Consider the following 144,179-nt stretch of genomic DNA (forward strand, 5'->3'; position numbering starts at 1 on the left):
GCAAAAAATTAGTAGTGTGGTAGTAAGCTGTTCTGAACATAGTCTCTGTGTGCGTCCATCTTCATGTGTGTGTCACTACACTTTCATAAACACACACACTGAGCAATACATTTGGTTGAGTGCTCCAAAAATACATTTCAGAAACCCAATAATGTCTATAGCTATCAAAGGATTGATGTTAATATGAGAGTTATTGTTAATATGTACAATATAGCATTATGTTAAATTAATCTATATACTGTATGTTTGTTTAAGGGAGCTTTTTCTATAAGCTAACAGCCATTTGAATTGTTTTGTTAGGATTTTTTTGGTATGTGTTTTATTTTGGTAAATTATTATTACTGTATTGCAACTTTGACTAAAAAAATAAAATTGTATTGTTACATTATGTAGCAAAGAAACAAACAAAACTATACACGTAAATAATTTTGAATATGTGACAGAAGTCTTCCCTTTTTATGAAAAAATAGTATGCTAATATCTGATTGAAACCCATTTTTATCACTCAGATTACTACAAACATTGAACGAGATAACTTGAGAGATCTTTTCTCCATTAGATTGTCAACGGCAGCTTATAAAATCATTGCTGTTATTTTCACAACGTGCAAACAAAAATAAAGTATTTCATTGTGATATTTTTATTTTTTTACATAATCTGTGCTTATTCTGTACAGACCAAATCTCAGTCAAATGTGTCTTTGATCACCAGCTAAACACCCTTTTGACAATAAGATCAATTACTGATCTTGTGAGTGAGTTCATGAACTTCTAAGGATAGTCATTTACTAACATTGTGGGAAGTTTACATTTATAAGTGTCAAGCTTGAAGTCTGCATGGATAAAAGAAGATTTGGGGAGTAACTGATTACTTGTAATGGTGTTAGGTAATCAGGATACAACAATAAATTACTGTAATCCATTACAGTTACATATAAACTCATTGTAATCAGATTACAGTTACATCTTAAAAAATGTGGGATTACTGTCAGGATTACAAGTTTTAATTTCTGACCAAAAAAAATAGTGAATTTTCTTGACATAAAGTGATACAAGCTGTGTCTCGCTTCGGAGGTCGCATTTGTCGGCCGCATATGCCATCGAGGCTGTCTCGTTTCAGAAAAGCGATTTAGTTTAAGACATAATTCAGTGCATCTGTTCTGATTATATTTGCTTTATGAGAAATTTTCTTTTTCTGTAGCAGAAACAGAACTCACCTGATTTCTTTAAAAATACTGAGTTGTTGGGGGCCTGGGTAGCTCAGTGGTAAAGACGCTGGCTACCACCCCTGGAGTTCGCTAGTTCGAGTCCCAGGGCGTGCTGAGTGACCCCAGCCAGGTCTCCTAAGCAACCAAATTGGCCCGGTTGCTAGGGAGGGTAGAGTCACATGGGGTAACCTCCTCATGATCGCTATAATGTGATGAGTTGGGAGTGGATGCCACAGTGGATGGCGTGAAGCCTCCACACACGCTAAGTCTCCGTGGCAACACGTGATAAGATGCACAGGTTGACGATCTCAGATGCGGAGGCAACTGGGATTCGTCCTCCGCCACCCGGACTGAGGGAGTCACTACGTGACCACAAGGACTTGAAAGCACATTGGGAATTAGCCATTCCAAATTGGGAGAAAAAGGGGAAAAATCCCAAAAACAAAAAAAATTTCTGTTTTCTTGGTAGGGTGCAGTGTACATGTTTCTTTTCCTTATATATAATAACAGCTACAACACTACTCATAATATTACTCAAATATGTTCTGTTTGCATTCAAGGCATAATTTAAAGATTTAGAGATCATATAGGTTTTATCTTGACTTTATTTACATATGTGCCCTTGTGGTAATCCAAAAGTAATGAAAAGTAATCTGATTACATTACTTTCACATTGCTGTGATTGGATTACTTTACTGATTGCATTTACTGTTAAGTAATCAGTAATCTGTAACAGATTGCATTAAAAAAATAACCCTCCCAACCCTGAATAAGCTACAGTAATCTTTCAACAAATATTGATTGTATCTCACGAAAACCTGTCAAGAACATGTCCATGTCATATTTCACTCCAAAATAAACAATTACACAAAAAATATTTTGCGTACACACAAAAAAAAGCATATATATATATATATATATATATATATATATATATATATATATATATATTCATGAGAATGACAAATGTCTTTGTGAGATTTACCCATTTGTAATTATTAATGTTTTTTTTTAATTATTTTATTTTCTCCCCAATTTGTAATGCCCAATTCCCAATGCGCTTGTAAGTCCTCGTGGTGGCGTAGTGACTCGCCTCAATCCGGGTGGAGGAGGACGAATCTCAGTTGCCTCCACGTCTGAGACCGTCAATCCGCGCATCTTATCACGTGGCTTGTTGAGCGTGTTACCGCGGAGACATAGCACGTGTGGAGGCTCACGCTATTCTCCGCGGCATCCACGCACAACTCACCACGTGCCCCACCGAGAGCGAGAACCACATTATAACGACCACGAGGAGGTTACCCCATGTGACTCTACCCTCCCTAGCAACCGGGCCAATTTGGTTGCTTAGCAGACCTGGCTGGAGTCACTCTTTAGGCTGTCTCAATTGCTTCTGTCTCTTTATGTAATCTCAGACTGACTCAATGTTCAGTGGGGGGCCTTGTGGGGCCCATGACATCTGTTGCAGGGCTCCCTGTTCTTCTATTCTAATCTATTCTTTTTGTAAAAAATAAAATGTTTGGGAGGCTAACATTTATATTTCCTATTGACACACTAAAGCTGAAGATATAAATAACCATCTTAAGACAAATGCTTTTGTGAAACATATTATGTGCCTAAGACTTGTGTATATATATATATATATATATATTACACATTCAATAGTGGTTGTTTTTGCAGGTCATTTTTTTAATTGTATTTTTAGATTAATATATTATGTTTGATTATTTATTGATATTCATAGCTGTTGTATAATATTAAACAGCAAAGACATTTCAGTCACACACATTTTTGTTTTCATACAAGTCTTCACAAGTGAGCATGTGACTGACACGCGCACTCTGAAACACTTCCGTGTGAGCTTTCGTCTCTTCCTGTGTGTAAGTTCAGTTCTCCGTGAGGCCGCTGCTGTTGTCGTTAACTGGAATCAACATGTTATTAATCAGTAACCGGGTTAAATTTTGTTCGCTGGCGTTCACCGCAGCGCGCATGTACGCCAACGGAGCTCAAGCCAACAACAACCCGGTGGTGTTCTTCGACATCGCGGCGGATAACGAGCCGCTCGGTAGAGTCACCTTCGAGGTGCGTGTGAGCGTCATAACAAACCCTACTATGCCGAAGGCTCGGCTCCTGAATATTAATGACGTTCGCCAAATAGGTTTATCTGATTGGCTGACGTACAGACGTTAGTTAACTAGGCGCTAGACAGCTGGCGAATCAACGAATCCTACTGGGGATAATGAATATTAATTAGTTATATACTAATTAATATTCATTAACTCTACCTTTTCCGTAGTAGTAAACTCATGACCTGTAAATAATGATTATACCTGTTTGAATGAGCCCAACATAGTTAAATTCATAAGGAGTTTCTGAAACATTTTAAACAATGTTAAAAAAATTTGATAAATGATTTAAAATTTAATTCACGTTCGAATTAAATTATTTTAATGTTGAAATACCTGTGGTTTGTTTAATGTGTATTTATTTGCATTGTAATTTTAAATAAATAATTTTCATGAGTTTATCACCTTCATTCTCTTCCTGAACTTCAGCTGAATGCAGATGTTGTGCCAAAAACAGCAGGTAAGTGCACTTGAGGACAGTACACACCCGTAAGTTCTGTCATACAGGTGTAATATTTGATCTTTGTTTTTCTGTAGAGAATTTCAGAGCGCTTTGCACAGGTGAACATGGATTTGGATACAAAGGCTCCATCTTCCACAGAGTGATTCCACAGTTCATGTGTCAGGTAACACCATATGATCATTTCTGTATGAAGAACATGATGAAACTTGCATTTGTAATCTTTATAATGATGCTGAGAGTATAGCAGTTATGGGTTTGGCAGTGGATTAAAGTTCTCTCTGCAGAATTACACAGGTGTTGATCAGATAATGTGAATGACTAATGGAAAGTAATTTTTAACAACAGTAAATTCTAATATAATTGTCATGCATGCCATTTTATGAGCTCATATTAATTGAGAGATTACATGGAATATTTGTACTTTATTGGAATATACAGTTTATGTAGGGCCTGCCTATATGCCTATAAATATTTTAATTATGTTTCATACTTATGCCATATTGCAATTTTTATGCAAGTGCACACAAATGTGACATTTTTATGAGTGACAGCCATTTATAATTTAGATGTATGTATTTTACATGCATTCTCTTTCTGTATGGGATGCAAAAATCACATGTGAAATTAATCAGATGGGGGGGGTTGGTAATCACCCTACAGATGTACTGATGAACTGAGTTATTAAAAGCATTATTGCTGTGTAGGGAGGAGATTTTACAAACCACAATGGAACTGGAGGAAAATCCGTCTATGGACCGAGATTTCCTGATGAGAACTTTAGACTGAAACACACAGGACCTGGTAAAGCACACCTGTTCACTAATGTGTGTTTGCTTTGGCTCAATGGATGCTGTCGAGTTAATTTCTTTAGTCTGTGAAGATTTTCATTCATCCTTGTCATGGTGAATGTGAGTTCATTTGTTCATGAGTTCTCTGTACAAAGTTCATTCAGGTTCTCTGTAGGAACTTAGAACCACCACTAGATGGCGCTATAACAACTGTTAAAAATGAGAGTCTGGCAATGGGGTTTAATTTTATGGAAGCCCTGAACCGCAAGATGAAAAACAAAAACATTTCTCATGTGTTGCTTCTTGAGAAGAAAATTCCAGAAAAAAAAAAAACATTGTGAAAAAAAAAAAAAATTTCAGGGAAAAAAAAAAAAACATTCAGAGGGAAACATAATATAAATTTCAATAAAAAAAAAAAGCATTTTTTTTTCAGAGAAATTTTTTTTTTCAGAGAAATTTTTTTCTCACGTGTTGCCTCTTGAGGAGAAAAAAACAGTTCAGAGGGGGAAAAAATAAAACAAGAAAAATCAGAATAATTTTTCAGATAATAATACAAATTTAAAAGAAAAAAATGTATATATTTTTTTTCTTTTGCAGAGAAAAATTATAAAAATGTAAAAGAAAAATAAAATAAAAAATATTTTACATTTTTATTATTTTTCTCTGCAAAAAAAAAAAAATATATACATTTTTTTCTTTTAAATTTGTATTATTATCTGAAAAATTATTCTGATTTTTCTTGTTTTATTTCTTGTGTTGCCTCTTTTACAGCGAAAAATTTAAAGAAAATAAAAAATCTGATTTTTTTTTTTCCCAGATAATTTTTTTTTTTTGTAGGACATAGGAAGGCACTGAGACACCTAAAAAAAATTTGCCTAATTAAATAGTTTTTCATATTGCGGTTCAGGGCTCCCGTATAATTTCGACAGAGAAACAAGAGTAGATTGTCATCATTAAAACTTTATCTTCAGCCTCTAGAAATGTACAGTAAAAATTCAAAGTACATTTTGGAAAACAAAAAAGGTTACATGGCTTTTTATACCCTATTTGCATAGTAACAAAGGTGGTCAATCTGCCTAGTGTCAGCGTGAAAATATACCGATCGCCTCGTTGATGGATAGCGCACATTTTCCTTTTCGATTATTTTATTATTATTTTTTACTGTCAATCTTCTGTACAGTAGATTTTCATTTTTGTATATAACTTATTTGTTTGATGGACAGCTGACTGTACATTTCCCCGCTGTGGCTGTTGACCCAAACAGCATAAAATATGAGTCATTCTGAATATTTTTGTTTGTGTTTATTTGAAGGTATTCTGTCTATGGCTAACGCTGGACCCAACACAAATGGATCCCAGTTCTTCATATGCACGGCTAAAACAGAGTGGTACGTAAACACGCTCTTTTGTTTTGTGTGCATTTGAGAGATGTTGAGATTAAAAGAATCTGATATTGACAGTTTGTGTTGTTGTTTTTCAGGTTGGATGGACGGCACGTGGTGTTCGGCAGCGTTAAAGGAGGGATGGATGTGGTGAAGAAGGTTGAAGCTTTGGGTTCTAGATCTGGTAGAACTGCAAAGAGAATCAGCATCACAGACTGCGGAGAACTCAAGTAGAGAGTTGAGAGAACAAGTCGAGTCAATTCATACGCTGAAGCTGTTTGTTTCTACTGTTCTGCTGAAGATTTACAGACTTCTGAGTGTTCGAAAGGGCAAAAAGCTCCATAATGTGAAATTTACACACTTTTGGGTTAAAAGGGAAAGTTCACACAAAAATGAAAAGAATTTACTCACCCTCATGTCGTTCCAAACCCGTATGCTGTTATTGTTTCCAACGATTCCAAGTATTCTGAAGCCATGCGATAGCTTTATTTCAGAAATACGCTTTTGTGTTGCATGGAAAAATAACAAAGGTTTGCAACGATGTTAGGGTGAGTAAATAATGACTGACTTCTCATTTTTGAATGAACTATTCCTGGAAATAAGATCCACTGTGAACAAGTTATATGAAAATGTCATTCTCAGGCAATAATTTGTGTGTTCGGAGTTAAATCGCGTTTACTCTGGACTGAGAACTTGACGACCCCTCTGTCATTCTCATTCATTATATTATGAGTTCTGATGAGCAGAGAGGTTCCGTATTCATCACACGAGTTTAAAGTATTAAAACCAAGAGCAATAAGTGATGCTGTCTTAATAGTTTATTTTATTTACAATCTTATCGGCTCGGAGCAGAGCATGCAACGCACATGTTTCTGTTTCACAGGTATTATATTCAGGGGTGAAAATCTGATATCAACTTTGGAAGGGACAATAACATGACATTTTCTCAAGAGCAATTCCTGAGGGGGACACCACAAATAGTGCTGTAACACATAGCCTATGTTGTAATATGTTCAATGTATATTGAGGAACCATAATTACTACTACTGGATAATTGATAGGTAGTTAACTGAAGGGTTGTCCCAACTTACTACTACTAATAATAGTGTGTTCCTTATCAGTCCAGTATGTATGCAGATATTTGTATTTACAACCAGCAATACCAAGAAAGGCCAGTAGGTGGGAATGGTACTGTACACTGTGTATGGGTGCAGTTTTCAACACAATATGAGCATGGTGCAATCTCATCCAAAATAATCTCCTTTGAGAACCATCACAAAGTTGGTCTCAGTATTGAACAGACCTTTTTATTTAACTTTTTCTGATACAGTTAAATATGTGCCACTGGCCTGAGTCTACTACAATTGCTATACAAGAACAAAAAGCTCAAAATTAGTACAGTTCTAAATAAATAACCCAAATAAATCAACCAAAATATCCTTCAAAAATACTTAATGTTCAGTCAGTGTCTCAACTCTTCAAACAACAGCTATAGACGAATATGTCACACAAAGTATGCAATTTTAAACAAAATAACATAAAATAAATAATTAGTAACTTTACTGACATGTACTAAAAACTGAAAACTACTAAACAAAAGAACAAATATCACACTGTACACCAGGGGTTCTCAAACAGGGATCCGTGGACCCCTAGGGGTCCCTGGTGTAATTGCAAGGGGTCTGTGAAATAAAAAAAAGTGTAATGAGTGTATTCAGTATCACAAAGTTTCCAGTGACTTTACATATAATATAGAGGGACCCCTCAAAACCTTGCCTGCCTTGCCTCAAAATATGCAGGGGTTCCAGTACCCAAAAAAGATTGAGAACTACTATACACACTACTGAACTAATGAACAAAAGAACCGAACATATGTTTGCAGGTTTCAATGGATCCACCAAATTGCTGGCAGATATTTTCCCTCTTGAGACTGTCCAGCCTGTATTTACAACTGCGCCATTCAGTCTCACTTGGCCCATGCCAGCCCATAGCCAAGTCTTCAACCTGCAGAGTGTACTGAAAGTCCTCTCATCCTCACATGAAGACGCTGACACCACAAACAAAATTCTGATCAGCACCGTAACTTGGTCAAACAACCCCTGCACCACAACTGGAAGCCTCCTGAGGACCTCTGCTACCTCTCTACTGCTGCTACAGGGGTATTTTGAGTGGTGGTGGCGTAGTGGACTAAAGCACTGAACTGGTAAGCAGAAGGTTGTTGGTTCAATCCCCACAGCCACCACCATTGTGTCATTGAGCAAGGCATTTAACTCCAGGTTGCTCCAGGGGGATTGTCCCTGTAATAAGGGCACTGTAAGTGGCTTTGGATAAAAGCATCTGCCAAATGCATAAATGAAAATGTATTTGTTGCAAAAGAGGCAACCGCACTGAAAGAGAATCTATATTCAACTCAGGGTACTGATCTAGAGACTCATCCAACTACCCCATGAGAAGCGCTCTTTCCAACTTTTGCAGGACGTCCTGGTCAAAACGGTCACCAAACTGAACCTCCACACCATCCAGCACTTTAAAAAATTCTTCCCTATAGTAATCCACTGCTTTGCCAGCAAATCGTCTTGAGTGTGTCTCAATGGAGTCAATCAGTGTTGTTGCTTTCTCTTACAGTACAAGGTAGCTTTCGTCATTTCTCTTACCCCTAAGAGATGACCGCACACACTCGACTGCAGCCTGCATACCAGAGACAGTCTGAGTTTTCTTCTGCAGTGAAATGTTTAGGCATTCAAGCTCTCCAAGAACAGCAGAGGCAAGTGTGAGGCCCAACAAAGTCTTGCCTTTGCTGAAGTGCTCAAATAAGCCACTGGCAGTTGAAGCTGTCTTGGATGCAGTTTTTGCCATCTCCCCTTGGCTGCTTAGTACCCGCTCATACTGCCCTAGCACAGCTCTAATAGTAGTATTCCGCACAGTCCACCTTGTTGGACATAGGGGTTTCAGGTTGGTCAGATGTGTATCTTCAGACGAGGCAATTGATTCAAACATGCTTTTAAACTTTCCTGACTGGCCATAGAGGACACCTCACTGATGGACCCAAGAAAGGGAATCCTGGATCAGTGGGGAGGCTGAGCAGCCAGCCTGTGTAATCAGATTCACACAGTGTGCTCCACAATGCACATAGAGGGCTAATGGCTGCTGCCTCCTCACAATTGCCTGTGCACCTGTGTATTTTCTTGCCATGTTTGAGGCACCATTGTAACTCTGCCACGTAAGCCAGACATGGGCAAATTGAGCCTCAACAACACATCAGTTGCCACTTTCGCAATGCCCTCGCCTGTTGTCTCTGACACCATGTGTAGCCCAATAAACTCCTTGTGAGGGACAAGGTCATGGTCAACATAACGCAGGCAGACACTCTCCTGTTCAGCACCAGAGACATCTTGAGTACCATCAACAATTATTGAAAATTGTACAATCGGAAGAGACCTAATCTCAGCTGCAATGCCTCGAATGACTGTATTGGCAACGGTGCTCAGAATTTCATTCTGTGCTTTGGGGCCTGTGTACATTGTGGTAAGCTCTGTTAACCACTTCAGTAAAATGCGATCATCCTCTTCTGCCCTAAGTTTAAAAAAGCTGGTATAAATTCCCACTGTCATCCGTGTGGCCTCCAAAGTCTTGTCCCTGTTTTGCCGCACCAAACTAACAATTTTCATCAAGCAATGCCTTGCGTCCTCCTGCTGTTTACCCCACACGCTGGATAACTGGGCACTGATTGGATTTAGCTGGTGTGCTGTTTCAGTTACAAAGCAGCGGTGGGTTTGGCAGTTTTGATATGCTGTGAATTTTACTATGGCTTTTTTCCAGTTCCTAAATCCTGCACTAATGAAGGCAGCATCTGCTCTTTGGCCAAAAAATGGCTGGCTTGAAAACCCTTGGCTACAGTGACAACACAACACTCCTTTTATTGATGGATTATAATGTAGCCAGGGGAAATGGTGAAACCATTTCTCTTGAAACGTCAACACTCTATTGGCAAGAGTTTGTGGTTCTATAAATTGTGGGTGTGGCTGATATGGTTTTGTGCCATCGCTGAGGTAAATGGACAGTGCTGTGCCACTGTCCCCTATACTGGTGCTGCTGGCAACAAGGTTGAAACCTGGTCCTGCCATGGCTGTGACACTGTCATCTGAAGTCTCTCTCCTTGGCTCTTTCCCTTTCACCACCCTCACTGACTCACAGTCTGTCTCCTAGAATTGAAATGAGGTGTTTGCCTTACTCCTAACTACCGATACCCAAAACTACACTATTAATCACAACAGCAATACCATTGCCTTAAACAAATTTTGGTTCAGTCACCAGTTTAAGTTGAGAGTGGGGGTATCCATGGCATTGACCAATTATTTCCCTATTTTACAAGTCTTAAAAAGAGAGAACCTTTCATAATGTTGCCAAACAAAGACTCAACAAACTTACCTGAGACTCCCTGTCTCTGCCAGACAGCTGCCTATCTGTCCCCAGCTCTGCTGTCTGTGTGCCATCTGTTGCCTGCTTTGCCTAATGACATCATTATGAAACATTTCCATTAGCATTTCACTTCTTTCAACTAGTCTTTGAGATATTAGGCAACTAGGGTTCTTACACTGCATTTTGGTGTACTGAAAAATGCTCTGATGTCTGTCTTTTTTCTGCCATTTTTCTAGCTGACTGGCTGGCTATACACTCACTCACACACACGCACACACACACATACAGTGTGCAGGTTCTTTACAGTAGGAGATGGGCTTCTATCATCTATTATCTTCTATCATTCTATAATGGGCTTCGATCTACCAGGTAGCTAGCTAATCAGCTAGCAAATGTGAAACGGATTGCAGTGGCAAGGGTTGACAGCTGTGTGAGTTCACCATTTACACAACGTAAGCTGCAACCTTTTGTAATTTTAATATAGTTTATGTTTTCGTTTTATATTGGTTTGGCTTCCCACAAAAAAAAAAAAAAAAAATATTGCTAGGGAACGCAAAACTTATTGTGAGTGAACAAACTATTGTTTGGGAATGCAAAATGTATTGCGAAGGAATGCATTGTTTACTGAACAAAATGTTGTGGGGGAATGCAAAACTTATTGGGAGGGAATGCAAAGCTGTTGTGAGGGAACACAAAATATTGTGAGGGAACACAAAACGTATTGTGAGGGAACAAATTATAATTTGGGAACGCAAATATTTTTGCGAGGGAACAAAACATTTTGTGAGGGAACAAAATATCGTGAGGAACACAAAACTTATTTTGAGGGAACAAAATATTGTGAGGAACAAAACTTATTGTGAGGGAACAAAATATTGTGAGCAAATGCAAAACTTATTGCGAGGGAACACAAAACATTTTGTGAGGGAACAAAATATCGTGAGGAACACAAAACTTATTGCGAGGGAACAAAATATTGTGAGCAAATGCAAAACTTATTGTGAGGGAACAATCTATTGTTTGGGAATGCAAAACGTATTGCGAAAGAATGCATTGTTTACTGAACAAAATATTGTGAGGGAACACAAAAAGTATTGCGAGGGAACAGAACTTATTGTGAGGGAACAAAATATTGTGAGGAACACAAACCTTATTGCGAGGGAACAAAATATTGTGAGGAAATGCAAAACTTATTGTGAGGGAACAAAATATTGTGAGGAACACAAAACTAATTGTGAGGGAACAAAATATTGTGAGGAACACAAAACTTATTGTGAGGGAACAAAATATTGAGAGGAAATGCAAAACTTTTTGCGAGGGAATGCAAAACATATTGCAAGGGAACAAATATTGTGAGGAACACAAAACTTATTGTGAGGGAACAAAATATTGTGAAGGAATGCAAAACTTATTGCGAGGGAACAAAATATAGTGAGGAACACAAAACGTATTGTGAGGGAACAAAATATTGTGAAGGAATGCAAAACTTATTGTGAGAGAACGCAAAACTTATTGTGAGGGATCAAAATATTGTGAGGGAACATAAAACTTATTGCAGGGGAACACAAAACTTATTGCGTGGGAATGCAAAACTTATTGTGAGGGAACAAAATATTGTGGGGTAACATAAAACTTATTGCGAGGGAACGCAAAACTTATTGTGAGGGATCAAAATATTGTGAGGGAACGCAAAACTTATTGTGAGGGAACAAAATATTATGGGGGAACGCAAAACTTATTGCGTGGGAACACAAAACTTATTGCAGGGGAACACAAAACTTATTGTGAGGGAACGCAAAACTTATTGCGTGGGAACACAAAACTTATTGCGTGGGAACGCAAAACTTATTGTGAGGGAACAAAATATTGTGGGGGAACATAAAACTTATTGCAGGGGAGCACAAAACTTATTGCGTGGGAATGCAAAACTTATTGTGAGGGAACAAAATATTGTGGGGGAACATAAAACTTATTGCAGGGGAACACAAAACTTATTGCGTGGGAATGCAAAACTTATTGTGAGGGAACAAAATATTGTGGGGGAACGCAAAACTTATTGCGTGGGAACACAAAACTTATTGTGAGGGAACAAAATATTGTGGGGGAACATAAAACTTATTGCGTGGGAATGCAAAACTTATTGTGAGGGAACAAAATATTGTGAGGAACACAAAACTTATTGTGAGAAAATGTATATGCCAGGGAAATGCTTTTTTTTTTTTTTTTAAAAGAACACAAACTATTGTGAAGTAACACGAAACTTACTGTGAGAGAACGCGAAACAATTTCAGAAATACTCTCCCTGCTCCGTAATTTGTCCACACTGAATGCAAAACCATTGTGACATATCACTATCATAGCCAATCAGAGGATACCTGATGTTTAATATAGTTATGTTTGGACCAGTGATCAATGAATGTGAGATATCACAGTGGGTGGGACAGCCCAGCTTTGGTTTAAAGGACTGATTTCTTTGGAAGTTTTATAATCTGATCCAAACACAACCATTAAATACTCCAAACTGAGTATTCAAAATTCCGCCACATCTGCAGTCTGTCTGTAGCACTCGTATGCGTTTAATCTCTTTACCGTAGTGATTAGGACTGTTAGTGATGATCAGTCCAGTCTGCATTTGGCACAGCATCACAAGATGCTCTGAACATCTTTCTGAGATCAAGGATTTGAGCCCAAGTGTTGTCCAAACCTCTTTAAGACTGATTGACCCCCTCAGTGGTGAATAAGACCCCAAAGCAGATCCAGACCTGTGAGGGGGCAATCTGCTATTATTTTTGGCTTCGCTCTATGTGTGTATGTTTACTCTAAAGAAATTAAGAACTATAATTTCTGACTACATTTTTAAATAGTATAAAGGCAGATTGTTTTATCTAGACTTCTTTAAAGTGTTAAATGTGACATGTTTGATTTGTTTGGAAGTCAGCCGAGCTCAAGCATTTTTGAATGATAATGCAACTCAATTACATCAAAGCCGCTGGTTCGTTTGAAAACTCAGTTTTCAGTTTCTCAACGTCCTCATGTCCAAAGGATGTGGTAATGCAAAGCGTTTTCAAAACGCTGCATCTTCTGTGGAGGAAAACGCCTTTCTATTGTGGATGAGAGATGTAGAAGTTGCAAACTCAAATGTGTTTTTGAACAAAACTGGATTAGGATGTGACCTAAGGAGAATTGTATTCTAGCCTCAGAACATTTTAAGAATATCAAAACAAGGCAGTGTTGCAAACACTAATCATTTTCTCTGGCTAAATTACTTTGAGAAACTCTGAAACTCCTCAAATCGACCGCCTTCACACTCCTCGGTTCCACAGCGTTGGTGAGGATTGGGCTTCGCTGGTTCTTGCTCATCTGGAAGCCATCAGAATGAACAATAGTGAGCAGCACGGCTCTCGTGAGAGTCCGTGGACAACATGTGCTCAATTGTTCCTCTTAACAGACCCAAATCTCTTTCTTCTCTTTTGCTGGTTTTGGCAGCCATGCGGCTCGACACAGAATCACAGCCGGTAAAAACAGAGAGATCACCACAGAGCGCAGTTACAACCAACCCATTAAACTACGACTTCATGCACGCTATTAATGTTTTAAACGAGTAGAAGCAATCTGTCATCACATTTTCATTAACATTATCTTCAACTGCGAGGGGAAGTGCTAATGTCTAATGTCAGAAGTTAAAATTATGGGAGTAGAAGTAAACTTATTGCGAGGGAACGCAACATTTATTGTGAGGGAACAAAAATGCTGCGAGGGAACGCAAAACTTATTGTGAGAGAACAAAATATTGTGAGGGAACGCAAACGTATTGCAAGGGAACACAAACTATTGTGAGGGAATAAAAAACATTGCGTGGGAGCACAAAATACTGTGAGGGAACGCAAACTATTGTGAGGGAACACAAAATACTGCAAGGGAACACAAAATGTATTGTGAGGGAACGAAAAACATATTGCGAGGGAACACAAAATATTGCGAGGGAACACAAAACTTACTGTGAGGGAATGCAATGCTGTTACGAGAGAACAGAAAATATTCAGATGGAACGCAAAACTTATTGCGAGGGTACGCAAAATGTATTGTGAGGGAACAAAAAACGTATTATGAGGGAACACAAAATACTGCAAGGGAAAGCAAACTTATTGTGAGGGAATACAAACTACTGCGAGGAAACGCAAAATTATTGCAAGGAAACAAAACTTATTGTGAGGGAATGCAAAACGTATTTTGAGGGAACAAAATACTATGAAAGAACAACACTTATTGCGAGGGAACGCAAAATGTTTTGAGGGAACAAAACATTGTGAGGGAACGCAAAACTTATTGTGAAGGAACAAAATACTGCGAAGGAACAACACTTATTGTGAGGGAACAAAACGTATTGTGAGGGAACGCAAAACTTATTTTGAAGGAACAAAATACTGCGAAGGAACAACACTTATTGTGAGGGAACAAAACGTATTGTGAGGGAACGCAAAACTTATTGTGAAGGAACAAAATACTGCGAAGGAACAACACTTATTGCGAGGGAACACAAAATGTTGCGAGGGAACACAAAACTTATTGTGAGGGAACAAAATACTGCAAAGGAACAACACTTATTGTGAGGGAACAAAACGTATTGTGAGGGAACGCAAAACTTATTTTGAAGGAACAAAATACTGCGAAGGAACAACACTTATTGCGAGGGAACAAAACGTATTGTGAGGGAATGCAAAGCTGTTGGTAGGGAACACAAAATATTGCGATGGAACGCAAAACTTATTGCGAGGGAACGCAAACTATTGTGAGGAAATGCACATTTTATTGCGAGAGATCATCACAGAGCGCAGCTACAACTGACCCATTAAACTACGCCATTATATACGCTATTAATGCAATAAAGTTTTAAATGAGCAGAAGTGATCTGTTGTTGCATTTTCATTATCAAAAGCTATAACTGCGAGGGGAAGTGCTAATGTCTAATGTCAGAAGTTAAAATTATGGGAGTAGAAGTAATCACAAATGTTCGTAAACTCTAATGGTGATGTCAGTGAGTTAGTGGTGTTTGCTGAGGCAAACAACAGTTTTATTATTGCTCATACTTAGGGCTAGGAATTTGAACAAACTCCTAACCACCAACACTGAAGTCAATATGTAATCAAAATTACATTTAAATGCACGTTGCTAGTTTTGTTTTGTTTGTTCCAAATAAAAAAACAACTTGTCTGCCTCTGAAACGACTTGCCTTTTCGGCTGACGTCATCAAGCCCTCTTTTTTCAAACACGTCGTATAGAGAAACTTATTGCGAGAGATCACCACAGAGCGCAGCTACAACTGACCCATTAACCTATGATAGGAGAGCCCAAGAGAGAGACGGGAGAGAGAGAGAGGAAAAAAGAAAATAAAAAAACTCCGGTTCCCAACCACGCCGCCATTTGGTCCTCAGCCAGCTGTGCACTGATCCTCCATGACGCCGAGTGATGGCAGCGGGCTCCTCTGCCTCCTGGCAAACCGCTCCAGTACCACCGGCTCGTGTATCCTCAGACAGACAGACAGATAGATAGATAGATAGATGGATAGATAGATAGAAAAAGACTGATGATGACAGATAGACAGATAGATAGATAGATAGATAGAAAAGAAAGACATGATGACAGACAGATAGATAGATAGATGATGGATAGATAGATAGATAGATAGAAAAGAAAGACATGATGACAGACAGACAGATAGATAGAAAAGACACAGACAGACAGATAGATAGAAACTAAAGACTAATGATGACAGACAGACAGATAGATAGATAGATAGATATATAGAAAAGAAAGACATGATGACAGACAGATAGATATAGATAGAAAAGAAAGACATGATGACAGACAGATAGATAGATAGATAGATAGAAAATAAAGACTGATGATGACAGACAGACAGACAGATAGATAGATAGAAAAGAAAGACATGATGACAGACAGACAGATAGATAGAAAAGAAAGACATGATGATAGATAGATAGATAGATAGATAGATAGATAGATAGATAGATAGAAAATAAAGACTGATGATGACAGACAGACAGATAGATAGATAGATAGATAGATAGATAGATAGATAGAAAATAAAGACTGATAATGACAGAGAGACAGATAGATAGATAGATAGATAGATAGATAGATAGAAAATAAAGACTGATAATGACAGAGAGACAGATAGATAGATAGATAGATAGATAGATAGAAAATAAAGACTGATAATGACAGAGAGACAGATAGATAGATAGATAGATAGATAGATAGATAGATAGATAGATAGAAAATAAAGACTGATGATGACAGAGAGACAGACAGATAGATAGATAGATAGATAGATAGATAGATAGATAGATAGATAGATAGAAAAGAAAGACATGATGACAGACAGACAAACAGAAGATAGATAGATAGATAGATAGATAGGTAGATAGATAGATAGATAGAAAAGACAGACAGACAGATAGATAGAAAATAAAGACTGATGATGACAGACAGACAGACAGACAGACAGATAGATAGATAGATAGATAGATAGATAGATAGATAGATAGATAGATAGAAAATAAAGACTGATGATGACAGACAGACAGACAGACAGATAGATAGATAGATAGATAGATAGATAGATAGATAGATAGAAGACAGACAGACAGATAGATAGATAGAAAAGACAGACAGACAGATAGATAGATAGATAGATAGATAGATAGACAGATAGAAAATAAAGACTGATGATGACAGAGAGACAGATAGATAGATAGATAGATAGATAGATAGAAAATAAAGACTGATGATGACAGACAGACAGACAGATAGATAGACAGACAAATAGATAGATAGATAGATAGAAATGACAGACAGACAGACAGATAGATAGATAGATAGATAGATAGATAGAAAATAAAGACTGATGATGACAGACAGTCAGACAGACAGACAGATAGACAGATAGATAGAAAATAAAGACTGATGATGACAGACAGACAGATAGATAGATAGATAGATAGATAGATAGATAGATAGATAGATAGATAGAAAAGAAAGACATGATGACAGACAGACAGATAGACAGATAGAAAAGACAGACAGACAGATAGATAGATAGATAGAAAATAAAGACTGATGATAGATAGATAGATAGATAGATAGATAGATAGATAGATAGATAGATAGAAAATAAAGACTGATGATGACAGACAGACAGACAGATAGATAGACAGACAAATAGATAGATAGATAGAAATGACAGACAGACAGACAGATAGATAGATAGATAGATAGATAGATAGATAGATAGATAGATAGATAGATAGATAGAAAATAAAGACTGATGATGACAGACAGTCAGACAGACAGACAGATAGACAGATAGATAGAAAATAAAGACTGATGATGACAGACAGACAGATAGATAGATAGATAGATAGATAGATAGATAGATAGATAGATAGATAGATAGAAAAGAAAGACATGATGACAGACAGACAGATAGACAGATAGAAAAGACAGACAGACAGATAGATAGATAGATAGATAGATAGAAAATAAAGACTGATGATAGATAGATAGATAGATAGATAGATAGATAGATAGATAGATAGATAGATAGAAAATAAAGACTGATGATGATAGATAGACAGATAGAAAAGACAGACAGACAGATAGATAGATAGATAGATAGATAGATAGATAGATAGATAGAAATTAAGGACTGATGATGATAGATAGATAGAAAATAAAGACTGATGATGATAGATAGACAGATAGAAAAGACAGACAGACAGACAGACAGACAGACAGATAGATAGATAGATAGATAGATAGATAGAAAATAAAGACTGATGATGACAGACAGACAGACAGACAGACAGATAGATAGATAGATAGATAGATAGATAGATAGATAGATAGATAGATAGATAGATAGAAAATAAAGACTGATGATGACAGACAGATAGATAGACAGACAAATAGATAGATAGATAGATAGATAGATAGAAATGACAGACAGACAGACAGATAGATAGATAGATAGATAGATAGATGATAGATAGATAGATAGATAGATAGATAGATAGATAGATAGATAGATAGATAGAAAAGAAAGACATGATGACAGACAGACAGACAGTCAGATAGATAGATAGATAGATAGATAGATAGATAGATAGATAGATAGATAGATAGAAAAGAAAGACATGATGACAGACAGACAGATAGACAGATAGAAAAGACAGACAGACAGATAGATAGATAGATAGATAGACAGATAGAAAATAAAGACTGATGATGACAGAGAGACAGATAGATAGATAGATAGATAGATAGATAGATAGATAGATAGAAAATAAAGACTGATGATGACAGACAGACAGATAGATAGATAGATAGATAGATAGATAGATAGATAGATAGAAATGACAGACAGACAGACAGATAGATAGATAGATAGATAGATAGATAGATGATAGATAGATAGATAGATAGATAGATAGAAAAGAAAGACATGATGACAGACAGACAGACAGTCAGATAGATAGATAGATAGATAGATAGATAGATAGATAGATAGATAGATAGATAGATAGAAAAGAAAGACATGATGACAGACAGACAGATAGACAGATAGAAAAGACAGACAGACAGATAGATAGATAGATAGCTAGATAGATAGATAGAAAATAAAGACTGATGATGATAGATAGATAGATAGATAGATAGATAGATAGATAGATAGATAGATAGATAGATAGATAGATAGATAGAAAATAAAGACTGATGATGATAGATAGACAGATAGAAAAGACAGACAGACAGATAGATAGATAGATAGAAAATAAGGACTGATGATGATAGATAGATAGATAGATAGATAGATAGATAGATAGATAGATAGATAGAAAATAAAGACTGATGATGATAGATAGACAGATAGAAAAGACAGACAGACAGACAGACAGACAGACAGATAGATAGATAGATAGATAGATAGATAGATAGATAGATAGATAGATAGAAAATAAAGACTGATGATGACAGATAGATAGATAGATAGATAGATAGATGTGTATGACTGATGGTGTATGTGACATCATCATCACCTCTCTCTCCTGTGTTCATGAATGAAGCTGATGATGATGTTGTTGATGTGGAGATGTGAGTCCAGCTCCTCTGATGCAGGTTTGCTGTTGTAGTTCACATCAGATGGTTTAAACGCATCAGAAGCATTAGTCTGAGAGTCTTGCAGGGAAAGATAAACCAGGTTTAAAGGTTGCGTGGGCTAATAAACCGAACGTCTTCATCTTTGTTTATCATTTCTAAACATGTTTATTTGAAGGGGAGGGTCATTGTGATTATTTATTATATCTCTGAGCCAATATGAGGCAGCCATGAAAGAGAGAGAAAGGAAGATAAGTGTACTGTCGTTTTTATGCAAATCATTCATTTGTTTATCATTTGGGACATCAGCCATGTTCACAACCTTTCAAACTCAACTTAAGGCCAATAAATATACTTTGAATTCAAGATAAGCATTTTATAAGCTTTATTGTTACATTTGATGCAAATTTACTACACAAAACTGTTACTGCACTCTTTGAAACACTAATAAAATGTTATAAAATGCTTCCAAAAATATTCATTACTTAAACAACAATGGATATTTCCAGATGTCTGGCACCATTACAAAAATATAACATGGTCCCAGATAGCACACGTACATCTCCAAGAAGTCTGTTATAGACCGTTTCATCTGGAAAGCATCTTTTTCTAATTAACATCTGCTTAACATCTTAAAAAGATCAGATTCACAAACAGTCTTAATCAAAAGTGTCTCAAAGACATCTGCTGAATGTCTGATTGACATCCGAGAGGAAACATCTTATAGAAGAATTGCTGATGATGAGCAAAAATATGTCTTCCAGATGTAAATGCACATCAAATTAACATCTGGGTGATGTAGCCAGTGTTGGGTGTAATGCATTACTACATTTACATTTATGCATTTGGCAGACACTTTTATCCAAAGTGACTTACAGTGCACTTATTACAGGGACAATCCCCCTGGAGCAACCTGGAGTTAAGTGCCCTGCTCGAGGACACAATGGTGGTGGCTGTGGGGATTGAACCAACAACCTTCTGTTTACCAGTTCAGTGCTTTAGTCCACTATGCCACCACCACTCCCATTAAATTACTAAACTTTGGCTTCAACTCAAAGGTATAACTTTAATAAACAAACTCAAAGGGGCTTTTCAGCATAACACTCTTTAGCTTAACTCAGCACAGTCTCTTTTAGACGGGTAGCTCTCTCTCTCTCGTCTCTGGCGTGGTCTCTATTTATCGATCTCCCCAGTGCTTACTGCAATTAGAAATAGGTGTTAGACATTATAGTGCACCCTTACCGCTTTCTCTTTCTCCGGACGAATGCTCGACAAAACCCCCCCCCAAAGAACCAGCTTAAAAGAGCGATTCATTCGTGAATCAGGCATCGCTAGTTCTGATTCTAAACAGCAAACAACATTTTCGCTCTGGTCGGTAAACGGTAATTTCCCACGTCATACAAGGATTTACCAGTAAATGCACAGAATAAATTTACTAAGGCCTCGTGTCCCAGTCTAGCGACACTCCTGCATTCAGTCATTTCTTCCATGATAGACTGATTCATGCTTTTATTCGACTCACTAATTAATACCCCAACTAATGCTAAAGGTACATCCCAAACCACACACTTCTGAACTTCAAACGAGTACCTGGATGATGCACTTCTTCAAATGTCAAAACGGAGTGTGGAATGTTGTACTCCTCATGCACTCAGTGCTCGCGGCTTGCCGTATGTAGCGGAGGGGGTGGAGTTACCTGGCTGTGATGCTGGTCTGTCAAAACAATTGTAAATAATGCAAAATGTGGCTACTAGGGAAACTTCATTAAAGAGCGCACCCTATAAATTTAAGTTGAACATTTTACCATCATGCCATGCTGTGTGAAAATGTACATTGTTTGAGATACAAGTGTTGAATTGAGGTTGACTAATGTACTAAAGCTAGCAGCAACTCGTTGCATGTGTTTAAAGCATCACTTCTGTAAGTGTCTACACCTAAAAGGCTCTGTGAGAACCAACGTCATAGAACTCTCTCACAAAAGCTGAAATCTACACCTGAATATCACCACAATGTGTTAAATTGCAAATCACCTTGCTGCCCTCCCCTTCTCTCTCCCCCTTCTCCCCTTCAACAGCTCAGGACCAATACAAAGACACAAGATTTATAGTAAAAATACAACAAATACCATGAAAACAAAGAATGCAACCTTATGTGTTTGACATCATTTAAGAGGTCTCTGTGCAACTGGTATAGTGGTCTCTTTCCCATGTCGATAAAACTAATGGTAACAAAGTTATAAGGTCTTTGCCAAATACTGCATAATTCTGGAGGTGTCTCCCCCTCCTTGACCTACAGTTGAAATGATCTCCTGTATGTTAACAAGGTTAAACCCCAGGAAGTCAAGAACCCATTCACCCCCAAATTCTCATTGTTCAAAGGATAATACCATTTGGTACACAATGTTTATTCTTTCTAGATATTTAAGGAAAGTTGGCAGGAAGCTCGGGGAATCTGTAAGCAGATCTCCCATGCTGTACCGCTGCATGTAGTTTTGTCAGGTATGTTTCTTTTATTTTTAGTAATGCTTGTTTATTCTGATCATGTGAAATTGGCTTTGATTTGAATTTCTGCAACAATGTTTTATATCCTACATGACAAATAAATTGTTATTATTTGATTTATTCTGAATTCCTCCGAAATCATTACTGGAGCTTTAATATTGGAGGAAGCCATTTAAAGACTCTCAGTTTGAATTTAAACCACTCAGGACAACCAGGTAGGACAACCACCAAGGATAATTTTTTTCCATAGACTAATTGATTTTCATTGATAATTTACAACCATTTAAAGACAGACATACCATGAGCTCCGAGGTTGTTAAACGATGGTATACGCTTTCGTTGAATCCATCAGTCTGCATTATTTCAACTTCATTGTTTAAAAATCGTCTTTGTTAGTGGAATTCTTGGTAAACAACTACATTACCCATGGTGCAGCAGAGAAAGCTTCACCAATCAGAGAACAGCGGCCAACATAATTCGCTAAACAGCCCAGGAAAGTTGGTCTCCCTTCACACTTAAACTGATATATTTGTACATAGTAAAATATTTTGCAATTAATGTAAAATGTGTTGTTTTTTCATTAGATGACATCATTCGCAGTGCTTCATAGGATTCGGTGCACGGTGTTGGACCTTTTCACCTCATAGTTGGTTAGTTTGGTTCATGGCATACAACTCTATGCAAAGCTTATGCAAAAACATGAATGGGAACAATACTTCCAGAACCCAGATTGCTGAAAAAGTGGGTAGGCACTGTTGCGCACAATAGCATAGGCTACTACAATATTACTCTTCTCTGTAGTATGGGAGTATGCTCTTACTTTAGCATAGGCAGAGATTATTTAGCAGAGACTGACCACTTCTGTTAAAATGAATGGGAGAAATTGGAACGCCCAACCAAGCAGGGGCGGTGGCTTTTTGCACAGGGGGGGCTGGGCGTGATCAGTCTGGGGTGGCAACGAAACTCCTTCTGACCTTGTTGCTTGGGGGTTCTGGGGGGGGGGGGGCAATGGGGGAACCGCCCCTGCAACCAAGGAGCTTGCACCCAGCAGTCAACAGATGTAGAAAGGAAGTCCCGCCTTACATGTAAAACAGTCAATCACATTTTAGATGCACCCGGTGTCTCTATCAGCTCCCTAGCTCCAGTAGCAGTGGCGGTTCTAACTTGTATGGCGCCCTGGGCAAAACCCGCTACAACACGCCCCCAAAGTTGTTGACGATGGGGGGTGGGTGGGAGATTGTATAAAAGCTGTTGACCGGGGCTGGGTGGGTGTATGGTGCCTTGGGCGAAACCCACGTCAATAAGCCCCCAAAGTTCAAAGTTGTTGACTGGGGGAAGGGGGGGGATGTGTGGGTGCCTCGTGCCGCCCCACCACAAGATGCCGCCCAAGGCAACTGCACATGTCGCCCATGCCTAAATCCGCTACTGATCAGTGCATCGTGAACACGAATTCGGGCAATGGTAAGGGTGCTGATCCACTGAGCATTGGGACACTTATGACTCAATCACCTGCGACATGTTAGCGAGCTTGCGCATTCAAGTGCAGCTGTTATTAATTTGCACCATTGCTGTATAAATGACTCTATGGTTCATTTTCGTTGAAGATATTCAAAAGTACAGTGTTATTATAACAGATAATTGGAATAAAGAAATACAAATATATAGGACTGTATTTTAAACCTTCTTTTAACAACTCAAATATTTAAAAGATTGTTTCACTTTCATGGTAATTACGAATGAAAGACATTACAAACAACATCTCTTTTAAAGAGAAAATAAGTCTTGGACTTCATAGTTTTACACTTGTGCTCATCATCTAACGACTTGAGAGACTTCAGAAGACATGGCGACATTTCTGGTAAGTGAACATAGTAAGCAACGATGCTCCCTTGTTTTTACGGTGCACCATGGGATTTTTTAGGAAGCAGATATTTCAGTGCACTGGAACGATTTTGCGATTGCGACAGCCCTAAAAATGTCCAACTCGCTCAGTGGCGGACTCAGGCTGTCTGTGGGGCAGGGGCGAAAAAAATAAAAAGGGCACCAGCTGCATAGGGTAGGGCACCAGCGTGCAGAAATTCATGATGCATTTATGGAGAAACAGTTCCAAACCCTGGTTAAGATTAAAACTGTATTATGTGACTCAGATTTTAAGTATAACTACTACACCTTAGCTATACAAGCCAGGAAAATTGCGTTTTATTTGAGTAAAATAAGGTAAAGAAGCACAATGTCTGAAACCGGTTTTGTCAGATTTTACTGCTGATTTAAAATATTATCTTTGATCGTAATTTTGACCAACCGTTTGTGAGATTTTGGTATTCCTCCATTCAAGTAGATAGGAGCTGCACTGTCATGACTGGAAACACACCGACAGTGGACTGACTTGCTAGAGAGACTTTGGTATGGGATGTGAGGATGAGGAAGGACTTGGGGTATGGAGTTATATATGTGCCACAATTCTGCATGCGCAAAATAATATTTTGAGTGCGCAAAAATGTTCTGCGCGTGCAAGATGAAATTTTGAGCGCACAGAAAGTTATTTTGCATGTGCAAGATGATATTTTTGATTGCAAAAAAAAAAAAAATTCTGCACGCACAAGATTATATTTTGAGCGCACAAAACATTTTCTGCACGTGAAAGATGATATTTTGATTGCAAAAAAATTTTCTGCACACACAAGATGATATTTTGAGCGCACAAAAAGTTCTTTTGCACGCGTTTGAATTCAGTTTTGTAAAGCAGTGTATCTTCTTGCAAAGATAAATTCATTTTGAGCAAACAAAAATCAATTTTGCACATGACTAAAGTTTATTTGAATGTGAATTTTCTCGGAATTCTTACATTTTGCTTTCTCCTGCTGCCCAAAATACCTTTTTGCCTACTCAAAATATAATTTTGTGCACGCAGAATTGTGGCACAAATATAACTCCATTTTCGGGGCGGATCACACCCAGTCTTTGAATACTTTCCTCATTTATTCTGTCCACAGACACAGCTAGTACTCACATCAAAGAAACATTCCAGTAAGTGTCATTTACAATCTTCATTTTGCGCGCTATGCAACAATTTAACAGTGATTCGCCACGTACTTTACTGAGAATATTTAATCTTGGGCTAAATGTAATAGAATATAATCATTATGCGTTTGACTGGGTGCAATATGTCTTTTGATGGGTTTTTGAGGATCTGAATTGTTTTAAGGATGTTTGTTTTCTGGGCGTTTGTTTGAGTGTGTGCTGTGATGGGTCAAAACAGTGTCCAAACTAATACTATAGTATGTAGTAAACGATTATGGGACTTTATGGTTGTTTTAGACCTGAGATCTGTAAGAGGATGGTTGTTCTTCCTTTAATTAACAAAAAGAGATTTCGCATCATTGTAAAGCAGCAGGCGTCTGTATGCTGCAGTTCAGTGCTTCACTGTGGTTTGCATTTGACTAGCAGCACAAAGACCAAAACATACCTGATAAACCATCAAACAACCAGTGAAAAGTTTGGACACACTGGACTGAATGTATGTTTCTCATGATTTTAAAAACTTTTTGATTCAAAGGCTTATGCATTAGTTTATTAGGTAAATATTGTGCCTAATAGAGTTGCGCGGTTTACCGGTATTAACGAAGTACCGCGATACGGTACGATATCCTGTTGCTAATTTCGGTACCATATTACAGTATGCTGTCATTAGCTCTTTTCAAATGGAAATTGAAGACATAAAAATATAACTACTGTTAAATAATAATAATATTCAATAAGTAGCAATAATCCTCATAATAACAATTATGTAGTACTGTGAAGCGCTGTTGTGCAGCATTTTATTTTACCAAAAATAAAATTGCAATTTATTTTTTGTTAAAAATAATTAATGATGTTTTTATTTGATTAAAACTGTATGTATCAATTTGATTAAACACCATTAACATGGAATCCAGAAAAATGTAAACGGAAAACGCGCAATTTGAATCTGTACGACTTTATGCAGTTCTTTTAATCAAGTCATTTTCTGTGTAATTTCATAAAAAATCTGAGGGTTTTTATTTGTTGATTAGAGTATCGATTTAGTATCAATACCGAGGTACCAGGACTGGTATCGTACCAAAGCCAAAATTTTGCTATCAGAGCAACCGTAGTGCCTAATGTGTAAGTTATTTACGTAACTAACATTTTTATTAAAATTTGGGGATGTTTTGGGGTGGGTAGGGTACATGGGAATTTTTGGTCATTTTTTGGTCTTTGGGTTATTGATAAATAAGGTTTTCTGAGGTGATGATAAATTAAAAATCTTTTAAAAATCTAGTTTAAAACATGTGTCAAGTTCATAGAAATTGATTTTTTGCATCCATGTTGGTCATTTTTAGAAAACATTTTTAGCATTTTCTTCGAAAAATTGGATTTTAATTATTTAAAAAATTTCATGTGGTGTAACCATCAAGTAAAAAGTATTAAAATAATTTTATTGCATCTTGAATACATGACATAATCAATTATTCATCAATCCTTAATAATTCATTCATAGCTGTCAGCTGGAGCTCTTTCAAGGAAACACCCTGGCGTAACATCTTTAATGCGGTTATATTTAATGCATTATAGCTTTATTAAATTTCAAATAATACGGAAGCAGATCATGTAAATAACTACAAACTCCGAAATTGGCATTTCTCTGGCGGTCAGCACCTCTTCTGTGAGTTGTGTGAATGTCCCGATCTAAGGGGGAGAGATTGAAACTGCACCGTTTATATCACGGGACGCTCATCCCTCGAGCGCACACGCTTAATGCAGCTAGATTGTAACGTGATGACTCGCGACTTATTGAATCATAATATATGTCACTGTGCATTTCTTATCGTGAAGAAAATTGACAATACGCAGCTTTATTAATAAGATATTTTGAGAGTTAAAGATGGATTGAAGTGAACAGAAAGGTGAGAGAGGGTAGTCTTCACCCCATTATACACGGCAACAAAATAAGTTTTTGATTTGTTTTTGTTTTGGCTTGTTTTCCAATATACATATATAAAACTACTTTAAATCAACGTACATTTACTTGAGCAGCTATACTGCAGAAGAAACAATTATTATCTGAGAATGTTGAATATAATATTAAAAATGTAAATATTTTAAAATATCAAAAAATCCTTTTAAAAAAGATGCATTCACCTGAGAAACAGCATATAAGATATTTAGACTTGCTTTAAGAGAATAAATCTTGAATATAAGTACATTTGTCTTTACTGCACTGGCAGAAGTATAAACAAGTGAAAAATACACTTATATACAAAATACACTTATATTTAAGATACATTCTCTTAAAGCAAGTCTAAATATCTTATATGTTGCTTCTCAAGTAAATGTATCTTGTTTTTAAGATTTTAAGACAAGAAAACTTGATAACAATAGGACTTTTTGCAGTGAATTTTTTACTGAATTAAACTTAGGGGCCGTTTACACGACAACGTTTTCAACTAAAAACGGAAAACTTTTTATGCATTTTGGCTGTTCGTTTACATGACAACGGTGTTTTGGGGCCTGAAAACGCAAACTTTTGAAAACGATGACGTCATGCGCATGCGTATTACGTGTTATATAATAATTAATTATAATTTTCTTTATTTATCACACATTATACATTTGCACATATACAGTGAAATTCTTTTTTTCACATATCCCAGCTAGGCTGGGGTCAGAGTGCAGGGTCAGCCATGATACAGCGCCCCTGGAGCAGATAGGGTCAAGGGCCTTGCTCAAGGGCCCAACAGTGGCATCTTGGCGGTGCTGGGGCTTGAACCCCTGACCTTCTGATCAGTAACCCAGAGCCTTAACTGCTGAGCTACCACTGCCCCTTAAAGAATGATGGGTTGATAGGCATCAATTTGAGATGTATAATTATCAATATGAATACTGGTGTCTGTGCAAATATCAATAATCAATAATTTATTCATTTGGAGTGTGAACATTGAACAGTAGGCAGAACCTGCAATTTGAAAATCTTGAAATTAATGTATGGATTCAGATGGGAAAAATGTACACTATATTGCCAAAAGTATTCGCTCACCCATCCAAATAATTGAATTCAGGTGTTCCAATCACTTCCATGGCCACAGGTGTATAAAATGAAGCACCTAGGCATGCAGACTGCTTCTACAAACATTTGTGAAAGAATGGGCCGCTCTCAGGAGCTCAGTGAATTCCAGCGTGGTACTGTGATAGGATGCCACCTGTGCAACAAGTCCGGTCGTGTAATTTCCTCACTACTAAATATTCCACAGTCAAATGTCAGTGGTATTATAACAAAGTGGAAGCGATTGGGAATGACAGCAACTCAGCCACGAAGTGGTAGACCACGTAAAATGACAGAGCGGGGTCAGCGGATGCTGAGGCGCATAGTGCGCAGAGGTCGCCAACTTTCTGCAGAGTCAATCGCTACAGACCTCCAAAGTTCATGTGGCCTTCAGATTAGCTCAAGAACAGTGCGTAGAGAGCTTCATGGAATGGGTTTCCATGGCCGAGCAGCTGCATCCAAGCCATACATCACCAAGTGCAATGCAAAGCGTCAGATGCAGTGGTGTAAAGCACGCCACCACTGGACTCTAGAGCAGTGGAGACGCGTTCTCTGGAGTGACGAATCACGCTTCTCCATCTGGCATTCTGATGGATGAGTCTGGGTTTGGCGGTTGCCAGGAGAACGGTACTTGTCTGACTGCATTGTGCCAACTGTGAAGTTTGGTGGAGGGGGGATTATGGTGTGGGGTTGTTTTTCAGGAGCTGGGCTTGGCTCCTTAGTTCCAGTGAAAGGAACTCTGAATGCTTCAGCATACCAAGAGATTTTGGACAATTTCATGCTCCCAACTTTGTGGGAACAGTTTGGGTATGGCCCCTTCCTGTTCCAACATGACTGCACACCAGTGCACAAAGCAAGGTCCATAAAGACATGGATGAGTGAGTTTGGTGTGGAAGAACTTGACTGGCCTGCACAGAGTCCTGACCTCAACTCGATAGAGCACCTTTGGGATGAATTAGAGCGAAGACTGCGAGCCAGGCCTTCTCGTCCAACATCAGTGTCTGACCTCACAAATGCGCTTCTGGAAGAATGGTCAAAAATTCCCATAAACACACTCCTAAACCTTGTGGAAAGCCTTCCCAGAAGAGTTGAAGCTGTTATAGCTGCAAAGGGTGGGCCGACATCATATTAAACCCTATGGATTAAGAATGGGATGTCACTTAAGTTCATATGCGTCTAAAGGCAGATGAGTGAATACTTTTGGCAATATAGTGTATTTGTATTTTAAATGTTATTTATTTATTTACTTAATTTTATTTGATGTACCTTTACCCTGCAGTTCATTCACCCAGCGCTTATGTATATAGCCTATAGACAAAGATGTGATGCCATGTTTAGTTTTCAATGATATGCTTAGAATATGAAAACATGAGGCAGTGAAAATGCATGTTAGATCCAGTGTACACAAGACCTCTCTCTCTGTCAGAAGATATCCATATATCAGAGTTCCGTCTGATATCCAAAACCAGTCAACATCAATAGGTTATGTTAACTTACTCTCCTACCAGCCCAAGAGTCAGCAGGGGAAATACAGAAGAAGGCAGGAGACGAAGTGGTGGTAAAAATGAGTTTATTGCATAATCTTGAGAGTTCAGTCTATAGGCAAGTGCACGAGTACTTCAAAACAATGTGCGAGACATTCAGAAGTACAATGGCGGACTACAGGACTGTGTTTGTGCTGCTCAAGATTTTGAGTTTATTGACGCTTCTCCAGCAAAGTAACTGTAGTAATAAGGCAACCTCATCGTCCGTCCAGACAAAATTGCTCGATGCTTTATCCATCTTCATTGTTTGTATTCACCGCTCTGTGGAAGAATGCTTATGTGCGCAGGCGCGTAGTGTTTCTTTACAAAGTGACATCGCCAACTACTGGCCTGGCATGCATAATACAGCGTTTTTAGTCGTTTTCGCGGATCCGTGTGAACGGGGATCGTTTTGACAACGTTGTCGTCTGTACGCGAAACTTTTCAAAAACGCAAAGGAAAAACGTTTCCGTTTTTAGTACATTGTTGTCGTGTAAACGTACTCTTAATAAAAAGTATTTTTTCCCTTTAATTCAGTGAATGTCATTTAGAGGTATTTTTAAAAGATGATTTTGTCCTCTTTATTGTTAGTAAGCACATTTAATACAACCTTTTATGTCAGGGCACAAGCTGAATAATCAGTTAAGAGCTATCAATTAATTGTTGCAATAATCGCCGAATAATCGTTAGATTAATCGATTATCAAAATAATCGTGAGTTGCAGCCCTTGTGCAGTTTGTTTTATTGTCGCTCTGTGGTGCTATCAAAACATTGCTCTTTGTTTGAATATCCTGACCAGCCTGATAAAGCAACATTGACTCAACCAATGGACTTACTGTGTGTGGGACCAATAGCAGACGGAGAGAGTGATTGGGGAAACCTGCTCGAAGATAGTGACTATTTTTGCAGTTTCATTGAGTGACACTAGGTGGCGCTGAAATTACATACTTTACCTTTTTAAGATATTGTATTTGACATATATTGAGAAACTTGTTTTCCAAGATTTTATGGTAAATTGGTAAGGGAAAGTGCATATGGTCAGCTTTTTTAATTACTGTAAATTTCGTTCAGTAAGTTTTTGTCACCTTTAGTTTGTTAAAATGTGTTTAATACATTTTCAGTGTAGTCTCTCAATTAATATGAGGTCCTAAAACTGGCATGCAAAATGGAATTACATTTTAAGGGCATTTCTTTAACTACTGTACATGTATGAAGGCATAGTTTTTTTCTTTTTACCATATTGTATATAGTGATATGTCTATGGTCATTTTGTAATATATATTTTAACTGTATGTTAAACATTTAGGGCTTTTTTGTTATTTTCAGTAGCATCTTCTTTACACAAAAGCATCCAGCTTAAAGTCAAAACATTGAATAACATATATGCATTTGGCAGATGCTTTTATCCAAAGCTACTTACAGTGCATTCAAAGTATACGTTAAACATTTTAACAATTACTGCAATTCATCATGTTTTTGAATGTGCTTGTTACTTTAAAATGACCTGAATTTAATTGAATGCTGTTAAATATTCCTATCCGGCCAGGTGTCAAGATGAGTTACCCAGGATACCCCCCTGCAGGTGGAAGCTACCCGCCCGGATCAGAACCATATCAGCAAGCGCCCGGGGGTACATGCCCGCCCCAGCCAGGTGCCTATCCGCCCCAGGGAGGGTATTATCCACCTCAACCAGGGGCGTATCCCCCCGGAGCAGGTTACCCACCCCAGGCGGGGGGATATCCTCCTCAGGCTGGTGGTTACACGGCTGCCCCCGGAGGAGGGTTCCCACCGCAGGCAGGGGGTTACCCTGCCACCCAGCCCGGAGGGTACCCGACCATGCCTGCTGCTGGTGAGCGCTTTTTGTTGCTATAAGAAATAAGAAAGAACAGCCTGTGTTTATTATGTTTTGACTCTTACTTTGTCGTTTGTGGTGTTTTTTTTTTGTTTTTGTCTGCATTTTCACAGTTTAAGCAGCACTAAGTTATTATATGTTTTATAACAGGTGGGTGGGACACCCAGCCTGGCTTTGGAGCTGTAAGCATCCTTTTATTTCTACCTCTGTTACTGTGATATCAATACACACTGCAATTTATTTTTAAATGCATAGACATTTTAAGTTAAATGTAAGGCCCTCTGTGGTGTGTGTGTGTGTGTAGTCTGGAGGTGGGATGCCTCAGGGGTACCCTGGAGGTCCGGCCCCGGGACAACAGCCCATGCCAGCATACCCAGGTGCTCCGGCTCCAAACCCATCAATGCCCGGGTACGGAGGGTGTGTGCCAGCTGGACCAACACCACCTAATGTTCCTGCAGTCAATGTGAGCGATTGGCAACTTCATGAGTCGTTATAAGCTTTTGCTTCATTCGCTTTAGATTCACAGTGCACATCAAATGGTTCCCATGGTCATTTTTTTTTTTTTTAGGCCTGGAGAAGTCATAGAAAGTACTACAAATTTAAAAAAAGAATGTGAATATGCATATATGTACGTGACTATTGTGCTTTCTTGTATTATCAGAATAAGAATGAGCTTTATTGCCAAGTATGCTTACACATACAAGAAATCTGTCTTGGTGACAGAAACTTCCAGTGTACAAACAATACAAAAACAGCAACAAGACTTTTAAAAAATAATTAAAATTGAATACAAAATAGATAAATATTGAAAAGAAAAAAGTATATATAGAATATACAATAGACAATATTATATATATATATATATATATATATATATATATCTACACATATATACACACACACACACACACACACATACGTAATGCAAATCTAAATACAAATCGGTTATGTACAGTGCAAGGGAATGTAATGTCAGAAGAGGTAGGATGTGTTGGATAACATAGAGACTAAACTGTGTATTGCACATAGTTATTGCTCAATGGGGCAATTTAACTGTTCATGAGATGGATAGCCTGAGGGGAAAAAACTGTTCCTGTGCCTGACGGTTCTGGTGCTCAGAGCTCTGAAGGGTCGGCCAGAAGGCAACAGTTCAAAAAGGTAATGGGCAGGGTGAGTGGGGTCCAGAGTGATTTTTCCAGCCTTTTTCCTCACTCTGGAAATGTATCGTTTTTGAAGGGGGGACAGGGGGCAACCAATAATCCTCTCCGCTGTCCGAACTGTCCTTTGTAGTCTTCTGATGTCTGATTTCTTAGCTGATTCAGCTCAGGGTTGTTTTGACTGCACCAGACAGCCAGCTGTTTAACCTCCCTTCTGTATGCAGACTCATCGTCATCTCGGATGAGGCCGATGACAGTGGTGTCTTCTGCAAACTTCAGGAGCTTGACAGAGGGGTCCTTGGCAATGCAGTCATTGGTGTAGAGGGAGAAGAGTAGTGGGGAGAGCACACATCCCTGGGGGGCACCAGTGCTGATTGTACAGGTGCTAGAAGTGAGTTTCCCCAGTCTCACTAACTACTGCCTGTCTGTCAGAAAGCTGGTAATCCACTGACAGATAGACAAGGGAACAGAGAGTTGGTGTAATTTATTCTGGAGTATAGCTGGGATGATGGTGTTGAAAGCCGAATTGAAGTCCACAAAAAGGATCCTTGCATATGTCCCTGGTCTGTCCAGATGTTGCAGGATATGATGCAATCCCATGTTGACTGCATCATCCACAGACCTGTTTGCTCGATAAGCAAATTGAAGGGGATCTAAAAAGGGTCCAGTGATGTTCTTCAGGTGGGCCAACACCAGTCTCTCAAATGATTTCATGACCACAGACATCAGGGCAACAGGTCTGTAGTCATTAAATCCTGTGAGTTTTGCTTTCATTGGGACGGGGATGATGGTGGAGCGTTTGAAGTAGCATGGGACTTCACACTGCTCCAGTGATCTGTTGAAGATTTGTGTGAAGATGGGGGCCAGCTGGTTAGCACAGGATCTAAGACACATGGGTAAAATGCCATCTGGGCCCTGTGCTTTCCTTGTCTTTTGTTTCTGAAAGATGCAGCTCACATCATCTTCACAGATCGTAAGTTCAGGTTGAGTAGCAGGAGGGGGGTTGCAGGAGGTGTTGGTGTTTGTGTCAAGTGAAGGTCAGAGTGGGTGTGGGGTGTGAGATTGGGCCTTTCAGATCTACAGTAGAACACATTCAGGTCATCAGCCAGTTGTTGGTCCACCACAGGTTATGTATTCTTATATTTGTGCATATAAATTAAATGATTAAATAGAATTTTCCTTGTGTTCATTTAGTGCAAACAGTGTTGAAAATGTGCCTTGATTATTTTTAATTCATACTGTATATTACTTCATACACTAAGCATTTTTAGTCCATTTGGCTACAATGGATGTTATGTGTCAATGATGGTTCCTGACCCTCTTAAGCCATTTCATTGCAAAAACGTAAATATCAAGATGTATTGAATAATGTCAGAATATATATGTGTATATACAGTATACTGTATATACGATTAATATGTATATATATATATATATTTGTCAATATATTTTAATAATTTTTTTGGGGACACATGACAACAAAATGTCTGTCCACATGTTGTTACACCACCTGACTTTGATTTGGTGGACAAAAGTTTTTCAAATATAATTAATATTTTAGGGGGCCTGAGTAGCTCAGCGAGTATTGACGCTAGCTACCACCCCTGGAGTCGCTAGTTCGAATCCAGGGCGTGCTGAGTGACTCCAGCCAGGCTTCCTAAGCAACCAAATTGGACCGGTTGCTGGGGAGGGTAGAGTCACATGGGGTAACTTCCTTGTGGTCGCTATAATGTGGTTCGTTCTCGGTGGGGCGCGTGGTGAGTTGAGTGTGGTTGCCGCGGTGGGTGGGGTGAAGCCTCCACACGCGCTATGTCTCTGTGGCAACGTGCTCAACAAGCCACGTGATAAGATGTGCGGGTTGACGGTCTCAGACGCGGAGGCAAGTGGGATTCGTCCTCCGCCACCCAGACTGAGGCGAGTCACTACGCCACCACGAGGACTTAAAAGTGCATTGGGAATTGGGCATTCCAAATTGGGGAAAAAAGGAATATATATGTGTATATATGTGTATATTAGCTATATTGCTTATCTCTACTATCAATAGCGCATTTAGGAAATGCAGTGTCTTCTCTCATTACAGTTAAAGTTTTTCCCAAAAAAATGGCTTGAATTATTTTCAAGTGTTTCCTTTAACCGTAGTGTTTCTGTTTAGAAGGGTTATCGTGGTTCCCTTAAGGACTTTCCTGGTGCGGATCCACTCAGAGATGTTGAAGTCTTGAGGAAATCCATGAAGGGCTTTGGTGAGAAGAAATTATTTATTTGGATTCATTTGTACCACCAACTTCTTTGCCTTGGGTTGTATTTTGCCACATGTTATAAAGCTGGTTTCAGGGTTTGGAGACCTGATACTTGCTCTGTTTACTCGCAGGAACTGACGAAAACACCATTATTGAGCTTCTCGGCAGTCGCACTAACAAGCAGCGTGTGCCGATGGTCGCGGCATACAAAACCACATATGGCAAAGTGAGCATATGATGACAGGGCATACTTTTACATATTTGCTCATGTAAAAGAACTGTGATTATGGTTTATTTTCATTTTTAAATGGTATTTTGCAGGATCTGATTAATGATCTGAAGTCAGAGCTGACCGGGAACTTTGAAAGTTTGGTTCTGGCCATGATGGAGAGTCCTGCACGGTTTGATGCCTCTGAACTGAAGCAGGCCATATCAGTGAGCTTTCCTTTAACACTCGTTCACCATTGATTTTCAGGAAAATCCACTTCCCGTCAAATTTAGATCAGTAACTCGAACTCTGGGTCAGTTTGCTGCTTATTTGCCCACTTGGCAAAATGTTAACTTTGTCTGAAAACTAATGTACAATCTGAGTGAATATGAGAACACAAAATAGCAAATGATGTTTTCAAACATGTAATCAGAAATTCATTGTTATTGTTTATGCTCTCAGGGTGCAGGAACAGACGAGGCCTGTCTCATAGAGATTCTGTCGTCTCGTAATAATGCTGAAATTCAGGAGATCAATAAAGTGTATAAGGCAGGTGAGTAGTCTGCAGACTGTCTCGAGGTAGTAGGGGTGTTTGACAGACTCATACAGATCACTGTGTGTTGTTTAGAGTACAAGAAATCTCTCGAGGACTCCATCAGCAGTGACACATCTGGACATTTCCGTCGTCTGCTCATCTCCCTGTCTCAGGTAGTGTCTGTCGGTTTCTTATTGTCTCTTTTATAGCAGCAATGATAGCGGCATATGTTTTCATGTAAATGGCCTGTTATATATGTTAATCTTACTCAAGTTGGACATTGTTGAGGATCACTGTTTTGGCTCTTTTTAATTATTATTTAGTAAAAATAAGAGGAAACATTTATTTTGAAACTGGAAAAATTATGGAAGCCTGTTTTCGCCACATTAAAAAAAAGTGCTTTGGTTAGCCATAATTAAGAGATACTAAGTCATACAGTATTTATGAGATTAAAAAGTCATAATTATTAGATTCACAGTCATATTTTTGAGTTTAACCCTTGTGCGTCAATAAAAAAAATGTTACTCAGAGGTCCTTAGAGGACAAAAATATCTGCATCAAAAAACTGCCATAATAATATTATATATTAATATTATTTTACACTTAATTAGTTAATTTTTTTTAACCAACATCAGTCCTGATCATAGCTACCAAATATTCATTCATTTTCAGGATTTTAACCCTTTAAATGCCAGTTTGTTTACATAATGCCACTGTTGTTTTTTTACACACACACACACACATTTCTCAATACACACAAACAAAACACGCTCTGACATCCATACCAACACACACACACAATTTTAGCTGCATCATTTATTCAGTTGGCCTGCAGTGCTCTATAATACAGCAAACAGAGAATAGGGGAAAAGCTTGTATTTGCTCCATAGGCTAAACATGAGAAAAATGGCGCCATCTGGTGGAAAATATTAAAATTTTAAATGTTTCAGCCAGTGCTCTGGAATGAAAGCATAATATCATAGAATTCATGATTTTATCCTTTAATGGCACTGGGATCAAATATTGCAGTTTTAATGGGTTTCAATGGGGACATTTTTGTCCTGAAGGTCCTGAGTGTAACTATTTTGTGTACACAGTGTATTATAGGAACTGAGGTTGAAATATCAAAATTCCCCCCAAAATACACATTGGCAAAATGTATGCCTTTGGCATTAACAGCCAAAATGATCGAAAAAACTAAAATGAAAAAGACAAAGATGTCCCGAAGGTCGCACAAGGGTTAAAAAGTAATAATCATGAGAGTGTCAAAATTATGAGATAGTAATTCATAATTAAAAGTAGGGCTGGATATTGATACAGATTTCCTGATTCGATTCCGATTCACAAGCTTTCGATTCAATATCGATTCATATGGGTTTATTTCAGTTATAATGTCCCTTTTGCTTACATATAAAATAAATTATCTCCCAGCTAATGCTGTTAATTGTACAGGGGACCTTTTAACTAGGTTCATTCGGAAAATATAAATCTTACTAATTTTATTACTTTTTCATCATTTTGGTCACATTTTGGCTTTTTACAAATGAACAAATGTATTCAATTAATAAGATATTGTATTTCATATATTATTTTTGTTACATATTTATTGTTAAATTGCATAATTTGTATTTACATTGATTTGTTGAACACGTGCTAAAACCGCTACTGTCTCTTTAATAAAAAAATGGCGCCTTTAAATGAGCGCATGTTAACGAGAGAGGACTCGAATGGCATTACGTCATCTGTGCGATGCATGATTACAATTAAATGTTTTTTTGTAGTTGTTTTTGATCAACAACTGACTGTAAAGAACAGAAAGGGAATTAAAAGAGACTGTATTCAATGACAAATGGGTTTCGTGGATCTCGTCTTGGACACACATTACACGGAACAACTTTTACTCTCAACACGCTGCTGAACACTTCACCACCAAACTACACAATTACTGGAGAGCGAAATCTAAACATTTACACATATGATTTCCTCTCATTGTAGTGGAGGGTTGCGCACTGAGTGAAAGATCGATCTCGGAATTTAAGAATCGATATAGAGATCGTTCAAATGAAGATCGCGATTAATCAGAAAAACTATATTTTTACCCACCCCTAATTATTAGATAAGTCATAATTATTAAAACGTCAAAATTATGAGATAGTAAATCATAATTATGAAATAAAAAGTCATAATTTTGAGAGTCATAATATTGAGATAAAATCATAATTATAAGATAAAAAGTCATAATTATTAGATAAATGTCATAATTATTAAAACATGTCAAAATTATTAGTAAATCATAATTATGATATAAAATGTCAAATTATGAGATAAAGTCATCATTATGAAAAATGTCAGAATGATCATAACTGTCTCATAAATTGACTTTTATGTCATAATTATAACTTTGAAAAATGACTTTTTGTTTCGTAATTATGACTTAATATCTCATTACTATGACCTGTCATGAATATGACTTTGAATCAAATAATTAAGATGACTTTTTATCTCATTAAGACTTTTAGTCTAATAATAATGACTTACCAAAGCAATATAATGTTTTTTATGTGGCAGAAATCGACTTCCATAGTGAAAAGAGGCCGTGACAAATGCGACTGTAGGTAAAGCAATGTTGAATTCTTGTGAATACAGATGTAATTTATCATTTACTGCAGATTAGACCAAAATAAACCTTATCCCTTTGAAACAGGAAGTTGATTTAGGAAGTCTGTTTTTGCCTATATTATATCATATAGTTTTCATTCTTTGTTTTCAGGGTAATCGAGATGAGCGAGAGACTGTGGATATTTCTCTGGCCAAACAAGACGCCCAGGTTGGGAAAAAAACGTAATATTCACTTGAAGCTGATGTGTGTAATTTGTTCATTGTGAAGGTGCATATACATGAAAGAGAAACGTGTGCTATTTTCACTGTTGTAGAAACTGTACGCTGCAGGAGAGAATAAAGTTGGCACGGACGAGTCCCAGTTTAATGCTGTTCTGTGCGCTCGCAGTAAACCTCATCTCAGACAAGGTAAAAACCACCACGGTTAAAACACAAAGGAACTGCTATTACTTCCTGAATGATGGCCGAGCACAATGCATTTAATGACAAGTATCTAGAAAAACAATCATTTTAGTTGCCTAGTTATTTGAAACATCCCCTTCAGATGCTGACATTAGCTATAGATTATGTTCTCTGGATTAGTTGCTCATCATTAGACCAGAACAAGGTGACAATATTTTCAAAACATGATTTCATTTGATATTAGGACATAGTTTCCATCAGGTTAACTGATCATTTGCAGCATAGAACTTTGACTTATTTGACTGTCTACTGCTCTAAATGTGTCCATTCTAAATCAGTTCACAAGCTGATACATTATTGCACATTGCAAGAAACTCTTGGTTTGTTTTTTTTAGTCTTCCATGAGTACCAGCAGATGTGTGGCCGGGAAATTGAGAAGAGCATCTGTAGAGAGATGTCTGGAGACGTGGAGTCTGGCATGGTGGCAGTGGGTGGGTACTCTACTCTGATTGGTCCTGAGAAAAAACTTCAGCCTTATAGCTGATCTAGATGAAGCATGCAGGTGGAAGGAATAGCCAATCACAGCACTGCAACTGAAATGGAGTGACACATGAAAATAGGACCAAATGAGAAATCACCAGTGGTGTAGTCGGGGCCATACGCCGGATGCTTACTTTTTTCCCAGGGCTGTTTGCTTATAACGACTTCTAAGGATCAATATTTGCGTATACCCTCGGTATACCCACTTGTTTTGCTGCTTCAAAAGTCCATAATCTACTGTTGTTAGTTTCCTTTTAACTGCATCACATGCTGTTTTGTGAAACTGGAGATTCTTTATTGTAACTGGTGCATTATCACTTGAATTCTGCCATTCCCCACCCCTGACAACTGTTGTCACGTCCTTCATCGACTGAGGGAATTTATGACAGTGAGTGGAGAGAGAGTGAGTCACCCTCACGCTGAAACAGTATCAAATAAAATTAACTAACAAAATACGCGGGGGCTTGGGTAGCTCAGCGAGTTTTGACACTGACTATCACGCCTGGAGTCACGAGTTTGAATCCAGGGTGTCCTGAGTGAATCCAGCCAGGTCTCCTAAGCAACCAAATTGGCCCGGTTGCTAGGGAGGGTAGAGTCACATGGGGTAACCTCCTTGTGGTCGCGATTAGTGGTTCTCGCTCTCAATGGGGCGCGTGGTGAGTTGTGCGTGGATGCTGTGGAGAATAGCATGAGCCTCCACACGCGCTACATCTCCATGGTAACGCGCTCAACAAGCCACGTGATAGGATGCACGGATTGACGGTCTCTGTCCCGTATTTTGCGTCACGCACCCAAACTTCTGGTAATGAGTTGTGGGAGATATCGGCTGTTGCTTTACACGGACGGCAAAATCATTTAGCATTCGAGTGCATGTTAATTGTTCCCCACCATTGGGATTTTAAAACACTAGTAAACGCACCTATTCATGACACGTCATTGCATTTAATTGCATATGTCAGAGCTCGTTCTGGGAGAGAGAGAGAGAGAGAGAGAGAGAGAGAGGTAAGAAAAACTGCATAACTGCATTAATGAAAAATAAAAGTACAGTAGTACAGGTGTAGTTAAAACACTTAATGTGATTTTCTCACATTTCCCTTATGATAAACACTATTTACTGCCAAAACATTGACACTAATCCAAGGAGAAATACACATTTTCATGTTAAGCCTTTTCTCTCCCTTGCTCTCTTCTTCCGGGTCGTTATATTAAAGCGTTTTTCATTTTAAGTTTAGTAGGGCACGCAAATTGGCCCAGTTGCTAGGGAGGGTAGAGTCACATGGGGTAACCTCCTCGTGGTCGTGATTAGTGGTTCTCGCTCTCAATGGGGCCTGTGGTGAGATGTGCGTGGATCGTGGAGAGTAGCATGAGCCTCCACATGCTGTGAGTCTCCACGGTGTCATGAACAACGAGTCGCATGATAAGATGAGGCAACTGAGACTTGTCCTCCGCCACCCGGATTGAGGTGAGTAACCGCGCCACCACAAGGACCTACTAAGTAGTGGGAATTGGGCTTTCCAAATTAGGAGAAAAGGGGATTAAAAAATAAATAAATACAGTATGTATGTTAACAGAAATAAAATCATAAATAGTAGTTTCCTAGATGTCAATCACAGACCATGTAGTGGCTAATTTATCCATTGAATGTCCACCCTCATGCTGCCCATTTAACTGGATGGACATTTTTTTAATAATTTAGCTTGACCAGTATGACCAATACAATCTTTAATATGTAATGATGAAACACGAAGAAACTTGTAAAAGTACGTTTTAGTTTTCAAAAGTTTCAAAGCCGGAATGTCACCGAATTGGGACTGGGCAATAGTAAACCACTTTTTTTGGTAGGACTACACCACTGGAAATCACGGCATGTTGAGTGAGTCAGTTGTTTTGAATAAGATGCAGATTGGAGGCCTAAACGTTTTGCATATGCAAATATACTGTAACTTAGACACACAGCAAATCTCAGCAGCCTTTTCATTAAAGCCACACTCAGTTGTAGATGATTCTGCTTTAGTATATTGTTGATACGCTTTTTTAAAAGGACTTTTTAAAGTCTCTTAAAGAAATGTTCCGGGTTCAATACAAGTTAAGCTCAAATGACAGCAATTGTGGCTATTTACAACATGTTTAAGGTGACTCATTCAATCAGAAGTGGATGTTTAGAGTAATGTTTGGAGTAATTTCTGTAATGTAATGTGTAGGTTATGAAGTTTAGAAGAATCATGTTTACAGTTTCAGCACTGTGCTGATATTTCACATGTGCTGTTTTTCAGTGAAGTGTATCAAAAACACTCCTGCCTACTTTGCCGAACGGCTTCACAAGGCCATGCAGGTAAAGCATATGATGTTATATACTGCTTGTTTAAAGGGATAGTTCACCCAAAAATCGTTTAATCACCCTCATGTTGTATCAATCCCGTATGACTTTCTTCGGGGAACACTAAAGGAGATGCTAGGCAGAATAATGTTTGGGTGAATTTTTAATTTATAATGCTTGTTTGGTGTTATTTAGCAGGATGTTTGCTGGTCATTAAGGAGTGTTTTATGAATGTTTTGATGTTTTCAGGGTGCAGGCACTAAAGACCGGACTCTCATCCGCATCATGGTGTCTCGTTCTGAGGTGGACATGCTGGATATTAGACAGGAATATTTACAGCAGTACGGAAAATCTCTGTACACCCACATCTCTGTAAGCCACACACACACACACACACACACACACAGATAAAACATATTGCCTAATTCTTCAATTTATAAGATGTACACCTACAACACACACAATTTCCTAAGAAATGTGACCATGTATAAGAGTTTAGAGTAGGAGTGTCAAACTTATTTTAGATTGTGGGCCAGATTGCATTAAATGTAATATTATGCGGACTGATATTTTTATTTGTAAAATCTTGGTGTACTCATGCAGCGAGTATCCACAATACATGCTAACAAGTCCAGAATCGACTTTATACTGCTCTAATAACTAGAGGTAGAATGAAATATCGGTTTTACAGATTAATCGGTGCCGATAGTAGCTTTTTGGAACTATCGGTTATCTGCAAAAATCTATGCCGATATTTGCCAATAGTTTTAATCTAGTGAATGGAGGCTTTAAAAAAAACTTAATTTGGTAAATCCTTAAATATAGAGGAATGTAACAGAGCCAAGTCTCCGTCATTTCAAAATAAGTACGTGTATTTCGGGCTTATTCATAGTTAAAAGTCCTGCGTTATGCACCAAATCTTCATTTTGTTCTGGTTATTATTGGGATTTTGGATGCACAATAAACGGCTGGGATTTAAAATATATAAAAATGATTTGATTAATATATATATATATATATATATATATATATACTGTATATTAGTGTAGATGAGTCCACCTGTGGCAAATTCAACTAATTGGACATGATTTGGAAAGGCACACACCTGTCCATATAAGGTCTCACAGCTGAAAATGCATATCAGAGCAAAAACCAAGCCATGAGGTCAAAGGAACTGCCTGCAGAGCTCAGAGACAGGATTATGTTGAGGCACAGATCTGAACATTTCAGTTGCATTGAAGGTTCCCAAGAGCACAGTGGCCTCCATAATTCTTAAACGGAAGAAGTTTGGAACAACCAGGACTCTTCCTAGAGCTGGCTGCCCGGCCAAACTGAGCAATCGGGGGAGAAGGGCCATGGTAAGAGAGGTGACCAAGAACCCGATGGTCACTCTGGTTGAGCTCCAGAGATCATGTGTGGAGATGGGAGAAACTTGCAGAAGGACAACCATCAGTGCAACACTCCACCGATCTGGAATTATGGCAGAGTGGCCAGATGGAAACCCCTCCTCAGTGCAAGACACAAAAGCATCTAAAGGACTCTCAAGATTCTCTGGTCTGATGAAACGAAGATCGAACTGTTTGCCCTCAATTCCAAGTGTCGTGTCTGGAGGAAACCAGGCACCCTCATCACCTGTGCAACACCATCCCAACGGTGAAGCATGGTGGTGGTAGCATCATGCTGTGGGGTGTTTTTCAGCGGCAGGGACTGGGGGACTGGTCAGGGTTGAAGGAAAGCTGAACGCAGCAAAATACAGAGATATCCTAAAGGTAAACCTGGTCCAGAGCATGTGACGCAAAATGGTGCATATTATCACGTGGCTTGTTGAGCGTGTTGCCACGGAGACATAGCGCGTGTGGAGGCTTCACGCCACCCACCGTGGCATCCACGCACAACTCACCACGCACCCCACCGAGAACGAACCACATTGTTATTACGTTGCTTAGGAGACCTGGCTGGAGTCACTCAGCACGCCCTGGGATAAATAAATAATTTAAAGAATTTTAGCATAAGGCTGCAACATAACAAAATCTGACAAAAAATTAAGGGGTCTATAAATATATATATATACAATTAATTTATAAAAATGCATTATTAAAAAATGTAAGTGTGTGGAAATGACTAATTTCATTTACCAGAGGCCTGTGTGTGTTTGCAGGGTGACACATCTGGTGATTATAAGAAGCTACTCCTGAAGTTGTGCGGTGGAAGTGACTGAAGAAACAGGAAGTTGGATGTGTAACCATGACGATCGAAAATGTGGCGTCGTCATATAAATCTCGCACATACAGTACTGTGCAAATGTTTTAAGCACTTAAGTTGTTTCACAAAAACATTTGTCTTAAGATGGTTATTTATATCTTCAGCTTTAGTGTGTCAATAGGAAATATAAATGTTAGACTCCCAAACATTCCTTTTGCAAATAGAAAAGATTAGAAAAGAAGAACAGGGAGCCCTGCAACAGATGTCATGGCCCCCACAAAGCCCCCCACTGAACATCGAGTCAGTGTGAGATTACATAAAGAGACAGAAGCAATTGAGACAGTCTAAATAGATAGAAGAACTGTGGTGAATTCTCCAAGAAGCTTGAAACATCCTATCTGCCAACAACCAAGAAAAACACCTGTGTCCAGGTGTATCTAGGAGAATTGGGGCTGTTTTAAAGGCAAAGGTGGTCACACTGAGTACTGATTTAGCTTTTTTATGTTTACTGGACTTTGTATGACGTTAATTGATAAATGGAAACTATTTATGACATTATTTATGAAGACATCCTCACTATGCAACATTTTTCACAAGTGCCTAAAACTTTTGTACAGTACTGTTTATCAATAGTCAAATAATCTCACTGTAGTGTCATCTTAACTAATTGTACTCTCAAATTATCATTTCATTTGTGCCTTAGTGACTTTGATTATTTTGTTGTTAATTTGGTGTTTAATCAGACTATGCATGATGTCTAGATAATATATATTTTATACCAGTTTTTGCATAAATATAAATGCACATTTTCTTAATTAGCTGATGCCAAATATGTGATCAGAACTATGTTGAAGTTGAATAATAATCTCTCAACCAAAAATACAATCCGTTCTCCATTTTAACATAATCATCCAAATTCTTAATGCCCTAAAGTGCTGAAATGAATGCCATAATATATGCCATAGTTTTTATAGTGAGCTTTATGATCTCTATGTATGAAGAGTTTCGTAAAGAAAACTTAATTATATCAAGGTTTCATTAGGTGGAATCAACCCGAAAACATCGTCATATTTCACCCCAAAATCAAACGCAAAAAAAATAACAAATTAAATAAATGGAGCTTATTTTAGGACCATTAAGACTTTGTTTCATTGTAGCATTAAGTTTGAAATTTTTCCTCCCAAAATTCTCATTACTGCAATACCGTCCGCTCGTTCGACTTTTCAATGTTTCATATTTCATTCTATTTACTGTAACACTGTAAAACACAGTACTACAATCAATCAGCAAATGCTACAATGATGTATAAAAATGTTACAATTTTGGTCATATTTTTTTTCACAGTACCGTAATGAGAATGAGATCCTTTCAGGAAAATATTTTAATATTTATAATATATAGTCACAATGCCAAAAGTCTTAATGGTCCTATAATAGGCCTTATTTTCTTTATGCTACATTTCTTATTTTTCTTATTTTTGATTTTGTGGTGAAATATGACTCACTTTGTTAAGTGTCATGCATGACTAGTGTAAATGTTTATTATTGTGCCAGTAGAGGGCTGCTAAGCAGAAGTTTGAGAGAATATTCTAACCTTTATGTCTTGTGCTGTATATTAACTGTGTAGACTAATCTTTATCATGGATTTACTGACCTGTGGTTGCCAATGTGTTCATGGAATCAACTAATGTCTGTTACTTAACACACACATGTGAGGATGTTATTGTTGTGCCTGTTAAATCCGCATCTGGAAATAAACACTTCATGAATTATTCGCATTGAGGTCTCGGTCTCTTTCCATTGCTAAACTTACTTTACTTCACTAACTACTTGGGCTGGGTAAAATATACAGTATACAGTGGTGTGAAAAAGTGTTTGCCCCCTTCCTGATTTCTTATTTTTTGCATGTTTGTCACACTTAAATGTTTCAGATCATCAAACAAGTTTAAATATTAGTCAAAGATAACACAAGTAAACACAAAATGCAGTTTTTAAATGAAGGTTGTTATTATTAAGGGAAAACAAAATCCAAACCTACATGGCCCTGTGTGAAAAAGTGTTTGCCCCACCTGTTAAAACATAACTTAACTGTGGTTTTTCACACCTGAGTTCAATTTCTCTAGCCACACCCAGGCCTGATTACTGCCACACCTGTTCTCAATCAAGAAATCACTTAAATAGGACCTGCCTGACAAAGTGAAGTAGACCAAAAGATCTTCAAAAGCTAGACATCATGCCGAGATCCAAAGAAATTCAGGAACAAATGAGAAAGAAAGTAATTGAGATCTATCAGTCTGGAAAAGGTTATAAAGCCATTTCTAAAGCTTTGGGACTCCAGAGAACCACAGTGAGAGCCATTATCCACAAATGGCGAAAACATGGAACAGTGGTGAACCTTCCCAGGAGTGGCCGGCCGACCAAAATTACCCCAAGAGTGCAGCGACGACTCATCCAAGAGGTCACAAAAGACCCCACAACAACATCCAAAGAACTGCAGGCCTCACTTGCCTCAGTTAAGGTCAGTGTTCATGACTCCACCATAAGAAAGAGACTGGGCAAAAATGGCCTGCATGGCAGAGTTCCAAGACGAAAACCACTGTTGAGCAAAAAGAACATTAAGGCTTGTCTCATTTTTGCCAGAAAACATCTTGATGATCCCCAAGACTTTCGGGAAAATACTCTGTGGACTGACGAGACAAAAGTTGAACTTTTTGGAAGGTGTGTGTCCCATTACATCTGGCGTAAAAGTAACACCGCATTTCAGCAAAAGAACATCATACCAACAGTAAAATATGGTGGTGGTAGTGTGATGGTCTGGGGCTGTTTTGCTGCTTCAGGTCCTGGAAGACTTGCTGTGATTAAATGGAACCATGAATTCTGCTGTCTACCAAAATATCCTGAAGGAGAATGTCCGGCCATCTGTTCGTGACCTCAAGCTGAAGCGAACTTGGGTTCTGCAGCAGGACATTGATCCAAAACACACCAGCAAGTCCAGCTCTGAATGGCTGAAGAAAAACAAAATGAAGACTTTGGAGTGGCCTAGTCAAAGTCCTGACCTGAATCCTATTGAGATGCTGTGGCATGACCTTAAAGGCAGTTCATGCTCGAAAACCCTCCAATGTGGCTGAATTACAACAATTCTGCAAAGATGAGTGGGCCAAAATTCCTCCACAGCGCTGTAAAAGACTCATTGCAAGTTATCGCAAACGCTTGATTGCAGTTGTTGCTGTTAAGGGTGGCCCAACCAGTTATTAGGTTTAGGGGGCAATCACTTTTTCACACCACTGTATGTGTGTGTGTATAGAGAGAGAGAAATGGTATGTCTGTACAATATATCATTAATATTAATCAAACAACGATAACAAGAAAACCACTCACTGCTCAAAGCTGGAGAACTGTACCAGCCAAGTAGTTTTCATATTACATTTTATTACCTTTTGCAAATTCTGCATGTTTACTTGAAAAGATAGCCTAGAGCTAAAAATTTTAAGCACTGTTTTCTTAACTTGCATCTTTGTTCTAGTGTTGCTCTAGTTCTGTTGTGGTAGTGAAACTGTTATTAGGAATCGACAAATTGCTTTCAAATGCAAGCAAAATGGACATTATAACTGATAGACCTAAATTAATCAGAATTTAATTGAAGCTAACTGGGAAATCTGTATCGATACCTAGCACTACTAACTACTGTAGTTATTATAAGTGAGTAACTAAACCTACACTGTAAAAAAAAAATGCCATTTTATCCAGTTTATGGGGGGTTTGAGTCACAGAAACTACTGAATGTGAATTACTTTGCATCTACATAACATGTTAGACGAGCAGTATTCCCCCAGATGTCGTCCCAACTAGCCTAACAGAGTTGTCTGAATGAACAATGTCATATTGAACAATGTTGCTGAATTGTGAGTTCCCAGCAGGCATTGCAACATGAACAAATTGTGCAGAACAAATTAGGGTTATAGGCTACTTTTTGCTGTTAGTTGACTTTATTTTTGCTGTTTTTGTTACCACTGTTAGTCAGTTGTTGTGTGGTGAAGTTTGGAGCTCATCTGGGGTTTGTTGATTGTCACTGTTGTTGAGGTTTGTGTGTTACAGTGACATGCATAAGTTTGGGCACCCCAAGAGATTTGAGCTCTCAGATAACTTTTACCAAGGTCTCAGACCTTAATTAGCTTGTTAGGGCTATGGCTTGTTCACAGTTATCGTTTGGAAAGGCCAGGTGATGCAAATTTCAAAGCTTTATACATATATATACTCTGACTCCTCAAATCTTGTCCCAATAATCAGCAGCCATGGGCTCCTCTAAGCAGCTGTCTAGTACTCTGAAAATTAAAATAATTGATGCCCACAAAGCAGGAGAAGGCTATAAGAAGATAGCAAAGCGTTTCAGGTAGCCGTTTCCTCAGTTGGTAATGTAATTAAGAAATGGCAGTTAACAGCAACGGTGGAGGTCAAGTTGAGGTCTGGGAGACCAAGAAAACTTTCAGAGAGAACTGCTCGTAGTATTGCTAGAAAGGCAAATCAAAACCCCTGTTTGACTGCAAAAGACCTTAAGGAAGATTAGCAGACTCTGGAGTAGTGGTGCACTGTTCTATGTGCAGCAACACCTGCACAGATATGACCTTCATGGAAGAGTCATGAGACGAAAACCTTTCATTCTCACCACAAATTTCAGCGTCAGAAGTTTGCAAATGAACATCTAAACAAGCCTGATGCATTTTGGAAAAAAGTCCTGCAGACTGATGAAGTTAAAATATAACTTTTTGGCCGCAATGAGCAAAGGTATGTTTGGAGAAAAAAGGGTGCAGAATTTCATGAAAAGAACACCTCTCCAACTGTTTAGCACGGGGGTGGATTGATCATGATTTGGGCTTGTGTTGATGCCAGTGGCACAGGGGAACATTTCACTGGTAGAGGAAAGAATGGATTAAAATAAATACCAGCAAATTCTGGAAGCAAACATCACACCATCTGTAAAAAAAGCTGAAGATGAAAAGAGGATTGCTGCTACTATAGTATAATGATCCTAAACACACCTCAATATCCACAATGGACGACCTCAAGAGGTGCAAGCCGAAGGTTTTGCCATGGCCCTCACAGTCCCCGATCTAAACGTCATCGAAAATCTGTGGATAGACCTCAAAAGAGCAGTGCATGCAAGACGGCCCAAGAATCACAGAACTAGAAGCCTTTTGCAAGGAAGAATGGGCGAAAATCCCCCAAACAAAAATTGAAAGACACTTAGCTGGCTACAAAATGCTTTTACAAGCTGTGATACTTGCCAGGGGTTGTTACTAAATACTGACAATGCAGGGTGCCCAACTTTTGCTTCGGGCCCTTTTCCTTTTTTGTTATTTTGAAACTGTAAAAGATTAATATAAAAAAGTAAAATTGCTTAAAATATGAAGAATGTGTCATCTTTAACTTTTAAGCCTTTTGGAAATCAGGTCATCTTTTGCTTGCTTAGCTGTTCACAGCAACAGAAATTTTGATCAGGGGTGCCCAAACTTTTGCATGCCACTGCAAGGGTTGAGGTCTACTGTGTGTCTAGGTCTTGCCTTGACTAGCAAGACATATCTCTCCTCTGCAGTTAACTTCTGTATAAGTAGTAAAAATGGTGGCAAAATGAAAGTTCTTGTGTTGTGAATTGATAGTTAGTTGAACAAAAGTTTGATGTTCTCTCAACAAGAATTTTTGCATTTAGTAAACAAACAAATTCACATAGACAATAAAAAAGTAATGTTACTATGGACAATTATTAAGACTTAGTGCACAATTTTGCCTTGATTTTTTTTAAAGTTCGCTCAACAATTCTTTTTTACAGTGTAAAGGCCCTGTAAAAACCGTGAATATGTTCTATCATCTGATTAATTGGTTGCATATTTGCAAATGCACATCTTATCACTGTGCCCAAAAATATATTTAATAATGCATTTCAAAGGCATCTTTATTCTTGCAAAGAACTACAGCAAATCATTGGTTAACAGTCTTTTTACTGTCAAACCTACAAAAAGATCTTCCTCTGTGTCTGCTGTACAGTATGTGCACTCCATTAACAGCTTATGGAAGAGGTATTAGGGAGTCCAGTGGGAGTCACCCTGTGGTTTGTGTGGGTCCTAATGCCCCAGTATAGTGACGGGGACACTATACACTTTCGGATGAGACGTTAAACTGAGGTCCTGACTCTCTGTGGTCATTAAAAATCCCAGGGCACCTCTCGTAAAGAGTAGGGGTGTAACCCCAGTGTCCTGGCCAGATTCTCCCCATTGGCCCTTATCTATCATAGCCTCCTAATAATCTCCATCCCTGAATTGGCTACATCACTCCACTCTCTCCTCTCCACCAATAGCTGTGTGGTGGGCATTCTGGCGCACTATGGCTGCCGTTGCATCATCCAGGTGGATGCTGCACACTTGTGGTGGTTGAGGAGATTCCCTCTATACTATGTAAAGTGCTTTGAGTGCCTAGAAAAGCACTATATAAATATAAGGAATTATGAACTCTCTGGAACCGATGTGACCAATAGCAGTGGACCTGTGATTTTAATTGGTTGATTGGATAACATTCATCACCTCAGGCAGTCCCTATAGTGTGTGTGGTTCCATTAGTGGCATATACGAGCATTTGACATCATGTTCTTTAGGTCATTGATTTGAAGCCATTTGCCTGACCCAGTCACATTTTCAGTCTTTTTTGACAATTGGTGTGACACCAGATTGTACCACGGAGATTATACACGTCAATGTTTATAATCCTGCAGGATTTCCAGTGAACTCTTAATCTAATCATTGGGGACCTTTAAGCTTCAGATTTAAACATTTATATTGAGTGTCATTCGACCAATTGGAAACCTTGAACAAAACAGATTAACATTTGTCAACAAATGACAGCACAATCCTAACAACTTGCGCACTATCTCCACCTCCTCTGCTAAACTTTTCTCTCTTTCTGTTGGTCTTTGGACATGCTGGATATCAGACATAAATATCAAAAGTAGACAAAGCTGACTTTGTTCCTACCATTGCTACCCATTCAGGTCTCATCATTCTGGTCATGACAGAGATCTGGATCCGACCTGAGGACACTATCACACCTTCTGCCCTCGCCACCAACTTCACTTCCTCCCACACCCCCCGTCACACTGGGAGGGGTGGAGGAACAGGTGTGCTTATCTCCAATGCATGGAAATTTACTCCCCTATCGTCTCTGTGTGACAATAACTCCTTGGAACTACATGCAATTACTATCACCCATCCTGTTGAAATCCATTTTGTAGTTATATATTGCCTTCCAGGTCAGCTTGGAAACTTCTTGGAGGAGCTGGATGTGTTGCTATCATCCTTCCCTGATGCAACCGGGCCAATTTGGTTGCTTAGGAGACCTGGCTGGAGTCACTCAGTACACCCTGGATTCGAACTTGCGAACTCCAGGGGTGGTAGTCAGCGTCAATACTCGCTGAGCTACCCAGGTCCCACAAAATAAGTCTTTTATAAAAAGAACAAATAAGTTTTATTATTGCATACCAATTTTTGCATACAATATTCCAAGTGCTCACTTTTTAATTAATCAATAGTAGCCTTTTTTATTTTTGCATTTTTTTTTTTTTTACTAAAGACAATGTACAAATTGTACATCAAGAAAGTGAAATATATTTCTGAAATCGTTTCTCCCCATCTTTGAAATTGTGGGGGTTCTGGTTTAAGCCATTTTTTTGTAATCTGTTTCAAAGCTGCTATTCCGATTACCCTATATATATTTTGTTCAGTTTTATTTCTTAAGGACAATGGGGAAAATGTGGTTTTCTGGATGTATTTCTATTGTGCAGTTAAATATTAAATTAACTTGTTAATCACTTCATTCCAATAAGTTGTCAATTTAGAGCACTCATATAGAATTTGACTGTAATGAGCCTTTTTTCTCCACAATTTCTCCAACAATCCCCCTTTACCATGCTATTGTATTTACTTTGAATAACAAAAAAATCTCATTTGTATCTTCCAAGCGCTGGACTGAGTAGTATTGAATGTATTATATGATTGTGATTGTGATGTGGTGCACGGCCGTTGCTGAATCAGCTGATCAGCGGGAGAGTGAGATAAAGGGGAGCCGGAGATGCCAGTTCAAGAGAGACAGATGCATGCGACCACATTGCATGTGTGTCTGTGTTTGTTTCATATTTAAGTTTGAGTTTTGACATTAAAACTTATGTTTACTGTTCAGCCAGTTCCCGCTTCCTCCTTGCCCGTCCTTTTACTGTTACAGTGGTGCCAAAACTCAGGAGGGAGAAAGGATGCGCTGTCGTGGAGTCCTCGCCGCTGCCATCCACCTGGGGTTGGAGGGGTCGCTGCCAGCCGCTGAGAGCTGGAGGAACCGCTGCCGTCTGCCGAAGAAGGGGAGGAGCGTTTCCGTCCACCAGAGGCCGGAGGACTCGCTGCTGTCCACCGGAGGAGGAGCGAGCTGGCGTCTGCCAGAGGGCGGAGGAACGGTTTAGGACTGGGTGATACCGTGTCCGGGAGCCAGTGAGTAAGTTCTTCTCTCTCTCTCTCTCTCTCTCTCCTCTCTCTCTCTCTGTCTCCGCTTGCTATTTCCCTCTCCCCACGCCTCCCCTTGTCTCTTCCCCAGGTTCACAGGAGGCGGGGTGGACCACCGGCTGACAAAACGGCCGGAAGGTCAGCGTCTTCTCTCCAGAGATGGGTGGGGGGGAGTTAGTCAGACCGTTGGCTCCCCGGCCTGAATCGGGCAGAGGAGGAGTGTGACGAGTAGGGTGCACGGCCGGTGCTGAATAAGCTGATCAGCGGGAGAGCGAGATAAAGGGGAGCCTGAGACGCCAGTTCGAAAGAGAGAGATGTACGTGGCCGCGTCTGTGTTTGTTTTATGTTGTTTTAAGTTTGAGATTTGACATTACACAACTTACGTTTACTGTTCAGCCAGTTCCCGCCAGTAAATATCTTCTTACCTGTAAATAATTAAATAAATGTGAATTTTGAAGCTCATCCTTTTTTGCTAGGTTTTAAATTGTATCCATTCCTTTATCAGTGACCAGTTGGTGATATCTTTTCAGACCTCTATTTTCCAAAAACATTAATGTATTATCTATTCTATTTGGCATGAAATCAGGATCTATAGCAATTTCTTGTAAACTAACTATATCTTTCTTAATTTTACTATTTTTCTTTTTTCTAACCAAATTCAAAAGTACTGTTAATACCAACATTATCTATTGATTTAAATTTGTTGCTTTGTTTGGGTTGGAACAGGGATATACTAATAGGTTTCTCCATTTGATACATTTCCATCGTCCTCCATTTCACTTTAGATTCTTCGTTCATCCCAATCTTAAAGTCAGGATGGAAGCCTGAGTTGACAGAGAAAGTTGATGAGCTGCATCATGGTACCAATTAAGCCTGATTGGATTGGTTTGAATTTGTCAACCTGAAACCAATCCTGAAACCCTGAGTTCATTCAGCGACCTTCATGGTACAGGCCTCAGCAGTCGGTTCTCCACACCACAAACCCACAAACACCTGGCAACAACACACAACCTCCTACTGCCCTCTTCCTCACCCCTCTCTGAGGCTGAAGTCTCTAAACTTCTCCTCTCCAGTCATCCCACTACCTAACCCCTTGACCCTGTTCCTTCCAATCTCCTTCAAGCTATTTCTCCTTCAGTCTTATTTGCAATCACACACATTATTAACACATCTCTTCTCACTGGAACCTTCCCCACTACATTTAAGCAGGCTCAGATAACCCCACTACATAAGAAACTCACACTAAATCCTGCACTTTTAGAAAACTACAGACCCGTCTCTCTCCTCCCATTCATAGCGAAAACACTTGAACGAGTCGTGTTCAACCAAGTCTCATCTTTTCTCTCCAAGAACAACCTGCTAGACAGCAACCAGTCTGGCTTAAAAAGCAGACACTCTACAGAAACTGCCCTGCAGTCCGTTAATGAAGCTCTAAGACTGGCAAGAGCTTTATCCAAATCGTCTGTTCTCATACTGATGGATCTGTCTGCTGGATTTGAAACTGTAAACCACCAGATTCTCCTGTCAACCCTCATGGCAAAGGACGTCACAGGAACTGTGCTCCGCTGGATTGAGACGCAGGTAGATCCTTCAGTGGTGTCTAAGTCTCACCAACTAGCTATTGGGGTACCCCAGGGTTCAGTGTTTGGGCCCCTTCTCTTCTCTACACATGTCATCTCTGGGATCTGTCATTCAGGCACATGGTTTTTCCTACCATTGCTACGCTGATGACACACAACTCTACCTCTCATTCCAGCATGATGATCCTACGTTAGCTGCACTGATTTCAGCCTTCCTGGCAGACATCTTGTGTTGGATGAAAGAACATCACCTCCAACTCAGCCTCGCTAAAACCGAGCTTCTTGTGATTCTAGAGAGCGAAGCAGTTCACTTTAGTGCACTGTTTTCTTCTTAATTAATAAAATAAAAAAGTCTCTCATCCTCCTTGTTAGGGGTTCCTCTCTAAACAGTTCTGAAACTTGTATTACAGCACTTGTGTTACTAATGCCTCCTTAGGATGATTCGCTTCTGTTGTTCTCCTCATTTGTAAGTCACTTCGGATACAAGCGTCTGCTAAATGAATAAATGTACAGTAAATGTATAAACAAATCCTCTCAGATCAGTCTTTAGTAACTGTACGGATATTGCCTTTTTTTATGGCAGCACAGATGAATTCAAATGCACAATGCTAGACCAAGTCTTGCCATATGGAGAAGATGTTTCAAGAGCTACATCTTTGTAACTATTGTGTCAAAAGTCCAATATACAAATTGTTTTTTCCAGCAGTGATTTTGTTTGTTGGTTTCAAATGCCTCAAATAATTCTATCCACACTCAAATTTCAGCATCATCATATTTTTGTAATAGCTGTTGAGAGGATTATTACAAAACCTGTCAAACAAATCAAACAAAACAAATAAAGAATTATATTTTGCACATAGAAAATAGTCTATTTTAATAGTCTATAGAAGTCTATAAAAATTATATATTTGTAACAAGGTTAAAATGGGAAAGGAGGAGGCGGGAACCGGCTGAATGATCAAAATAATATTTAATGAAACAAAAAGACACACAACACAACGCACACAGCTGCGTGTGGCTCTCTCTCTATCGAACTGCCGCATCCCACTGCACTTATCCCTCTCCTCGGCTGATTAGCCCGATTGGGGCCCCACCCTCCACCTCGTTACACTCCTCCCTCCTTTGCCTCAGGCCGGGGAACCCCCGGCATGACCTACATCTCCCCTTTCCTCCTGCCCTTTTGGCCCCACCTGCCGGCAGGCTTTTCCCCACCTCTCTAGAGCTGGGGAGAGGGACAAGAGGAGGGAAAAAAAAAAAAAAAAGAGGAGAGGGAAAGGGCAAGGCGGAGCGACAGTGAGAGAGAGAGAGAGAGAGAGAGAGAAAAACTTGCTCGCCGTTTCCCAGACACGCTGTCGCCTGGTCCTCGATCACTCCTCAACCCTCTGGTGGACGACAGCCGCTTCTCCCCGGGTGGACCGGAGCAAGTCCTCCGACCCCTGGTGGATGGAACGCCCCTCCACGTTTTGGCAGCCGGTAGGGAGCCCCACCGCCCCTGGCAGCGGCTCCACCGCTCCAGGCAGCCGGCAGCGAGCCCCTCCTCCCCTTGCGGACGGCGGCCGTTCCTCCACGTCCAGGTGGCCGGCAGCGACTCCTCCGTCCCCTGGCGGATGGCCGCAGCTGCTCCTTTGGACGGATGGCAGTTGCGAGGACTCCACGACAGCACATCCCTCCTCCTTCCCGGGCTTTGGCACCAATGGTTAAAATGCGAAAGGAGGAGGCGGGAACCGGATGAAAGACCAGTGCATTATTATAAGTGTAGTTAATGTATACCGTAAGTGTGTAAATAATGATGTGTATGGATTATCTAGAGCAGAAAAAATTGAATTATCAAAGGTAACAGCACATATAGTGTTAAGGGTTACACATTACACAGCAAAAGAGTCAATAATGGAAAATCAAACATTTTAGCCTGTGTTGTAAACATTGTGAATATCGTATTGTATTTATTCTGGGCTTTGTGGACTTTGCTTTTTAAAACACCACCAAATCAAATTGTAAAGTATCTTTAAATGACCCTGACAACAGAAAGAACTCTAATTTAAACATTGTGAGCAGTACTTCATGTCCAGCTTTATCCAATAAGGAAATAAATGATAATATAATAAATGCATCAAATTCAATCATTGGTATGGGGTGCAACATGTCCAGGAACTCTTTAAATATATCAAGATTTACATTTATGCATTTTGGCAAACACTTCTATCCAAAGTGATTTACAGTGCACTTATTACAGGGACAATCCCTCTGGAGCAACCTGGAGTAAAGTGCCTTGCTCAAGGACACAATGGTGATGGCTGAGGGGATCGAACCAGCAACCTTCTGCTTACCAGTTCAGTGCTTCATATTCAGCTTCAGATTCTTAAACTTCAACTTTAACATTGAAGTTTAGGTATAAGGAAAAGTGAATATCTTTTTGTTGTGCTTTTTAAGGGTTCTTCTAAGTTTTTAAGAATTTTTACTTTAAAAGTTTGATTTACTTTAAGTGGCACTGGTCATAAAAACTGCATATATTATTAATGTTTTTATAATATAAGAAAATGTTTTAAATTGTTTTAATGAAGTATTGAACACTGCATTTACTCTTAAAATACCCCATTTGAACAGTAAATATAAACATGATTGTTGCTCAGGATCAACTTCTTTCCATGACCTTGTTTTCTATGTTATACTGTCACAAAAACATATAATAAAAAGAACGTAATATGAACTGTCTCTTATTTGGATACACCGTAATGTTCAGATATTGTCATATATCTGTAAATTTGCAGTGTATTTCTATTGAGGTGGCTAAAAAAAAAGTAGAGAATTACGAGAAAAGCATATGAAAACAATAAAAGAAAAATAATCAAATAAAAATAAATAATTATGACGCATTCAAAAACTGTTATCAGCAAATAGACAACTTTCCCAGTGAACGCCCAGGTGAGTTACATTAGAAGCCCCGCCCTTCTTTCTGTTCCCCACTAGTTTAACTGGTTTGATTGGCAGCTGCAAGCCCCGCCCTTTTCCTAGTTTCCCCTCACGTTCAAGCGGTTTGATTGACAGGTGGAAGCCCCGCCCCCGCCTCCATTCTCCTCCCGCTGCAGCGTTTGATTGGCAGTTGGTAGCAGCTGCGGAGTTGTAGAGTCATGGCGGAGCTACGCTGCGATTTAGAAGATCATTGGAGTTGAGGCGATACTTTGCGATGGATTCTCAAACTTAAAATGACCGAAAGCGCGTTAGAGTTACGGGCGCCGTTAGGCCACCTTCAAACCGTCTGAAACAGAAAACTGGCAAAGATGTGAGACCTCACGAAGCCGAAGAAAAAGTCTCGCGAAAGTCTATACAAATATGGCTTCTTGTTTCTTTCAATTTCGCGCGAAAAACTCTCTGACAGGAACGTTTCCAGAGCTTTCTGTGGTTCTGTTGTAGAGGACTGGCCGGGCGCGATGGATCCGAAGCACAAAGAGTTGCTGGAGCAGTCCGAGCAGAAGTTGTCGGAGTCCGTCACAGATGTGGATCGGCTGCTGGAGCTGCTGGCCCAGTCCGGCAGTCTGAGCCCGGCCGAGCGCAACGAGCTGGACAAGAACTGCTCCAGCAGCGCCGACAAAGTCCATCTGCTCCTCAAGATGCTAGTGGAAAACAAGGAAATCGATCATTTCCAGGAGCTGTGCTGGGCTCTGGAGAAAACTCAGCCGCTGCTGCTCAACTCTCTGCTGCCTGTGGACCACCACAACACGGGTAAAACATCCTCAAGGGTTCGGCGAAACTTTCAGAACATTCCAGTGAAGTTATTAGTTTGAGTGTGATGTAGTTGGTTGTCACTATTAATGTGCAATATATTAAGCTCAATCGACAATATGTTTGGCATCGTGTTGATTCCCACTGAAAATGATTTCCACTCGTCCCTCATTTATTAAAAACAAACCAAATTGCGTCTACAGTAAAGGCTATTACAGTGGAAGTGTGAGCTGTTCATCTGACATGTATTCTTTATAGTAAACATTAGCCAGTGGTGAGGCTGCTGAGCGTAACATGATCGTACTGTAAATGTGTTACAGATGTTTTCTGCAGCCAAAGAAACTCATCAGACACGCAGGGATTTAGCTGAAAGCCAGAAAATAATGCAGCTTAAAGCTGGATCACATAACGTTACTTAGAAAGCCATTAAGTAAATGCAGTCTGCCTGAACGACACAGAAATGCAGGTTTGCTTTAATACTATGGCACCAGTGCAAGTGCAACCATTCAGACTGGGGAAACTAGACCAGACATAGTGAAATGTACAGGCATTTAGAGTCTGGTCTGTTAAATGGAGCATTGCTGATCAATTAGACAACTTAGAGATGTGTGATGGTCGTCAATACAAACCTCAAGCGGGGGTGTGTTCAGTTTGAATCATCACATGGTTTCTGATGTGTCTCATAGCTGGGGGTTGTTTTCAGTAACGCCTCGATAAAAAAAATAGGGTCCTGAATGATTGTGTCCATAGCAGGCCTGGCCATAGGACCCTCCAGGTGGGCCGAACAGTTGGAGGGGTGGGTGTAGGTGTAGTTCTTAAGGTGGGCCAAGTTCATGATTGGGTGGGCCAGGCTCACCCAGTCCCCCACTGTGGAGCCGGGCCTGGTCCATAGTAGGCCGGTGTTCTGACAATCTGCTACCTGCTCAGGATGTGCTACTAGCAGTAAAAACAGTGATATGTAAAGTTAAAACATGGGTAGCACTGTCGGGAGGCACGTACTACATGTACTACAACAGCATGAAATGTGTTAAAACCTAGGTAGCACATCTTGTCAGGCAGATAATACCAATCAGGATGTGCTACCAGGATAATTATGAGATAGTGTTATATGGTGTGAGGCTGTACTAAGCCCTAACCCCAACCCTAAAACCATCCGAATATAGTGTTGGTAGCACATCCTGATAGGTAGCATATATTTTCAGGACACCGGCTGTCTGCCTCTCTTACAGTAAACCCCACTGGAACGCAACATTAGGCTCCTGAAAGTAAAATTACCATGTTATTTCGTAATAGAGAGTAAGCAATACTGTAGACATACTGTGAACACTGAGGTTAAGAGATGATATGCTTCATAAGAGATGAGAAGCCACAAATTGTTAAAAATATGTGTACATTTTTTAAAGCTTGTTTTTAATAAGACATTTTCCTAGTGAAGAGCTACATTACCCATTTGGTGATTCTCAAGAAAATCAGAAGAAACAAATAAGAAATTATATATATTATATCATTTCTGGCCCTTAAAAATAGACTTCATATATATATATATATGAAGTCTATTTTTAAGGGCCACTAAAGGGATAATTCACCCAAAAATGAAATTCTCTCATCATTTACTCACCCTCATGATATCCCAGGTGTGTATGACTTACTTTCTTCACCAGAACATAAATGAAGAAAATTTGAAAAATGCAAGTGAATGGTGATCCGACATTTGAAGCTCCAAAAAGAACAGACAGTCAGCATAAACGTCATCCATGCGACTACAGCTGTTAAGTGAATGTCTTCTGAAGTGACAATTATTTTGGTGCGAAAAAGATCAATATTTTAGTACTTATTTAAACTCTACATCATCCTTCTGGTCAGCAGTGGTATGCACGTGTGACGTAATCGCATTGGCACGTGAGACACGCGAGAATTAAGGCACGTGTGAGTTTTTGACGGTGAGATTACTGTATTTACATAACAGCACGGATGCAAAAAATGCATATCATATCACGACTGAACGTCTTAGTGGATGTATTTCTGGCGGGTAGTGTTGTCAAAAGTTCCAATACTTCGGTACCAAGTCGGTACTAAAATAAAAAAGATGTAATGATACTACTGATTCTACATTACTGGTAGTACTGAGCACCAACTTAATCCGGTACCCGCACACTGTCTTACTGACACACGACTGCTTTCAAATGCTCAAATGGTTATTTGAGCGTGTGCTCTGTTGCTCCTTTTACACTAAAATGCACAACTAATCAAATTAAAATTGTGATATGTCCTAGTGTGATTATTAAACCATGAAATTCTGCAATCTTAGGCTGGATGAGCTGCATGAGCTTTAAATGAATGTGTGAAGCTGACCGCTCATACACTGGAAACTCTACAGACTATGAGAATCATTCACGTTGCATGAGAGATGACAGAGCAGAGCACTAATCCACTCTGAAGCGTTATTTGTATATAATTATATGCAGCATTTGCGGTTTAATGATCACACTGGGCCATATAGCGAACTGTTTATCCGGAGAAGTTTAACTTCCATCAAAAATACACGTTAAAATAAAAGCACGATTCATAATAAAAGCGAAACGCCTGAAATTGAAGAAATTGCAACAGAAATATATTATAATAATTGTATAGTAAAATGTAATCCTCACTGTAGAAATAATAATAATAATGATTAATGAATAATGATTGTAATAATAATAATAATAATAAAAAAATAAGCAATATGTCACAAGCAAGAGTGCTTTTGTACTGAATAAAAGCTTGTTAAAAAATGCAATGGTATGTTGACAAGTAATTGTTCTATTTTTTATTTGTTAAAAGTTTAAGGAAACATTTTTGTTAAGACACCGTTTTGATAATGAAATGAAACTTTAAAACATGGAATTATGGAAAAATAATAAAACAGATTTCAGTAGGGCCCTGCTTAAAAACAAAAGTGTTAGAAACACTTGAAGGAAACATGCATATCTTTTAATTTATTATATACATTGAAATGTAACTTTAAATAGGCTAAAGGAGTGTGTTCAATAGCACATTATCATATTAGCTAATTGTTTCTTTGGTATCGAAATTGGTATTGAAAATGTGTAATTGCAAGATTATTGTAGGTGCGCAACATGTAGGATAGTTCAAGGCATTTAATAGTTTTTTTCTTCTGCGACAGTTTATTAAAACGATTCGTTATCTGCCAACATAAAGAATCGGCAACAGACTCCAGTCTATAAAAATACTGTCCACAACACCTTACAAATAAACCTGTGGACTACGCATAATAATGTGAGCATTGCTCACAGCAAGCAATTTAAAGTCCGAAAATGACTAAAATGTACATTTATTGTTGAACGCGATGAATTTGTACAGAAGCAATGCTTTAAATAATGAGGACGAAAAGACGCAACTTTTCAAAGTTTACTCACTGATAATAACTACAAGCAATGCACTGAGCGCTGTCCGTGTGCTGAAAATGTTTTTTACATTTAGGCTACAAAATCTTATAATGCTTTTTTATTATATATTTATTCATTATATTATTCTTGCCATGTCTAAATAAAGCATTTCATGGTTATTAATCATGGATTCTTTTTTTTTTTTGGGGGGGGGGGATTTTTTCCCTCCTTTTTCTCCCAGTTTGGAATGCCCAATTCCCAATGAGCTTTTAAGTCCTTGTAGTGGCGTAGTGATTCGCCTCAATCCGGGTGGCGAAGGACGAATCCCAGTTGCCTCCACATCTGAGACCGTCAACCTGTGCATCTTATCACGTGGCTTGTTTAGCGCGTTGCCATGGTGACATCCGCCATCCACCGCGGCATCCACGCTCAGCTCCCCACGCGCCCCACCGAGAACGAACCACGTTATAGCGGCCACGAGGAGGTTACCCCATGTGACTCTACCCACCCTAGCAACCGGGCCAATTTGGTTGCTTAGGAGACCTGGCTGGAGTCGCTCAGCACACCCTGGATTCGAACTAGCGAACTCCAGGGGTGGTAGCCAGCGTCTTACCATTGAGCTACCCAGGCCCCACTTATTAACCATGGATTCTAAATTCTTGAGGTTAAATTAACCCTGACATTTTTCTTTTTTTGGGGGGTGGATTTTCCCTTTTTCTCCCCAATTTGGAATGCCCAATTCCCAATGTGCTCTAAGTCCTCGTGGTGGCGTAGTGACTCGCCTCAATCCGAGTGGCGGAGGACGAATCTCAGTTGTCTCCGCGTCTGAGACCGTCAATCCGTGCATCTTATCACGTAGCTTGTTGAATGTCAGACCTAGCACGTGTGGAGGCTTCACGCTATTCTCCGCGGCATCCATGCACAACTCACCATGCGCCCCACTGATAGCGAGAACCACACAATATAGCGACCACGAGGAGGTTAACCGAACGTGACTCTACCCACCCTAGCAACCGGGCCAACTGGTTGCTTAGGAAGCCTGACTGGAAACCCTGACATTTTTAATTGCAGTTAATAGTGAAACCATATAATCGTGGCATCCCTACTTGCGACACACACGGAAGAGCAGCGCTGTTTACAAGTGAGAAGGAGGAACGCTGTACAGAAGCTTAGTTGGTTTTGGTTTAGATCTGTTGGATTATAGTTCAAAAAGTAATTTAATATTGATTTTTTTTTTTTCCACACTAAAAACGATCGTATCACTTTAGAAGACATTAAATTAACAGCTGGACTCGTATGGATGACGTTTATGCTGACTGTCTGTGATTTTTTTTTTGGAGCTTCAAAAGAGAAATCTCCATTCACTTGCATTTTAAGGACCTACTGAGCTGAGATATTTTTCTATTTTTCTTCAAATGTGTTCTGCAGAAGAAAGAGAGTCATACACACCTGGGATATCATGAGGGTGAGTAAATAATGAGAATTTCCATTTTTGGGTGAACTAACCCTTTAAGAATTTTTTTACATTGTGACATTGTCATGACAGTTATGCTCATTTTAGCCCTGAATTAGGGCTGGGTGATATATCGAATATTAACGATATAATCAAGATCAGTTTTCTGACGATGTAAAATTGACCCAATATCGTGAATATCGCTGTGTGCTTTCATTTGGCCATTAAGTTTCATAAAGAGCGCATCAGTAGACTCATTTCACGATCCTTCAGGGCTGCACGATTAATCAAAATATCATCAAAATGGCGAGTTGGTCATATGTGATTATTAATCCACAAAAGGCTGTGATTTAAAGACAGATAAACATGGTCTGTGTGTGATTCAGAACAAATGTGGCACTGCGCTGATCTGTGTGCACATGCATGGCGGCGCTCTCAGATCAGTTCACGTGCATTGTGAAATCAAAGTAATGCATGTTCAAGCATTTGCACAATTCCATTAGTAACCACTACAAGTTATATACAAATCTACAAACACGGCACAGAATAACAGAAAAGGAGATTACAGCGTTTCAGGAAATGCAGAACATTGTAAACTGTCAAATACACATCGCCTTTTCTGTGTCACAATAAAAGCCCCTTGTGAAGTTGAAGTAAATACTGCAGCACTTTCGGTGTCAAAATAAAAGTCCTCAGGTGAAGATGAAGTAAACAGGACAGAAATATATTACTTTTGTAAAATGCTAGAATGTAAATCTAATAATGATAATTCAGCATTATATTATAATCATCAGCCTGACGTGTCCCATAGTAATAATTTAGTATTATGCGATGTTCAACTGGGGTTTCAAAAATAAGTAGCTTTGCACAGTAAAAACATTTGAAGGTAAATAATGCTTTTTATTAAGCTACTATGTGTCATTGTGAATGAAATATAAAGTGCATATCAATGAAAATGATTGAATTTCATTCTCCCTTGTGTTTATTTATATTTAATGAAAAACTAATTATTCGATTTTTTTTTAATGTCTTGAAAATATTAAATCTACTTGGCTACAGTGGCTGTTTGGATGAAATGATGGTTCCTCTGATTAAAAAAACAAACAAACACTTTTGAGCCATTTTAGAGCAAATAAGAGAGATATATCGAATATCGTCAATAGGCTGAAAAATAGAGACAAATATCGGCCAGCCCTACCCTCAATCCTCAATTTCTTATTTAAATTGTAAAGTATTTCTAATTCACTGTAGTACTTCCATGGTACTGCCTTTCATTTTCACTGATTTAAATATTTATTTTTTTTTAAATGCGTTGGATGCGTTGGGATAATGAGATTTGGGGGGTAAAATATGCTTGAGTGTCCTAAAAATAATGTCACAATGCTATGTTGTGGTTCGTTTTGGAGCTGGTTGGTCTGGTTCATGGCTTAAAACTAATTTTATTTTAAATGCCTTTGTAGAAAATGAATCGAAAAGATACTTCCGGAACCAATGGCACTAAAAAAAGTGAGCGGTCAACATTGCGCTTTATTGACAAAAGCGTTTAGGAACCCAAACGTGTCACTTTGATTTGGAGTGCAGAAACTTTGCCCTTGAGTTGTGGACTCAGCATGCTGTACATAAAGACTGTACTTTTTCTTCAGGCATATAGCACACAGCTAAAGTTGACCTTGTAATGAAGCCCCTTGTGGAAGGCTGAGTTTAGAGTTTTGGAGAGAGGAGCTATCATGACTCGGTCCAGTTGGTGATGTGGAGGGGGCAGTTTCTCAGGACTGAAACTAATGAAGGGCACAGAGATTCAACAGCGTGCAGCCTGGCACACACAGAGAGAGTTCAACAGACTGAGCGCCTGACTCTGACACATCCAATTTTCTGTTTGGTTTACAGCTGTGTGTGTGTCTGAATTAAATAGAAGTCCAGTTTATGGTGTCTAATGTGCCAAGCTTCATGCACTCTTTAAATTCAGACTCATAGAACTCTATTTTGAAACACTTGTCGGAGTCGGTAAGATTCAGACTCATAGAATTGAACTTTGAATCACTCATCTGAGTCAGGTAAGATTCAGACTCATAGAATTGAACTTTGAATCACTCATCTGAGTCAGGTTAGATTCAGACTCATAGAACTGAACTTTGAATCACTCCTCTGAGTCAGGTTAGATTTAGACTCAGAACTGAGCTTTGAATCACTCTTCTGAGTCAGGTTAGATTCAGACTCATAGAACTGAACTTTTAATCACTCCTCTGAGTCAGGTTAGATTTAGACTCAGAACTGAGCTTTGAATCACTCATCTGAGTCAGGTTAGATTCAGACTCAGAACTGAGCTTTGAATCACTCATCTGAGTCAGGTTTGATTCAGACTCCTAGAACTAAACTTTGAATCACTCATCTGAGTCAGGTTTGATTCAGACTCATAGAATTGAACTTTGAATCACTCATCTGAGTCAGGTAAGATTCAGACTCATAGAATTGAACTTTGAATCACTCATCTGAGTCAGGTAAGATTCAGACTCATAGAACTGAACTTTGAATCACTCATCTGAGTCAGGTTAGATTCAGACTCATAGAACTGAACTTTGAATCACTCATCTGAGTCAGGTTAGATTCAGACTCATGGAACTGAACTTTGAATCACTCATCTGAGTCAGGTTAGATTCAGACTCATAGAACTGAACTTTGAATCACTCATCTGAGTCAGGTTAGATTCAGACTCCTAGAACTGAACTTTGAATCACTCATCTGAGTCAGGTTAGATTCAGACTCCTAGAACTGAACTTTGAATCACTCATCTGAGTCAGGTTTGATTCAGACTCCTAGAACTAAACTTTGAATCACTCATCTGAGTCAGGTTTGATTCAGACTCCTAGAACTGAACTTTGAATCACTCTTTGGAGTCCGGTTTGATTCAGACTCATAGAACTCTATTTCAAATCACACTTCTCAAACGAGACCCAGAGTAGTAAGTTTAGATTCAAACTCGGAGAAGTCAGTTTAAATTGAGATTTGGGTTTAGATTGAGTCAATATCCTGCCCACTGTTGTGTTTAGCATGTCTCTGCTAGTGTCCCAGTCGCCCCAGTCTGTTGTTACTGTTAGCCTCTGTCTGGATCTGTCGCTGTAGTAACACCAAAGCCTTATCACACCTCACACAAACATGACAATCACAATGTATTTCAGCTATTAATTACTCTATTATATAAATTATGCCTATTCAATACTATGTATGTTGGTGTGTTAGGAATGTGTGTCATCTTTTTCAGAGAGAGAGAGTTTGTTTATATTTTTCTGCAGATGGAGGTTTCTTGGGTATACCGCTCAAGTGTTCTTTAGTCTTTATGCTTAGTGTATTGTGATTCAAAACGAGGACAAATTAGCTTCTACTCGCTTGTTTCACATTCATCTGTATTTGCACAATGGCTCCAGCCTTGTCCAAACGTAAACAAAGTCCCCGCCCTACATTTTTTTTTTCTCGTTCGAAAAGCTGTTTCACTCGGAAATACGTCACAATACAGTAATAAAGTCGGTCGTAACTTCCGTTTCATGGCGACTTTAATGAATACAGTGGTAATACAAAGATAGCATGTCCAAACAAACAAAAACAAAAAACATTTTAAAACCATGGTGTACCATGCAGGGCTCCAGACTGCGACTAAAATGGTCGCAAATGCGACCAAAAATAATTGATTGCGACAATATTTTAAAAGTCGCTATTGACGACAGTCGGGTCGTGTGCGTATGCGGTTTCGTCAGATATCTTGAGTTATCGAATACATCTTTAGAGCACGCAATCGCGCTTCTTTTCACCTGTTCTGTTGCACCATATGCAACGAGAGAGTCGTGAAGAAATGACTCTTTGAACCGGATCTTTTTTATGAATCATCCGAAAAGAATTGGGTTTTAACTCAGGAGCTCAGGTTAGCAGTTTGAATCCGATTAACTTTTTCAGCGAATCAGCCGTCAGTGAGCTCACAACTGGGAGTGCAGACATTTCAAAATAAGAGTCCCATGTGTATTTGGGGCTCCTTGATAATTAAAAGTCATGTATTGTGTACCACTTTTTTTTTTCTTCTGGTAATTGTTGACTAGGATTGGAGTAGCACAATAAACTGCATCTGGGATTTCATTCAATTTGCACTCTTGTTGTGTCTGTGTCATCCAGTAACAGTAAAGAAGGACTAAGGCAATATTTTAAAACAATTTATATACTGTGTGTGTGTGTGTGTGTGTGTGTGTGTGTGTGTGTGTGTGTATATATATATATATATATATATATATATATATATATATATATAAAAAACATCAAGCTTTTGACACTTAGGACAATTGAGGGACTTGTACACAACTATTACACAAGGTGCAAACATTCATTGATGCTCAAGAAGACAACACACTACTATATGCATACTATACTTTATGTAATTATCTGTAATGTAGATTCAGAAGAGCAGTACTAAATAAATATTTTATTGTATAAATTATGAAAGGGGTGTGAACATTTGAGACAAAAGGGAATGCAAACTTATCTTCTCAACTATATATACTGTTTATTAAACCTTCGATTAATTATCAGCTGTCTTTTCTTTGGCTGTATATCTTGTTTCTGAACCGCAATCTAAATTGAGCAATTCTGTGATTTGGAGACTAAAAACAGCCATTTGGCTCCTTAATGTTTCAGTTTAGGAGTTAATGGCTCCTAAGTCATTTTATTAGTCTCGAGCCCTGCCATGTAAAAACACATAATGCCATAGTATTATGCCCAGAAAACTAGAATTGTGTGTGTGTTCATTCAAGAGCAATTAACAGCTCGAATTACTCAAATACAGCTGCAGGCCTGTGTGTGTAGAGTTGTGTATGAGATCATTCTCAGGCTGCACAGATCCTCTCAGGTTTCATTCATTAAAGCAGAACTGTAGATTTATCACACAGGGCAGTAATGGAGAAAGTGTTGATGCATGTTTCAGGTTCCACGTACAGCGTTCTATCAGTGATGCCGTCTGACTCGGAGAGCAGCAGTTCCCTCAGCAGTGTCGGTGAGTCCAGTGAGTGTTTTTTTGTCTACCTGAATAGTTGCATCACATTGCAGTTGTCACGAAAATTTCACAATCAAAAATATTAATGGTTCTAAAAATAGGCTTCGTTTTATTTAAGCTAAATATAATATCTAATTTCTTTCTGTTGATTTTGGAGGACATGTTCTTGACAGATTTTTTTAAATTCACGCATGATTATGAATTTTATGTTATGTTTATATTCTTGGATTGTGATAGTTAATTGTATAGGAGGACTTGAAAATAGTATTAATCACTAAATCACTCTTAATATTTTTGCATGTAAGTTTTGCAATCCCACTCGTTCCAGTACCATCAGACAGACTTCTTGAGAAATCTGGGTGTCAGATCTAATCTGTAATGGGAAGGAAAACTCTGACTAAACTCACCAGCTGAGCGGTCAGCGCTTCTGTCCATTAGACGTCTAAAAAGAGACAGACGACTCTATTCTTTTAGCAGTGAGGGATATGGGACGTGTCGTCGGTGTCCCAGATAAAATCATTGTTTATTCATAACATCTGTATGAGACGGCAGAGCTCACTCTGAGTCTGAAAGGAAAAGTTTATGAACCTGACATGTCCGGCCTACCATCTTTCAATATGCATTACAAATAGAGAGGAAGATCTCTTCCGAGCAGGATGATACACTGCTTCTATGCCTGGCACTGTGGCCAGTATCTCTCTGAAAGGAACCGTTCACCCAAAAATGAAAATGTTGTCATTTACTCATACTCACCCTTATGTTGGGTATTTTCGGAGCACTGCAAGCACTGATGTGGTGTTCTTACCTGTATACGTCTGTCCCAGCATCCTCCCCTCCTCCTGCACACCTGGAAAAGCATGTGATGAGCGAGAAGCTGGAGACGGTGATTTTCCAACTCAGACAGGTGACACGTGAACGAGACGACCTGCGCAAAAGACTGGCTCTCTCCTCACCCGGCACCACCTTTGACGACTGCAGGTACGGTATCCGAACTGTACATATGATAACGGTTCAGACGGTGATTCTGGTAACTGCAGCCTGAAACAGGAATTTCAGACCGCAGAAATTTGGCTGACGATTAATTGCCCTACAAATAATTGCCATTAACAAATTAATTGTCTGTTTTAGGCTTGTCATGATTATAAAAGATTTCTAAAAGTGGATGTGTGCTTAGCGCTCATACACCCTAAGAAGGACTTTATTAATATTTAACTTGGAATCATATAATAAAATAGGGATATACTGTGTGATTTCTTTTAGGGTGTGTTCACACTTGGCAGGTTTGGTTCGATTAAAACGAACTCTGGTGCGATTGCTCTGTTAGTGCGGTTCATTTGAACAAGTGTGAATGCTGCCATCCGAACCTTGGTGCGCACCAAACAAGCGGACCGAGACCGCCTGAATAGTGGGTCTCGGTCCGCTTCAAACTAACTCTAGTGCGGTTTGATTGATAAATGAACACAAATGGACCAAAGACGTCTAAACGGACCAAAAACAGGAAGTAATTTGCCTAATACTGACCTCAAGCATACCTGGTCCTTCTCATCGTAGGAGCTATGTTGCCCATTATAGTTCGGTACAGGCGTCGGAACCGCCGTCAACCGTCCTTGCAGCAAATCTTCATTTGTGTGTGCAACGGAGGAATTCCTGGTGCTGTTTTGACTCCTTTACATATTTTATTAGCTCTTCGTTTGTTCTCAGCTGGTAAAAATACCACCATGTATACATATATATATTTAACGAGCGCATTTCGCCCAGCAGCCAGCATTGTTTTGGATGATCGGCAAGTTCCGTAAAAAAATATACGTCATAGAAGCTGTCCAATCAGGTTGTGAATTTTTCCTGATGCCTTTTGTTTCGTATCTTTAGGTTCGGTGTTAAAAATGCCAGTGTGAATGCTAAGCGAACCAGGACTAAATGTATCATTTTCTTTTTTGGTGCGGACCAAGAGAACCAAACTACAAGTGTGAACACACCCTTAAAGTTTTTAAAACGTATAAAATATTGCACGGTGGTAGAATGAAATGAAAAATTATGTCAAATATGCCTCCTCCTTTTTTTTTTTTTTTTTTCTCAGTGTTAGTCTTGGTCAACTTTACATTGATTTTACAATGATACACTGTTGTTTTTGGAACACAGCCAACCTTAAATTTAATTTTAATTTTTAATTTTGTTATATATTATATTTATTTTATTACGCTGACTATCACCCCTGGAGTGGCGAGTTTGAATCCAGGGTGTGCTAAGTGACTCCAGCCAGGTCTCCTAAGCAACCAAATTGTCCCGGTTACTAGGGAGTGTAGAGTCACATGAGGTAACCTCCTCGTGGTCACTATAATGTGGTTGTTGCTCTCGGTGGGGCGCGTGGTGAGTTGTGCGTGGATGCCGTGGAGAATAGCGTGAAGCCTCCACACGCGCTAAGTCTCCGTGGTAACGCGCTCAACAAGCCACGTGAAAAGATGTGCAGATTGACGGTCTCGGCCACCCGGATTGAGGCGAGTCACTACACCACCACGAGGACTTAGAGTGCATTGGGAATTGGGCATTCCATATTGGGGAGAAAAAGGGGAGAGAAAAAAAATAATTGCTTATGTTTTTGCGGGAATTTGGCTTGAACCGGCGCAAATTAGCATACAATGCAATAACACCGGAAAATAAGACACAGAAACGTGCCGTTCACAAAAATCGAGCTATAATCACGGTTGCGATCAGGTGACAGGCCTATATTTTTGCAACTGAGTGTGGTGCTGGAAATACAGTCACACTGCAGCCCTTCCAGGAAGCTCCCCATCTTCTCTCGTGTGTGTGTGTGTGTGTGTGAGAGAGAGAGATTTGACAGAGTGCTTTCTCTGTATAAATAAAGAAGGTTTACTTTCATTACTATTTTATAAATGAAGCTTTTGCTCTGTTTCGTGTCACTTCACCTGAGTGCGTTTAAAGCAGAGGTCAGGAACCTTTTTTCACTAAGGAGCCAATTTTTGGTTGATGCATTTTTTTCGAAAGAGCCATAGCAAAAACTAATAATTTACTATTTTCAAAAAACAAAGTTTTTCAATAAAATAAAAAGTTTATTGTGCCCATAGACTACTCAAATTTACATTTGTTCATGAAAAAGTTCACTTCCTTATAGGGCTGGGCAATATGTAAACAATATTTACATGATAATCGCCTTAAAAAATAACGCGATATCTCATTATATTGTCAACACCACTGCTGAGGGTCAGTGAATGTTTTTGCTTTATTGATTTTGCTTTAAAAATTAATTTATTGAAACACGAAAAACTTAAAAGACATTTATAAATTCAAATTGCACTTTAAACGAAAAAAGCAATTAAAATAATGAAGTGATCAGAAAATCTTATATAACCACCTCCCCAAATCCAAACATTTACCATCTCCAACCGCCCCATTTGCCATCATGCAAGCATCCGTCAATGACAAAAGGTGAAAAATTACTAATAGCCTACAAAAAGACAATTATAAATCTAAAGATAAAAGATGCTGCCAAATATGTGTTCTTATCGAATGTGTTTGTATTGCGTTTTAGTAAAACAGTTAATGCTGCCTAAAGAAAAAAAAGAACTCAGTTTTAGGTTCAAGGTGTCTTGTATTATTTTATGATTTTATCACTTTCATCTTTGTTTCTTTAATAGAAAGATATATATTACTCAACCTGCAGAGTTGCGTTCACAATGTGTAAGAGTGAACCGCTCCTAGGAAATAAAGCGAACTAAACTCACAGCACCTTCTGAGATGATTGGAGATCATTTGCTGCAGTCTCATAGACGACATTACTATAATTTTTTAATTTTTTATTTTTATTCTCCCCAATTTGGAATGGCCAATTCCCAATGCGCTCCAAGTCCTCGTGTAGTGCGTAGTGAAAAATCCGCATTTGCCAGGTGTTCATTTCAAAGCTTGTTCACCAGGAGTAGGCTGTACGACAAACAGTGTCATTGACCTTTGCTGTTTTATGCAATGTTAAAAAATCGAATTTATAAGGTTAGTGATGCCAAGTCTAATTACTGACTGGTGGTTGATATGACAACAACATACAGGTAAAGATACTGTAAGTATTCACAAGTTTTAGGGTTTCAAAGTTCTTTTGTAATAAAGGGTTCCCACAGTCTTGGAAAAGCTGGAAATTTCAGGGAATTTTAAAATTGTGAGTTCCAGGCCAGGAAAAGTCATGGAAGTTTCTATAGTGAAAACATTTTTTTCTAGTTTCGCTCGGCTCAAAAATGTGGTTAGAAATTGTTTTTTTGTGAGTACAATCGAAATAAAATGATTTTTAAAACCATATTAGTAATTAAAAGCAACTGGAAAAACATGGAAAAGTCATAAATTAATTGGTCAAAAAGTGTGGTATTCTCCGTTGTATCGTCCAGTGATATTTATTGGCCAATTATTGACCAAATTAAAATCATTGACATATTGGTCATAAGCATGAAAACAGCGATATGAAAAATCTATGGTTTATTTATAATTGTGTACCAGAAGTCGACCGATAGTGAATTTTGAAGATAGCGATAACTGAAGTAGTGGTAAAGGACTCCAACCGATTATTCGGCCAATAGTTAAAAAAATTATTATAGAATGTAAAAAAATAAATAAAATAAAGATTATTTCCTTGCTAAAGTGGGCATAGACATGGAGGCTACAAGAGACCAACATAAATATAATCCCAAATGCAGTTTATTGTGCATCAAAAATCCTAATAATCAGAAAGAAATTTATATTTGGTGCATAACATGGGATTTTTAAATATACACAATATATAATTGTGTGTGTATATGTGTATATGTATATATGTATATATGTGTATATGTGTATATGTATATATGTGTATATGTATGTATGTATGTATATATATACAGGTGCATCTCAATAAATTATAATGTCGTGGAAAAGTTCATTTATTTCAGTAATTCAACTCAAATTGTGAAACTCGTGTATTAAATAAATTCTTTGCACACAGACTGAAGTAGTTTAAGTCTTTGGTTCTTTTAATTGTGATGATTTTGGCTCACATTTAACAAAAACCCACCAATTCACTATCTCAAAATTTAGAATACATCATAAGACCAATAAAAAAAACATTTTTAGTGAATTGTTGGCCTTCTGGAAAGTATGTTCATTTACTGTATATGTACTCAATACTTGGTAGGGGCTCCTTTTGCTTTAATTACTGCCTCAATTCGGCGTGGCATGGAGGTGATCAGTTTGTGGCACTGCTGAGGTGGTATGGAAGCCCAGGTTTCTTTGACAGTGGCCTTCAGCTCATCTGCATTTTTTGGTCTCTTGTTTCTCATTTTCCTCTTGACAATACCCCATAGATTCTCTATGGGGTTCAGGTCTGGTGAGTTTGCTGGCCAGTCAAGCACACCAACACCATGGTCATTTAACCAACTTTTGGTGCTTTTGGCAGTGTGGGCAGGTGCCAAACCCTGCTGGAAAATGAAATCAGCATCTTTAAAAAGCTGGTCAGCAGAAGGAAGCCTGAAGTGCTCCAAAATGTTCTTGGTAAATGGGTGCAGTGACTTTGGTTTTCAAAAAACACAATGGACCAACACCAGCAGATGACATTGCACCCCAAATCATCACAGACTGTGGAAACTTAACACTGGACTTCAAGCAACTTGGGCTATGAGCTTCTCCACCCTTCCTCCAGACTCTAGGACCTTGGTTTCCAAATGAAATACAAAACTTGCTCTCATCTGAAAAGAGGACTTTGGACCACTGGGCAGCAGTCCAGTTCTTCTTCTCCTTAGCCCAGGTAAGATGCCTCTGATGTTGTCTGTGGTTCAGGAGTGGCTTGACGAGGAATACGACAACTGTAGCCAAATTCCTTGACATGTCTGTGTGTGGTGGCTCTTGATGCCTTGACCCCAGCCTCAGTCCATTCCTTGTGAAGTTCACCCAAATTCTTGAATCGATTTTGCTTGACAATCCTCATAAGGCTGCGGTTCTCTCGGTTGGTTGTGCATCTTTTTCTTCAACACTTTTTCCTTCCACTCAACTTTCTGTTAACATGCTTGGATACAGCACTCTGTGAACAGCCAGCTTCTTTGGCAATGAATGTTTGTGGCTTACCCTCCTTGTGAAGGGTGTCAATGATTGTCTTCTGGACAACTGTCAGATCAGCAGTCTTCCCCATGATTGTGTAGCCTAGTGAACCAAACTGAGAGACCATTTTGAAGGCTCAGGAAACCTTTGCAGGTGTTTTGAGTTGATTAGCTGATTGGCATGTCACCATATTCTAATTTTTTGAGATAGTGAATTGGTGGGTTTTTGTTAAATGTGAGCCGAAATCATCACAATTAAAAGAACCAAAGACTTAAACTACTTCACCACTACTTTATATATATATAAAATATAAAGAAATGCCTTCCTAAATTAATTTTAAAAAAGTGTCGATTCATATGCATAATATGAATTTGCAATGGTCTATCATAATATGTAAAATGTGAGTTCTGTTGTTTAGAACTGCAAAAACAGAAGTGCAAACATTTTTTAGAAATGCAAAATAACCCTTTTCCCCCTCATCAATGTCATCGTATTTTTTTTATCTTGTATTTCTTTCACTGTCTCTTAAAATGGCCTGGAAATTATTTATTGTTAGAACAGTAAAGTAGCTTTTGTACCTCTTTGTACTTTTTATTTTTATGAAGCATAATCCTAAACAAAACGGTGATCTAATGACAAAATCAGGTAAGTGGGAAAATATTGGTATCGGCCTGTAACTTTTGTTAAAATCAGTATTGGCCAAAAATGTTCATATCGATGCATCCCTAGTTGATGGTATTTAAAAAAATATATGCAATAAAATTGCTTGTGATGATCACTTTGTATTAAAGCATCTGTTGAATGATTAAGTGGACATGTAAATAGTAATAATACAAAGTCCGGTGTGTGTGTGTGTCTCTGTAGGCCTAGTGTGAAGTCTGGTCACGATTACGAGCGTCTGAAGCTTCAGTGTATGAAGGCCATGTCGGATCTACAGTCTCTTCAGAACCAGCACACCAAAACCCTGAAGAGATGTGAGGAGGCTGTGAGAGACGCAGATTACTACCAGTGAGATTTTTTTTTACCCATAATGCACCATACACAAGCTGCTAGGGCTGGGTATCGCCAACAACCTCATGATATGATGTGTGGGACTGTGAGTCAGGGGAACATCTGGTGCTGATTCAAACACATATCACCGATTACACATCACTCATTTTAGGAGATTATCAAGTGTTTTAACCCTCTGGGGTCTGAGGGTGTTTTTGGGCCCTGGAGAAGTTTTGACACGCCTTGACATTTGTGCTTTTTTCAGTTGCTTGAAAACATATTAATAGCTAAAGTCTGATTACACTGTATTCAGCACAAACTGGGCCACTGTAGTATGTGAGCAACATGTATGTACATGTTTGTATTTTTGAGAAAAAAATGGTTATGTGTGGTTTTTGAAAAAACAAAATTAAGTCACTGAAATAAGGCCATATAACACATACTAAACATTTGTTCACAAGACTTTTGAGAACTGGATCTTGTAGCCTAGAGTTTTTGCTACAAAATGATGTGAAAACCATCCTGATCACTCATTCATACAAAACAATATAGTCATTTAACTTTTGTAAGACGCTTTTAGTGTTAGAAAAGCCATATGCGAGGAGGCTTGGATGATCATGAATATTGATGTGATTCACACCTGAGAAGACAAAGACCCCTCCCCAAACTTTTCAATTTGAATATATTGTAAAATGCAATTTATTCCTGTGATGTAAAGCTGAATTTTCAGTGTCTTCAGTGTCATTCTAATATGCTGATTTGCTGCTCAAGAAACATTTATTATCAATGCAGTTGCATTTTAAAATATATTCATTTGCGAGCACAAGCTTCATTAATGATAATGAGGCAGCATAAACACTAGTTAAAATATAATCTAAACATTCATATTATTTTTATATCATAATATATCATATTTATATTATACAGCATACAATTTAAATACCTGCTTTAGCCGAAACAACATTTAAATGTTACTAAAACTCTCATGTTAGGACATATTTCAAATGTCAATACTCTGAATCCTGGCTGGCAAGTCTGGAAATAGTCCAACTAGTAAAATATGTACGTTTATATAAAATAGCATGTCTACTAATGTATGTAAAACTAAAAGACTCATCCGAAATTGTGTCCTCGGCTGGATCAAGTCGCTCTTCAAAATGCAAACATTCATCGTCAGAGTCCTGCTCTTCTTCTGAAGAAAATGTGAACTCTTTGTCACTATCCAGGAGCTTTCTCACCTGTGTAGCGTGCCATCTTCCAAACATGCAGAAAAGTGAATGAAGGCATTGTCAGGGGCGTTTACTGTTTCCATTGATCGCCTCAGCACGTTACCTTATGAATAGCGCGCTCTGCTGGTGGGTGTGATCTCATTAGGGATAATTAGCTGAGCCAGGAGAAACTGTACATCGCTTTGTTTCATACAGATTACATTGCAGGAGAATATTTGTTTTAAATTTGAACTGTTTTATTTAAAAGTAGACATTTTAAGCTTTCTTTAGATATGTTTCATGTTTGTGTGATAAGTATTCACTGAGTTTCAGTTCATTTTTGTGACGTGTTTCAGAAAGATGCTCGCGCACCCTGTTTATTTTCTTTATTTTACAAAAGCACAAGGTTTTGTTGTTATTGTGAGTGTACACAAATAAAAGTAGACCCTTTATAGTTTCTAATGATGTCTTACACTTATCTGTATGCCCAAAAATGACGGAGTATTTTAAGTTGTTTCCGCTGTTATGAGGAAAAAATCCAGCAGGACGCGCCGGCGTGTCCGTCGACACCAGAGGGTTAACTTGATTTCTTTTTCTCTTTACATGCAGTTTGCAATTTCTAATATATGGAATTGAATCATTGTAATAATGGCAAATGATTAGAACACAAAATCAGTGTGGGCCTGGGTAGCTCAGTGGAAAAAGACGCTGGCTACCACCCCTGGTGTTCGCTAGTTCGAATCCCAGGGCGTGCTGAGTGACTCCAGCCAGGTCTCCTAAGCAACCAAATTGGCCCGGTTGCTAGGGAGGGTAGAGTTGCATGGGGTAACCTCCTCGTGGTCGCTATAATGTGGTTCGCTCTCGGTGGGGCGCGTGGTGAATTGAGCACGGATGCAGCGGTGGATGGCGTGAAGCTTCCACATGCGCTATGTCTCCGTGGCAACGCGCTCAACAAGCCACGAGTTAAGATGCGCGGGTTGATGGTCTCAGACGCGGAGGCAACTGGGATTCATCCTCCACCACCTGGATTGAGGTGAATCACTACGCCACAACGAGGACTAAAAGTGCACTGGGAATTTGGCATTCCAAATTGGGAGAGAAAAAAAAAAACAGAACACAGTATCAGTGCTGTATTAAATGAACACTTTTTTTTGGTTGCAGGTAGGTGAATTAGACAGCTTGCAAGAAATCCAGTATTTTTTTGAAACTGCAACATTTCTGCCATGCAGCCTTCATCAGGCAAATGCCAGCAGTGTGCAAGATTTGTTTTTCTTTGTATTTTTTTCATCAGTACACTTTAGAAATGACATAGTGGGGAACTGACACTTCTGTAGCCAAGCAGGCTTAGTTATCAGCCAATGTCATTAATCTCAAAATGACCAAATATCGGCCGTTATCACTGTTTATCACTTTCCTTGAAATGCCTAGTCCAAGTCGAGCAGTAATGCATGCAGTGCTCTCTCTGTCAGTACTCTGCATGGGCGTGTGGTTGGTGAACAGACTCAGCTGCGAGAAGAGATGGGGGCCGTGAAGCAGAACTACTCACAGCTCCTGCAACAGCACTCACAGCTGCAGCAAACCTGCGACGAGCTGCGCCGTATCCATGACAGTGACCAGAGAGAGGTGGCAGACATGCGCCTGCAGCAGCAACAGGTAAAATCCCACATACACAATTACACTGAATCAGGAAAAAGTTAAATGTCTTGTCATTGTACAAGGTGTTGCATCAAATTAAATAGAAAAGTAAGGATAACCTATTCAACTCTGGTGCATTTTTAGGCTGCCACCTGCAATTTTTCACACTAAAATTTAAAAGCTCACCATTGACACATACTTTGGACTAATTGCAGAAAATTGATTAAAAAAAGACTCCAAAAAAAGACTCCAGTTATTCATTAAAATGTTGTACGTGTGTTAGGGGTGGGAATCGTTTGAAATCTCTCGATTCGATTCTTGGGGTCACGATTTGATTCAAAATTGATTATTGGTTTTGAATTGAATTTCGATTCGATGTATGCATAAGTTATGTTTTTTATTTTTATTTATTTACTTTCTCCCCTTTTTCTCCCCTAATTTGGAATACACAATTCCCAATGCGCTCTAAGTCCTAGTGGTGGCATAGTGACTCGCCTCAATCCGGGTGGCGGAGGACGAATCTCAGTTGCCTCCGCGTCTGAGACCGTCAATCCGCGCATCTTATCACATTGCTGAGAATGAGAGCTTTCATTTGATATATGACTTGTCTACTTGCTATGTGAAATACTTTTATATTCATATTAATATTTCTACCACATAACCTCTAGGTGGCGCTTATTTGCGATACGGATGTTTAATTTTGTTATTTTAGGTAACATAAATGCAGAGTGCGTTTGTGATTATCAGTAAAAAGTTTATATTCTAAGATTTCAAACGATACCACATATGCCTGAGCTATGCATCTGGAGACATTAACGTCTTAAGCTTAAACTTATTTATCAACATAGCGTACCCTTTTGGACCTGCCGGCAAGTCCATAGAGTTGAAGGTGATAAGAACAGAAAGTGAATAGTAGTATTAAAGGAAGTGGAATGAGAAGTATAATTTAAAGGTATAGAAAGATGCATAGGCAAATAAGAATAGCAAAGTTAAAGGGCCCGGATGAATTTTTAGGGTCTGTCTTTCTTGATTATTATAAACAATATTATGTTATATTATTTATTAATGTCAAAAAATGTTTAGCGAATTTATTGCGATTGTATGCCGAGTACATGGTTTAATTATTGTGAAGTCACTGAATAAATCTTTAAATAGACATTACAAAAAGTGGCTTTAGATAAAATGCAGTATATTGTATTATCACACATAATGCAAACAATATATTGTATGCTGTATATTACAAATTATTGCATATTTAAAACAATTTATGGTACATGGAAATAATACATAAACATAAGCCTATCACGATGTCTACCGCAATCTGTATGTTGTTTACCGACGATTACATCGTCTTCTAGCGCTTCTTCGTGACCGCAACTCTGCAACTGTGAGTTTTGCAACTTTGTTTACCCGCTAATTAGTCCAAATAATTCCAGGCGCATGCACATACTGCGTATTCAGAGTACTTGCGGTTAGAAAAATCGGGCTGCACGCGTTCAGTGCGTGAGCACTCTGTTGATGACAAAATTTGCGTCACACGTCCTGTAAGCAGATGCCTAGCGTTCGCATCTGACCGAAGTATTATTTGGGCTTTAGACAGGAAGAGCTGTCTAACTGCCAAGTGACCAGGCAAAGGTCGCTTTGGTTTTGTGTGTCATGTTGTGGCAGGTATGCCTCAGTAAAAGGGGCGGTACGAATTTGGGGTATTCAGAAAACACACAGAAAAACAGTGGAAAATATGTGGAAACGCAGAAGGTAAATACAGACGAATTTAGACATAACTAAGAAAACAAAGCAGATTATATACAGTAGTTCTGCTTGTGGATATCTTGTTGCCTTAAAGCTTTGAAAGCTGTTTAGAGATTTTATGCCACTAACCTGCAAACTTTGGCAAATCCAGTGATTGCTCTCTACCTTTCTATGTGTCTCTCTTTGTTCATGTTAGAAACGCTTGTCTCCGTCTGTTCGAAGCAGAGAAAGCTTTTTATCTATTAATAATGCTGAAAAACCAGACTGTGGGTGAGACACAAACACTCATCAGAGAGACTGACTGATTGATCTGAGGTGTAAACAAAAGCCAGACTCACTCTGTGTGCCAAAGAAAACAAACACTAAAGAATTTGAAAGGAATATTTCATCCAGAAATTAAAATGGTGTCATCATTTACTCATGTGAGAGACCAGTTTAAACTAGCTAAGACCAGAAACCTCTTTATGCTGGTGTAAGTAGTCACTGGTTTTGCCAAGGTTTTTAGAACTTCATGGCATAAATTTGAAAGGTTTTTTCTCTTTTGCAGGTCATGCGGGAGAACGGCTCGTCGGACCTGCTCAATAAACTCTATGACACAACCTTAAACAAACTGGAGGGCATAAAGAAAGAGTACGACACCCTGAGAAAGCGCTACAATGAGAAGACGGTGAGTCATAATGCAGACCTGAGCCGTCTGGAGAAGACAGAGGAGGAGAACAGACATCTGCAGAAACAGCTGGATGTTCTGCTGAAACAAAGAGACTCTGCATTGCATTACCAGCAGCAGTACAGCAGCTCAACCAGGAGGTACTCAAACATATTGAAGGATACTACAGTGCATCCGGAAAGTATTCACAGAGCTTCACTTTTTCCACATTTTGTTATGTTACAGCCTTATTCCAAAATGGATTAAATTCATTATTTTCCTCAAAATTCTACAAACAATACCCCATAATGACAACGTGAAAGAAGTTTGTTTGAAATCTTTGCAAATTTATTAAAAATAAAAATCACTTGTACATAAGTATTCACAGCCTTTGCCATGACACTCAAAATTGAGCTCAGGTGCATCCTGTTTCCACTGATCATCCTTGAGATGTTTCTACAACTTGATTGGAGTCCACCTGTGGTAAATTCAGTTGATTGGACATGATTTGGAAAGGCACACACCTGTCTACAGGTTGACATGGGTTTCAGCTGTCGCATTCCTTGTGTCAAGCCACTCTTGAACAACAGACAGCGTCTGAAGCGTCTCGCCTGGGCTAAAGACAAAAAGGACTGGACTGCTGCTGAGTGGTCCAAAGTTATGTTCTCTGATGAAAGTAAATTTTGCATTTCCTTTGGAAATCAGGGTCCCAGAGTCTGGAGGAAGAGAGGAGAGGCACACAATCCACGTTGCTTGAGGTCCAGTGTAAAGTTTCCACAGTCAGTGATGGTTTGGGGTGCCATGTCATCTGCTGGTGTTGGTCCACTTTTCTGAGGTCCAAGGTCAACGCAGCCGTATACCAGGAAGTTTTAGAGCACTTCATGCTTCCTGCTGCTGACCAAGTTTATGGAGATGCAGATTTCATTTTCCAACAGGACTTGGCACCTGCACACAGTGCCAAAGCAACCAGTATCTGGTTTAAGGACCATGGTAGCCCTGTTCTTAATTGGCCAGCAAACTCGCCTGACCTTAACCCCATAGAAAATCTATGGGGTATTGTGAAGAGGAAGATGCGATATGCCAGACCCAACAATGCAGAAGAGCTGAAGGCCACTATCAGAGCAACCTGGGCTCTCATAACACCTGAGCAGTGCCACAGACTGATCGACTCCATGCCACGCCGCATTGCTGCAGTAATTCAGGCAAAAGGAGCCCCGACTAAGTATTGAGTGCTGTACATGCTCATACTTTTCATGTTCATACTTTTCAGTTGGCCAAGATTTCTAAAAATCCTTTCTTTGTATTGGTCTTAAGTAATATTCTAATTTTCTGAGATACTGAATTTGGGATTTTCCTTAGTTGTCAGTTATAATCATCAAAATTAAAAGAAATAAACATTTGAAATATATCAGTCTGTGTGTAATGAATGAATATACAAGTTTCACTTTTTGAATGGAATTAGTGAAATAAATCAACTTTTTGATGATATTCTACTTATATGACCAGCACCTGTATATAAGGTCCCACAGTTAACAGTGCATGTCAGAGCACAAACCAAGCCATGAAGTCCAAGGAATTGTCTGTAGACCTCTGAGACAGGATTGTATCGAGGCACAGATCTGGGGAAGGGTACAGAAAAATTTCTGCAGCATTGAAGGTCCCAATGAGCACAGTGGCCTCCATCATCCGTAAATGGAAGAAGTTTGGAACCACCAGGACTCTTCCTAGAGCTGGCCGCCCGGCCAAACTGAGCGATCGGGGGAGAAGGGCCTTAGTCAGGGAGGTGACCAAGAACCCGATGGTCACTCTGACAGAGCTCCAGCATTTCTCTGTGGAGAGAGGAGAAACTTCCAGAAGAACAACCATCTCTGCAGCACTCCACCAATCAGGCCTGTATGGTAGAGTGGCCAGACGGAAGCCACTCCTCAGTAAAAGGCACATGACAGCCCGCCTGGAGTTTGACAAAAGGCACCTGAAGGACTCTCAGACCATGAGAAACAAAGATTGAACTCTTTGGCCTGAATGGCAAGCATCATGTATGGAGGAAACCAGGCACCGCTCATCACTTGGCCAATACCATCCCTACAGTGAAGCATGGTGGTGGCAGCATCATGCTGTGGGGATGTTTTTCAGCGGCAGGAACTGGGAGACTAGTCAGGATCGAGGGAAAGATGAATGCAGCAATGTACAGAGACATCCTTGATGAAAACCTGCTCCAGAGCGCTCTGGACCTCAGACTGGGGCGAAGGTTCATCTTCCAACAGGACAACGACCCTAAGCACACAGCCAAGATAACAAAGGAGTGGCTCCAGGACAACTCTGTGAATGTCCTTGAGTGGCCCAGCCAGAGCCCAGACTTGAAGCCGATTGAACATCTCTGGAGAGATCTGAAAATGGCTGTGCACCGACGCTCCCCATCCAGCCTGATGGATCTTGAGAGGTCCAGCAAAGAAGAATGGGAGAAACTGCCCAAAAATAGGTGTGCCAAGCTTGTAGCATCATACTCAAAAAGACTTGAGGCTGTAATTGGTGCCAAAGGTGCTTCAACAAAGTATTGAGCAAAGGCTGTGAATATTTATGTACATGTGATTTTTTTTTTTTTTTTTTTTTGTTTTTATTTTTAATAAATTTGCAAAGATTTCAAACAAACAACTTTCATGTTGTCATTATGGGGTATTGTTTGTAGAATTGAGGAAAATAATGAATTTAATCCATTTTGGAATAAGGCTGTAACATAAAATGTGGAAAAAGTGAAGCGCTGTGAACACTTTTCAGATGCACTGTATATTTCTTCAGTCATACTCGGTCATCAATGTACTGCAACATATTCCACATCTATTGATTCTGTGGTGTTTGCTATGTCTATTGCTCACTCCTAGGTTTAGAGACTTTTTAAGTGGCAGTATTTTCCCTCTGGAATTTGGTTTTCAGTGGCATTTTTTACCTTTTTGAGGGCATTAGGTATGTCCACAATAACTGTTTGTTACTAGTGCCTGACCGATATATCGGTCGGCCGATATTAGCCTTAATAAAAAATGACCCCATCATTTTATATAACTAATATAACGTTAACCCTGTCCCTGACAACCATGTCTCTCATGTCTGTTTGTTGTTAGCCAGCTATAGTTTGTCAGTGCAGTAAGTAATGTAGCAGATTGAAAGGTACACATCAGATCATCTTTTTGCAGCTCAGCAGACAATGGTGCGGTGGTGGATTGTGTCTGAGTGTTGATTTCACGCTACGCTGTTACCTAATTGGTGAGATGCAATGCTGGAAAGTAAAAAAAGTCCATCTTTTACTCTCAGTGGCAATGAGCTTATAGCTAACTAGCTAATCACGTATCTACTCTCATACCTCATCAGTGTGTAAACATCTATTCACCAAACTGTATTGTTCAGGATTCACTGTTTGGTACTCCCTTCAACCGAACGATTCCAGTCGTTGCATTTATAAAATGTAATATTTAAAAGTCTGGTTTTCCAGACATTAAAATAGGATACGTAATAAAAGTAGATTTAATACATAGTATATTTGCCCTGTGTAAATAATAATATATAGGAACTGTATCTAAAATAAATGAGGGGTGATACATACTATTACAACAGGCTGGAAAAATAGACATTTTTTCATTTTAATATCCTTTATATATATATATATATATATAATATTATTATTATTGAATGTGTTGAAACTTGACACCGGGCGACGCACCCTAAAAATGGCACCGTTTGATCAGTTTCATGCTGAAGAGCCGCTTAAAAGTATTTTTTTTTTTTTTTTTTTTGGAAATGTAAATGAGTGTAAATGCCAACATCATCATATGTCGAAAGGATTGAAGCCTGTCAACCAAAACATGAGCTCATTGATGTCGTTAAATATCAGTCTGCTTTTTTATTCCATCAGTTACTCCTGGTCGGAGGCTGCCGTATATATTTAGTTTATATGTTGGGTTACGTCCTACATAAATGTAATGGTGCAACGCTCAAATATTTAGTAGTGCATACATTTTGACTTGGTGCCCATTTATGCAACTAGGCTAAATTGTAACGTACGTATAGCTGGTGCAACCGGCCCCTGATGTTTATTTAGCTATTTATTTTATTTTAATTTATTCATTATTTTAATGGTCAGCATTTGACTGATACTAAACATACAGTACTGATGTTTATTTAGCTATTTATTGTATTTTTATTTATTCTTTATTTGCTCAGTGTTCATTTCTAGAATTTGTTGACAATGTATAATAGTAATGTCAAATTTTCTTTGATAAAAATATTTAAGAAAGCAGCCTTCTGAATATCTTTGCCTAGTCATATCGGTGCAAAATTGGTGCACAATCCACATAGAAAAGGTCTGTTTTCATTCCAGCTCAAAAATTAACTATATCGGTCACCATATCGGTAATTTTCCCTCTCTAAAATCGGTATCGGTCTCAAAAATCCCATATCGGTCGGGCTCTATTTGTAACATTCGCTTAAACGCAAGGGTTCACAAATGGTTATTCGGATATTTGTCAGGAGTGGGGACTTGGGAATAAATACATTTTATTGCATTGGATATGCATCCAACTCAAAGTAGCAAGGAATGAAGTGCACAATAGGGCTGGGCGATACGGCAAAAACAAAAAAAAAAGTTGACTATTTTTAGCTTTAAATTTACTCAAATAAAAAGTAAGTTCAGCATGATTCAAATGACATGTTCTTCAGTAGAATGCAAAGAAACTGGGCGAGAAATCAAGGTTCTATTCATTAAAGAAAACAGGTGTGCAAGATAAATGCTCAAAAAAGAACAAACTGCACCACATAGGATGTTGTCAAAGTGTTAAATAAACGTAAATCTGATTCATTTGAATAACCCAGATGTTCAGAAGTAATACTATAAAATAATAAAACTGAAAAATACTTGGCCAGTGTAGGTATACATTTTATGTGCAACAAAGGGTGAAACAGAATGTCTCGAGATGCATTTATAAACATTTAAGTTGTTTTTAACTTGACATGGTGTCTAAAAAAAATTTGGCGGTCCTGTGCGAGATGCTGAACAGTCAAAGACGTCCACCCAGAAGTTGTTTATATAGAAGAACAATTTTAAAAAAAACAGCGCAGATGTGCATAAAAACAATGTGAACAGCCCCTAACTCGGCCTACGGTTTGACTGGTACTGTCAGGCTCAGATCGGGTCAAAGACCTTTATTGCACGTGTTGAAAACAAGCGTGTCGAATGGTTAACCGAATATTGACCATCCATGCACATCCCTATTAGCTTATAAAATCAAATCAACATCAAATACAAAGAAGCTATGAATAGTGCACAAGATATCGTAGCACAATAAACACTCTGCTAGAATACTAAATAATTTCCTGCTCACTATGTTAGATTGTACCACTTTTTGCTTTTTGCTGTCTCACAGTAGATTTTGACATTTTTTTGACCCATATATTTTAAATCTCTATGACATTGTTGTCCCTTTCAGTGGCATTTTTGCCCGGTGACCTGGTTTATGTCTTAAAAGACAGCTCACTAGGTTTTGGAGTTAATATCTGTCTTTAATGTCTCTCTTTGTCAGGTTTGAGAGTCTCCAGCAGGAGCTGAATAAGATTTCTGCTCAGAACGATGAGCTTCAGAGAGAAATGGAGTGTCTTCAGATGGAGAGTACACGCTACAAGACCCTGCAGCTGAAGGCCGTGAAAGATGCGGATAAACTGAAGGAAGAGAGAGATTCTGTGTTAAATGAGTACAGACTGATCATGAGCGAGAGAGATCAGGTCATTAAAGAGGTGGATAAACTACAGACGGGGCTGGACGCTGCAGAGGCCAAACTCAAGAACACGTCCAGCGAGAGAAGTGTCGCTAGCGAAGAGATTGAGGCGCTAAGACAGGTCCTCTTTTGCATTTCTTTTTTTCCCCCAATTTGGACTGCCCAATTCTCAATGCTCTCTAAGTCCTTGTGGCGGTCCAGACTTCAGTCCCCTTTATGTTCTTGTCCTTATATTTACAGTACAATGACATAAGCATATACAAGACCATGGATGGATCCTCATTTCTGTGGTTAGGTCAATGAAGCTAGTATTTCTAAAAAATGTATTATAGAAATGAGGTGTTAATTAAGTTTAGTCGGATTTGCTGAAAATGTATCTGTTCAGTTTTTATATGGACCCTAATATAGATCGTTGATTTTGTGCAATATAAACACTGCTGTAATTGTTTAAACAAATTATATGATCTTATAGTAATAGAATCAAAAAAATATTGGCCCATAAAATCAAAATTGGCCCTATTTACTTTAACACACATTTCAGATTTTATTGTGCAGTTTATTGCAAATAAAACCCCTCACCTTTCATGTTGTCTTCGCAGGAACTGAACTCTTCTCTGGTGGATCGGGACCGGGCGATCCGTGAGAAGGCTGAACTGCTGGAGAAATACTGTCATGAGGTGCAGGATAAGGCTGAGACACAGAAGGAACTGAGCCAGGCCTGTAAGGACATAGAGATGGTGCGAGAGGAGCGGGACGTGGCCCGTAAAGAGAGAACAGAAGCCATTATACAGAGAGACCAGCTCCTGAGAGAGTATTACCAGGCCAGACAGGTACTGATGTACTCCTTCCATCCCAAGTATGATTAAAAAGATAGCGCCCCCTTCAGTAGCGTCATTGTAGCAGGCACTATTCAGTTCCATATGTCACGCAGATGTTGTTTTTTTTCAATTTGGAATGCCCAATTCCCAATGCGCTCTAAGTCTTCGTGGTGGCGTAGTGACTCGCCTCAATCCGGGTGGTGGAGGATGAATCTCAGTTGCCTCCGCGTCTGAGACCGTCAATCCACGGATCTTATCACGTGGCTTGTTGAGCGCGTTACCGTGGAGACGTAGCGCGTGTGGAGGCCCACGCTATTCTCCGCGGCATCCACGCACAACTCACCACACGGCCCACCGAGAGCGAGAACCACACATTATAGCGACCATGAGGAGGTTACCCCATGTGACTATACCCTCCCTAGCAACCGGGCCAATTTGTTTGCTTAGGAGACCTGGCTGGAGTCACTCAGCACACCCTGGATTCCATCATGACTCCAGGTGTGGTAGTCAGCGTCAATACTTGATGAGCTAGCCAGGCCCCCCATATCACGCAGATTTAATGAGTATTCGCTTGTCACTAACTCAGTTTTTCAGGGGTGATTGTAGTTTGTAAAAGGCGTTTGCCACTCTTGTAAATAACTGAACTTTGTGTGAACAGTACAACAGTATTTAGCTCCAGTGTGAACGTGGCCAATGAAATCTTTCAATGCAGAAGCAGGACAGTGCGACGCTGGACATGGAGCGTGTCAGTAAAGAGCTTGATGTATTGAGGAAACAATGTGAGGCCGTGTCTGAGGAGCTGCAGGAGGCCGTGCAGGATGCAGAAGTGGCCAAATGCCGCAGAGATTGGGCCTTCCAGGAAAGAGACAAGATCGTGGCAGAAAGAGAGAGTATACGGTGAGCAAACAACCAACATGCTGTTATATACTGTTGACTATCAGCTTAAAGTTTTGTCCACATTGCTGCTAATTTGTGCTGATACGATTATGAAATTTGGCTGATGATTAATTATCAAACAAATATTTGTGATCTGTTACGATTAATTGTCATATAAATAGTCATATTTCTTAAGGTGCATTACATAAGTCATTTTTACATATTTAACTTCAAATATGTAAATCAAATAATAAAACAGGTATATGAAATCCTTTTAAGTAGGGGTGGGTAAAAATATAGTTTTCTGAACGATCTCTATATCGATTCTTAAGTTGCGAGATCGATCTTTCACTCAGTGCGCAACCCTCCACTACAATGAGAGGAAATCACTCGCATTTGCAACCATATGTGTAAATGTTTAGATTTCGCTCTCCAGTAATTGTGTAGTTTGGTGGTGAAGTGTTCAGCAGCGTGTTGAGAGTAAAAGTTGTTCCGTGTAATGTGTGTCCAAGACGAGATCCACGAAACCCATTTGTCATTGAATACAGTCTCTTTTAATTCCCTTTCTGATAGGCGCATTTTTTTTAAACCCATATGACTCGATATTGAATCGAATCAGGAAATCTGTATCAATACCCAGCGCTACTTATAAGACTTTAAAAATTTATGACATGGAAAAAAAATGTTTTTAATATGAAAATATTTTTAAATACTTAAAATATGTCTCTCTTTTTGGTCAAATTTAGTTTTGTAAATTTTACATTTACATAGTTGTTTTTGGAACTCATTAAGAATTATACTTATAATGTAAAATGTTTTTATTCTATTTATATTATATAATATTATATTATGCAATAGTAAAATATTTCTGTCCCAAGTTCTTCACTTCCACACGTTATTTTAATCATCTTTGATTAAACCCTTGAGCCCTTATTTCGCATGAAGCAAAACCTTAGAAATTTAGTTTCATAATTTTATCACTCCACAGAAGTGGAGTAAGCGTGCGTTGTCTAATCTGTCACTGCTTGTCATTAAAGCTACACTGTTACTTTAGGCCCTTAAGCGGTTGAAGAATAAAACTGCAAGTTACTTGTGGAGGAACACTGTTTTGGTTATTAAGTGAGTTGAGCTTCGGCTCTGCTCTTCTGCGCGGATGAATCTGATGGTTTGAGGAATACTGGTGTAACCAAGGTTACAGGTGATCATCTTATCAGAGCGAATGTCACTAACGGTAACAACTCACCCCCTCTCCTCAATAAATAAATAAATACATATACAGAATGTTTTATTAGCAGGTGAGTACAATATCTTCCACTGTTGTTTTGACTTTTTGAAAACAATTGTTTCAAAATAAATAACGTTACAAAAGTTAGGCAACGCTGACATTAGACAACGATTGCAAGTCATATCAGATAAAGTCAAATGGTGGAAACTATTATAATTTAGCTAGCAGGCAAATAGACTAAGGTAGTAACTAGTTTAGAGATTTATATAGTTACCAGCATAATTTTTTTTTTCCATTGTCCTCCCTTAGAAAATGAAATTGAAAGTACTGCAGTATCACAATCCATTATAAAATGCTCCATTAAAGTGGCTAGTGCTATCTAACGAACTACCGCTCTAAGTAAGCTTCCTGGCTAACTATCGGTCTGATAAAATATCTTACCTGTTGAGCAAGAAAAAGCCATCTCTGGGTTTGTTTTAAATCCTTTCAGATCTCAGAGTTGTCACCACCTGTGAAAAAGCCAAGCCAATGATTCGTATTTTATTATTATTGCTCTTTCGCTTTCCCTTTTTGCTTGCAGACTCTTCTCGGTTCGAGGTTTCTTTATTTTTGAAAACGGGTGATTCCCTAGAGGGTTGCCTTTTTGAATGATCCGTGGTCAGTGTTGCTTATTTGTTGTGGCTACAAGCTTTCAGCTTCAAACAACTACCACACCTATCACCGCACATATACACGCGCTGTAGTAGCTCCAGACATTCTTTTCTTTCTTTTTTACGGACGTGACGTAAACACGCACGGACGAATGATGGCAGTATGCAATTTCCCACCAAATCCGTCCCAACAGCTCTAAAATATAAATAATTATTATTGGCTTACCACAGTGAATCGGGGTATGGCAAAAACATGGTTTGGAAGACAGATTGTTGGTGCACTCACTCGTTAATGAAATTTGTTGATTTCTTACAAAATAATCTTACATAGTGTTGCTAACTCAGCTTGTATAAACCCGCTATGAGCAGGAACATTTGTCATTACACGATCGTTTAAGTGAAGCTGGAGCGCTTTGCATTCACTATCAAAGTTTATATTTGTTCGTTTATTTTCGTGGGAGTTTGGCGTGAGCCTCTGCTGACGGGTGTGCACATCAGAGCGCCTGAGAAGCGCTTCACACACTCTTCCAGACTTATTTGGGCATTAAAATGTGATTGGAATTTGAAGTGTGCAATAATCGCTGTTATCTCATAACTGCGGTAAGATCAAATAACCGCGATCAGACGATTATTTAATAATCGCGACAGGCCTACTGCTAATTCTTCCTAAGAACCGCACACTTGTAAAACCAACAACCGCAGTTTTGTTTTTACATGCCTTTTAGTGGTGAAATTGATATGAAGTGGATTATAACCACAATGATAGGTCAACATCGATAAAGAGAACTCTTGCACAGCAGTCACCGTGAACAGATGTACGAAAAACACTTAAAAATAGAAACAAATTGTCAGCAGTGTTTCTGTGATAGAATTTCCAATCTTGATTATTACAGTGCTTTGCTTGTTTGTTTGTGTGTATCAGGACGTTGTGTGATAACCTGCGGCGTGAGAGAGACCGAGCTGTGAGTGATCTTGCTGATGCGTTACGTAACCTTGACGACCTGCGCAAACAGAAGAATGACGCAGTGAGAGAACTGAAGGAGCTCAAGTGAGTGCCTGGCACACACACACACACACACAAAGAGATAGTTGCTGAGTCTTTTGCATCTGATCACTGAGGTGTTGACTGACACCTGGTGGTTGACTGATGTCAGATATTGTTAATGTTCTGAGTGGGAATGCTGTAAAAAAATAAATGTGCTTAAAATGTCAAAATAATGAGATGAGGGTTTCAGGGACTGTATGGAAGAGCAGTTGGAGAAGGAGGCACGGTTTCGTCAATTGATGGCGCACAATTCTCACGACTCGGCTATAGATACAGACTCTCTGGAGTGGGAAACTGAGACGGTGGAGTTTGAGAGAAGTACAGTACGTAACGAGTTATCAATCATGTGACACCTAATATGTGGTGTTTACTCAAGAGTTTCAACACATCACTACACTAATCTGTCGAACAGGATGACTTGGATTTGAGCGCTTTGGGGTTCGATATTGCGGAGGGGGTGAGCGACCCATATTTACCAGGAGATTATGGGATATTTGTGAGCAAGGTGGATAAAGGAAGCATTGTGGAGGGCAGGTTAAGGTAGGTGAACTAACTTAAAAATTATTTCTCTACATTTTTCTACCTTTTGATTATAGTCAATGTATAATTCATGTTGATAGTTCTGTATTTGCTGTTTAAGACGGAGTAACCATCATTTCAATCAAAAGTTTGCATACCCTGGCAGAAAGTGTAACATTTTGGCATTGATTTTGAAAATATGACTGATCATGCAAAAAGGATAGTCTTTTATTTAAGGATAGTGATCATCATGAAGCCATTTATTATCACATAGTTGTTTGGCTCCTTTTTAAATCATAATGATAACAGAAATCACCCAAATGGCCCTGATCAAAAGTTTACATACCCTTGAATGTTTGGCCTTGTTACAGACACACAAGGTGACACACACAGGTTTAAATGGCAATTAAAAGTTAATTTCCCACACCTGTGGCTCTTTAAATTGCAATTAGTGTCTGTGTATAAATAGTCAATGAGTTTGTTAGCTCTCACGTGGATGCACTGAGCAGGCTAGATACTGAGCCATGGGGAGCAGAAAAGAACTGTCAAAAGACCTGCGTAACAAGGTAATGGAACTTTATAAAGATGGAAAAGGATATAAAAAGATATCCAAAGCCTTGAAAATGCCAGTCAGTACTGTTCAATCACTTATTAAGAAGTGGAAAATTTGGGGATCTCTTGATACCAAGCCAAGGTCAGGTAGACCAAGAAAGATTTCAGCCACAACTGCCAGAAGAATTGTTCAGGATACAAAGAAAAACCCACAGGTAACCTCAGGAGAAATACAGGCTGCTCTGGAAAAAGAAGGTGTGGATGTTTCAAGGAGCACAATATGACGATACTTGAACAAAAATGAGCTGCATGGTCGAGTTGCCAGAAAGAAGCCTTTACTGCGCCAATGCCACAAAAAAGCCCGGTAACAATATGCCCGACAACACCTTGACACGCCTCACAGCTTCTGACACACTGTAATTTGGAGTGACAAGACCAAAATAGCGCTTATGGTTGTGGCCATAAAGCTCTATGTTTGGAGAGGGGTCAACAAGGCCTATAGTGAAAAGAATACCATCCCCACTGTGAAGCATGGTGGTGGATCACTGATGTTTTGGGGGTGTGTGAGCTGAACGGGGAATCTTGTGAAAATTGATGGCAAGATGAATGCAGAATGTTATCAGAAAATACGGGCAGACAATTTGCATTCTTCTGCATGAAAGCTGCACATGGGACGCTCTTGGACTTTCCAGCACGACAATGACCCTAAGCACAAGGCCAAGTTGACCCTCCAGTGATTACAGCAGAAAAAGGTGAAGGTTCTGGAGTGGCCATCACAGTCTCCTGACCTTAATATCATCGAGCCACTCTGGGGAGATCTCAAACGTACGGTTCATGCAAGACAACCAAAGACTTTGCATGACCTGGAGGCATTTTGCCAAGACGAATGGGCAGCTATACCACCTGCAAGAATTTGGGGCCTCATAGACAACTATTACAAAAGACTGCACGCTGTCATTGATGCTAAAGGGGGCAATACACAGTATTAAGAATTAAGGGTATGCAGACTTTTGAACAGGGGTCATTTCATTTTTTTATTTTATTATTGTGCCATTCTGTTATAATCTACAGTTGAATATGAATCATAAGAAATAAAAGAAATGTGTTTTGCCTGCTCACTCATGTTTTCTTTAAAAATGGTACATATGTTACCAATTCTCCAAGGGTATGCAAACTTTTGAGCACAACTGTAAATAATTTTTTTAACATTTTAATATATACAGAAAATGTCATGCAGAGACTTTCGTGAACGTTTTTGAATGATGACAAAAAGGAATCGCTGAATTAGATTGTAAATTAAGTTATTGAAATGGAATGATTCAAATCAGTGGTTTGAATCATTCCATTTCATGGAAATGAATAGGACCTACCAACTCTTATCAAATCTCATAATTTTTTTCCAGAGACAACAATCCCATCTTAGTGTTCTCATTCTCGTGAGTCGTGAGACAAAGGATCATGAAACTAGTCTAATGATACTCTCTTTAAGAAACCTAATGGCCAATTAAAAAAGAATATCATAACATTGTGAAATTCACAGTATTGCTTACTTGGAAATCGTATGGAAGTATATTAATGACAATTGTCTTTGAAACAAAAAAGTATGCTGAATTGCACTAATTAAACAGTAAACGCATTGCATTAAAGGAATATTCCGGGTTCAGTACAAGTAAAGCTCAATCGACAAAAAATAATTATGACTGGTCCCTCCTTAAAGAGCAAAAATCAGGATAACAGTGAGTCACTTACAATGGAACTCAATGAGGTCAATCCGTAAACATTAAAATACTCACTGTTTCGGGGGGGGCCTGGTTAGCTCAGCGAGTATTGACGCTGACTACCACACCTGAAGTCGCGAGTTCGAATCCAGGGTGTGCTGAGTGACTCCAGCCAGGTCTCCTAAGCAACCAAATTGGCCCGGTTGCTAGGGAGGGTAGTCACACGGGGTAACCTCCTCGTGGTCGCTGTAATGTGGTTCTCGCTCTCGGTGGGGTGTGTGGTGAGTTGTGTGTGGATGCCGCGGAGAAAAGCGTGAAGCCTCCACGCGCTACGTCTCCGTGGTAACGTGCTCAACAAGCCACGTGATAAGATGCGCAGATTGACGGTCTCAGACACGGAGGCAACTGAGATTCGTCCTCCGCCACCCGGATTGAGGCGAGTCACTACACCACCACGAGGACTAAGAGTGCATTGGGAATTGGGCATTCCAAATTGGGGAGACAAAAAAAAATACTCACTGTTTCAAAAGTAAAGCCACAAGACGTAAACAGTATGTGTGTCAACATGATTTTAGTGATAAAACCACCTTTTTTTCACTCCAGTTTTGCAACTTTGTTGCCATGACAACATAATGCCGTAAGCCCTTAAAACACCCCATAAAACAACCGCAAAAATCTCAATTTATAAAAATTTACAGCTCAAATAATACATGAGTTTTAACAGAAGAATTAATGTGTGCTTTTATAAAATTATAAGATTCACATTTCTGCCTTTAAACCTCCAAAAATTGACCCCATTGACTTCCATTGTAAGTGACTCACTGAAAACTCTATTTTTTTTTGGTAATCAACATTATTCCACAAATGCTGTCGATTGAGCTTAACTTGTATCGAACCTAGAATATTCCTTTAACAGTACTTGCATTTTTTGAGGATGCAGTTTTATATAGTTGTATATTTAAGATGTGAATATTTCAATTGAAATAATTTCACACAAAATTTCATCATTCAAAATTCAATAATAAATATTCACCATCCAAAGTTAATTTCCAAAAGATTCAGGTGTTTTTAAAATATCATCTTTATTATTTGACAGGTAATATTCTGTCCATTTTATTTTGCTTTACAAATTCACCTCTAAAATTTCAGTGGTTAAATTCGTCAACCAGCACATCTTAACATTGCAGGAAAAGTAGTGGAGTGCTGATGCACAATCCTCACTTGCTGCTACTAGGCTTCACCACTAGGTGGTGCAAGCACTGTAAATGTGTTTAATGTTGTAATTAGAGCAATTCAGCGCACTTTTTTCAAACGATTGTCATTAAAATACTTCCATAATATAGCCTGCAAAATCAGTGCGAATATATTGTGAATACTCAATATATTGTACTTTGTGAACCATTCTGTGTCTCCTGTGCATCAGTCTCATGTTTGTTTTTATTTTCACCACAGAGTGAATGATTGGTTGTTGAAGATAAACGATGTGGATCTGGCCAATAAGGACAGGAAGCAGGTGATAAAGGCCGTGTTCAGTGGGGGCGGAGTCATCAACATGGTGGTGCGCAGGAGGAAGTCTCTGGGAGGACGTACGGTCACCTCCGTTCATCTTACAGTAGCAGGTCTCAAAGGTCAGTTCACTGGTCTTTTCCATTCAATATATTCATTGTAAAGTTGCTGAACTTTCTTCTTACAGGTCTTCAATACTGTGATGTTGACGCAGTATGAAGCAAAACTCTCTCTGTTTTCATTTCAGATTGTGGTGTTGGGTTGGAGAGTGGTGTGTTTGTATCATCTATTTCTCCAGGCAGTCCTGCAGCCAAAGATGGATCTGTGTGTCCGGGGGATCGGCTTCTCAATGTGAGTACACTGGTGTCATTTCCTTACATCGATCTTGTACAGGGCTACGATTGGGAACTGAGGACTAGGGAAGTGCCCGAAGCCGAATACCTTATTCGAAAAGGCACAAATAATGACTTTAAAATGAATAACAGATTCATCTGAATAATCGAAAAAAATATTTGTATGACTGATTATCCAAAAAGCACAATGATAAAGTGACATTTTGAATAAACATATCCAAAATTGCAACGACTTAATGAATCTGTGCAGCCAATATTTCTAAAGTGTAAACCTTATGATGCACGGTGTGATTTCAGATCGGATGGGCGCGGTCTCGACTCAATTTGCGGTCTGTGATAATTGTGCGTGTCTGGAGCTTGTCAAGTGTAACATTAAGATACGACATCATATTCCACAGTTGAACACTTCTTGAAGTGTCTGTTAATGTATCACACGATTCACACGTGATTCATGTTTTTATTTATTTATCGCCTAAACATGAGCGCGATGTTAAATTCCTGACCTGAAGTGATGATTTGACGTCGGAGCCGGTCTATCCGTCTCTTAAAGTTGACCACATTTATATCCACATCAGTGATTAAGGTTATTATCTGGTTAAGACTTTATTCAGAAAAAAAATTCAAATGATCCATAGAGTTTATCTGTTAGGAATATTCCTCCCTATGTAAAACGAAGAAACTGAAACCCCATCTTTTTTCTTCTTCTTCTTTAAACTGTGCTAAATTTGAAAATGTTAAGTGTTCTTGAACTCTGGTAAGGCATTGTATAAATGTAACATTATTATTAATTATTGTATAATAATAATAATATTAATTATTATTATTAGGCTATTATTATTATTATTATTATTAAAAGGATTATACAAGGCATATTTTATTAATAGAAACTATAAATGTAATGCTGTGTTCCATTCAAGTCGGATGTGGGATATTCCTACTTGATATCTCCAATCTCCAACCATAAATGCATTCTGTTGCCAGATGCTCGTATGATGACATTTAAGGAAACAAAACTGTAATGCTCCTGTTAGTTTAACAGGTGTTTGACTCTCACCAGAGATGCCTCCGCAGCCCAGTTCATAAACAATCTGCAGTGCTAGCATTTGTGTTACAGGTGTACGATTATCAAAAGAGAGTATAACTGACCATGTTTTGAACACCTGCTACTCTGCTAACATCTGTTAAACAAGCTTTAATATCAATGTAATGTTGGAACTTCGACTGATTTATCAATATTATTTCATAAAAGTGAATGTTTATCACTTATTTTAGATATCTTCCTGGGTGCCTTCCTGGTTTATGTGACGTCACGCTCCTGCATCTCGGAGAAGTCGGAGTTGAACATTTCCGCACGAGTTTCCCAGTTAGAATTCTGACTTCAAGTGACGTTCGGAAATTGGAAAATCCGACTTGCCACCTTAAATGGAATATAGCATAAGAGTAACATTTAAAAATGGGCGTTTCATTTAGTTTTGACGCACTTCCGGTTTAAGCCCCGCCCACACCCGGTTCTATCCGAATACAGAGACAGATACAGATAATTTTGTCATATGAACAGATACAAATATATTGCTTCGCTGCACAACACTACCGAGAACCATTAAAAAAAAAAAAGAGACTTTCGATTTCATTGAAGTTTCTTGAACGCGTGTTCTTCCACCTATGCTGAAGGGACACCATGCTTAAATACTCATATAATAAATGCATTGCTTATTTCCAAATGTTTCTTCTTTAGTAGTACTAAAAGAATTGTTAATGGAGCCATTAAAGAACCGGAATTGTTAAATTCCTTACGATTCCAGTCCCTTTACAGACCTCAACACGAAGGATGTTTTCTGCTGGTTTGGTCAAGTCACTAGTTCAGATTTTTTTCTTGCTCTACAGACATTTTTATTGGCACGCCACAAATATGAAAATAATTATTTTTAGTTTAAATGTCCTTTATGACATACAAATTCATAAAAATGTTTTTTTTGCTGGAAAACGATGGGTAACTTGTAGTGCTGTCAGTCGATTAATCGCATTATTTTTCATAGTTAATTGTGATTAATCGCAGATTTTGAAAGTGCTCAAATTTGACTCTATACTATTTTTCCCATCAAAATGCATTTATTCCTTCTTAGGAAAGAAAGCAAAATAGTATGTAACAATGTAATGCATTATTAAAATTTTCCAAACAAAGCCTTCCACTGTATAAAGATAGAAATGCACTAAAACAGCACCAATTCAAGTAACATTAAACGTTTCTCAAAGTCTAAATGGGAGTTTGACTAATTAAAAGAACTAGTCCCCATAGGTTGCGTATTCGTTGCAGGGGACATTAAATCTCTTAAATTTTAATCCTCCACAATATAAATCTGTCGGCAGACTGTGGCATCTATCTACTTTGCTACAACAATCGTGAAGCCGCGTTCATGATTTGCATCAAGCACTGCTTTGAACTCCACATGAAAAGCGCTTGCAAACAACATCTTATTCTGGGTTTTGGTGATAGATATGGCTTGATGTGCTTCTGTGGTAATTCAAATGCACCTTACAGAGGCTGCAAAGTACTTGATTTCTGTCACAAGTCCCATCTGGGCTTGTTTTGTACAACAAATAGCATTAAAGAGCTCGTTTCTCCATCACTTGATCATTGAAACAGCTGGTGTGCGTGCGTGCGCGCGTCAGTGTAATGACTCCGGACGGACAAATCACAAAGGTTCTGCCTTATTCCAACCATTGTATATGCTGGTTTATGCTTTATTTACAGAAAATGCGTTAATCGCGATTTAAGAAAAATGTACGTTAAAATTGTTTTATTTATTGTATGCATTAATGCATTAACTTTGACAGCTCTAGTAAATAGTATTCAAATTATTTGAAAAGTTTTGGGTTTTCAACCTATTCTAACTGATGCTTGCAGGACTAATCAAAACATAATTTTTGCAATTTTGACAGTGTTATTTATTTTAGCCAGCTAGATAATGTTACACTGGTGACCTTTTGTTTTTTTCCGATTTTCAAATACTTTTTTTTTTATTCAAATCAAATGTTTGTTCAGATCTGGTTGGTTTGGTTCAAGGCTTGGTTCAACTCTTTATTGATAATTAATTTTTTGAAATCCCTATGGAGAAAATGAATGTAAAACACTTCCCAAGCTGCTGAAAAAGTGGGCGGTCATCAGAAGATCTGATTGGTAGCAAGAGCAGAGATCCATTTGCATGTGTATTGGCTCGTTAGAATAAATGTAGTGATGTAAGCCATGCAGATCAAAGATTTCTTAGGTAACATATGTCATGGTATATTATCATGCGATTATTTAAAATTTGTTCTATTTTCTCTGGCAGATAAATGGAATTTCACTTGATAATAAGTCAGCGAGTGAATGTGAGAATCTTCTGCGGAGCTGCAGAGAATCAGTTTCTCTTTCCATCCTAAAGGTGAGACGTGATTTGGTTACTTAAAACGTATTTCCACCATCGCGCCGAATGGTTCTGAGCATGGTGAGTAACGGTTCCAGTAGCATTTCCACTTGAGCACGGTGTGATTACAAACCGTTCTCCGTGCTAAATTCTCAGCACGCTTAGCTAACAATACTTCAGACGGATAACCATGCTGTTGGAATGTGGCGACTCATTTGTTACTCGCCCATTTAGTCCATTCTAATCCTGATTTTGCTGCACAACGGTGGAAAAAGAAACCATAACCATGTCCACAAGCCCATATCGATCCAGCAACAAGAACCGTTCAGTCCGTTTGATGGAAAAGCGCTTTTTTATGGATAACACAGTCCTATGATTGATTGTAATGCAAATGTAATCAGTTTACTCATTTAAAATCCCTTTGCAGTAATGCTTGGGTGTCTAAAAAATTCAAAAATTCACGAACAACTTCTTCAAATTGACATGTTTCAAAAATGTTTTGCCCTCTGTCCAGTTCTTTCCTCAGAGTTTGTCAGGTCAGAGTATCGCTGAGAGCCCACGTGACTGCGAGAGGAACTCCAACGGGAAGTCGACAGACCATCTGCAGCCCTGCAGGAAACAACCAATCAGCAGCCACTCTCATAAAGACATGTACAGCCCCACCCGCGACGTCGAGAGCGAGCGCAGCCAGCGTGTGGCGCTGTATCGCCCGGAACCCTATCATGAGATCTGCTGTCCGCATCCAAACTCTAAACGACCTCTGACATTTCACCCTGTTTCCTCCGGTGACTGTACCACAGTAGAGGTGGGTCAGGACTGGAGATGTGTCCCACAGAAGCAAAGTGGCGGCACTTGGCCCAAAATGATGGCAATTGCCATGACAACTGCCGATAGCGTACCACCGCTCTCTATTTTTAAGACTCGAACGAAGCGGAAGTCGATATTTGAAGCAGATATGTTTAAACGGCCAGAAACACCATCCAAACTGGACTATGCCAATTTGTCCCAAATGTCCAAACATTCCCCACAGAGCTCCTGGTCAGAGGGGGCACCACAAATCCCACCCGATCCACCAAAACGCAGCGATTCTTTCAAATTCAAACACAAAGCGCAGGGAAGCTCCGCCTCCGATTCAACCATCACCACAGGCTCTCCCCCAGCCACGCCTGTTCAGACCACACCCTGTCTCGGTCTCGGAGATAAACCCGATCATGATGCTGAAGGTAGGGACCACATTGGGAACGTTCCTCGGAGACAGGGGTCTGGCGGTGGAGGGCCGTTTATGGAGGAATTACCTGGACAGAGTGCAGATGAACTAGAGATGAGGAGAGGAAGACTGGACTCTGCACCCGCCCAACGCCGCAGTCTCACTCCCCTGAAGATGCCAGTTCCACAGGTACTGTAACTGTAACACCTGTCAGATGTTTTTAATTATTTTTATTAAAAAGGGAAAGTTAAACCAAAATGACAATTCTCTCATCATTTACTCACCCTCATGCCATCCCAGATGTGTATGACTTTCTTTCTTCAGAAGAACACAATGAAGATTTTTTGAAGAATATCTCAGCTCTGTAGGTCCATACAATGCAAGTCCACAGGGTCCAAAATGTAGAAATTTTATAAAGCACAAAAAGGCAGCATAAAAGTAATCACAGTGGTTTAATCCATGTCTTCAGAAGTGATATGATAGGTGTGGGTGAGAAACAGATCAGTATTTAAATCTGGGTCTGAAGGCTGAAACAGTCAAATCTATACATAAGACATTTGAAAAATACCACAAATAAATGATGAAGGCCTTGTAAAAAATGTAGACCTTCATATTAAAAAAGAAAGTTGAAATCTTGTTTTAATGAAAGTGCCTGAAGTTGAAGAAACACTATATAATGTAATTTTATTTATTATTTTTTGTGTGTGTAAATGTGTATTTTACCTTCCATATTAATGTCAAACAGCACGAGTCTTTGTGTCACTCGCAGCATCACGTGTGAGATGAGTCAGTCTCATGTTTAAACTGCTCCTGTCTCAAAAACGGTGCTTTTTGTTCCCCACACATTTTTGTTCAACTGCATAATGTTTAAGTTTCTAATAAAGTTCCCGGCCAATCGGCATTTCACTCACTTGCCAAAGCCACATTAACTCGCATTTGGTGCTTTGCTAGTGTTAATTTTGGACTCTGTCATCTGTAATACATTACACATACTGTCTCCGTTACTCGCCTGTGTTGCTACGCTGTAACTGAATGCAACTAACTCGCCTAAACTGCACAGGTAATGTGTACTGCCTGTAGTTCAGGTTTCAGTTCTTCAATGTTCTCTCCTCCGCTGCAGAGCATCTCTCATGATGAACATTCTCCTGAGCCTGTGGATCTGGTTCGCTTCTCCCCATTCCGTTCAAATCGTCATAGTACAGGCTTCTCACCTGCACAACCACGTGAGTTTCACACCACAAATACCTGCACAATGTTAGTTTAACACCTCAAATAGAATGGACAAATCTGGCTGACTTCCTTTTCAGCGACTAGCTATTTGTTTATCCACATTGAACCACTTTTTCTACTTATATGGGTGATTCTGACAACATTTAATTGTGTATGTCTAGATGGCACTCCAAGAACTCTGTCTCCATACCCTGCTGTCACTGCGGTGATGAGAAACCCAGTGTACACAGCCTGGAGTCACTGTGTCAAAACCACTAATACACCATCTGCCCCAGGACACACATACACACAAGTCAGGTACACACACACACACACACACACACACACACACACACACACACACACAAACTTTCCTGTGAGATGCATTAGGTCTGTTCTGCTGAGAGAGAGTATATCTGTATGTTGTCGTATACCCCAGTCCACAGCATCAGGGCCGCTGGAGTGTGGATCTCAACCACAAACGTTCTGGTGAATTCTTCGACAGTTCCCGTGGATCAGTACATAATACCAACTCCCTGCCCTCCACCGCGAGAAAAGGTCAACACGCACAAACAAACACTTCTTAGGAAGTCTATCACTGATTTATGTAGCAATCACCAGTCTCATAGTAGTGAAAATAACAATAATTGTGAGAAAATCTAAAATATTTTAGCAGTGATTCATGATCTGAAATCTGTAAATCTAAAATATGTAGTCAGTGATTGGTAATCTAAAATATGTAATCTGTCATTAGTAATCTGAAATATTAATCAATTATTGGTAATCTAAAATATGTAATCTGTCATTGGTAATCTGAAATATGTAATCTGACATTAGTAATCTGAAATATGTAATCTGTCATTAGTCATCTAAAATATGTAATCTGTCATTAGTAATCTAAAATATGTAATCTGTCATTAGTCATCTAAAATATGTAATCTGTCATTAGTAATCTGAAATATTAATCAATTATTGGTAATCTAAAATATGTAATCTGTCATTAGTAATCTGAAATATGTAATCTGACATTAGTAATCTGAAATATGTAATCTGTCATTAGTAATCTAAAATATGTAATCTGTCATTAGTCACCTAAAATATGTAATCTGTCATTAGTAATCTGAAATATTAATAAATTATTGGTAATCTAAAATATTTAATCTGTCATTAGTAATCTGAAATATGTAATCTGTCATTAGTCATCTGAAATATGTAATCTGTCATTAGTAATCTGAAAAATTAATCAATTATTGGTAATCTGAAATATGTAATCTGTCATTAGTAATCTAAAATATGTAATTTGTCATTAGTAATCTGAAATATGTAACCTGTCATTAGTAATCTGAAAAATTAATCAATTATTGGTAATCTAAAATATGTAATCTGTCATTAGTAATCTGAAATATGTAATCTGTCATTAGTAATCTGAGAAATTAATCAATTATTGGTAATATGAAATATGTAATCTGACATTAGTAATCTGAAATATGTAATCTGTCATTAGTAATCTAAAATATGTAATCTGTCATTAGTCACCTAAAATATGTAATCTGTCATTAGTAATCTGAAATATTAATAAATTATTGGTAATCTAAAATATTTAATCTGTCATTAGTAATCTGAAATATGTAATCTGTCATTAGTCATCTGAAATATGTAATCTGTCATTAGTAATCTGAAAAATTAATCAATTATTGGTAATCTGAAATATGTAATCTGTCATTAGTAATCTAAAATATGTAATTTGTCATTAGTAATCTGAAATATGTAACCTGTCATTAGTAATCTGAAAAATTAATCAATTATTGGTAATCTAAAATATGTAATCTGTCATTAGTAATCTGAAATATGTAATCTGTCATTAGTAATCTGAGAAATTAATCAATTATTGGTAATATGAAATATGTAATCTGTCATTAGTAATCTGAAATATGTAATCTGTCATTAGTAATTTGAAAAATTAATCAATTATTGGTAATCTGAAATATGTAATCTGTCATTAGTAATCTAAAATATGTAATCTGTCATTAGTAATCTGAAAAATTAATTAATTATTGGTAATCTAAAATATGTAATCTGTCATTAGTAATCTGAAATATGTAATCTGTCATTAGTAATCTGAAAAATTAATCAATTATTGGTAATCTGAAATATGTAATCTGTCATTAGTAATCTGAAATATGTAATCTGTCATTAGTAATCTAAAATGTAATCTGTCATTAGTAATCTGAAAAATGAATCAATTATTGGTAATCTAAAATATGTAATCTGTCATTAGTAATCTGAAACAATCAATTATTGGTTATCTGAAATATGTAATCTGTCATTAGTAATCTGAAATATGTAATCTGTCATTAGTAATCTGAAAAATTAATCAATTATTGGTAATCTGAAATATGTAATCTGTCATTAGTAATCTGAAATATGTAATCTGTCATTAGTAATCTAAAATGTAATCTGTCATTAGTAATCTGAAAAATGAATCAATTATTGGTTATCTGAAATATGTAATCTGTCATTAGTAATCTGAAATATGTAATCTGTCATTAGTAATCTAAAACATTTAGTCAATTATTGGTAATCTAAATTTGGTAATCTGTGAATGGTAATCTACAGTCTTTAATCTGAGATTGGCAGTATAAATCTGTAGTTTTAATAGGAAAAAAGTCTTACTAATCTGTAGTAAATCACTGGCAATCTGTGATTGGAACTATATTTTACAATTATAAATAGTTTTTTTTTATTTTTTTTTATAGTTTTTTTTCCATCACATGAAAGGTCCTTTGACCTATAATCCGAAACGATTTATTAGCATAATTTATTCTTAAAAAATGCCTGCTGCATGCAACCTGTCAGGGCGATTTATACACAGATGAGACTTTTCTGTGTTTTTTTTTTCTCTCAATAATTCAATTTTGACCAGGTGCGACTTTGTTTTTCTGAAAATATGGTAATCTAAAATCTGTGAGCTATGATTGATAATGGGCATTTAAAAAATTTAATCGGTGATTGGTTTTCTAAAATACAGTATGTATTGAATTATTCATTAAAATCTAAAAAAAAAAATGGCGGTCTTAAAGCTTTAATGCGAGATTTGAAATGACAATCTATAAACTTTAATTTGTGATTTGGTAATCTAAAATCTATAATCAGTGACAAGCATTCTGTAATCTGTCATCAGTGATTGATAATCAGTATGTTTGTGTTTTCTCTGTAGGTTTGTCTCGGTATCAGGAACAGCGCATTAAAATCCCCTCCACGCCTCGCTACGCCCGGTCTGTTCAGGGCTCAGACAGAGGTGCTGATCACTTGCAGATAATTCAAACATTGTTTGTTAGTGTCCTTCCTGTACTTTTACATGGCTTCATGAGGACCTAAAAATATGTACAAGTAAACAATACTCTGATTCTAAACTTGCAGAAATGTAAGAATTTGTTTCAGTAAAGGAATGTTTTTGCTCCGTGTTTCAGGATCTCTGTCTCACTCCGACTGCAGCAGCCCCAGCCTTGTAACTCCGCCCCTCTCTCCTCTGGACGCCACCTCCTTCACCGGCAGCCAATCACAGGGCTCCATCTCCATCCAGACCAGGCTGTCAGTCAGCCCTGTGCCTTTAGGAGACAGGAGAAGAGACAGGTAGAAATCAAAACAGCCGTCTTTTAGAGTTAACAGTTTAGCCTCTCTTGTCTTCATGTTGTGAGCTGTCTCAAGCCTTTAGTAGTTTGGGCCGTTCATTCTTTCCTTCCTCTTTTAGTTTATCTACATAAAATCTTCTTTACACCTGTTCTCCTTTCTAGTCTGTCTATTTCTCTCTCTTTTCTCCTTCCTGCTCCAGATGTGTGTTGCGTAACGGGTCTTACCTGAAGCTATCTCGAGCTCAGAAATCGCGATTTGCGTCTTTACGGACCCTGAGGTTTGTTCTGCAACTCTGATAGTGGCCTACCTGAAAACCACAAAATAACCTGTAGTAATATCACATGACCCAAGAGTGCCATTTTGCTGCGAATCACAACAGCAGGATTGAAAGTGTGATATTGCTTTTATACAATATGGACAGTTATTTTGTCTATTTTCGTTCTGCTAAATAAAATGGTACCAAACAACAACGAAGCAGGTGTGTTGCTGAGCTGACACAGACTGTCTAGAGCTCTTAAGGACACAGACAAGCGGGGTAATACAAACTGACGTGTCCCAGTGCTTTTATAATAAATATCAGCAGTCTTGGAATTCTGCTTGTTAGATTAGAATTAGATTAGAAAACCGAATCTCACTGTTGTATACACTGCCGGCCAAAAGTTTGGAATAATGTAGATTGGGTCACAAACTACAGCTTTGTGGCACATATATTGAAAAAAAAAAAGAAGCAATTACAATGTAAGTGACAAACCTGCAAGTAGAAACTAATGCATGTGCAGTGAGTTGTTATTGATTGATGTTATTGATTATGGTGGTTTTAGACCTGTTACTTTTTTTTATAGCACTCTGTTGAGAACATGAATGCATGTTGGCATAAGCCTTTTCATGTATGTAAATAACATGTATTTTTGTTTTTCAGGCCGTACATAGAGGAGCCACGGTGTGTCACCATCCCCAAAGGGGCGGAACCTCTGGGCATTTCCATTGTGGGTGGGGAGAATGGAGGCATTTTTGTTTCTAAGGTAACGGCGGGTAGCATCGCTCAACAGCACCACCTGGAGTTTGGAGATCAGCTTCTCGAGGTATGTTTTTAAAGGGATAGTTCACCCACAAATTACAATTTTGTCATAATATATTCACCCTCATGTTGTTTCACACCCATATGACCACATGAGTCACCATTCACTTTCAATGCCTCTTTTTTTTTTTTTTTTCATACATTAAAGTGAAAGGAGACTGAGGCTAACAGTGAGCAATGAAGAGGTTCTTTTAACCCTTGTGCACTGTTCGTTTTAGAATGACACATGTATTGTTCGCAATCAAATTGGATCGAAAAAAATAAATGTGTAATCTTTTTATTTTTATGAAAGAAATGTAATACCACTAACTTCAATAAAGTTAAAACGTTAAAGCTACCTTTAAATTTCTCAATTACACCTTTAATTTGCATATGCAGATAAGAAAATGTATTTTAATTTCACTACAGTCAAAACCTACACTTTTAAAAGTTGAAACATGAAGAAAATATGAAAATGTGTACTATATTGGGGGCAGATTGTTGCCATCTTGTGCAAAAAAGAAAAAAAATAAAAAAAAAGAACAGTTACACGACTTGAAAATCATGTCATGACAAGAATAACCAGTAGGTGGCAGCAGAGACCCACTAATTCATTTCTGGTTGTAGCAAGATAAATTTGTGTGTGTGTTCTGCATTGTGGCTGAATTACTGATTTTATTTGAAAAATAAAAAAACCTGGAAAAAAGGTGTTATAGTTGCAACCATTCATTCCTGTGTGTGTTTGAAGGTGTGTGTGTGTGTGCGTGTGTGCGTGTGTGCATGTGATCTGCACTGTGGATGTGTTAAAGTGTTGCCCATTCCTTTCCTATCAAATACGACTACGACCAACATGTGTGTTTTTTTGTTTTTGTCACACCACCTAAACTCGTCGAATCCAGTCCAAAAAAAGTGTGTATTTAGAGGGCAAATGAAGGAAAAGTAGCCAAGCCTTGAGCCACTCAGATGAAGTATACCATTTTTATTAAAGAAACAAAATTTATTTTGGTCAAAATTGATCGAACAGTGCACAAGGGTTAAATTGGAATCCTAAATGCATATGTGAGCATCTTATCTGTTTCTGTGTGTAGTTTAACGGTATTAATCTGAGGAACGCCACAGAGCAGCAGGCGAGACTCATCATAGGCCAGCAGTGTGACACCATCACTATACTGGCACAATACAACCCGCACATGTACCAACTGGGCAATCACTCTCACTCGAGGTACCCACACACATTTTCAACAGAGCTATATTTTGAAAGAGAAGAAATCAACTACTTATAGTTGCCTTGACATATAAAGACACACTTCAGTTTTAAAGGTACAGCAGCAAAAACAGCCTGTTTAATTCTGAGGGTCAGAGAGAGGTCGGAAAGTGGTGTTGCAAAATTAAATTATGTCTGTTTTTGGTGCAAGAAAACTTATAAGTGGACTTCAGGGTGAAAAAAAAATACATGCTACAAAAAGTGTAGAATATGAATCCTTTAATAGCTTTAATAACTTGCTTTCTGCAGTTAATGGTCATGCTTTGTGTGTGTTTTGATGTCAGCTCCCGTATGGAATCGTCCATAAGCTCTCACTCGACACCCGGAACACCCGACACGCATTCCAACGTAGATGCGCTCAGTGAACACGATGAAGGCAACATGGTCCCGCCCTCTAAACTGGCCACATCCAGTCCTCACAGTGTCATCAGGTACTAAATAAATGTATCTTATTGACATGCGTTGTGGCCACGCCCACTGCTCTGATTGGTCTAACTGTGTTCTCTGCTCTGTGATTGGCCAGAGACCGGAGTGAGGCCGGGAAACAGCCGGAGCCGAGGCAGGTGGTGTTGAGGAAGACACAGGTGGATCTGGGCTTGAAGCTCTGTGGTGGAAACCTGACAGGTGTTTTCGTGGAGAGTCTGGAGGAGGACAGTCCTGCTTTAGGAGCTGCTGGTCTGCAGCCTGGAGACATTATATTGGAGGTACTGACGAGATGAGAAGAGACATCCAGTTCTTTATTGTCATGTGCACAGAGAAAATTAAAATCTTGCTTTATGCGTCCACCTGAACGTATAAAATAGAGACATAAATACAGGGTTCGCACAAGGTTCTTGAAGTGCACAGAGTGCTTGAATTTAGCTTTAAGAAATGTAAGTACTGGAATACCTGTAAAATCAGCTTGTTTTGTGCTTAAAAAGTGCTTGAAATGAAAACGTTTCTATGCGGTTAGTACAAGTTAATTTCAAACAGTGACAGCTCATGTCATTATTATGTAATTTGAAGACATATTAATTGATAGAATGCAGAATTTGTAAATTTTTAAAAAGCCAACATGACAAAAATATATAGTATCTATGTATGTATATTAGGGCTAATAGTCGATTAACATATTTATTCGCGAATAATGGCTTGATTTTTCATAGTTATTTGTGATTAATCACAGATTTTGAAATACTTTAAATTTAACTCTATAATGTATATACTCTATAGATACTCATAGAAGCAGATATCTCATCCTGGACCAGCAAATTCTAGTTGTGGTTATAGTTAAAAATATAAATGAATAGGCTCGGCATAGATGAACTTTAAATAATAATGAAATGTTATGAAATAAAAAAAAAATTCAATGCTTTAAACACTAAATTTATTTTAATATAATCAGTTGTGTGTATTTTATTTAACAGCTTTCTATTACTTTTCTTATTTATTAAATTTTTTTTATTACTTTTACTCTTATTTGTTCTTAATTGGTTTTAAAATTAAAATTAAAAATTTTTATGTATCATGTATTTTCTCAAAAAGAGCAATTTCGAGCTGATGTAATATTTAAGAGCTGAGCGTAATTAGAAAAAAAATATATATATTTACTATAGGAATTTTCATGAGTTTTAATTATTATTTATTATTAAAGGAATATTCCAGGTTATAATGTTGATTACCACACAAATAATAATTTCGACTCGTCCCTCCTTAAAAAAAACCAAAAACATCTGGGTAACAGTGAGAGACACAATGGAAGTCAATGGGGTCATTTTTTGGAGGTTTAAAGGCAGAAATGTGAAGTTTATAATTTTATAAAAGCACTTGCATAAATTTTTCTGTTAAAACTCATGTGTTATTTGAGCTGTGAAGTTGTCTTTGCAGTTGTTTTAGGGTTTATGGCATTAAGTCGTCATGGCAACGGAGTAAAAAATTGGCTATATCTTTACAACAGATGCGGTTAGTAAGTGATTTTATCACACTGAAATCATTTTAACACACATATTGTTTATGTCTTGTGTCTATACTTTTGAAACAGTGAGTATTTTAATGTTTACAGATTGACCCCATTGACTTCCATTGTAAGTGTCTCACTGGAACACACAATTGTGCTTTTATAAAAAAGAAAAGGAGGGACGAGTCGAAATTAATTTTAGTGGAAATCAACATTATGCCACAAATGCTATCAGTTGAGCTTAACTTGTATTGAACCTGGAATATTCCTTTTATTTCTATGACTTATCCAGCCCTGGAAACACAATTAAATTATTATTTTTTTTCTCACCATTTTGGAATGCCCAATTCCCACTACTTAGTAGGTCCTCGTGGTGGCGCGGTTACTCACCTCAATCCGGGTGGCGGAGGACAAGTCTCAGTTGCCTCCGCTTCTGAGACCGTCAATCCGCACATCTTATCACGTGACTCGTTGTGCATGACACCACGGAGACTCACAGCATGTGGAGGCTCATGCTACTCTCCACGATCCACACACAACTCACCACACGCCCCATTGAGAGCGAGAACCACTAATCACGACCACGAGGAGGTTACCCCATGTGACTCTACCCTCCCTAGCAACCAGGCCAATTTGGTTGCTTAGGAGACCTGGCTGGAGTCACTCAGCACACCCTGGATTCGAACTCGCGACCCAGGCCCCCCTGGAAACGCAATTTTAAATTTCTCTGATATTTCCAGGTTTTCCACGACCATGGGAACCTTGTAAATCTGTTTAAAATCACAAAGAATCTGCAGAGCTTCATAGGAAGTTAGGAAGATTTAAATGTGGAGAAAAAAAAAATCACTGCAGATGCCACACAAACACAGCGTAAAAAAAGAACGCAAGTGAATTGACAGTCTTGTCACGCGATGCTGTGGCTGGTTAGGAGAAAAGGATAGAAGAATTTTCCTTGGAAGTTTATCATTTTAATTTACATATATAATATACACTTTTGTATTGGTTTAGCTATTTCAGAGGAATACAAACATTTAAGCTGTAGGGTACATCAGAAAGACGACAACTTCATGTAAAGTTTTATTCGCGGTATAGGCTAACTGTGTGATTAATATGGTGTTGTGTTGTTATTTCTGGTTTGCAGTGTAACTCAGTAAGTTTGAAGAATAAAACCGCTGAGGAGGTTTATCTAGAGATCCTGAAACCAGCAGAGACCGTCACCCTCAGAGTCCAGAACCGACTCGAACACTTCAGGAGGATTAAAGACACACCTGGAGATGGATTCTACATCAGGTAACACACTCTTCCCTGTCTGGTTGAGTGGAAAGAGTCACTCTGGAATGACTTAAAGATTAATGATGTGTATTCTCATGCGTTCAGGGCGTTGTTTGACCATGTTGGTGAGTTGGAGCACGAGTTGAGTTTTAAGAAGGATGATATTCTCTATGTGGACGACACACTGCCCATGGGAAATTTCGGCTACTGGTTGGCATGGCAACTGGACGAGAATGCTCAGAAAATGGTGCAAGGACACGTGCCCAGCAAGTGCATGTATGTCTTTATCCAGTATTCATGTAATGACCCCTGATTTTGTTTAAAATGAATTTAAAGCAAACATCTCGGATTGTGTTTAATTGATAAGTTGTGTAATGATGTTATTGTTGTACGTGTGTAGGATTGACCAAGACTCGCAACGGCGATTCAGCGTCACTGACAGCAAAGATGACAGCGGTTCTGGTAAAACTCTATCGGCCGTGGCACGTCGGTCGTTCTTTCGTCGTAAACTCAAACACAAGCGCAACAGCTCCAAAGACGGCCGCGATGCCCCTGCGGCCGATGCCATCAGCACGGATTCCATGCCGTACATGGAGGGTGAGACGGTTCTCTGTCTTTACATCCAGCACACACACTACATACTAACATGTCAAACCCTACAAACGGAGAGTCCAGTGTTTTATGGGAAGCATTAGCTCTTTTCTAAACCAAGTGAATTGATTGGTTGTTGATTACCTACATAGACATCTACCTTCTAAGGCAGCATCCTGAACTAAATAAACCCTCTAAAAGACGTAAGCAGCAACTCACACATTTGTGCATCACACAAATAATAGTGCTCTCGTGAAGCACATGGAAGACTCGTCTTGCTATTGATTTCAGTGGAGTTTGACGTTAATATGTTGTTAATGTTGACATTGAAGTAAATGTTTGTAATCGACCACCCTCAGTTCGTCACTGCATTTTGGGACAGTCTTCTGCATGAATGATACTTGAGATGATGCCTTAGAATTTGGCTAAAACAAAATCTTAGAAGGTTGCATATTTTTGATGCCTGCTGTTTGGTAAAGCCTTCACATCGAGTGTTGCGCTGGGCGATAGGACGATGTGATCGGATATCGACGATAGCTGACAAATATCCCGATGCCGATAACTACAGACGATGATCGACAATATCGGGAAAAGACAAAACCATGGAGCATGTTTCAATAAATACATGCAATTTTTAAATCAAAATCAATAATTTTAACCACCAATCCCTTGGCGGTGGGGCAGGAGGATTGTCAGTGTAATCATATACTGTGATTGATTTCTTTTATAAAAATATTATGGTTATATTTCTTGTATATCACGATAGGGCCCCCAATAAGGGCGATATCCGATTACATCATCAATCCCACTGCCGAGGGCGGATGTAATATTTTTGCTTTATTGATTTTGCTTTCAAAATTAAATCAATTCATTATAAAATTAAAAACGTAATCCAGAGATATTTGTAAAATTCATATTGCACTTCAAACTAAATGAAAAAGCATTTAAAAATAACAAAAAAATTTTATTTAACCCCCTCTCTTTTGCCGTCACGCAAGTATAGGTCTACAACAACATTTGGGCAATTACTTACATTTTTTTTTTCCCTTTTTCCTCCCAATTTGGAATGCCCAATTCCCAATGTGCTTTTAAGTCCTTGTGGTCGCGTAGTGACTCGCCTCAGTCCGGGTGGCGGAGGACGAGTCCCAGTTGCCTCCGCGTCTGAGATCGTCAACCCACGCATCTTATCACGTGGCTTGAGCACGTTGCCACGGAGACATAGCGTGTGTGGAGGCTTCACGCCATCCACCACTGCAACCACGCGCCCCACCGAGAACGCCCCACATTATAGCGACCACAAGGAGTTTACCCCATGTGACTCTACCCTCCCTAGCAACCGGGCCAATTTGGTTGCTTAGGAGACCTGGCTAGAGTCACTCAGCATGCCCTGGTATTTTAACTAGCGAGCTAGCAAACTCCAGGGGTGGTAGCCAACGTATTTTACCACTGAACTACCCAGGCTCCCACGGAAATATATTATAAATGTAAACATTATATTAATGATAACTGAAATATAAATCAATTTCAGATTGAAGGTGTTTTTGTACTATTTTATGATTTGTGAACTGCAGAGTTGCATTCAGAATGCATGTTAAGCTCGGACTGTTCTGTGGAAATAAAGCGAACTTTACTCCGAGCACCTCCTGAGATGGTCATTTGCAGCGTTCTCATAGATGACACTATTCTTGCAAACGGTTTTCAGACGACTAAAACAGAAAAGAAAGAGTGAGAAATCTACATGCGCGTTCCACGAAACAGGCTCGTGCTGCACGCCTCTGAACAAACAGCGAATCAGACACAAGCATTGACGGCTTTTCTGTCATCTGTTCTTAAAAATATAATAAAGTGTGTTTCTACAAGCACGTGTCTTTGTGTCTAACAGCATTTCTTGACGTGTCACTCCGAGACGTCTTGCAGGTCGTCCACCACAGTGGCGAACAGATGAGCAAAATTACCCGCCACTGCGCTTATAGGCTACATGCATTTGGCAGATCGCGACTCACAGGTGCTAATTTTAAACTATGGGCTATATAATACTTGTGGTGAATTCCCAGCTCCGTGGTTTTGTCATTTCCAGATATTGTTGAACATTGTCTGTCAGTTAGCATCGGCATCAGGATATTTGTCAGACATCATCGATATCTGATCACCCTATCGCCCAGGCCTATACATGTGTTGTATAAAAATGCTCTATGTAGTCCGCTCACTAGTTTTTGAAATGGAGCAATTTTGAAGATTTCACACTTTGTGTAGAAACAGTGAGTCCACTGCAAATAACACAGTAAAACTCATTAATTATGTATGTTCAGATTGTTTAAGCGTGGCCTATCAGCGTGTGCAGAAAGTGGAATCGACCAATCGCAGGCCGGTGTTGATATTGGGGCCTCTTGTCGAGCCAGTCAAAGACATGCTGCTCAGAGGGGCACCTGGGAAATACTGCCGCTGTTTACCTGGTGAGATCTGCTCGCATCATCACCAACACTTGACATAAACAGGCATTGCAGTGTTTTTAACTTGTTGAAACTGCTGTAAATGAATTCAGATGAAGCAACATTGACATAATTCACATTTTCCCTATTAAGTCCATTTATCTGCTGCTGTTCCTTTTAGACATGTCAAAATTTTGATAAGAATATATAAGGGAAAGTGATAATTTTAGGTGCTGAGTTTTCTCAACACCATTTTGCCTTTTACTAGTTCATTTTAAATGATCCTGTAGTGACAAATTAAAATTTTAAAGGGTTAGTTCACCAAAAAATTCCATTTATCTCATTTACTCACCCTCATGCCATCCCAGATGTGACTTTTTTTCTTCTGCTGAACACAAGTGAAAATTTTTAGAAGAATATCTCAGCTCTGTAGGTCCATACAATGCAAGTCAACAGGGTGTAAACTTTTGAAGCTCTAAAAAGCACATAAAGGCAGCATAAAAGTAATCCATACAACTCCAGTGGTTTAATCCAGGTCTTCAGGAGTGATATGATAGGTGTGGTTGAGAAACGGATCAATATTTAAGTCCTTTTTTACTATATATCTCCACTTTCAAACAGCCCTCCTAAGAGTTCAATTGTTTTTGGCGATTTACATTCTACGTTCATATCATCACCTACTGGGTAGGGTGGAGAATTTATAGTAAAAAAGGACTTAAATATTTATCTTTTTCTCACCCACACCTATCATATCACTTCTGTAGACATGGATTAAACCACTGGAGTACTTTTATGCTGCATTTATGTGCTTTTTGGAGCTTCAAAGTTCTGGTCACCATTCACTTGCATTGTATGGACCTACAGAGCTTAAATATTCTTCTAAAAATCTTAATTTGTATTCTGCAGAATACAGAAAGTCCTACACATCTGGGATGGCAAGAGGGTGAGTAAATGATGAATTTTCATTTTTGGGTGAACTATCCCTTTAATATTCCATGTTGTCTCTAAAATTATGAGGTTGTAAAAGCTTCATGCATAATTATAAAAGAATATCAAAATGCTGTTTAAAAATAGTTTCCGATGTAATTTAGCACATTACATCGCATGTCAATTTCCTAAAAGTATTTCATGTCAACCAGCCAAATGCACTCTGTTGTGATTGGCTAAACTTGCATTGTGCATGTGGAATTAATTAGTAAAAAAAATAAAAGCCCCCACCAAGTTACTGAATACAGATTTTATTTATTTTTTGTCTGGGGAGAGTTTACACTGTACACTTAATGGTAGTTATTTTAGACTTAAAAGCCTCAATGTCAACTTTATCGACCCACTCTCTCTGTATTGCTCAGAGGGAATGAAGGCGACCCAGCAGGCCATTGAGCGAGGGGTCAAAGACTGTCTCTTCATCGATTACAAGCGGCGGAGCGGACACTTTGATGTGACCACAGTAGCGTCCGTGAAGGAAATGACAGATAAGGTGAGGGACAATTCTTCATTGAAAGCTTCATTTTCTCTCAGCTGTCTCACTGCTGATGTCATGCTGTCTCTTTCTCTCAGGACTGTCACTGTCTGCTCGACATCGCACCACACGCCATTGAGCGCCTGCATGTCGTAAACATTTACCCCATCGTCATTTTCATACGATACAAAAATGCCAAGCAGATCAAGTAAGTAAAGTCATTTTTAATGCTTGTTTATAAGGCAGGGTATCGATACAGATTCCCGATTCTGATTCAGATTTCGATACAGTTTGATTCGATTCTGATTTATTTGGGTATAATTCAGTTATAATGTCCAATCTGGAAGATCTCAGCGAATGTTCAATGATACAAGGAACCCTCTGACTTGGTACATTATGAAAATATTCATTTTAAAAATTAACAGGGCCCAAACTAGGCAGTTCAATTAATATTTAATAGATATAATGATCAACACAACTAAAATTGAAGTCAGCTTTAACCTTCCGTTATTGTTCGGTCACTTTTGACCCATTTGACTTTTTTTTTCTTTTTTTTTTTTCCAATTTGGAATGCCCAATTCCCACTACTTAGTAGGTCCTCGTGGTGGCGCAGTTACTCACCTCAATCCGGGTGGCGGAGGACAAGTCTCAGTTGCCTCCGCTTCTGAGACCGTCAATCCATGCATCTTATCACGTGACTTGTTGTGCATGACACCGCGGAGACTCGCAGCATGTGGAGGCTCATGCTACTCTCCGCGATCCATGCACAACTTACCACACGCCCCACTGAGAGCGAGAACCACTAATCACGACCACGAGGAGGTTACCCCATGTGACTCTACCCTCCCTAGCAACCGGGCCAATTTGGTTGCTTAGGAGACCTGGCTGGAGTCACTCAGCACACCCTGGATTCAAACTCGCGACTCCAGGGGTGGTAGTCAGTGTCAATACTCGCTGAGCTACCCCTGACTTTTTTTTTTTTTTTATAATTAAAAATGGTTTCCTTCATTGGAGCAGTACATGGCTGAATGACTTTCCCTCCACTTGCCATCTGAACACACAAAAATAAAAAACTGGACTTGATTTGATGAGTCTTATTGGTTGCAAAATAAAGTCTGACTCTAACTGTTCAGGGTCAAATTTGACCCACCATTGGAAATTAATGGGTGAGACTATAACACAGAGCTTTTTTTAATTTTTTATATATCAAATAAAAATGAATGACTCAGCCACAATGTAGATCACACCCACTTTAACAATCCTCAATACAGAACACACTAGCACACACACACACACACACGCAGAAATGAATTTGAAACTACAATGCAGAGCAATTTAAAAAAAATAAAAAATGTGTCAAATACAAATCGGCCACAATGCAGCACAGACACACATTTGTACACATTGTATTTTCACTGTTTTTTTGCTATTCATATCTGTTTATTGCTGTTTGTTTTATTGACATTTTTTTATTTAATTACTCTGAGTTATTGATTTTCTATGTTTGATGTCTGAAATAAATAATAGGTAACAAAATGACTTGTTCTTTTCATAATACCTCAGGTTTGACTTAGCAAAATGTAGCATTATTGCAAGAACTGACACTTAAAAAAAAAAGCTAAACATTGCAAATAATAGTGATGATGTGTAAGTGTATATCCAAATTCATAACTTGTGAAATAAATCTCGAAAATAAGTTTGTTTCAACATGAGGTTACAGAGACTAGGCCCATCTAAATAAATGGATCACTGAAGCCACCTGCTGGCCTTTATTGTTATTGCATGTCATGTTTTGTTTTTTGTTTTTTTTCAACGAATGGCAGCAAGTGCTCAAAGCTTGATGCAATCTGATATTTTCTTCATTTACCAGATTAATTAAATTTTTGTTTTTACAAAAGTGAAATTAATGTTTATTTAAAAAAAAACATTAATATAAAAAAAATCAAAATAAGTCTAAATACCATCAAAGTCTAGATGAAATGTAAAAGTTTAATGTCATGAATTTATTGAAATTGATTTCCTTTATAAAAAATAATTTCAATAGTTGATTACTGTATCCAGATCAAATCTGACCCAGAACAGTAAAAGTGTCAGCCTGTAATGAACAGTAACCAAGGGTTAAAATAAAAGTGAAAAAGCGATATTGGAGTATGACATTTTTTCCAAGCCCTTCTGGTTTATTAGTGTGGAATTAAGTATTTCAGATTAACCCCACCCCTAACAGGTGCATGAAAGCAAAATGAACTGTGATTGGTCGGTTTACATGCGGTTCTTAGACATAATAAACTGCAATGTAGACCAGACTTTATGAAGATGGAGTTTATGAAGTTCGACGTGTTTATTATTGTGATTTGTGATTCATTTGTATGTTGTATTTTCTCAGGGAGCAGAAAGATCCCGTGTATCTGCGAGATAAAGTGTCACAAAAACATTCCAAAGAGCAGTTCGAATCGGCGCAGAGGATCGAACAAGACTACAGCAAATACTTCACAGGTTTGCGACGCATACGCACATTTACTTGTTTAATCACATGACAGGAGATGTTGGAGTGTGATTTGTGATGATGCTGTTGTGTTGCAGGTGTCGTCCAGGGCGGAAGTCTGTCCAGCATATGCACACAGGTCATGGCCGTAGTGGACCAGGAACAGAACAAAGTTCTCTGGATTCCCGACGGAACCACGTGAATAAACATGCGACTTTAGAACGGTCTACCACTATTAAAGCAACACATTCACCTGCAAACTTACAACACAGACACTCCTCTGCTGTAAACAACAGCTCTGAAACTCACTACAACACAACTATGGCTGGGCGATATATCGAATATTCATGATATAGATACACAATGATTGGTTGGCAAATGTAGCAGCATTGTGAATATCGCAATGATTCTCATGTGCTTTTTATCTGGCCACGAGCTTCCGGAAGACGGTGCCACTAGACTAGTTCTGTGATCCTTCCTTGAGCATCAAGACCGAGATGCTTTAATAATGTCTCACTTATTTCACTTATTTAACGAAGTCAGTCCAGAATCAGCTTTTGAGTTTTTATCATATACGTTTTTTACGTTAATCTGGATTCCGACATGAAAATGGCTATAGAAGCCGGAATGGCGTTAAAAACAAACATTCACACTTAAAGGAACAGTTCACTAAAAAATGACAATTCTCTCATCATTTACTCACCCTCATGCCATCCCAGATGTGTGACTTTCTGTATTCTGCAGAACACAAATGAAGATTTTTAGAAGAACATTTCAGCTCTGTAGGTCCATACAATGCAAGTGAATGGTGACCAGAACTTTGAAGCTCCATAAAGCACATAAAGATAGCATAAAAGTAACCCATACAGACTCCAGTGGTTTAATCCATGTCTTTAGAAGCGACATGATAGGTGTGGGTGAGATCAGATCAGTAGATCACTATTTAAGTCCTTTTTTTACTATAAATTCTCTTTCCTGACCAGCAGGTGGCGATATGCATGAAGAATGTGAATTGCCAAAAACAAAAGAAGAACTCTTAGGAGAGAAGAGCGCTTAGGAGGGCTGTTTGAAAGTGGAGATATATAGTAAACAAGGGCCCACCTATCTCACCCACACCTATCATATCGCTTCAGAAGACATGGATTAAACCACTGGAGTTTTATGGATTACTTTTATGCTGCCTTTATAGAGCTTTTAGAGCTTCAGAGTTCGGATTCACTTGCATTGTGTGAACCTACAGAGTTGAAATTCTTTTAAAAATGTCATTTTTGGGTGAACTATCCCTTTAAGTAGCAAACATGTTGTTGATTCATTTCTGTGAATCAGCTCAAAACTGAATCAGTTCTGAATTATTAATCAATTCATGAGTGATACAATGATTCGTTTGCATCATCACTTAAATACTGTATTTTCACAGAGTGTGTGGCATTTTTCATGTATTCAAATGTTTAGTAAAATATATATATATATATATATATATATATATATATATGTCAGTAAATATTGCTCTTTTTTACTTGTATTATGTTGGAGCATATGAATGAAAATAATTAAATTTATCTCTTTCTTGAGTTCATTTAGTGAAAAACATGCCTTGATTATTTGTAACTACCGACAGATTTTTCGTTGTTTTTTTTTTTTACCATATTTTACATTAAATGTTTTGAATATACAGTATGTGGCAACAATGGCTGAGTGGGTTAAATGATGGTTTCACTGATTTATTCTGTGTGAACTCAACCAGAAATCCCCACTTTAAAAATTATTAGTATTTTATTTTTTTACTGGTGAAATAAATGACAATGAAAGGCAAAATACTGAATGCCATGGATCAATATTTACTGAGTAATCCTTCATGTTGTGGGGGGTCAAAATGATCATTTTTGCAGATTATTTTATTTTATTTTTTTACATTATTTGTACTTCAGACTTTTGTTTTGTTGGACAAGAAAAATTAGCGTCATACCACGAGTCCCACAGTTGGTTTTCGCCCATTCAAAACAGATAAATTTACGCGCAGAGCCACATTCAGAGCCCCGTATCTCTGGGACTTAACCATATATGGACTTAAAAATGAGGATACAAAAAGAAAAGTTTGTTCTGAACCAGCATCTAAAAGGATATTCGGATATCTTTAATACTTCTGGAGTTATAGGCACTCCAACTTTGGAAAAATGACACAAAAATAGTGTTTTTCCCATATTTGGACTCACACCATTGGTGTATAATGCAACAAGAGCTTCTGAAGTCAACTGATTTTAGTTATAGATCTACCAATCTCTGTGTAAAAATAAAATCATGATGCTGACTCCTTTCTAAGGTTAGATTTTTGACCTGTAGTTTTGCGCCAAAATCACAGGTGAAAATTGTCATTTTGGCCCCCCTCTACAAAATAATGGATTATTCAGTTAATATTAAAACCTTTGGCTTTCATCATCATTTATGTTCATCTTTGTTCAGAAAAAGTATTAACGAAATCAAAATTTTTAGCTGGGGACGTTCCTAAAACTTGGTTTATTTGACGTAGAATAACCCAAAAATCATCCTTTAAAACCATTTCGGCCCAAATACGTTTTGTCAGATATATATTGCATATCATATCAAGGCTGAAAAAATGTCGCTATATTACCCAGCCCCGAACGCAACACAACACACATGACCTCTCAGGCAGCGGTCAGCAGACGTGACCGAAAAAGCAATATCTCCCAATCACTGTTTGATTTGCTTTCTCTGTGGTAACACTAATTTATGAGGACTTTTCTGTAGTTTCTCATGTTTACAGGGCTGATGTTTATGAAGCAGCTTACTTGAATGTTTAACTTCATGTATCTGATCCAATCAGAGCACACTAAACCAAGTCATCGGTGCATGGTAGTTTGAAACACATTTGCGTTTTCTGACGTTAAAAATACTATTACGCTTTTTATCTGTTCTCTGTGTTGAAAGGTACGTTCATCGTAAAATGAAAATTCTGTTCATTTACTCGTAAAGAGATATTAGGCAGAATGAACGAGCAGCGTGGACGTTGTTTGTGTTGCACGGAAGACAGTCATACGGGTTTGATGTGAGGGTGAATAAATGACCGTTTTCGGGAGGTGAACTGTGCCTTTAAGCTTTAATGTAGCAGTTCTTGTATTTTTTTTTTCCCCTTTAAGTGTACTTTATTATTTAAATGCAAAATGCAATCTGCTGCATGATAATTTTACTATATGCTCGGATTATTTTTACTGTCAATTTAATGTTTCATTTTTAACTCTAATTTAAATGTATTTGGGAGTTTACGTATTAGGCAGCGCTAAATTCTTTTTCTTAAAATCTCATCTCCTTCTCGAAAAAACAAGTGTGCCAAATAATTTCCTCTGCTTTGCCTGTATTATGCACTTCTACTTTATTAATTCATTAATCTTCATTCAGGAACTACACAAGTCATCCCGTTTACTTAAACCAGCACATGTAAAACACAGCCATCATGCTTCACGTGAGTCGCACACTGTGACATCACTTCCTGTTCTGCCCAATGAAACGTGTCACCTCTGTAACATGCTTTGAAAAAGTCAATGTTCTTCCACTCAACAGGGAAAATATTAAATTACAGCCTCGTAACTGCCAATAATGATGCTGGTGTTGAAGTAGAGCAGATAATTACTGAATAATACTGAGTTTGTAGCTTAAAAAATGTACAATTCCACTTCTGTGTGACTTTAATAGTAGTTGTGTTATATAACACCCTGGTACTGTCACATTAAAGAACTCTATGAGAAAATACATATGATTTTGTAATTGTTGCATTAATAAAGACTAAATGAAACATGACAGCATATATTACTGCTTTAATTTTATTTTGGGGTGTGTTCATTTTGTGTAAAATTAATTTGGCTTTTTTTCTTTGAACAGGGAAAATTTATTTTGAGTTTTTGAGTTGAAGGAATATTCCGGATTCAGTACAAGTTAAGCTCAATCGACAGCATTTGTGTCAATGTTGATTACATCAAAAATTAATTTAGACTTTGGGGGGGGAAGCAAAAATGGAGGTTCAAGTGAGACACTTACAATGGAAGTCAATGGGGCCAATTTTTGGAGGGTTTAAAGGCAGAAATGTGACGCTTATAATTTTATAAAAGCACTAACATTAATTCTTCTGTTAAAATGTGTTTATTTGAGCTGTAAAGTTGTTTAAATCGTCATATTTGGGGGGATTACAGGGGTTTGCAGGATTTCGGCATCATTTAAATATGTAAAATTGAATATGACTTTACACAGAAAAGGCTAGTAAGCAATGTGGCTTTACGTTTTAAACCATTTTAATATTTATGGATTGGCCCCATTCACTGTCTTTGTATATAATATATATATCCTGAGTATTTTCAGGTGTCTTGGGAGTTTTTGTGTCCTGCAAGTCATGTGGACAGTATGATGCAGTTCCTCTGAACAGTCGCCAGGTGGCGCCAGATCCTGCGTCAAATTGATCACCAGACTGAATACTATATAAACAAAATATAAGGTGAAATATTATTTCTGGATGATGTTGTTCTTCAGCAGATTATTTGTTACAAAGCATAAGGAAAAAAAGAATGAACCCGCTCATGTTGATCCCAAATGAGAGTGAGCTCCTATATTTTCACTTGAAACTCGATACGTAAATATCAATGACAGCCTACACATTTGAGTTTAAACGTAAACTTAATTGAAAACGTAATATGAACACTGTCTTTTTTTAAACTTCTATCAATGTTAGTTGACGGTGATGGGAATCAGTTATATTCTGATGTAGGATTTGAAAGCCTGTCTTTGTAAATCAATATTTCACCCAAAAATTAAAATTCTTTCTTTGTCTAACCGTCATGCCATCCCAGACTTACTTCCGCTGAACACAAATGAAGATTTTTAGAAGAATATTTCAGCTCTGTAGGTTCATACAATGCAAGTGAATGGTGACCAGAACTTTGAAGCTCCAAAAGTCACAAAGGTAAAACAAAAGTAATCCATAAGACTCCAGTTATTTAATCCATGTCTTTTGAAGTGATATGATAGGTGTGGATGAGAAACAGATCAATATATAAGTCCTCTTTTTACAATAAATCTCCACTTTCACGTTCTTCTTTTGTTTTTGGCGATTCACATTGTTCGTGCATCTCGCCACCTACTGGTCAGGAAGGAGAATGACCAGTAAAACAAAGAACTATCAATCTGTTAATCACCCACACCTATCATATCACTTCTGAAGACATGGATTAAACCACTGGAGTACTTTTATGCTGCATTTATGTGCTTTTTGGAGCTTCAAAGTTCTTGTCACCATTTACTTGCATTGTATGGACCTACAGAGCTGAAATACTCTATATTTGTGTTCAGCAGAAGAAAGTAAGTCATACTCATCTGGGATGGCATGAGGGTGAGTAAATGAGAGAATTTTCATTTTTAGGTGAACTGTCCCTTTAAGCAATTTATGAAAAGGGTGTGAGTGGGCATGGTTGGCACATGGAATATAAAATAAGAATGATAAATAATTCATAGCTTATCTAAACATTTGCCTGGTGTGATTACAAAAGACCTGGATGAACAAACAACCATCTAAAAATCTCCCTATTAATGATTAAAGTCATCACAAAATATTGTAAAAGGGATTAAATGAATCCCACAGTATATTACATTGCAAATAATCAGATAAATGTGTTGAGTGGTAGCTATTATTTTGGTTCAAAATAAGAATTTTTATCATTTAGGTTAGATTTACGCATTTCAATTTCATAAAATTACATTAAATGAAGTACTCTTTAATAAAATATAAAAAATATGATGTGTAAATCTTAAAAATAGGCAAAAATATTTTTTAAGGGTAAACTAAGTGCACAACATAATTTAAGTATTTAGTAAATATTTTGTGACATTTAAAGTGTTTGTTTTGTTTTGAGCTTTCATATTCACCTAGTTGGGTTATCCTAATATTTATTCCACTAGACTAGAGAGATATTCAACATAACATGAAAACTGTGCCAACTAACCCCCTACATTCCTGTCCTTGTGCTCATGTGAAAGATTTGTTTTCCCGTTGCAATCAACATGTTTCTGAGTTTCCTTCAGCTTCCTGGCCTGATCTGGAGTCTGATGGGGGGGGGAAACAATGTAGGACTACTGAGCACAACACTATGAATACAATGCATTTAAAGACCTAAATAAGTATAGAGTTATACTTATGCCACAATTCTGCGCGCACAAAATTATATTTTGAGCGCACAAAAAATGTTCTGCGTGCGCAAGATGATAAAAGGTATTTTGCACACAGAGTGGGTAGGAGGAGAAAGCAACATTTAAGAATTCTGAGCAAATTCACATTCAAATAAACTTTAGTCAAGCGCAAAATTGATTTTTGTTTGCTCAAAGTGAATTTATCTTTGCAAGAAGATATATTGCTTTACAAAACTCAAACGCGTGCAAAACATTTTGTGCGGTCAAAATATCATGCGCGTGCAGAATTTTTTTTTTTGTGCACTCAAAATATCATCTTGAGCGTGCAAAATATCTTTTTGTGCACTCAGTTTCATCTTGCGCGTGCAGAACATTTTTTGCACTCAAAAGATCATCTTGCGCGTGCTAAATAAATTTGTACGCTCAATTTCATTTTGCGCGTGCAGAACATGTTTTTGCACTCAAAATATCTTGCGCGTGCAAAATAACTTTTTGAGCACTCAATATCATCTTGCGCGTGCAGAATTGTGGCACATGTATAACTCCATAAATAAATACATGGAAACAGGTGCGCAATAAGGAGCCAGCCGCTGCCGTGATGAATATGATGTTTATTTTAAACCCATATAACACGCGTTCATAAATGCGATGTATGATGGCTCTGAACTCTCTGCGGGGTTTGGAGATGATCTGACGGGCATCAGGCAGACTGACTCCGCCTCCGGCACCTGTAAATCCGCCCTGAGCGCACAGCGGAGAAAACGCGCACTGAATGAACGCAACACGTTGCTGAATGAGAGAGAGAAAGAGAGAGAGGTGATAATACAGCGGTCTGTCCATCAAAGGAATTGGGGTGGAAACGGCGTTCGCGGACGCGTTGGCGAGCAATTCACGATTATTTCGCGGCTTTAAATCATGTGGATGTCTTGAGTCTGGGGAGATATTAAAAACATGACGATTTTCCACTAGTTTTCGTGCGTTTTGAGGATTTTGACGGGCGCGTCACAGGTTGCCCGGAGATCCGAAGAGCGGCCGAGCGCACGGAGAACAGCGGGAGGAGAGCGCGCACGCCCGGGCACACACGCGGGGCTGCCCGCCCTGCCTAACATGGCTGATCGTCGGTTGTGGGGCGCCGCCGGGATCTCCAGAAAGACGCTCCATGCTGCCCATTGAAGGAGATGATGATGATGATGATGATGGACCTGATGAGAAGCAGCTCTCCACAATAATGACCAACTTCATCGACAAGCATCTGAAAGCGGGTCCGTCCTCGGTTCGGAAGATGGACGTGATCATCCCGTACACCCCCGATGTGCCCTGTGACCCGAACGGGCAGCGCATGTGGTGGGCGTTCCTCGCCTCCTCCATGGTCACTTTCTTCGGGGGTCTCTTCATCATCCTGCTGTGGAGGACTCTTAAGTACCTGTGGAGGGTGTGCTGCCACTGCAAGGTGAAGAAGAAGGTAAAACACACCGATGACACTATGTTCTTCTTTTGTCACATCAAATACCAGAGAAAATTTGGACACATGACCGAATTTATGTTTCAAAAAATGTTTAGTTTTGGAGACAAATGGGCCTAGAAATCGTCATATGAATTTCTTTATACAAAGTTGCAACTTAGATTCTTTTTATAGCTACATTGTTTTAAATTATTGCGTAATTTTGTATTATTTTAAACTTAAAGGGATATTCCTTGTTCATAACAAGTTAAGCTCAATCGACAGCATTTGTGGCATAATGTCGATTACCACAAAAATAAATTTCGACTCGTCCCTCCTTTTCTTTATAAAAGCACAAATGTGTGTTCCAGTGAGACACTTACAATGGAAGTCAATGGGGTCAATATTTGGAGGTTTAAAGGCAGAAATGTGACGCTTATAATTTTATAAAAGCACTTGCATTAATTCTGTTAAAACTTGTGTATATTTGAACTGTAAATTTGTTTAAATTGTTGTTTTTAAGGTCGTTTTATGGTTACGCCGTTAAGTCATTAAGTGGTTTATTTGGAGTAAATTCTAGAGACTGTTGTGTGTGAAAATCCCAGGAGATCAGCAGTTACAGAAATACTCAAACCAGCCCATCTGGCACAAACAATCATCCATGTGATTATCTAATCAGCCAATCGTATGGCAGCAGTGCATAAAATCATGCAGATACGGGTCAGGAGCTTCAGTTGATCAATCAACCATCAGAATGGGGAAAAAATGTGATCTCAGTGATTTGGAGCGTGACATGATTGTTGGTGCCAGATGGGCTGGTTTGAGTATTTCTGGGATTTTCACACACAACAGTCTCTAGAATTTTCTGAGAATGGTACCAAAAACAAAAAACATCCAGTGAGCGGCAGTTTTGTGCATAGAAACACCTTGTTGATGAGAGAGGACAACAGAGAATGGCCAGACTGGTTTGAACGGACAAAGTCTACGGTAACTCAGATAACCACTCTGTACAATTGTGGTGAGAAGAATATCATTCTGAGATGCGGGTTGGCACTGTTTTGGTGGCACGAGGGGGACCTACAGAATATTAGACAGGTGCTTTTAATGTTGTGGCTGATCGGTGTGTGTACTGTACATAGCTGGATGAGTCTAAATGGATGATTTTAATGATGATAAAGGATAAGCAGTCAATAAGTGTCCAGCATACATGGGAACTCCTTCAATACTGTTTCAATACTTTTAATTTGTTTAGTTTTTTTTTTAGGTCACTATGTAATTCTCATACTTCCATTAGTGTTATTTAATAGTTTTCATGAATGTTTTTAAATTTTTTAATTTGGAATCTAAAATGTGGAAAATAGAAATGTGTGTCCAAACTTTTGACTTGTAGTGTTAAAGTTTATTAGGGATTATAGACCGTAGAGGTCGACCGATATATCGGTTTTGCCTGTTAATCTGTGCCGATAGGTACTTTTGGAACTATCGGTTAACGGCACCTGGGCGGTGTTCAAGAGTCCTGGATTATGATTTCATAATGCTCAAGGTTGATTGATTGATACAATAAATATATTTAAAACAACTACCTGCTAAGTTATCGAAAGACAAGGTTCTGGCAGGCATGGAAAACCTGAAAATATTTGGGATTTTATGACTTTCAGGTGTGGAAAAGTTTTCTAAATGATTCCAAATGTGAAAAGTTTCTATAAAGAATATATTCATTTTAGCTTTTCCTCATTTTTTGAGTTCCTCAGTGGTAGATCAAGGCACTTACGGTGGCAGATTCCCAGCGAACACATGCATTGCTAAAATGAATAGATGTAAAGTCTATTGTAAATGAATAAAGTCTTTAAAGTCAATGTTATACTGCATATGCATTGTCTAGTTTGAATACTTAGGCAGTTTGAAAAGAGATTTGATGCTGTTTGGTTGCTAGGGTGTTGCTAGGTGATTTCAATGTGTTTGATAGAGTTGCCATGAAATGTTATGAAATTAAAATGTGAGTGGTACTTGCATGCAAAAGTCACCACTGTAGTGCTTCAAGTATTGTAGATGGTTGCTAGGTTGTTCTGAGAGGTTGCTAGGTGGTTGCTAACTGGCCCATGTCAATAGACTGTGTCCTCAAGTCTATGATATCCTGGTCCCTAGATATGGCTCAGGTTCCTCCTTCAGTGTAAGTCTTTTTTATCATCCGCCAATGAAAATTGTAAGTTGGATTGCTAATAATAGGAATTGATTCAGTGGCATAAAGTGGAATCTGTATGACAGGTGCTTGGTGAAATCAGCTGAAAAGAAGTCGTTTCAAAAGGCGTAGCAAGTTGTTATTTATTATGATAAAAAATGACGTTATTTGTCTGCACTGATGAATCATATACAATAAGACCAGGAACATGCATTATGACAGTAAATGGAGTCAATTTTGTTTTCATGTTGACTTATATATCATAAACCCATTGAGGAAGAAAGTGTATTTGTGTGTGTTTTCTCTGAAGTGGAACACACACTGTGCTTTCAGTAACTTGACAATGATCTGGTTTTGTTTGTTCATCTGTCTAAACAATCACTGAAGACTAATAACTGATTCTGTAAACAAATCTTCCTATTTCGGCATTCTTCTCGTGCCGCAAACAATTTATGCCATGATGTCAATAGAATTCCTCTATTGTGGTTGTTTGAACAGAACTGTTGGAGCTGTACTAATCGTAGAGATGTTACGAGAGCTCTGCTTGCGTCTTTTCCCTGTGTTTGACATGAAGCCAGTGTTCAGGAATAGAGTTTTCACTGCCATGTGTAACACACACACACACACACACACACACACACAGCTGTTGCTTTCATTATAGGCTGGTAAACATAGTTGTGTTCACTCTTTGAATCATTACAGGAAGCTCACAGAGAAAACCGACAGCTCTGATTTAACCTGTTGGATTTAAAGTCAGCATGAAATCTAAATTGACTCTATGTTCCTTGTTAATAGATATTTCTGGTCTAATTCTGCGTGATTCATCAGTACATGTTATTTCAACAAAAGGAAATGATTTGGTCCGCCTCTGATACGACTTTATTTTTCTCATCATATTTTTCACCCACTTTTCACAATCAATTCCTGATGAATAAAATGTTTTTTTCCTTTATGAATATTCTGTTGCAAAATGGGTTGCAAACAATGTTTCACGTTGTTGTTGTTACAAACGACAGTTCACTATGGAGGACGGAGCATCCCATATGAATAAATAAATCGTTCATTAAAAGCATCAATATGTATGTCAATATATCTGAATAAATAAATCAGGAAATGTGTTGATACATAAGATGTTAAATACGTTTTCCTTTGGACTTTGATGTATTTATTTTAGGGCTGTCAATCGATTGTTTTTTTTAAAAATAAATTAATTATATGAAGTACCGATTATTAATCGAGTGAATTGCAATCAATATTTCCGAGTAAAGCTCAAAAAATATAGTATAGTATATAATGGGGGTCTGGGTAGCTCAGTGAGTATTGACGCTGACTGTCACACCTGGAGTCGTGAGTTTAAATCCAGGATGTGCTGAGTGACTCCAGCCAGGTCTCCTAAGCAACCAAATTGGCCCGGTTGCTAGGGAGGGTAGAGTCACATGGGGTAACCTCCTCGTGGTCGTGATTAGTGGTTCTCGCTCTCAATGGGGCGTGTGGTAAGTTGTGTGTGAATCGTGGAGAGTAGCATGAGCCTCCACATGCTGTGAGTCTCCGCGGTGTCATGCACAACGAGTCACATGATAAGATGCACGAATTGACGGTCTCAGAAGCGGAGGCAACTGAGACTTGTCCTCCGCCACCCGGATTGAGGTGAGTAACCGCGCCACCACGAGGACCTACTAAGTAGTGGGAATTGGGCATTCCAAAATTGGAGAGAAAAGGGGATTAAAAAAAGACAAAAGTATAGCATATAATGTACTAATTTGTATATAATAATACATATAATATGTATTTAGTATATAATAATTTAAATAATTATAAATATATAATATTATAATTCCGATCATTACATTATATACATACATTTTGGCAGCAGAAAAGTGAAACATTTCTACCATACAAAAAATGGCTTAAAGTCCAAATATTGTTTGTTTTATTTCCATATCATTGAAGATAACCCTGTTATTGGCCAACTTCTGTCTGAGCTATTTTTAACTGTTGGTCTATGTATTCATGTGTCAGTCGGACGCTTTTAAAGCATGTCACTTTGGTTGCGTCGCGTTTCACTTGTTTTCAGTGTCTCTAGTCGTAAGCGCTGTGTTTTTAGAACACGGTCAAGTTACATGTAGTTTGAAACTATGAAAAAACGCATTTCGAGATCCTTTACATTCGGTTGTGCTCAGTCCAGCTGCCTTTCGGTGCAAAATCGTGTCTGTGGAAGGCTGAGCTGCCAGACGAGGCATTTTGCCTGTACAGCTAGAGTCGCGCTGACTGCCCCCTACTGCCACAACAAGGTGGAACATCAAGCTTAAATTGCTCCAATGGTAGGAACATTCCTTATTATGGAATATACGGTACGTACGGATCCAGGACGCGATCAATTAATAGTTAATTGCACTAAATAAACGCATTAAATCAACAGCTCTAATTTACTGACATATTTATTGATTTAATGACATTTTATGATTTACAGTATTTATTGGCATGTATATTTATTGACAAGTTTCATTATTATGTTTTGACAGATTTATTGACAGGTTTATTTATTGAAAGATATGTTAACATATATTGATGCTTTAAATGAAAGATTTATTTATAAATATGGCACACACTGTGCTGTTCAATTACAAATTTCCAGTTTTGGGCAAAGCAGTCCAATTGCAGCAGCGCCACCTAACTAAAACCCGCCCCTCGTTTGCATTTTGGCACAATGAAATGTGTCAATAAATTAATAAAGTAGTAGTTAGTTAATAAGTAAATAAATAACATGTAAATACATATCCCTTTGGACTTTTATGTATATATTGACATTTATTTAATGACACATTTTATCATTTATTTATTTGTAATTGAAAGATATAGTATTTACATAGTTATAGATGCTTTTAATAAAAAGATCGCCCATTTGTTGTTGTACTGAATTTAATTTATACTGACTTTAATAAAAAATCTGGATTGGATGATCTGCATTACTGCAGTACTGAGTTTTTTTTTAACATTGCAATAATGAACATTTGGAGGGGGGAATGTGTGTGATTGAAAGAAAATTCACAATGCAAAATAATCTTATCCAAAATGTCTTAATTCTTTTTTGATTTTGGGTGAAATAATGACTTGGAGATGTTCTTACTGTAGTTTGATTCATCCATTTACTGTTTGTTCACACATCCACGGTACTTAATATTTACTGTCGTTTCTCTTAGATGTTTTTCTACAATTGGCCGATCCAGTAAATGTAGCGTTAATTTACTTAATTTTATCTTCTCTCACTTTCTCTATTTTCATTAGGGCAGAAACGATTAGTCGACGTTATCAAACATTTTGATAATAAAACATTTCTACAAAAATTTTCATATTGTCATTTAACGTAACATGAGATCACATTAAACCCTAATGATGACGCGTGAGAGCAGCACTGCAGCTAGCGCCTGACTGAGGAGTGGAAGAATTACATAGATCACAAATGCACTGTAAACTTTCCAAACAGCTTCAGCTGATGTAGATCGCAAAGTATGAGGGAATTATAATGCAAAAATACTAAATAAGTAAATACAGAAGCACTCTCGTTGTGAATAAGCGGAGCCGGAGCTCTTTAAAGGAAACCCCGGCGTTACATCTTTAATGCGGTTATATTTATTGCATTATAGCTTTATAGTGTTATACATGTAAATACAACCGTGTAAGGGGGTTCAGTGGAAAGGAGGCGGCGAGAACCGGCTTGACAACTTAAATAATAATAATTTAATAAACAACTTAAACAAAACACACAACTATAAACACACAGTACAGCTGTCTGTAATTCTCTCTCTCTCGAACTGTCGTCCCTGGCCGCCTTTATCCCTCGTGCGCCCCATCAGGTTGATTGGGGACCGGGTGTGTCTCATTCCAGCCCGGCCCCGCCCTCCTCAGCTCTACACTCCTCCCGGCGTTGCCTCAGGCCGGGGAGCCCCCGGCATGACGTACATCCCCCACCCTTCCTCTCCGGGGGGGGGCGTGCCTTACGCCCCGACTGCCGGCGGGTCATCCCCGCTTTCCTCGACCTGGGAGGAGACAGGAGGGGAAAAACAACAAAACAAAATGGCGAGGGAAAGGCCAACACGGAGCGACAGAGAGAGAGAGAGAGAGAGAGAGAAAAAGAAACTCACCGGTTCTCTGATGCGCCGTCGCGTGGTCCTCGATCACTACTCCACCCTCTCAGGCGGACTGCAGCCGCTCCTCCCCGGGCGGACCGGAGTCAGACCTCCGACCCCCAGCGGACAGAACGCCCCTCCGCGTTCCCGGCGTCCCGTGGGGACACTCTTCCGCCCCTGGCAGCGGCCCTACCACTCTAGGCGGTCGGGGAGTCGCTTCCCTCCTCCCCCTGCGGACGGCGGTCTTCTCTCGACCCCTCCGTGTTCCCGGGGGACGGCAGGGCACTCCTCCGCCCCCGGCAGCGGCTCCCTCGCTCCAGGCGGTCGGGGAGTCCCGTCCCCACTCGCCTCGCGGACAGCGGCCGTTCCCCGCGTCCGGGTGGTCGGGCTACTCCGTCCCCCGTCGGATGGCAGCGGCGCTCCCCTGGGTGGACGGCAGTGTCAAGGACACTGCGACGGGAATCCCTCCTCCTTCCCGGGTTTCGGCACCAGTGTAAGGGGGTTCAGTGGAAAGGAGGAGGCGAGAACCGGCTTGACAACTTAAATAATAATAATTTAATAAACAACTTAAACAAAACACACAACTATAAACACACAGTACAGCTGTCTGTAATTCTCTCTCTCTCTCGAACTGTCGTCCCCGGCCACCTTTATCCCTCGCGTGCCCCATCAGGCTGATTGGGGACCGGGTGTGTCTCATTCCAGCCCGGCCCCGCCCTCCTCGGCTCTACAAACCCCAATCCCAAAAAGGTTGGGACCGTATGAGAAATGCTAATAGAAACAAAAATGAGTGATTTGTAAATTATATTCACCCTTTGCTAAATTGAAAGCACTACAACTACACATTATATGATGTTTGTCCTTGTGAATTTTCTTGTTTTTTGAAAATGTGCAGTAATTTCAAATCAGATGATTGTAACACGCTCCAAAAAAGTTGATAGAGTCTAATGTCTACCACTGTGAAACATCACCATTTCTTCTAATAACACTTATTAAGCATTTGGGCACTGAAGACACAAGTCTGATAAGTTTAGAAAGTGGAATTTTCTCCCATTCATCCATTATGTAGGTCTTCAGCTGCACAGCTGTCAGGGGTCTTCGTTGCCGGATGTTGTGCTTCATAATGCGCCACACATTCTCAACTGGAGATGGTCAGGACTGCAGGCAGGCTAATCTAGCACCCGTACTCTCTTCTTACACAGTCATGCACTTGTAATCCAGGCAGTATGTGGCTTCAAGTTGTCCTGCTGGAAAATGCAGGGACGTCCCTGGAAAAGACGGTGCTGGATGGCAGTGTATGTTGCTCCAAAATTTTACATATCTGTCTGCATTAATGGTGTTCTCACAGATGTGCGAGTTACCCATGCCATGGTCACTGATACACTCCTGGCCCATACAGACACTGGCTTTGGACCTGACGCTGATAACAGCTTGGATGGTCCTTTTCCTCTTTGGCCCGGAGAACACAACTGCTGTGTTTTACAAAAACTTTTTGAAATGTGGAGTCTTCAGACCAAAGAACACAGTTCCACTGTTCTACTTTCCCTCTAAGATGAGACCGAGCCCAGAGAAGTCGGCAGCACTTCTGGACAGTGTTGATGTATGGCTTCTCCTTTACATAGTAAAGTTTTAACTTGCATCTGTGGATGCAGCGGCGAGTGGTGTTGACTAACAAAGGTTTACTAAAGTAACCCCAAGCCCATGTTCATGATATCCATTACAGATGAATGATGTTTTTTAAGACAGTGACGTCTGAGGGATCAGAGATCACGCGCATTCACAAGTGGTTTTCGTCTTGCCCTTTACGCACTGAGATTTGACCAGATTCCTTGAATCTTTTAACTATATTGTGCACTGTAGGGGGTGAAATGCCCAAAATCCTTCCAATTTGACTTTGGTGAACATTGTTCTCAAAGTGCTGGATTATTTGCTGATGCATCAGTCGGTAAATTGACAAGTCTCGAATGATCCTTGATCTTGAAGGACTAGGCTGTTTTTGGAGGCTCTTATATACAGTACTATGACACGATTGCCTCGCCTGTTTAACATCTCCTGTTTCACATTGCCTTGTTATTTCAACTCGTCAAACTGTTATTAGTCTTAAATTGCCCATCTTAACATTTTTGGAGTGTGTTGCAATCATCTGATTTGAATTTACTGTACATTTTCAAACAACAATGAAATTCACAAGGACAAACATCATATAATGTGTAGTTATAGTGCTTTCAATATAGCAAAGAGTGAATATAATTTACAAATCACTCCTTTTTGTTTTTATTAGCATTTTACATACTGTCCCAACATTTTCGGAATTGAGAGTCTTAAACGTAATAAAAAGTATTTTTTCCTTTAATTCAGTGAATGTCATTTAGAGGTGTTTTTAAAATATGTTTTTGTCCTCTTTATTGTTAGTAAGCACGTTTAATACAACTTTTTAAGTCAGGGCACAAGCTGAATAGTCGGTTAAGAGCTAACGATTAATCGTTGTAATAATTGCCGAATAGTCGAATAATCGTTGTAATAATCGTTAGATTAATCGATTATCGAAATAATCGTTAGTTGCAGCCCTAGTTTTCATACATGAATCTTCCTCATTGAAGCTGCCATGCCACTCTCCTATAGTGTGTGTGTGAATCAGATGCTTGTTGCTAAGCAACAGGCGGCATATTCATTACTGAGCAGGGAAATATCCCCTTATGTAATTGTGCTTTCTGGAGAACACACACACTCACCTGTCAAGAGTGTGTGATAAGCATGTTAGTCTGTCTATTTTCTGTGCTACACACAAATTTAAGAGCAAAACCAACTGCCTTTCTATATACACACACATACACACACACACACACACACACACACACACACACACACACACTGAGCCACACAGAAATCAATAGTCTGATTGCCTCTAGCCGAGTCTGATAATGCTGATATTCTGATGTTCAACCGGCATCTGGTAGTTTATTAGTTGTTATTTGATCATATATCTAATAACAGTAACTACATTTTTACATTGTCTGAAGAACATGTGAGTGGTTTTTGCTTGCACAACACTCACGGGTGGTTGCCAGGGCATTTCTATGCTACGGTTGCTAGGGTGTTCTGGATGGTTAATGGCTTCTAGTATGTTGAAACTTCAGTATTAAATACACTCTCAGGTAGCTCAAAGGACATTTATGTCAAGTACCTTAAAATCTTAAAGCTGACAACACACATATTGGCTAAAATACCTACATTTTAACTTGATTATACTTTTTTTTAGCAGTATTTTTGGAATTAATAACATTTATATTGATATCTTGCACCTGGGATGCCTTAAAATGCTGCATAGGTTGGCATCTCGATAGGTTTTGAATCATACTACTTGTTTGAGTTGTATAAAGTGTGATGTCCAGCGCAACTGTATCTTTGTAATCATGAGGTTTAGGGAACACTACAGCTGATTAGAGTGACTGCAATCAGACTAGATAAACAGCCATGTGTACAGTGAATCAGATAAGATCTGTCTTGCGTGTTCCTGCAGTCTGATGCCAGTCACTGTGCACGTGGACATACAAAAGCCATCTGTTCACGAGAACACAGTGTGCAGTATTTGAGTTACACATATTAGCCACAACACTGTCTGAGACTCTGTTTTTGGTGCAGAAACCTCGACTAACATTGTATGTTTTCATTAAGAGGCTGAACTTCTTATTTAAAAAAACTGCTGAAGAGTTTTAGGGTCCCTGAAGAAAATCTTTGTAAGCACAGGTGTCACGTTTCTCAGTGTGCGCTTGATATAATTGTGTGCATAGCCTCTTGTTTGTGTCTCATCTAATGTGTTTCATTTGAAGCATCACAGACCTCAGCTGGGCTGTTCTGAGAGCAGATTGATGTAGTAGCATGCATCGGCGTTACTAGACCCTTTTTAAGAGGCCTTCGGCCCCCTAAAATTAATCTCAGCCCCCCTGAAAATCTGTGACTTTGCAATCAGTACGTACTGTAAGTGTTTTAAACAGCTGTAGCTACAATTCTGCACTTGTTTGAGTTGCGAGGTGCTTTGATGGCTTTTCCCACCTGAAAAGACTGACTGCAGCGTGAGCCAATGGCATTGGAGTGTGGGCTGTGAAGGAGCATATCATTGGTTTGAGCCACTAAACGAATATGCCCCAATTCCTCATTCAATTCATGAACTATACGAGTGAGTGTCAGCATCTTATTATGACCGATTGAAAGAAAGGAGGCATGTCGCTCGTTTAGTTTTTTAATCCCTTTTAACAAGGAGAGAAAGGAGCTGAATTAATTATGAGTAAAAGTGACTAATGACATTACAATGATATCAGGATGTAATTAAAACCTGTAATTACTTTTAGGCAATGTCGTCTTGTTGTATATTCGTTGATGGTCATGCACAGCAGATCTTTGTTGTCATTTGCAGGGAAAACGCTTATGATATTTAAACACTGCTAATGTATCTTAGTAGATACACTGATTTGCATAAAGTATAATTAGACTTGTTTCAGTGACATTTACTGACATTTTTGTGGTGTTTGGTGTTTAATCTACAGTAGATGTGAAATTATTGATTTTCCATTATGAACACATTTTTTTAAAATTGTTAATAAATTAAGAATAAAAATAAATGAGTATTTGAATGGTTCTTTAAATGGTTTCAATTTTTTAAATAATTTTTATAAGTGTGTTTATTATAGAAAATGACAAAAATCGGAATAAATATTAGCCAGCTAAATTGAATGATGTAAACACAGGAAAAATAAACACTATTTATGCTAAAGAGTGGAATACATTAAATGTGCACATCTAATAGTGTCACTGGGGGCCCCCCTAAGATTGAAATGCTAGGATCACCCCTGGTAGCACGTCCAGAAGAGTTCAGTTCAGATGAGGTAAAGGAGAGATTTCAGTCTATTTCAGAACTGTATGTGTCGGTCAATAAAGTGCAACAGTCTGGTTCCGGACCTAAAAATCCCATTTATAGGGGAATTGATTATTAACAAAAATGTATAAACATTTAAGACAGACCTACCATGAGCTCTGAGGTTAACTGATGATGCTTCTTTTTACATTGCATTATTTCAACGTAATTTTTTAAAATCATGTTTAAAGGAATATTTTCAAACAAGTTAAGCTGAATTGACAGCATTTGTGGCATAATGTTGATTACCAAAAAAATCCATCCATGCATCCGTCCGTCCGTGTGTTTTTAGCATGTTATTGTTTTGGGGAGGATGGGGTCTGTCTGCACATTGTCTGGCATACGGATAAAAGCTCTCTCTCTTTCACATACACACACACCACACAATCTCTCTCCCCCAAACACATAAACAGTCCCATTAGTAGAACACCATTAAGAAGGAGGTCAACGCCAAATCTACTTTCACAATCCCTCCCCTTCCTCTCCCTCTCTCTGGCTTTCCTTGTTTTCCCTTTTTTTTTTTTATCTGAATGAAGCCACAGCTTGTAATAGATTATGTACACATCTGTGTGTATATTTATCATATAAATGGGGTTTTTAATACTTGTAGTCTTGTTAGTAATAATGACAGTGTGGAAAGAATAAAATGATTGCATCATGTAAACACAGCATCTCGTGATTGATTGTGAGGTCAACAGTCTTCATGAATCTTTGCTCGATACGCAGAGCTTCAGGGTTATTATAGTTCTTTTTAGAAAAGTTCACATTTATTTATTTTGTTTGTATTGTAGTGCACATTTATAGTTTCTGTTTAGTTTTCATGATGTAATATTTTTTAATTACCTGAATAATAATCTTTATTATTTATTATATTCCTAATTATTATTTGAGAATAATAAAAATGTATATCCCCTTTTCTCTCCAATTTGGAATGCCCAATTCCCACTACTTAGTAGGTCCTCATGGTGGCGTGGTTACTCACCTCAATCCGGGTGGCAGTTGCCTCCGCTTCTGAGACCGTCAATCCGTGCATCTTATCACGTGGCTCGTCGTGCATGACACTGCGGAGACTCACAGCATGTGGAGACTCATGCTACTCTCCATAATCCACGCACAACTTACCACTAATTGTGACCACGAGGAGGTTACCCCATGAGACTCTACCCTCCCTAGCAACCGGGCCAATTTGGTTGCTTAGGAGACCTGGCTGGAGTCACTCAGCACGCCCTGGATTCGACTTCAGGGGTGGAAGTCAGCCTCAGTACTCGCTGAGCTACCCAGGCCCCTATATTCCTAATTATTGACATTTTTATGTAAAATTTCCTTTCTCAGTAAATGTTGATATGTGATAAATTTGCGATTAATTCGATTAAAATGTTAATTGATTTACAACTCATATATACTGTATTTATTAGGGCTGTCAAACGATTAAAATATTTAATCGCGATTAATCGCATAATTTTTGGTAGTTAATCGCGATTAATCGCAATATCTTTATAAACATGAGTGGACAAAATATGCTTCATCCAGATGTATTTTTCAGTCATCCACACAAAACCTACCCCACCAACAGAGTTGAACAACAGAAAATGAACACAACACAACTCAATTCAAATTATGTACAAAATATGGTAGTTGTAAGTGTTTTATGACAGGACTTATTTGCTTATTTTTATGGAGTTTTGACAGACATGCAAAAAAGTCTGGGCAAAGTACATCAAAAACTCCTTTTAGACCCCAGTCACAATTGTAACCGGTCGGATTAAATGGGTTAATGACAGTGTAAATTACCTGTAGGGTTCCAGCAGTGTCTCCAACTTTTGCATTGGCTAGTGCACTATCAGAGACACTGTGACAGAACCTTGGATACAGCAGCAGGGTTTCCGTTAGCCGGTAATCAGTACCACCACTCCTTATACGCATATTACACAGTCTGCGTAGGTCACTAACTACCTAGGGGGGCACCAGAAACTCCAACGGCTGCCTTTACTGGCATGTTGTACGTTATTCAAGGACCCCATAGCAGTTGCGGAACACAGACGATGCGCTCGCACCGGGTCTCGCAACTTTTGCCTCGCGCTTGCACCGCACCTCGCAGTGCAAGGCTGGTGTTCAAATGGCAGCTGTCTTGCTGCTGCAATGATGTAACAATGTTAGGACAGGGCTCCAGACTAAAAAAATGAAAAGGAGCCATTGGCTCCGAAACTGAAACATTTAGGAGCCAAATGGCTGTTTTAGTTGCCACATCACAGAATTGCTTGATTTAGATTGTAGTTCAAAAACAAGATAGAAAGCCAAAGAAAAGACAGCTGATCATTAATCGGGTATTTAATATATATACTGTATAGTTGTATATATGTACACTGGTGGCCTAAAGTTTGGAATAATGTACAGATTTTGCTGTTTCAGAAGGAAATTGGTACTTTAATTCACTAAAGTGGCATTCAACTGATCACAAAGTATAGTCAGGACATTACTGATGTAAAAAACAGCACCATCACTATTTGAAAAAAGTCATTTTTGATCAAATCTAGACAGCAGCCATCACTCCAACACCTTATCTTTGAGTAATCATGCTAAATTGATCATTTGGTTCTAGAAAATCACTTGCCATTATATCAAACACAGCTGAAAGATATTTGGTTCATTAAATGAAGCTTAACATTGTCTGTGTTTGTTTATTAGTTGTCACAGTATGCAATAGACTGGCATGTCTTAAGGTCAATATTAGGTCAAAAAAGATACAGCTTTCTCTAGAACGAGAGGGTAAGTACATCAGAGTCTCTAGTTTGAGAAATAGACGCCTCACATGTCCTCAGCTGACAGCTTCATTGAATTCTACCCGCTCAACACCAGTTTCATGTACAACAGTAAAGAGAAGACTCAGGGGTGCAGGCCTTATGGGAAGAATTGCAAAGAAAAAGCCACTTTTGAAACAGAAAAACAAAAAGAAAAGGTTCGAGTGGGCAAAGAAACACAGACATTGGACAACAGATAATTGGAAAAGAGTGTTCTGGATCTTAACCCCATTGAGCTTTTGTGGGATCAGCTAGACTGTAAGATGTGTGAGAAGTGCCCGACAAGACAGACACATCTATGGCAAGTGCTACAGGAAGTATGGGGTGAAATGTCACCTGAGTATCTGGACAAACTGACAGCTAGAATAACAAGGATCTGCAAAGCTGTCATTGCTGCACGTGGAGGATTTTTTGATGAGAACTCTTTGTTCTGAACATTTTCTGAATTTTGTTCAAATTGTAATAGTATTTTTTCACGTTATTAATGTCATTATAAAGACCCGGTTCAAAAGAGAGAATTATTTATCATTTATATTTGGTCGCATTTGCGTCCATTTTAATCACAGTCTGGAGCCCTGTTAGGAGCTCTATCTGTGCTTTGCGGGCATGTTCTTCTGCTGTGCTACATTGATAAAATGCTTGCTGCAGGTATCAGCATAATGTCTCCCACCATCTGTTTTCCCAACGGCAATGCATGTGACATTAGCGGCGTTTGTGCGAATTGACTCGCTTCTCATGAACTACGGTTTATTCAAAGGGTCATATTACGTGTTGACGGCATTAAAATTAGTTAATAATGCATTAACTTCGACAGCACTAATATATATGTATATGTATATGTATATATATATGTATGTATATGTATATGTGTATGTGTATGTGTATATGTATATATATATATATATGTATATGTATGTATATGTATATGTGTATATATATATGTATGTATGTATATGTGTTTTATTTATTGAACTGTGTTTATAATTTTTCACTGCTAATTTTCCTCTTTGTAATAGTTTTCGGTAACATTATTGTTTCAGTGTTAAGAATAATGTGTGTGGGTGATTATCTTAAGCAGTATAATTTTCCAGTATAAATATCTAAAAATCCTTAAAACAACATTAATTTATTTGAAAAGCAAAACTGTGTAATATAATAAGCCTTTTTTTTTTTTTTTTTTACTTGAATCAGGCCTATTTTACTTACATTTTTTGGAAAGAAATATTTTTTTTGGTAAAATAATTTTAAGCATAACAAAACAAATCTTGTTTTAAAGGTGTTTAGATGGTTGTACTGGAAAACAAACCAAAAATACTGATTAAGCACATTTTTGCTGCGTGCCGAACATGTGAGAATATGCTGATCAGAGAGTTCTAAGGAATGAGATGCGACAGCTCTGTTAATGAATGTTGGCCACTTCCGCTGTCAGTTAATTAACTAAATGACCCAAAGTCCGGCAGTGAGGCCTGATTTATGGATTATTATTCAGACTCTGATGGACATAGAATCACGCCGGCCAAGAGTTGAGATGCAGACTTCTTCAAAGAGCAGTAACTTCAGCAGCCGTTAAACTGAGACTTGTCGGAATAACTCACATCTGTAAATGAGGCTGTCGGAGTGCCAAAGGAATTTCATCTTAATGTGGATGAATATGATTTTGCCAAATGAAAAGAATCTTGGTTTAATTTAGCATGTCCAGATGGAAAGTTTTTGAAGTATTTAGGGGATGATTGCATGAAAAAAGTGGGTATTTTAGGCATTTCATTACAGTACAGAGAGAAATACAGATGCTGTAATATTTCTTAGGGGCCGTTCACACCGAATCCACTTTTGTCTCCGTCTGCAGAGTAACTTTTAAAAAGTTGCTATTTCTTATATGCTTTTATTATTATCAGGAGCCCAGGTTTTCAGGGAAAGGTTTCTCATGTTGTTTAATCTGACATATTAAACATGTTAATCTTTAATATGTTTGATTATGTTTTCGTCCAAAAAAAAAAAAAAAAGAGATACATCAAGATGGCGCCACGGATGGCAGCCTCAGTGTGGAGTTTGCCAATTCTTTTGATGTTTTTGTTTGTTTGTCCTGTGTTTAGTAATCTTTTCCCAATCAATTTTACCCGGGACGAACTGCTGAACATTCAGCAGCATATACCAGACAATCTTTTCCTGGTTTTTGACTATTCAGACGTTTTGCTGGACGTTTTAGTTGGAGGCACAGCTGTACTGTTGAAGAGACGCAGGTGAGAGAGACGAGCAGGCGTGCTGGTCAGGCTCCGTCTGCGTGGCTTTCGAACAGCGCTGCCGAGTATTCATCTAGCGAATCTCCACTCTCTTCCTAACAAAATGGACTAACTACATCTCCTCACCTGCACAAACAAGGACTTTTCAACCTCTGCTGCCTTGTGCTTCACAGAAACCTGGCTGAGTGAAGTCATTCCGCACAGCGCGTTACATCTGCCAGGCTTTCAGTGGATCGCATTGCGGAGTGAATGGGGAAAACGAGAGGTGGTGGAACATGCTTTTATATCAGTGAAGGTTGGTGTACAGATGTAACAACGAAAAAGAAAATGTGCTGTCCTTAATTAACTGTAAGCCTTTCTACTCGCTGCAGGAGATTTCCTCATTTATTCTGGTGAGTGTTTATATCCCGCCACACGTGCGTGAACGTAGCTTTGCAACAGCTGGCTGATCAGACCACAGACATGGAACAACAATACCCGGACTCAGTTATTATTCTTGGGGATTTTAACAAAGCAAACCTCACACGTGAACTGCCCAAATACAAACAGCACATTACATGCCCCACCAGAGACAGAAATACACTGGATCATTGTTACGCAACAATAAAGGATGCATATCGCTCTGTCCCTAGAGCAGCTTTGGGACTATCTGATCACTGTCTGGTTCTTCTTCTTCCAACCTACAGACAGAAACTAAAATCTGCTAAACCTGTTGTAAGGACTGAAGAGATGGACCAATGAAGCAGAGCTGGAGCTACAAGCCTGCTTTGACTGCACTGATTGGAGTGTTTTTGAGGCTACAGACACCAATCTGGACAAGGTCACAGATACTGTTACATCATATATCAGTTTCTGTGAGGATAAATGCATTCCTACAAAGACTTATTTAACGTTCAACAATGACAAACCGTGGTTTACAGCAAAACTCAGGCAGCTTCGTCAGGCCAAAGAGGATGTTTACAGGGGTGGGGATAAAGTCTTGTACAATCAGGCCAGGAACACACTGAACAGGGAAATCAGAGTGGCTAAAAGAAGATACTCTGAGAAGCTGAGAAACAAGTTTTCAGCTAACGACCCTGCATCAGTGTGGAGTGGCTTAAAACAATTTACTAACTACAAGACTCCTACCCCCAATACTGTAGCGGACCAACAACTGGCTAACGACCTGAATGTGTTCTACTGTAGATTTGAAAGGCCTAATCTCACACCCCACACCCACTCTGACCTTCATTTCACACAAACACCAACACCTCCTGCAACCCCCCTGCTCCCCCCTCCTACTACTCAACCTGCACTTAAGATCTGTGAAGATGATGTGAGCCACGTCTTTCGGAAACAAAAGACAAGGAAAGCACAGGGCCCAGATGGCGTCTCACCAGCTTGTCTTAGATCCTGTGCTAACCAGCTGGCCCCCATCTTCACACAGATCTTCAACAGATCACTGGAGCAGTGTGAAGTCCCATGCTGCTTCAAACGCTCCACCATCATCCCCGTCCCAAAGAAACCAAAAATCACAGGACTTAATGACCACAGACCCGTAGCCCTGACGTCTGTGGTCATGAAATCATTTGAGAGACTGGTGTTGGCCCACCTGAAGGACATCACTGGACCCTTTCAAGATCCCCTTCAATTTGACTATCGAGCAAACAGGTCTGTGGATGATGCAGTCAACGTAGGATTGCATCATATCCTGCAACATCTGCACAGACCAGGGACAAATAAATTACACCAACTCTCTGTTCCCTTGTCTATCTGTCAGTGGATTACCAGCTTTCTGACAGATAGGCAGCAGTTAGTGAGACTGGGGAAATTCACTTCCAGCACCTGTACAATCAGCACTGGTGCCCCCCAGGGATGTGTGCTCTCCCCACTACTCTTCTCCCTCTACACCAATGACTGCATCGCCAAGGACCCCTCTGTCAAGCTCCTGAAGTTTGCAGACGACACCACTGTCATCTGCCTCATCCAAGATGACGATGTGTCTGCATACAGAAGGGAGGTTAAACAGCTGGCTGTCTGATACAGTCAAAACAAACTTGAGCTGAACACGCTCAAAACAGTGGAGATGGTTGTGGATTTTAGGAGGAACACTCCAACACTGATCCCCCTCACCATTCTAAACAGCACTGTGGCAGCAGTAGGGTCATTCAGGTTCCTGGGCACTACCATCTCACAGGACCTGAAGTGGGAGACCCACATTGACTCCATTGTGAAAAAGGCCAAGCAGAGGTTGTACTTCCTTTGCCAGTTGAGGAAGTTCAACCTGCCGCAGGCACTGCTGATACAGTTCTACTCAGCAGTCACTGAGTCTGTCCTCTGCACTTCTATAACTGTCTGGTTTGGTTCAGAAGACTACAAAGGACAGTTCGGATTGCTGAGAGGATTATTGGTTGCCCCCTGCCCTCCCTTCAAGAACTATACACTTCCAGAGTAAGGAAAAGGGCTAGAAAAATCAGTCTGGACCCCACTCACCCTGCCCACTACCTTTATGACCTGTTGCCTTCTGGCTGCGCCCCCTTGTGGACATAGCAAACAACGTCGATTTAAAAATTTCTACATTGAAATGACGTCTTTAAAATGGGAATTTAATTAGAATTATGTTACTTTTTGAGTGAAGAATTAGAATTTAGTTTCTCAGCCCTAAATCACACCCGTCTCAGTGATAAACTCCGTAAACAGCAGAAGAAGAATCAGACGGGATGCTAATATTTAGCCAATCCGAAAACTGTGAGGTGCTGTCAGTGATTTTGAAAGTTTTGGTTCGCTGACCTGTGTTTGGAGAGAATTTTTTAGCTTTTTGAAAAAGGAAAAAAAATGCAGTTATTCAGTGGCTAAATCTGGTGAAAGTTAGCAAAACAGCTAACATCGCTTACAGCTCCATTATCTGTTATTAAAATGCAAAAGTAGCAAGTATAGCGTTAGTTTTTAAATGTACTGATATTAGTGCTCGACCGACTTATCGTGTTTGGTGATTAATAGTGCACTTGAATCAGTTATCGACAAATCACTGACAATAGATTGATAATGTATCTATATCTGTCAGAACTGACAGTATTCATCCATATTTATCCCTATTTTTATCCTCACTTTAATGCATATTTTGTTATTTTGATTAGATAATCAAGTATTCTAAATTGAAGCGAGTGCATGCAAAATGTGCACCGTCTGCAGGGCACATACATCCTGAATCCTACTTCATACCTTAATAATAATAATAATAAAACAATCTGGTGAATATATAAATGATACATAAAAATGTAATTCGGTGACTGCTTACATATGGTGCATTGCAACAGCTAAATCTCTATAAGGGTGAGTAAGTGATGACAGAAGTTTCATTTTTGAGTGAACAGTTCCTGAAATGCTGTATATTTTGCTGGAGGAGTTTTCGGCGTGTTAGATGTTTCCCATTACAGGGCTTTTTCAGACAGAGCTCAACACTTTGATTCATGAGGGACATTTTCAGAATGAATTGGAACGAGGGATCTCTGCCATCACTGCCGGCCATTTTTCTTTGAACTTTGCCATATTTTAAATTAAATATTTATCGAGAGTGAGCATTTCTGAGCGACATTTTCAGACGAGATCATTAAGATGGACAGAACTGCTGTGTGCAGCCAATTA

General features: G+C 38.7%; 5 protein-coding genes across 10 annotated transcripts in view; all 5 read left to right on the top strand.

The window, feature by feature from the left end:
- The window catches only part of LOC127426648 (zinc finger MIZ domain-containing protein 1-like), a 36,934-nt gene extending 36,291 nt beyond the window's left edge, over positions 1 to 643 (top strand). The window contains exon 24 of the mRNA XM_051673588.1: positions 1 to 643. This exon is cut by the window's left edge and continues 1,556 nt beyond it. The gene's annotated coding sequence lies outside the window, so the exon portion shown is untranslated.
- Positions 644 to 3,058: 2,415 nt separating this feature from the next.
- LOC127426690 (peptidyl-prolyl cis-trans isomerase A-like) lies at positions 3,059 to 6,769 on the top strand. Its single transcript, XM_051673648.1, has 6 exons — positions 3,059 to 3,289; positions 3,763 to 3,793; positions 3,871 to 3,959; positions 4,501 to 4,597; positions 5,897 to 5,972; positions 6,065 to 6,769. The coding sequence occupies exons 1-6, from the start codon at positions 3,140 to 3,142 to the stop codon at positions 6,198 to 6,200; spliced, it is 579 nt and encodes a 192-aa protein (XP_051529608.1). The 5' UTR covers positions 3,059 to 3,139; the 3' UTR covers positions 6,201 to 6,769.
- Positions 6,770 to 25,071: 18,302 nt separating this feature from the next.
- On the top strand, positions 25,072 to 45,468 carry LOC127426659 (annexin A11-like). Its single transcript, XM_051673609.1, has 15 exons — positions 25,072 to 25,090; positions 31,194 to 31,496; positions 31,650 to 31,681; positions 31,804 to 31,962; positions 34,809 to 34,896; positions 35,025 to 35,119; positions 35,215 to 35,328; positions 35,564 to 35,654; positions 35,730 to 35,809; positions 38,407 to 38,463; positions 38,570 to 38,663; positions 39,053 to 39,148; positions 41,471 to 41,529; positions 41,764 to 41,886; positions 43,673 to 45,468. Exons 2-15 carry the CDS (start codon positions 31,202 to 31,204, stop codon positions 43,730 to 43,732), a joined length of 1,443 nt encoding a protein of 480 aa, XP_051529569.1. The 5' UTR covers positions 25,072 to 25,090; positions 31,194 to 31,201; the 3' UTR covers positions 43,733 to 45,468.
- An 11,463-nt stretch (positions 45,469 to 56,931) lies between these two features.
- Positions 56,932 to 120,485, top strand: LOC127426640 (disks large homolog 5-like). Of its 2 annotated transcripts, none has more exons than XM_051673572.1 (33): positions 56,932 to 57,546; positions 67,346 to 67,423; positions 68,239 to 68,392; positions 74,345 to 74,488; positions 77,148 to 77,331; positions 79,610 to 79,869; positions 85,276 to 85,588; positions 86,067 to 86,297; positions 86,998 to 87,182; positions 89,959 to 90,084; positions 90,272 to 90,404; positions 90,494 to 90,621; positions 94,323 to 94,498; positions 94,624 to 94,727; positions 98,059 to 98,151; positions 98,648 to 99,529; positions 100,461 to 100,563; positions 100,732 to 100,867; positions 100,989 to 101,107; positions 103,767 to 103,847; positions 104,020 to 104,182; positions 105,102 to 105,264; positions 106,328 to 106,461; positions 106,788 to 106,934; positions 107,027 to 107,207; positions 109,581 to 109,729; positions 109,817 to 109,987; positions 110,112 to 110,308; positions 112,612 to 112,755; positions 114,081 to 114,208; positions 114,289 to 114,398; positions 116,574 to 116,683; positions 116,771 to 120,485. In XM_051673572.1, the coding sequence occupies exons 1-33, from the start codon at positions 57,255 to 57,257 to the stop codon at positions 116,872 to 116,874; spliced, it is 5,823 nt and encodes a 1,940-aa protein (XP_051529532.1). In that variant the 5' UTR covers positions 56,932 to 57,254; the 3' UTR covers positions 116,875 to 120,485. The 2 variants fall into 2 exon arrangements, with proteins under 2 accessions (XP_051529532.1, XP_051529533.1); XM_051673573.1 differs by having other exon boundaries at positions 67,346 to 67,414.
- Positions 120,486 to 123,611: 3,126 nt separating this feature from the next.
- Positions 123,612 to 144,179, top strand: part of LOC127426643 (calcium-activated potassium channel subunit alpha-1-like) — a 120,580-nt gene continuing 100,012 nt past the window's right edge. For all 5 annotated transcript variants that reach the window (XM_051673581.1, XM_051673578.1, XM_051673579.1 and 2 more), the window contains exon 1: positions 123,612 to 124,320. In XM_051673581.1, the coding sequence (XP_051529541.1) occupies positions 124,018 to 124,320 (303 nt within the window). In that variant the 5' untranslated portion in view covers positions 123,612 to 124,017. The remainder of the gene's footprint in view (positions 124,321 to 144,179) is intronic.

Source organism: Myxocyprinus asiaticus, chromosome 36 (genome assembly GCF_019703515.2).
Source record: "Myxocyprinus asiaticus isolate MX2 ecotype Aquarium Trade chromosome 36, UBuf_Myxa_2, whole genome shotgun sequence".
In the NCBI taxonomy this organism is placed as follows: domain Eukaryota; kingdom Metazoa; phylum Chordata; class Actinopteri; order Cypriniformes; family Catostomidae; genus Myxocyprinus; species Myxocyprinus asiaticus.

What these genes read in the sequence shown, in the direction of transcription:
- LOC127426659 (XM_051673609.1), top strand. Translation starts at nt 31,202, where the DNA reads ATGAGTTACCCAGGATACCCCCCTGCAGGTGGAAGCTACCCGCCCGGA. An exon ending in CCCGACCATGCCTGCTGCTG is followed by an intron (nt 31,497 to 31,649) that starts GTGAGCGCTTTT and finishes GTTTTATAACAG; the next exon opens with GTGGGTGGGACACCCAGCCT. An exon ending in AACTGAAGCAGGCCATATCA is followed by an intron (nt 35,329 to 35,563) that starts GTGAGCTTTCCT and finishes TTATGCTCTCAG; the next exon opens with GGTGCAGGAACAGACGAGGC.
- LOC127426640 (XM_051673572.1), top strand. Translation starts at nt 57,255, where the DNA reads ATGGATCCGAAGCACAAAGAGTTGCTGGAGCAGTCCGAGCAGAAGTTG. An exon ending in ATTGTGGAGGGCAGGTTAAG is followed by an intron (nt 90,622 to 94,322) that starts GTAGGTGAACTA and finishes TTTTCACCACAG; the next exon opens with AGTGAATGATTGGTTGTTGA. An exon ending in CTTCTCACCTGCACAACCAC is followed by an intron (nt 100,564 to 100,731) that starts GTGAGTTTCACA and finishes GTGTATGTCTAG; the next exon opens with ATGGCACTCCAAGAACTCTG.
- LOC127426690 (XM_051673648.1), top strand. Translation starts at nt 3,140, where the DNA reads ATGTTATTAATCAGTAACCGGGTTAAATTTTGTTCGCTGGCGTTCACC. An exon ending in TGTTGTGCCAAAAACAGCAG is followed by an intron (nt 3,794 to 3,870) that starts GTAAGTGCACTT and finishes GTTTTTCTGTAG; the next exon opens with AGAATTTCAGAGCGCTTTGC. An exon ending in ACTGAAACACACAGGACCTG is followed by an intron (nt 4,598 to 5,896) that starts GTAAAGCACACC and finishes GTTTATTTGAAG; the next exon opens with GTATTCTGTCTATGGCTAAC.